We start from the raw sequence: 119,549 nt of genomic DNA, 5'->3' as shown, positions 1-119,549 counted from the left end.
AAGGATCCTAAAGAGTGTTTGAAGAACCTTTTTGGGTTCCCCAAAGAACCCTTGTAGTGAACAGTTTTTAAACAAGCCACCATTTTGTCAATAAAGAACCTTTATTTATTAGAGCGTACCTTTGAGATGAATGAGACTTCTAAAGGACACCTAGCTATTATAGACCTCTTTGATTTAAACATGAAGCTGTCTTACTCAATAAAGCAGGGAACAATTCTGATGGATACTATGCCAGGATAATTCCAACATCACTGTTTTCAACACTACCCTTTCCCACACTAAATCATCTAGGCTTTAAAGATAACAGATTGTATCTACTAAAAGATGCATTTGCATAAACATTAGCACTCACCTCAGACAGTAGATCTCTCTTCGTGTATATACTGACCTGTTTAATGGGGGGTCACAGCTAATCAGCGGTAGCGGCTGCTGCTTATCCAGGCGAGATCCCCTGAGACTTTTAATCTCACTACCTTGTGTGACTTTATCTTTTGAATCATTGAAGTTGTTGCATATTTATTTGCTTTTACTTATCATTAGAAGTGGGTTAATTTATTGACACGATGCACATATTTATTTATTTATTACTTTTACGAGGATGATATGAGGTTTATTTATAAGCAGAACAGAGGGGGTAGCGTGGGAACTGGAGTGAAGTTTTATTCAGATGAATTGGCCTTTTTTGCCATGGTTTCAACGGTTCAACTGCAGCATCTGAGGCGCGTGTTTTGGGCGGGAAAACTGTTGACGCAGCTGACAGAAGAATGGAAGTGAAGGGCAATAACTGGTTGACAGAGGCATGGCTGACAGTGAGTTGACCTACCATTTCTAATCCTCCTGCAGTCCATTATTTTTTTCTTAATGACTAATTTTGTTTTTGGTTGTAAAATGGATGTCAGTTGAGTTGTAGTGAAACGGCATTGTTTCCAGGATTGGATGTTGAATTCTGCACCAGTAGTTCATATGAGCTCAAAACTTTGCTGTGTTTGGTTGATTTGAGGTATCCTGATAACTGTTAGAAGACGTATTGCAGTATTACTAGCGAAGGTTTAAAGGAAATCCCATCAAAGCGCTTTTCATATGTCTCCATTCATTGATAACACAAACAGAACCATTTGAGATGAATGAAATAAAAAGAGATTATTATTATTATTATATCACTAAGGCATTGCATAGTATTTGAGGACAATTATATGAAACTGTCGGAGATATTGTATTAATCTTGTATAAATAATATTGTTTTGACTTCAAACCCGAGCCTTTTCCCTCTTTGTATGGAATCAGAGTTTATGTGTGTGGGATGGATTTTTTTCACCTAACTGAACCCTAAATACAAATATTATAACTCATGCACTAACCTCACTGTAATCTGTAAATATATATCAATATGTCGAGGTCATCTGTCGGAAGGTTTCAAGTCTGCCTGCTCCAAACGCGCACGTCTATACCGCTCTGAACAAAACGACTCAGCAGAGAAACCTGGTCAAGAAAAGAGGCAAGAGATATGTAAAAAGGTTCATGTCTTTTAGCGATGAATCACATCAGCAATCGATAGTAAAAGAGACTTAAGCTTGTTTCACTTTGTACATTGAGCTAATATCAAAGACATGTTAATACGGGCTAAATGCAAGAATATTAACAGATGTTTATTGTGTCTACATTGACACTGCGTGGGCAGCGCGCGTACGCCTGCTGTCGTCCTCATATGATCGAGGCAGGGTTACTTTTCCGAGTCTATAATGAAATACTGGTACTACTGTGTGAATTTCGCTTTCCTACAATTCAATTCTAGCTGGCAGATATATGGATGGTTTCTGTCTTTTACACTGTAAATTTAAACCATTTTCAAGGCCAGTTTCCATGAATAGTGCTCCTCTATTCTTGCTCTCTAAAGGAGTTTTACTAGCTTACCACATCCAGAGTGTGTTGGCAGTTTCTGTTCACCCTCCAGCTTGCTTTTAATTCTAACCCCTGGTTTCACAGACAAGACTTAAAGGGTTAGTTCACCCAAAAATTAAAATTCTGTCATTAATTATTCACCCTCATGTCGTTCCACACCCGTAAGGCCTTCGTTCATCTTCAGAACGCAAATTAAGATATTTTTGATGAAATCCGATGGCTCAGTGAGGCCTGCATTGAGAGCAAAGCCACTCAAACTCTCAAGACACATAAAAACATATTTGAAACAGTACATGTGAGTTCAGTGGTTCTATCTTAATGTTAATTCAATTCAATTCACATTTATTTGTATAGCGCTTTTCACAATACATATAGTTTCAAAACAGCTTTACAGGGAATGCATGACAACATTACAATTTAGAGAATGCAGTTAGCTAATAATGTAATAATTTAGGCAATTTTATTTACAATCACTGTTAGCAGTTTAATTGAAGGTAGAAGCAATGAGCTCCTGGAAATAATGGAATTATATATTAACAATAATTAGGATATATAGAAATTTGGGAATGTGCATGTTGATCCAGATATTGCATCATCTGAAGTCCTCGCAGGAGTTGGCGCCGTCTCTTCAAAGGTGTTGGTCATCTGAGGTCTTATTATAAAGCGATAAGAATACTTTTTGTGCGCCAAAAAAAAATAACGACTTTTCAATAATATCTGTCTGGGCCGTTTTCAAAACACTGACAGAAACACAGCTCTGAAGCAACATTTTCAAATCGTCCCATATAGATATTGTTTAAAAGTCGTTATTTTGTTTTTTTTGGTGCACAAAAAGTATTCTTGTCGCTTTATAATATTAAGGTTGAACCCTGTAGTCACATGAACTGTTTTAAAAACGTCTTTAGTAGCTTTCTGGGCATTGAAAAAAGAAATTATCTTGCTGGCAATGAAGGCCTCACTGAGCCATCGGATTTCATCAAAAATATCTTAATTTGTGTTCCGAAGCTAAACGAAGGTCTTACAGGTGTAAAACGATATGAGGGTGAGTAATTAATGACATTATTTTCATTTTTGGGTGAACTAACCCTTTAAGATAGTCCTGGACTAAAATGCATGTTTGAGCTGTTTTAACTGAAAATAACTTGCACTGACAGATCTTAAAATATGTCAGTGCCATTGTTTTGTCTCAAGATGCACAGCAGTAATGTTTTTTTTCTAGTGTACGTTTATAAAAGCTACTTAAATATCCTAATTGAACTAAGGCCTAATCCTGGCTTAGGCTAAGCCCTGTCTGTGAAACCGGGCCTAAATGTCTGGCGCTTTTAATTGTTAAGCGAATAGAATAAATCATCTGTTCCTCTAACTCTTCCCAGCTAACATATTCCAGGATTGTTTCTTTATTTTTTATAAATTTGAGAAAGACATGATTCAACAACAGAGAACAACTCTTTTGTTGGCTCTTTGTATGTACGTGTACATGTAATACTAAAACAATATTAGTAATGCTTTTGACATTCATACAGGGTCAGTAACAACAACTTTTATTCTGGTGCAAACACTTGGTTTGGGTGACTGTGGTTCAACAGCCTAATGAGCAATGTTAGAAATCCTCCTCACACTGATTATCTAAAACGTTTCTTTCATTTATTTGGTATTTTATTTCTCTGGTGTGACATGGGCATGTCACAGCTCTCCGTTCTTTAAGGTACATTTCTTTTTGTAAATACTGTTGTGGTGGTTAATTTAAAATGAAAGAGAAAAAAAGACAAAGTTTTATGAACTCCATCTCATGGCTGCAGTGCCTTGTCAGACAAGCGTTGTTGTTTTCAATTGGTTGGTTCCAGTCTGCACCGTTTTAGTAAAAGTTGTACAAAATAAGCACCATATTTGCGTCATTAATTTTCTCTGACGTTAAATTATAAAGGCATATTTCACCCCAAAATTTTGTAAATGATCAAAATGTACTTGTTTCTCTGGAACAACATATAGGCGTAAGGTTGAGTTAATTACTGCATTTTCATTTTTGGGTGAACTATCCCTTTAAGACATGTTGTCAGCTGTGATACTGCTTTTAAATGTGCATGCACACAAACACATTTACCTGGTCTATTCTTGGATACACTGTTTGTATTAAGTGTTTTGATGCCAAGGACCATTTTTTTTTTTTTTTATGAAAAAGGCTCTGAAAAGGAAGAAAAGCTTAGTAGTGCTTTGCAGGTCATCAAAAACCAGTCCAGAAGAGCTTGATAAAAGATGTTTCAATCAGGCAGTTGAGCTCTGCTCTATAAGCATGTGTTATATAAGAGTCTTAAGTAAGCTATTTTGGCAAATTTAGCCTGACATTAACACTCCTGAAGCAAGTCACAATGAAAACACCTTCACTTGGCACCCAGTGGCTTTCACAAATAATAAAAACACTAATAACCCAAGAACGTCAGAAGAAGAAAATGGATCAAAGGTGAAGCAACTCTTGAGGTATGATTAAGGTTGTAAATGCAGAAAGACGTCCATCTTACGGTCAGCCTTCAGGAAAGAGTTTATGCCATTCTAAAATGATAAGAGACTCCATTTCTAGACTTTGTAAGCAGAACACAGGCAAACTGGTTATGAAGTTTGGGGTCAGTAAGAAATTTTGTTCATCAAGGATAAATTAATCAAAAGTGACAGTAAAATATTACTTTTAAAACTTTTAAACTTCACAAAGCAGCACAAAATGATTTCCGAAGGATCATGTGACATTCAAGACTGGAGTAATGATGCTGAAAATTCAGCTATACCATTATAGAATAAAATTAAAAATACATTAAAACAGAAAACAGTTATTTTAAGTTGTAATAATATTTCACAACATTACAGTTTTTGACTATTTTCATCTAATGAAAGCAGGCCTGGTGAGCATAAGAGACTTCTTTCAAAAACAACATCTTACTGACGCCAAACTTTATAACAGCAGTGTATAATATTATGACAATCTCCAATGAAACCAATAGCATTGTGCAGTGGCTCCACATAAATATTGAATGGTGACAATTTTTTTTTTAATCATAAATCAATGGCGTTTACATGGATAGTAATATTAGTAACAAGGAAATCATGATGATGCCGCTAATACATGTCGCATAAAAAATGTGATGTTGTGACAGAAAATAAGAACACATTATAGTTATGTACAGTAGCTTTGATAAGCAAAAAAGGTAAGATGGACTCCTGAGTCCAGTGGAGGGAAGTAAACAGCACAATGTGTACCTTTAAACAGCAAGTTAACTAGTTAGTGAAAGAAAATCATATAACCGTAAACTTGACCTGTTACTGTACGACAAACATCAGTAAGAAACGAAATCGACTTTCTCTTGTTCCTTTACCCATCTCTGAATTAGAAATGATGAATAGTATTAAATTTCATACCGGACCTTTAAGGTCAAAGGTTATATTTGAAATATTTCCCATTATATCAACACACTGGCTATCATCACAGCAGTCATGTATGAATAGCAGTAAGAGACTCTTAAGTATCTGTTAAGAAAATAGCTTCGAAGCAGCTATAGTAACAAAAATATTTGTCTAAAGTTTTTTTTTTAATCTCTTCTTTTACAAAAGTACAGGGAAAGGTCATAGTTTGCTGTAAAAAACAATCTAAAATAATTATGAAAATAAAAGAGAAAAAGGAGCATGTCACATTGCTGGTTCAGTGTCAATGTATAGGTGCAGTAACACGGATGGGGATTATGGGATTTTCTCATCTAGTGATGTGTCAGACATGTAGGCACACACACACACACACACACACGTTTTCCAACATGCCTCTGTGCCGTTCGTTCGGCAAAAAGAGGTTGAAAGATATCAAGAGAGAAAAATAACAGAGGGAAACTTTATCTTAGCCAATTCTACCCATAATTCATCAGTTATTGTTTCTCATCCCAGATCCCTACCCACAATATAGATTCATTTCAAAAATAGACTCATATAGGAAGTTTACATGCCTAAGCGGAAATGTCTTTAGTCAAACGTGTCGATTTTCCAACAGTGGCAATCACTAGACGTGAAATGTTCATCTCTCCCATTCTGACGGGGGGCGAAGGCGAGCGCACACTTCATCCTTTCAAAGGTGACTCTCTGCATCGCTCTTCTCTAGGGTACCATTCTCCAGGGTCAAAGGTGAAAGCGCCTGTCCATTGGCATTGCTCTCGTTAAGTCTTTTCACTCTATACGTCTCATAGTGGATGTTGTGAGTGACGTCCTTCAAATCTTGCAGGTGGGACCTTGAAAGTAGAGCACAACATCAATTTTGATCCCACAATAACATCCCCTATGGGAAATATGCACAGTGTAAAATAAAAGTCATTCTCCGAAATGAATTGTTTACTGACTACATCAGCTTTTTATGATCCCTTTGTGTGATTCGGTCGGTGTTTCCTGCTGTAATTTGATCTCTGCTTCAGCGGGAGGCCGATCAAAAAGTGTGAAAGGCGATTTAAAAATGTGGAGCGTTATAACGGTCATCCTTTGTTTCCCGTTTCAGCAGGGAGTCACTCTCACACCATCTGTCAATGGGCCGCCATCCAAGAGTTATGGCGAGAGGGCTTTGTGACCTGGCCTCACCTGATCGGACTCTGTAATTAACCTGTCCTTTACTGAGCTCACAGGAGAAGACTGCACTCATGTCCTTCTCAGCTGTCCGTTCTATGTTGTTCTGCCCAACTACTCGTATATCCACTTAACCAACACGACCAACTGAAATGGTTGTCAGCTTTCTAAAGTAACAAGTTAGTACTCCTAAAAGTTGTCAGTTACCAGCCAGAACATGATGTGTTTTCAATGGTGAGTTGAACAAGTTTGTAAAAGTTATTTAACCGGACCAGATGTTGCTGCACTAAATTCTGACATCTGTTGACCAATCTTTTGTTCCTATCCCCTTAAACTACATCTACCTATCACAGAAAACTTTATGCAGTTACATTTTCAAAAAAAAAAAAACATCACTTAGTAGGATTTATAAGCTGTTTTCCTCATGAAGACCAAAAAATGTCCCCACAAAAGACAAGGATTTCAGCCAACATTGTGGAGACATTTTGTCCCCGTAACGTCGTAGGGTATACCTGAACCACACACAGACACACACACTCTGGTCCTATCATTATGGGATCATTTCATAGACATAATGGTTGTTATACTGTACAAACCGTATATTCTGTCCCCCCACACTAACCCTAACCATACCCATCACAGAAAAATGTCTGCATTTTCAAAATCATCATTCTGTATGACTTATAAGCTTGTTTCCTAATGGTGACCTAAAAAATGTCCCCGCAAGGTCAAAATTTATTGGTATTACTATACTTGTGGGGACATTTGGTCCCCATAACTTTGGGAATACCAGTACACAAACACACACACCCACACTAAAGTGCATTGAAAAAATGAAGACAAAACAAAACAGCAAAAACAGAATAGAATATAGTCTTGATTAATAAAGGATGGATTTTTGTTTGATCCCATGTACAAATTATTCCAAACTATTATGACATAATTATATGATTTTGCATTCGTTTGGTATTCCACTCTGTTATAGGATAGATGAGACATAGATATAGATGAGATAATATCTAGTTGCATAATAGAACATTACTTGAGCCAGAAATTGACCATAGCACCAGTGTTTACACTCTTCACGAAGCCTGTGAATAGCTAAACCTACAGTTGTCCACCTAGAGTTGAGCATTAAAGGAAATTTTGATCCTAAACTAGTATGGGATGTCATTGATGTAGCTGTTGTGAAAGTTTAGGAAGAGCATGTTCTACATCATCTAATCCTATCAACCAGAATGCAAGGGTATAAATGGGTACTCCCACTTTACCTAAAAAGCAAGTTTGTCTATCATATTCCAGTATCATTCTATTACAATATTTCAATACATGCAAGTAAAAAAACGACTTACCTAATAAGAAGATCTCTCAAGTGTGCAAACTCGCAATGCGCAACATTTTCAACTAAAATAAAGAAAACACAAAGGCATGTTCATGAATTCATCCAGGCATTTTGCATCACTGCACTTTCTACACATACCACTTGATGGCAGTGTTGAATAACCTAAATCACAGACAAACATGCCTTGCAAAGCCTGTCAGCCGTCAATGTACAATTAGATTTGACAATTGTTACAGTTACCCTGCTGAAAAGACCAGCTTGGGTTTTCAAGTAGGTCAACCAACAATATTTCTGGAAAAAACTAGTTAAGAAGCCTGGTGGAGACACCAGCATCCAACATAGTACTGGTGACCAGCAATTCATGGCAGACATGATGATATCTTTAGACTCTCACCTTCAATGATCCCCCACTTTGTTTTTCTTCCCAAAACTTTGTTCCCATTCACCTGGTGTTCCTTATCTGTTCCCACCACAGCAAAGGGGATGCTTTCCTGAAAAAAAAAAAACATTCACCATACCTCAAAATTTCATCAAGTACAAAGTATAAATCCCTAAAAATTGTACCTCTGTCACCATTTAATTTCTAAACTTGATGACAGTTTACAATTTTGGGTTGATCTACCCATTTAAATCAAGTTGTTTTAATTGGTTGCAATGAAGTCTCAGCGTTTCATACCCTAATCTTATCGTTGAGTAGCCGGTCTTCGGTATCCTCATCATATTCTTTCTGTGGATACACTCTGATCCCGTTGGCCTGGAGATCCTGTCTTATCTGCAGAGAGAGGCTTCCAGTTAGATGGATTTACACTGATTTTTACAACCTACCGCACACACGCTTACACGAAAACCACACAATCGCCCCCCGAGGGTGAAATATGACAGCAGCTCCTCTCCCTCGAGCTCTTCCCACTGTATTTTACAAGTCTCAATCTCGACCCTCATGCATTCTTGTGCTCTGAGGCCACAGTAAAGTTCACCAGGAATTTTTTTTCCCCTCACAGCCAGAATTTCGGGCCCGAGGTGCAAAGCATTAGACTTTAATGCCTTTGCTGCCATGTGTTCATGTGGGGGAGGATTTTGGAGTGCGGCTGTTGAACATGGATATGATATCTGCGATTGATATCTTGAGCACAGTGTGACGTCCGCCCCCGCATGGCGCTCTGCTCGGGCTATTGAGCAGTGAGAGACAGCTCTGGATAATGGGCTGAAATGACAGAGTACATCATTAGGAGTGTTGTTTGGTGTATATTGATAGGAGACACACTGCGTGCGGGGGCCGTTCTGGCCCTGCGGTCCGTGCCGTCGGAGCTGTCCAAAAGCGCTCCGTGGGGACAACTGATGGCAAGTGGCCCAGGCCAAAGTAGCTGCTATACATCAGTCAGAGGAGAGACAGTCTCCCGACGGAGACGTCGCAGACACTGCTCGTAACCTTAGCTTGGCCTACTCATTTTTCCAACCCCGAGCGAGCGGCCGCACGCCAAGGGACCTTTGAAGATTCGAATGCAACGTACGGTTCTTTCTCAATCCATTCTGCCCAGGTTTTTCAATGCATCTCACTTTTTATCCACACAGCTGAACTGTGAATTCTAACAATTTCAGCATTTACAACAGCAGGTCATCCATATTCATGACCTCAATTATGCGAAGAACTGAATATTTACGTGTGGGCGGGAAATATAGAGGGTGATTCGATTGTGCCTGCATATGATAAAATGTGCACAGGTGTCGATGACGGACAGCTCACCCTCTGTTTGAACTCTAGCCGCTCCTCCAGAGTAAGCGTGTCTGCTTTGGCGATCACAGGGACGATGCTCACTATCTTCCCCAGTCTCCTCATAAACTCCACATCTATAGGGCGTAACCTGAAGAAGAGTAAGAGAGATCATTAAAGCCCATTTTACACTGCTGACACATTTGAGCCCATTAAAGGGTTAGTTCACCCAAAAATTACATTTCTGTCATTAATTACTCACCCTCATGTCGTTCCACACCCGTAAGACCTTCGTTCATCTTCGGAACACAAATTAAGATATTTTTGATGAAATCCAAGAGCTTTCTGATCTCCCTATACACAGCAACGTCATAACAACTTTTAAAGGCCCAGAAAGGTAGTAAAGACATTGTTAAAATAGTCCATGTAACTACAGTGGTTCAACTTTAATGTTATGAAGGGATGAAAATACTTTTTGTGCACAAAAACAAAACAAAAATAATGACCTTATTCAACAATTTCTTCTCTTTCCTATCAGTCTCCTACACTGTTGATGTTGCTGTGTAAAGGGAGATCAGAAATCTCTTGGATTTGATCAAAAATATCTTAATTCGTGTTCCGAAGATGAACGAAGATCTTACAGATTTGGAACGACATGAGGGTGAATAATTAATGATTGAATTTTCATTTTTGGGTGAACTAACCCTTTAATTTTTTTTTAACTACCACTGATTTTGATTGATCCTGTATATACAGGTGAAAATGGGGTACAAACCATACTTTTGATAAAAGAGTCTGCAAAATGAATAAATGGGAATTAATTTAAATTAAATTAAATAATCATTACATGAAGTAACATAAAATAATATTACATACACCTTCTATCAAAAGTTTGGGACCAGTAAGTTTGTTTTTTAAAGAAAATAATTCTTTTATTCAGCAAGGATGCACTAAATTAATAAAAATGGCAGTAAAATGTTAACTAAAAATTTGTTTCTGTTCTTTTTAAACTTTCTTCAAAGAATCATGAGAAAAACACATCACGGTTTCAACAAAAAATATAAAGCAGCACAACTGTTTTCACTGTTGTTGATAATGATGAAGAATGTTCACAGGAATCAAATCAAATCAATGCAGATACTTCTCTCAAAAACATTAAAAAAATCTTACCGATCCCAAACTTTTGAGATGTTACAAACATTAAATGTCAAATTATGTCCATATGACAACTTCTGTCAGTACACTGCATTCAATAAACAGCAATTATCTCACAGTTGTCAGGCTGTTTCAGTGAGAAGATGTATAAAAAACCCATGTTTTGCTGCTAAAAGAGAGATTTTTCACAAAATCTCACAAGGTTAGTGGGCTAAAATCTCCACGGTAAGACCCCCTGAGAATCTTAAATGAAGCCTTGTCATATTAATGTGACAGAAGCACAACAGCGCTTTAACATGTCTGGCTAGGTGCGAACCACATCATGTGTGCAAGTCGACACGCACCAGTGTCCAGTGGCTGGCAGGAAGTAGACGCAGCAGTGAACGCGGGTGTCAGGGATTCTTCTCTTCCTGTTGACATTCAGTTCCTCTTTCAGATATTTTTCATACTGTTCATTGACATACTTTACAATGGGCTCCCAGCTGAGAAACAAAAGACAGGGAAGGGTTAACATCACAATTAACAACACATGCTTATACTTAAAGTGAATGTAGCAGTCAAAGTGTAATAACTCCTATAATAAATTTTTTGATAAAAAATAAGGTGTGGTTTTAGTGTCAAATAAATAATTACTTTAACAGTAAAACCACTAATGGTCTCAAATTACTAAGAGAATTTATCTGGCACAGATTTGATCTGGCACTGTTTAAGAAAGCTCTTAGCTACAGTGGCATTCAAAAGCCTTGAGTGAAAATGTTATTATATTATTAGCATGAAAACTGAAATGAAAAGTTGAATTAACATGAATTTCAGGATGTCTTTTTATCCGGTTTGTGTAAAACCTGACGATCATGTTCTCTGGCATGATTTCATAATGATCCAAAGAGCATTTTGTACTTCAGTGGAAGCAAAAACATCTGACCTTCTGTAAAAAGGTCACAAATGTCCGCCACAAATATACTTTTAAAAAGATCTTTTGATTAGTGACCTAGAAATAGAATAGAATCGGCAATGCTTGTTTTAGTGTCTAAAATGTTAACATTTAAAATTATGTATAATTCTAAAACTTTGTTTATTTCCAAGTTTACATTAGATTTTGAATACCACATTTTTAATTGTGGTCTCAGACTTTTGGACTCTACTGTATTTGTATATGAATTGTATATGATACGCTTTAAATGCTGCTCTCACCAGTTCTCGTTGTTGATTTGGTCTCCAAATCCAGGAGTGTCAATTACCGTAAGCTTCATCTTCACCCCTTTCTCCTCGATGACTAGAAAATAACAAGACAAAAGAGTTAGAGAAGAAAAGAACGAATGGATAAAACATCATTTCAAGATGAATCCGCAGGAGATGTGAACGAAGAGGAGTTGACAAGGATTTAACAGTCGTTTTCCAGCAACATACATTTCTTAAGGACAAATCAGTTAAAATCGCATACTGAAGACCCTGAGCTTTTCATTTAACCTCCATCTCTGATATAATGCTGCGGGGACGCATTGTACAACAGGAAGTCAGCCTGCAAAAAGAGTCTAATAAGCTGTGTGCAAGCAAGGACCCCTACTGTATCCCTGCCTGGCATTGGTTGATTGACATTTGCTGTTAACTCATCATGTTAATCCTTCTGGATGAGGCAATCAAGGAAAATATAACGAGGAAAAATTAAACTGTCAGTCAACACTCCAGTTTATGAGTTTCAAAGTGCTATGACTCTATCTGATGATGATCAATTTTTCAGACGCAGTGGGGCATTAGCAAAAGAGAGTGCCAGTTTTTGGATTGGTGGGCCAATGATTGAAAACCCCTCATGATCTGCTAATGGAAACACATATGCTCATCTTGGCGTGACTCAGCAACAAAGCAGGGCTTAGTTCCTCCCATATTCACCCACATGGAGGGAGCAGAGCTGAATGGTGGCATTGAGCAGCCCACCTCTTCAATTTCTGCAATGTGTAGTCTCTGAGAGAAGGAGGGATTGTGTAACACTCAGCTCCCCTGCTGGTCAGTCCACAGGCCTGCTTTTTTTTTCACGAGCTGTGAGGGCTACTGGGCAGCTTTGTAGTGTGTGGAGGTGTCAGGCACCCTGAGACTTTGGTACTCTTTGTTTTCCACAGGCCTGCACTTTGGAAAGACAAAACTGCTGGGAAAGCAAGGGACAGCAAGACATCTAATGTCTCAAACTGGAGACTGCAAAGGCAATTTATTAGTTCAGCAGTAACAAAAGGAGTATTTTTGTCATTTTGCTAGAGAATACCAGAACAGGTCTATTGTTTCAGGCTTTTTAAAGTATTTGCAGAAGTTATAAGGTCATATTTATACTGATGAATACTGGAATGATCAGAAATGAAATGTTGCTAGGAGACAAAAAAAGCACCATTAATTAGAATCTAGACAGAAAGTTCTACACTTTCTCTTGTCTAAAAAAAGAAATATTGCTCTGAAGTTGTTCGTTCATAGCTCAGGAGACCTAATGGAGTTATCAGTTATGTTTCAACTCAATGTTTTGAAGATGATAATAGTAAGAAATGTTTCTTGAACATCAGATCAGCATACCAGAATGATTTCTGAAGGATCATGTGACACTGAAGACTGGAGTAATGATGCTGAAAATCCAGCTTTACCATCACAGGAATAAAATAGACCTACAGTACAGTCCAAAAGTTTGGAACCACTAAGATTTTTAATGTTTTTAAAAGAAGTTTCATCTGCTCACCAATGCTACATTTATTTAATTAAAAATACATTAAAAACAGTAATATTGCAATTTAAAATAACTGTTTTCTATTTGAATATATTTCACAAAGTAATTCATTCCTGTGATGCAAAGCTGAATTTTCAGCATCATTACTCCAGTCTTCAGTGTCACATGATCCTTCAGAAATCATTCTAATATGCTGATCTGCTGCTCAAGAAACATTTAATGTGTACAATTGTACAAAATATTTGTGTACAATATTTTTTTTTTTCAGGATTATTTGATGAATAGAAAGTTCAAAAGAACAGTGTTTATCTGAAATCTAATCTTTTGTAACATTATAAATGTCTTTACTGCCACTTTTGATTGATTTAATGCATCCTTGCTGAATACAAGTATTCATTTCTTTAATTTCTTTAAAAAAAAAAAAAAAAAAAAAAAATTCTTACTGACCCCAAACTTGTGAACGGTAGTGTAAAATGCTACAGAAGCTTTGTATTTCAGATAAATGCTGTTCTTTTGAACTTTCTATTCATCAAGGAATCCTGAAAAAAAAAAGTACACAACTTTTTTCAACATTGAAAATAATCATAAATGTTTCTTGAGCAGCAAATCAGCATATTAGAATGATTTCTGAAGGATCATGTGACACTGAAGACTGGAGTAAGGATGCTGAAAATTCAGCTTTGCGTCACAGGAATAAATTACTTTGTCAAATATATTTAAATAGTACACAGTTATTTTAAATTGTAATAATATTTCACAATATTACTGTTTTTACTGTATTTTTAATTAAATAAATGTAACCTTGGTGAGCAGATGAAACTTCTTTTAAAAACATTAAAAATCTTAGTGGTTCCAAACTTTTGGACTGTACTGTACATTTTAAAATATATTCAAATATTAATGTTTTTACTGCACTTTTTTAATCAAATATGCAGCCTTGGTGAGTATAAGAGACTTTTTTCAAAAACCTTTGTACAGTCTAATGTAAAAGACTTTAATGTTAAGCATTTTCCTCAACCGTAACCGTATATATAATAATAAATTCTTGCATGAGGGCTAATGCAATCGAAATAGTAAAAGAGAGTAAATATTTACATCATGTGTCAAGCGCTGCAGACTCGCCTTTCTGAACGCTAACATAAAAAAAAAAAGCCAGAGGAACAGGACACTCTCATTCACTGTAATGTTTACGTTGGGCTACGCTGAGAAGTCAGTGAGGGGTGGCTCCTGAACCATGGGGATATCTCAGGAAGTCACAAGCTGAACCAACTTATCGTCAATCTTCTTTTGTTAAGAAACAGCACACCCAGCATCTCCCATTATTTTCATCCACCCTCTCTCTCATTCTACAAGTCAAACATTTATAAACTATTGAGCCATAAGTTTTGAGAGGTCTGTGAGAAATGAGGTTTGGCTGTGGTAGGACAGAGATACAACAGATGCTGCTGCAACTGGATAGAAACCTCCTCTTTCACTTGCACTGACAATGCTACGCTAAATACACTTGTTCTTGATCTAGCACAGAATAATTTCAAAAGCTCCCAAGACTTTCACAAAGAAATATAACCGGTTGAGACAGCAACTGTGAAGGTTTTGATGCACAGAATTACAGGATATAACAGCTACAGATCTAAAAACAGATTTCAGCATTCTGACCTTTGGCTAACTGAAGTGAAAGCTGTGAAAAAGCTAAGCTATTGCGAGAAAAAACATTTTAAATATCTAAAACCTGTCAAGGGGAAGTCAGAAACGGAAGAGAGATCAACAAGCAGATGTAGGTCGAAAACTTTACCTAAAAGCAAAGTCAGATGATTAATTTCAAAACCAGTAGGCAGCAAGCTAAAGGAAGAAGGACAGGTTTAGCGTAGCTGCTACGAAACCTGCACATGGCTGTATAGCAACAGTTAACTACATATCTTTGGCACTACCTCTCTGTAGAGATTTTGTAATTGGATTTTTCTGTGCCCATATCCAGACTGGGGGTAAAGTTCAGCAGTCTTAATATATTTCTGCTGTCACATAAAAAAACATGGCAATTAACATAGCAGGCTACGCTAATGACCCAGCCCAGCAAAGGCCTTTGCACAGCAATTGACTGACACTTAAAACTACAAGAGGAGGCATGCTTCTCTGGCATCTTGCAACATCCTGTGACAGAATCATTAGATTATGTTCTCTCTATATCTGAGATGCTAACTTGTGGGTCATTCTATTAAAGGGCAGATTTCCAGTTAAACTACATTACATGGGAAACGCCACAAACTTTTGACCCAGATGAAAATGGCATGGGCTAATTAGATAACTGTGCAATAGCATATACATTTGATTAGTTAGTCTCATCCTTGCAGTACAACAGGCCTTTGCAATCCATCCAAAGAGAGCACATTTCCTTTACTTGTCCTACCGGCCTGTTTCTGAATACAAGGGACAGAGGACCACCATCAAATTTTGTGTTTGTTAGACGCCTGTCAGCTGGTCTACAATGAGAAATGAAGATGGATAGCTGGGTGCAACTACACTAAATTCTGAGGGCAAGCAAACACACACACACACACACACACACACACACACACACACACACACACACACACACACACACACACACACACACACACACACACACACACACACACACAATACTTTCATTTAAAGGACTAGTGAAGTTGGCTACGCCATCTGCCTTTCACACCTCTTTCCAACGAAGCATGGTGGCGGCGCCAGAAGAAAAATGGAGATTCATTGCTTTCTCGTTGCCGTATGCGGGATGTTTGAAGGTATGTGCGTCTCTGCGTGATCTACAGCTCAGCTCCCTCTGCTCAGTACAAAAAGGACCCTTGTATAGCTACAAACATGAGTTTTTCTTATTTATACTATCGCTAATATTGTTTATTTGATTGTACATTGTTCTATGCATTGGTTGTTGATTAGATTTTGTGATGTAGACGTGGCCCTCAAAAATGGAGGCAGATGAAGCTTACAGAGCAGATGGTAAGTGGACTAAATGACTGGAGAAACCCTGTATATTTCACCAGAGAGAAGTCAATAATTTTCACAAGAAGATCCAGTTATGGCATTTTGATAAATAACTTACAATTTTAAAATGAAAATCCATTTTCATTCTGTACCTTATAATGTTGTGATGCCTAAAATCACTTTATTTGAATTTAAAATGTAAAGCAATTAATTTTAATGTACGTGTTTTTATGCTGACCATAGTATAGAATTTTAACATTTATTGGTTATTGGTCATGAGATGATAACATTTATCTGCTTATTAATACCAGATAGTGCCGAAAATGTATTATTGACAACTTTTTGACAATTTTGAGACATTTTGCTTACAGGAAGGAATCAAGCATAGTGTCTTCAAGCATGGCATATCCAAGTCAAGAAATCCAGTTACAACAAACCATAGTTTTCCTCAAAAATCCCACAGAAACATTCCAAACAAGCTTTGCTTCATTGCCAAAACAAGCCTAAATGAAACTTAACTCTACACATCTACACAAAAACACACCTGCCTGTTTGGAGAAAAGAACCCAAGCCTCTATTGATTGTAACTCTGGAGGTAGTATGCGAGGCAGAGACAGTACATTGCTCAATCAACCAATTCATTCACTCAGCTGAGCTTGCTTCACTGAAGTCAGACGCCGTGTATAAGTGGTGGCTTCCATTAGAGCAGGAGTCATCTCCTGACCCGTGCGATAAAATACGGCCTTGTGTGTGCTCTTCCTCTATCATTCTCTGTGAAAGAGAGCTCATAATGACAGCTGTGGCCCGATCTCCACATTTGAAGTGTGACTGATCTCTCCAAATGCGTCTCCCTCGCAGGCTTTTTAATTTCTCTTTCCTTTCAGAGCACATGCCCCGATCACTCTGGCCCTTCTCCAAGTCAAACCTTACAAAACGCTGAGGTCTGCCTCCAGCTCGTCCTGTCTAAATGTCACTCTTCTTCCATCCTTTCAGAAATCACTCTGGCCAACACACTCTGTAATGCCGGGTTCAGACTACACAATATTTACGTATGTTATGAAAGTCATTGTGTTAGAATATGTGATTTTGACTCCTAAATTCTTGTTCATGTAGTGGACAAGAAACATGTCAGTTGCTTCCCAACCGGGTGTGCCTCATACATCCTGAAAAGTGAGGCTGCGGGCTTTTTGATCGCCCCCTGGTGGCTGGATGCAGTACAATGCAGACGAATGAAACTTAAGTCAAAACATAAAAATAAATTCTGCTTCAAATAAAATTTTCCGAAATATGGTTTTGGTCATTTGAGGTAGCTGTTATCACGCTGATAAATATTCAATTGTTCGTTTTTGTGATAAGATTGATTTTAGCTAGCAGTTTGGTGCTATAGAAAATGTCGTCATGATTCACAGTTGATTGACAGCTTGTCTGAGGAATGTCGGATCTTCGAGTGGAGATTGAAGATATATAACTAACTATTAATTTTCGATTTCTGTGTTATTTCACAAGAACAAAATGAGTTGTTCAGCAGTAAACTGTACTAACTGACCTACAGGATCTGACGGATCACTGAGCTTTTCTGAGTAATGTTAAGATAACACAACTAACATTAACCATGTTGGGAAAAAGCAGGTGATCGTTATCTGGCAGTCACTAATTATTTTTATGAGTATAAAATAATAATTAGCAGGACAAAACTAATGATAGCCTACTCTAATTACAGCAGTCGATCTCCTGTAACGTTAGTTGAACTTGATTTAAAATGGCAGGACCATTTCTGACGACTTAGAGTTGTTTCTAGTGGTATTAAATTGAGTTTATCCACTGAATTTGCGGTTTCAAAAATATTATTGCTCTAGAAACAGAATAGCCTATTATTTTAAAGGTAGAATTTTAAATTGTGTTTAAAATACATCAATGATGACGCAGTCGTCTGGGCGGAAGTTTGATACCGACTCCGCCTCCGGCTCCACTGACGATTCCTTCTGTGCATGCCCAGGCTCCAAACTTTTTTTTTCTGCCGTTTTTGCGTAATGTGTCAGCACCCATCGTTGTCCATTTTGGATTCAGTTCATTACAATGGAAGGAAGCGGCGCTGCGTCGTCCATATTTTTATACAGTCTGTGTTCCCAACCAATCATTGCTTGCCATCTTCAACGACGTGTGCAAAGTCGTAGAGAAGGAGGAACTAGTGACTGAAACGTAGAGATGAAACGATCGATTCTTACATCCCGGTGCCCATTGTCGTAGACTATACAAATTACCACAACACCCTACGTCAAATGGATCGTGCAAAATTCGGGCTGACATCATGTAGTCTGAACTAGGCATAACACGTCATTTAATTGACATGCAAAACCATGTGCAAACCAGACGTGACGCGGTACGTTTCAAGCAAAGTGGACGGTCTACACTAAAAAAGTGAAAATTCACAAAATTGAATGCAACTGATGTCGTAGTTACGACTTCACAGAACTTGAATGCATCATAAAATTAAACACCTATTGACAAAATGTCCTGCTGCAGCCGTTTAGGACAAAAGCAAAATTTTGAAAGACCATCACTGTTCAAAGATGTTTATTGGGTCCAAATGGCGTAGTTACAATATTACCAGCAGGGGCTGACAGGGCTATGGGAACCAGCTAATCCTTGACCCCTTGGGTGTGACGGGTGTGTGACAGGGTATCTGCAAAGAAAGAAGTGTGTTGTGAGTGTTCAATACTCACTGTGGCTGACTGATTGCAGTTGGACAGTTTTCGAGATCTTCTCCTCATAATTAGGAGTGCAGGACTTCCTGCTGACCTTGGACTTGAAGAGTGTATTTACGAGCGTTGACTTCCCAAGACCGCTCTGACCTGTCAATGAGAACAAGAATATATTTAATGACTTTTGTTTGTAAACTGCAGTAAAGTACAATTAACTGCATATGTAGCAGACCCTGAGCACATTTATTTGCAGTACGACCTTTGCTTAGCATTAGCAGGGGGGATAAAACTTTATTACTGCACACAGATAAGATGGCACACATAAAATTGAGGTCATAAAGTATCACATGACCAGGCAGCGCAGGCCTCCAGGGTTTACATAAGCCCTTGATGCTGCAAATCATCAGTGATGTAATAAGACCAGGTCAAGCTAAGGCAAAGTGCTTTAGTGTCTTATCTGGTGGGTGTCCAAACACACTGACAATACCACGCCGTTGGGAGCTTTGGGAAGCTTTTCCACTTAATGACTCTTTCACACTAGTCCTCACGGAGATCAGATCAGAGGGAGGAAGCTATTACGAGAGAGTGAGCCTTATCAAGGCCATCTCAATTCACACAAATAAGGGTAAATCTATGGGGCCACCTTCATTGCCTCAAAGGACATGTGCTGTGTTAATGTGAGCTGCTTAGTATTGAGTGCTGATGATGGGCAGAGTGTGTGTTCTGTCTCGTTTAGACGGCCCCTCAGGCCCACCAGTCAGCTCCCCGTTTGCAGGGCAGGGTTGGGGAATGTGCTAAACGCTCTTGCCGCTCCGTTTACACCTGTTGAGAGGCCTGGCTGCCTCGGGAAGCTGTCAATGGATGAAACGATTTGACAGAGATAGACGACACAGCCAGGAAGATCTGGCCCCTCCATCATTGCCTACCTCAACAGAGTCTATGATGGATTTATGCCATGACCTCTTACCATGGGAGGTAGTTGACATCAAATTTATGAGGAACTGACAACCCACGTTGTGTGTCCTCCTGGGCCACTTTGATTTAACAGTTTAGAGAGTGGCTGAGCAAAGCAGGGATTCCTGAAGCTTTAGGTATATTCACACATACTGTACCTGCTCAATAATCTTCTTTTGGAAAAAAAGAAATGCAATTCCATTGCTAGATGGTGAGATTTTTGTAATATATAAAACGCAAAACAATTGTTGCAAAAGGCATGCTTATACTGAATTTTTTAAATGACTTTTCAGTCTTTCTGAAGTCTGTATAAATGCAATCCAATAACTAGGCCTATATATGCAGGGGCTGGACAACGAAACAAACACTGACCAATAAAGTGTTTCTTCACAGATTACACTTTCCATCAGTAACAGCAATAGCATGTACAGTAGACATAAAATATTGCAATCCACTCAACATAATGGGAGACATATCAGAGTTCAAAAGAGGACAAATTGTTGGTGCGTGTCTTGCTGGCTCATCTCTAACCAGGACAGCATGTCTTTGTGGTGTATCAAGAGCTATGGTGTCCAGAGTAATGTTGTGGTTGGGCTGCTATAGCCAAACCTTCAGTCACTCGTGCCAATGCCAAATGTCAGTTTCATTGGTGCCAAAAATCTTGGGCTGTGGACAATGTGAAACATGTATCGCTCTCGTGAGTCCACCTTTACCGTCTTTCCCACATCCGTGGGAGTTACGATGTGGAGAAGCCCCAACGAGGCTCAACACCCAGACTATTACGTGCCCAGAGTGAAGCATGGGGAGGTTTAGTGATGTTTGGGCTGCAATATCATGGCATTCACTACTGTGCTTGATGGGTGCTTCACTGCCAAGGACTACAAACCATTCTGGAGCACCATGTGCACCTAATGGTTCAAACATTGTACTCTGAAGAGGGTGCCATGTATCAGCATGATAATGCACCAATACACACAGCAAGACTGGTGACAGAATGGTTTGATGAACATCAAAGTGAAGTTTAACATCTTCCCATGGCCTGCACAGTCACTAGATCTAAATATTGTTGAGCCACTTTGGGGTATTTTGGAGAAGCAAGTCAGAAAACGTTTTCCTCCAACAGCATCGCATAGTGAACTGGCCATTGTTCTGGAAGAGGAATGGCTCAAAATCCCTCTGGCCACTGTGAAGGACTTGTATTTCTCATTCTCAAGACAATTTGATGCTGCAGTGGCTGCAAAAGGAGGCCCTACACCAGGGGTGTCAAACATACGGCCCGCGGGCCAAATACGGCCCACAAAGGTGCCCAACTATAATAAAATAAAATATAATATTTTTATATTTTTTATATATTAATGGCTTTATTCTGGGCTTGCAAACAAAGTGCTTTGTAATAATTTCCCAAAATTTCATTTGTGTGGAAATATTTACGAAGTCTGTAAACAGGACGTTAACACAGGCACATGCTGTATACGGACACAAAGAGGAGAACAGATGCGCCAGCAGAGAAAATACTCTATGCACAAGCTCACTGTTCGCGAAATATAGGAAGAATAATATAAATATTAAATTGGGGTTGATATGAATGTATCTCTGAAGTAGCCTGGGTGCCAGCCCGAACCCCGCCCACAACATTTTTTGGACGGGAAGTTCGGTCTGGACTCGATCCATTGTGGAGTAATTATGCTCGGCTCCCAGAAGGCCGAGCCAATCAAATTGCCAGGGCGGGCTTTAATCGATGATGGACAGGCTATCTGCGGTTACGTAACCATCCACGTCATCAAAGAGAGCTTGGGGAGTTTGATTGACAAGCGATCTAACCAATCAGAACGTCGCATACGCCATTTTGTCCAACAAAGCAGTCAGGAGTTAGAAGATTAACATCGGTGGAGTTAAACTTGAAAAATTGTGCATATTGACGTCTTTCCGCGTTTGAAACAACATTCATTCTCATGTTCATTCATGTTTATTTGATGCTATAAATGGACTAGTAGGAAGAGATGATCGGTTCACGAGCCTCTTGAGCTGAGGCGCTACAGCAATCTGTCACGATCATGGTCACAACACATTAAAGAGCCACAAAACGGTTTTTAATGTTTGAATTTTTTTAATAACTACACAGTTTGAAAGCTGGGACTTTGTTTAATATCATAAGTAACCTGCTCTGTCTCGTCTGTCGATGTGTTGTCAGTTTCTTCTTTGCTCCGCGATGTATTTTCCACTCTGTGTGGCGTGACAGCGCCACGGCTTGTCGGACAAAGCAACAGTAACTGGGTCATTCTACAGAAACGTCCACTTTTCTGTCCCTAGACTTTACAGAAATATTACACTTGAAAAACACTTTAGGATTACAATTTTTTTTATATTTTAATATGAAACAATATGTTATTTGAACAATTAAACCTTCTTGAGCCATCAATGTGCCAATATTTGTTTTTTAATTAATTCTAAAAATTCCAAGGACCACAGAAGTGCTTGTCCCCACAGTCATGTACAGAGGGAAAGTGCTTTATTTTGAGCTCAGAAATAGGTTTTTCTACCATTTTAATTTCAATAATGTATCCATAACTATCAAATATATAATGTAAATAACATAAAAAAACCAAATGCCAAATAAATAAAATATATAATGAATGTAGTTGTCCCCTGGTGTTGTGTCACTGGTGTTACCTTTAACAAAAATCTCTTATTTTGAAAGAAAAAGTCACACTAATGGCATCACTCGACTTCCTTCTTCCTGTTTCCTGAAGATCAATGAAGAAAGGCAAATGAAAAGTCCACTATCTCTTTTCAATTATCAGAAATTTTAATTAGAAAATCATAATTTCATACGAAGCTTTTAGTTGAAGACACTGGTGTGACCTACTTTATTGCTAGGGAATTATAAAAAACTAGAATACAAATGGATTAAACTACTTGATTTAGTGAATATATCATGATTGACAACATGTGGGTTGACACCTTGCAGCAGCCATTTTGTAAAATGCATTTTTCATGAAAATTGTCACTGGTGTTACTGTCACTGGTGTTACCTTTTTATAGATAAACTTTATTTAAAGCTATTCATTTAGTTCTTTTGCATAAAATAGCACTAAGATTACATGATAACTCTTCTTTCTCATTGTTAATTCTCCTTTGGGCAGATATGGCTAAATTAAGGGTATTTGGCTAAATTCAGTGCAGCGACTTTACAGACAGTGTATTTTATAGACAGTTTTAAAATGTTGTTTATGATCTTTTTCTGACTGTTTTCACTAAGTGTCAAAGATAAGTCTTTTATTGTACACCAAATGTAAAAATTTAGTCCAATCTACTTAATTATAGTTGAAAAATTAAGGATCTTTGGTCCTACGTATACGTCACTGGAGATTCATTTTGTCACTGGTGTTACTGTTTTTTGTCTGTCACATTAAATAAAATGTGTCATATGTGACATGATAATAATTTTACATCCATTGAATTCTGCTACACTCAAGAATTAAGATTTAAAGGATTGCATCATTACTTTTCATAACTGTTTTTCCAAAATTCATTGTTATAGCAAATACATGGTTGCGAAATTGAATTATTATCATTCAATCACACTTTTAACTAACCTGATTAAAATAAAAAACACATAATCTCTTTATTTTTTGCATTATCATTATTATTCTGTAACTCTGACTGCATGTGCTGAAAAAAAATGAGAAATAATATTTCATAAAATTGTTTAAAAATGCCAGAGAAGTAAGGTAACACCAGTGACAAAAAAGGGGACATGCAGTCTTTAAATAAATGTACAAAAAAATTAAAAAATCATTAAGCTGTCATTTATGTGTATTCATAAAGTCAAAGTGTAATATAATAATGTGGTCTAAGTTTAAATGTTAGAAAAATAAATACATTTTAAGACATTTTGTCATACCAAAAGTGGACGTTTCTGTAGAATGACCCAACTAAGGGGGACGAGTCTTTGCAAAAGGTCAATTAGTTTACAACAATGATGGCTGTTGAAGAACTGAGATGTGTAGATTCCGCCATCGCGTCCGTTATAGAAGATATCGACAGCGCATTAATTTTAAAAGAGGAACAGAGGACCGCGATCAAGGCATTTGTCGATGGGAAAGATGTCTTTGCCGTCCTTCCTACGGGATTCGGCAAAAGTTTGATTTATCAGCTGGCCCCGATGGTCGCTAAGAAGAGTTCTGTTGACAACTATGCGTCGCTCAACATATGTCACTTACTCTGTAGCTCTGATTGGTTGTAGGTCTATCCAATTGAGGTCTTTCCTGGATCGGTTGAAATACGCCCCCAAAATCAAAGCCCAATGGAGCAGTATCAGACTCATATTCTGACTAGAATTGAGTATGACCACGTCAGGCTATCTCTGAAGGGAACTGTCTTCAGAAAAGTTTTGATGGCTTTTTCTCTTATCTCAGTATAAAATAGTAGCCTATTTATCAATGCAGCGCTGCTTTGTGTACAGCAGTAACCATGGAAATGCTATATCACTGCTGTTCCATAAGTGCCACCTACTGTCAGAGAGTGAATTTGCATTTTCATTCAGTCCGTCTGCTGATTTTGTTTTGTGCAAGTGTCTGTAGCATAATTTCACAGAGCTAAAGTCAAACCATGCTGTTTTTCTGTTAATCTTGAAATTATACAATGATTTAAATTAAAAACAACTGATCATGCTCATGTGCATAACATCTTTGTTGGGACTGTGATAAAAATGCAGTGTTTGCCTCTAATATCAAAGAGCTACACGTATTTTTTGAACAAATAAACAACAAATAAATTTGCTTTAAAAAAAAAAAAAAAATCTGCAACCAGTATCAGAATCGGCCAATTAGCTTCTAAAAAAAAATGTGTGCATAACTAATAAAAAAAGTTTTTTGCTGTAAAAAAAAAATGCAGTTAGTTTTCTTGAAAATTAATGTGTTGTTTATATGAATAATATTAATGCAACTATCAGCGCACAAAGGTTTTTTTTTTTTTATTATTAATTTGGCCTGCACATGGTGATTTTTTTCCAATCCGGCCCTGAACCTGAGATGAGTTTGACACCCCTGCCCTACACCATACTAATATTTTGTTATTGTTGTGGTCTAAAACCAGGCATTTCAGTTTTATTGTCCAACTTCTGTTGGTCAGCTCGGCAAATTGACATGACCAACTTAAACATGAATGAAATCTGTGTGGGTAACTTTTTCGCCCTCCCACGAAATTCCTGTACTTCCAATTGAAATGACCAGATATGACTAGAAATTTCGCCAACCAACAAGAAATGAGAATGCACCTTTAGAGTTCTTCAGTACAATGTTATAGTCACATCTGCAAATTAATGGACCGCAACCATTAACCCAACCGAACTTCATTCGGTTCAAGTATTTGCAAAAAAATGGAATCGCTACAAGCACGGATTATCTCATAAAGGACCCTGTGCTGAGAAAATGTGAAAAGAATAAAGGCTAGACCCAGTCAGGTGCTTGTCTGTGTCATGCATTGACACATTCACCCAGAAACACTGTGTTGTAACAGCTTGTCATTTACCACAACCACATGAAACTTCAACAAATGCAGGTAGCAAATTTACCTGTGTCACATGTTTTTCATTTCAAATAGTGAAACACATCTCCCCTGAGACACTTTGAAAAGCAGTTTATAAAGCTTTCCTTTGAACACAATATCTACAAACCCCCCTCGACTTGAGGGCGACAACAAAGCTGAATGTATTGACTGCACTGAAAATGTCAGAATATGCTAAACTTGTATTTGGGAGTAGACTGCTACTTGACTTATGGGAAACTGGGAGACGCGCAGTAGTTTAAGCCTTGAGGCTCCAAAAAGGTCCTGACCTTTACAACAGAGGACAAACTATACAGACCAACAGACTCCAAGTGCTACCATATGTGTATGCGACTCTCGGATAAGAGCACCCCAGGGCAGGAAAATGTGGACAGATGAGCATAGCGCACCAAACTCATCCTGTAGAGTTTCCTCCGTCCCTGCAATTTCATCCTGTTGTGTATATCTTGCTTTTGCACAATTCCTCCTCTTCCTGTATTTTGTCAAGTTTGCATTTACTGTCATGTCATGTTAGCTAACACATGCTAATGTTCCCAAACACACCCTTGTCAGAACCCCTGCCCTTGTAATTTACAACGCATTGCCAAGGCAACAGCAAAATACACAAACCGAAAACTATCCAAACCATTTAACATTCAAATACAAACATTCCCTGTTCAAAAATAAAAGTCTTTTGCACTAAATAAAAGGTCAATGATTTGTCAATAGCTATACATTGTGTCAAGAGTGAGTCAAACAGCTCTTTCTTCTTCCCTCTTTTACTACCACTATTTCCACACCTGTCTTTACCGGGAAAAGGAGGGAGAGGTTCACCTTTGATGTATGTCCAGAGTAGCAGGCATGTAGAGCACCACCATACCTACTACTATACAAATGCTGTAACCACCACAGTTCACTGAGACTAGGAGGAAACTCACACAGACCAAAAGCCAGCTTTTGGGGGAGTAAGTACTGAACCAGAGCCGTTTTTACTCTGTAGAATTCATCACATATCTGATATGCTTTAACATGCCTTTGATCTGCTCCCTACCAAACAGGTTTCAAGCTGAAAAGTATCCAAGTGGCCAAAATGTGAACAGGTGAACACTGCTATTGTCATATCTCCTCCTAATATCATTCCCACACACTTGGAGAGAATAGACAGAATCATATTTAAAGCTGAAATGTATTTATTGAGTGTTTCAACGGGTGTTTCTTCAAATTTGACTACTTATGTTTATTTTTATCAAAATTAACCGATTTCAACCTTTTCTTTTTTGTTAAACATTAAAACTTAAGTTTTGTTTAGATTTATTGTTTTATTTGTTCCTCACTTTTTAGTCTTAAGACAAGAAAATCCATCATAAAATTATTACGTTTAACGAATAATTCAATAAAATGTGACATAGACATAATGCAATATTTGTGTGAATGATTTATCAGTAAAACAAATGTTTTTTTGAAGTATTCTTACTGTACATCATTCCCATGAGAGCTGTAATTTTTGCAAATTATACAAAAGTGTGAAAATATTATTTGATAGGGTATATTTAGGATATGTAAAAAGCTCAGAGAAATAAATAAAGGGGTAACATATAAAGGGGTAGCTCAGCAATGACAAGATGCTTTTTTTTTTAAAGAAAACTTGGCTGTCTATGCAGTAGAAAGGCTTAAAAAAAAATCAGTGCTGACTAACTAGAGAAAAAGGGCTGTGATGTTCCCTTTCTCCAAATAGTTAGGGGAACTTCAACACCCATAATGCACTGGGCTCAATCCAACTGTCTGTAAAGTGGGGATAAAAAAAATCCTAAGTATGATCTGTAGTTTTATCAAAAGCCCTGAAGATGTCAAAAGCCAGATGAATGACTTTTGCTGATAAAGAACACGGGAGATCTGGGTGCAGGTGACATGGAAAAAGAGTATACACTGTTAATTTACATAAACAACTGACATTGTAACAATACAAAGCTGGTTTAAAATCAGCAAAACTGTTGTAGGATTTTTCATTACTTACAGAAAAATAGAAAGGCCAATTATCCTGGGATGGGGCTCTGAGTGTCCGAAAAATGACAGATGGAAAACAGGGCTTCAGGACGGTTTTGGAAAAACAGTTTGGAACGCTAGTGGCGATGCCAGTGGTGCAAAAATGACACACTTCAGTTTTAATTTGTTTTGCTGACATCGTTGTGGAACAGCAGCTGATACTGTGTTTCTACGTGCGACTCGCAGCCTTTGAAGGATTTGGCAAAATGTCCTTTCTATTAACACTATGGAAGTGCCGCCAAGGGGGATGAAAGCACAAGCAAGGGAGTGTGGAAAACCTGGCAACTCTGTTTAAAAAAAAAAAAAAAAGAGGGAGAGAAAAAAGTGGGAAAGAAGAATGGCTCTCACTGGAGAGCTGGATGGCCTTGAATTTGTGATGCTGCGGCCATCATAAATCCCCTTGGCTGGCCCAGTTGGGGAACACTCTCTGAGCCACATTTGGCTCCAGCCTGGCCCTGCCTCCCAGCCCACAGACAACAACAATAGCCCTTGCCATTTAATTAGGTAAGGCCCGCACTCAGCCAGCACCCCCTCCTCCAGTCCTCCTCCTCCCTGTATGCTTACCCACACTCTCTCTAGAAGCACAGGGGGGCATATGGGAGGTTCTAGCACTCTGATTGGTTAGGCTTGAATAAAAGTGGCCAGTTTGAATCAGGCAGATGTCCAGTAACTGCCCAAGACAGTTAATAACAGCAAGCCCTGCTGGGCCGGCAGAGTACAGCCCTAGTAGGTAACCTGGCATAAAATCTGTGACTTTTAAAAAGACTTGAACAGTTCAAAGTGCCCTTACTGGACAAAACCACTGTATTCTCAAGAAATTCATTCAAATAATATTATTTTGTTTTTTTCTTTGTAATTAAGGTGAAATATCAAATATTCACAATAAAGATAATAGCATCTCTGATTTAAAGATTTGTAGTAAAGTTTGATTCATTTCTGTGAATTAGTTTAAACTGATTTGTTATCATCAAAAAACAAAACAAAACAAATAATCAAAAGAAAAAAAAAAGAAAAGAAAATATTTTTTATTAACGTGCGTTCGCTGATAATGTTTACATGCAAGTAAAAGCCTAAATTAAATCTTTTCTTCATAACAAGCGATCAATTCTCTTTTTTGGATTAAATCGCTCGATTCATATGGATTAGTTTTCCGATCTCTTTATGAAGTTTTTGAAGCGTCAAAAGTGGTAGTTACAAAGGCAGTCGATGGAAGGAAATCTGACATCAAAAAGATCTTCATTTGTCTTCCGAAGATGAACAAAAGTCTTACGGGTGTGGAACGACATGAGGGTGAGTAATTAATGACAGAATTTTCATTTTTGGGGTGAACTAACCCTTTAAATATCACGGAGTACAAGATTCCTCTTTTCAATTCCAAAGCACTGCACAATCTCGCACCCTCATATCTCCCTGACTTGCTTCACATTTATATTCCCACCCACACACTTAGATCTTCTTCAACTGTTTCCCTTGTTATACCTCCTGTTCGTTTAACCACTATGGGGTCCAGAACATGCTGCTCCTCATCTCTGGTACTCTCTTCCACAATTCGTACACGAAAGTGATTGTCTTTCTACTTTTAAATCACATCTTAAAACTCATCTTTTTAAATAAGCTTTTCCTGATTAATTTTAATTAATGGGTTATCTTAATGTTGAACAGATGTTGCTTTGATTTAACTGCTGTCTTGTATTTTATGACTGTCATTAAGTTGTAAGGTGTCCTTGAGTTGAAAGGTGCCTCTAAATAAAATGCATTTTGATTATTATTACTCACACTATCGGCTAAGAAGAGTGCCTAAGTACACAAATTTGTGATGCACCAACAGTCTCTGAAAAGAGCTGAGTTTAAACCTTCCCCTAACAGTCAATGGCTCCATTTCCCCTTCACCTGCTTGTGTTTCCTGTTCTAGACTGAAATATATAGACTGAACAGTCTTCCTGCACCCTTCTGCCACTTTGAACCATACTCAGCCCTTGTTGCTCTGTGATTTTACACAGAGCTTTTTACCTTATTTGACGCTTCAAGTCTGTTCTATTTTCATCGTAGTCTTGGCTAAAACACTCCTATCTCAACAAAGCTCATTAGTCAGAAACTACCCAAGTTGAAGTTCACACTTTGAGAACAGAAAAAAACAAGAGGTGTAAAGATATTTAGGCTGAGCAGTTATGCATGCCATTTGAAATTGAAAGTTTCAGTGTGGTTAAGAAATCAGCTCTGAAGGTTTTGCTTTTTTTAAGGGCCTGATATTCTTCTGTTCAAATATAAACTGGACGTATCCTGTTTAAAAAAAAAAAAAAAAAAAAAATACTGTTCAAAAGTTCAATTTAAATCAGACCAATGTTCCACTTACCAACCACCATGATATTAAATTCAAAGCCAGCCTTCATGGTTTTGCGTCTCATCTGGTCCAAGACTGCCTCAATGCCGACATATCCGAATAGATCTCTGCCCTTGATAATGCCTTGTGTGTCAGATTCACTGAGGCATGGCAGAGGATGTTCTATCTCCACCACTCTCTCCTCCACCTCCCTCTCCTCCATGACCTCCTTCTCCTCCTCCATCCGGACAGGTGGCTCCAGATCCAGGCCCTGCTCTTGTGCTGTGTCTGCCAAGAGAAAGAGAGAGAGACCCACAAGTTGACATACAGGAAACTCATGTGTTTTATTAAAGAGTAGTCTAATTAAAGTTTGGTCTTGAATGAGTCCTTACAGTTTGTGTCTGAGACACTTTAGTGATGTAATGTCTCATAGACTGTCGGTCTGATGTGCATTGCGGGCATCCTTCTGAAGTCTAAATATAATAGGACACTACGGCACTTTGGCAATGTGCAAGGCATTAAATGAAATCAAATTTAAATGTTTTGAAATCATTGAATCAAATTTAAAAATATTTTTTATGTGTAAATACCTAAAGAACGTAATTTAAATGATTACATTTACATTTAATGTTGTTTTAGTATTATATACTATTATAGTATTTGCTAATATTTTGACTGAGCTTTTATTTTTATACATTCAGTTTTCATTTTCATTTTAGTTTACATTTTAGTAATTTTGTTGTGTGCTTTCGCCATTTTCATTAGTTTTTTTATATTTCTATTTAGCTTTAATTAATTTTTATTTCAGTTTTAGTTTACTTACACTTACTTCAGTTAGTTGCCAAAATAACATTTCTAATTTTCATTTAAGTATTTTAAGTTAAGTTGTTCATCTAATATTTATGTTTTATTTAATTTCAGCTTTATTAACAGAAATTGTATTTATTTATTTTTTTTGTGTGTGAAAATGTTGGCAAGAAATTAGAAATCTGAACTTCTGGGGAAGCAAAAAAAGGCCCTGGACCAGGTTAGGTAATTTTCCTATTCTATTTTCATTATCCAATGCCCACACTTTCAGACGTTATGTGCATAGCATAAGACACAATTCACTGCTGCAATTAATTTGAGGAAGAGATGTTCATTTTTTGCCAGGTTTGTTTATGAGCCACCATGAGAGCTGTGCGCTGTGAGCATGCTCAGAGCATGCAGGTGGAAATTAATGCACATTATGACTGACAGGAGGCAAATGTAGGTGAGGCACAGATCGATTCAGGCGGGGATTTAAAATAATGAGGATGAAGAATTGAGAATTGTCTGTAATTGTGCTTCCATCCTGGCCTGAAATGAGGCGTTAGATTCATTTGTTAACGTTTAATATATGGGTCATGAAGAGGTCGATTTTATCTTAAGGTTTACACAACATTCACAGAATAGAAATATGGAAAGTACTCTCAATGTGCATTGAACTTTATGCAGCATAGTGCAAAAAAAAAAAAAAAAAAAACAGAAAAGAAATGTGTTTTCTGCCTGTGCATCAGTTTGTTCAGCTCAATTGCGTTCACTTGCGAGAGCGGCCAACACAAAGACAGCAGTTCACACGGCACTGGTTAACTACTGAGGCACAGACACCTGTCAGCTGGCTCGGCCAGAGGATGCATCAGCGGGTGGTGGATAGTGTTACAGGACTAATGTTTGTCTTATCCCTGTACTGTAGTTTGTACAATTGCCATCTTGAGACAGCTCCATTTTATAAGAGGATTGGTAACAATCCCCCCTGATAACCTCTGAAGTTGTCTTGTTGGAGAAAACACTCCAGTCACATTGTTCAAAACAAAATCAAGATCAAATTACCTTCACAAGTACTCATTTGAATTGAATGTGACATTTAGATGTGTCCATTTTCATTTCGTTGTATTTAATTAGGGGACCACAACTTAAATAAATGCATGGTTGCAAGTTAAAAATTCTAATTTAATGTTTTAATTAAATCTTGTAAGTTGCAAACATTATTTTTTTGAGTTCTATTGACATAATAATGTCGATCATTACATCAACTTAATATCATTTGTAATTTAAACTAATTTCTGTGTTAACTGACTTAAAAAAATTAAGTTGTAGTAACATAATAAAATTGACTTGACAACCTTGGAAATTAGTTAGTGGATTTCTAGTTCCCATGCTTTGCATAGGAATGGACTGTTGAAATTAAGTGCTATTTTGTGTGTTTTTTAGTGAAGGGAAAGACGTGTTAGTGTTTAATGCTGTTATGTTTGACATTCTGTAATGTTGAAGTTTTTGTGGTTACTATTGTGCTGAAGAGTAGATACATAAAGTACCATTGAATATAAGCAATGACCACACTAATGCCAGTGACAAGTAATGTCGCGATCCAGGCAACCTGTAACCTGTGTTTTTCCAACCTTCTACCCGTGAAAGTGCACTGGAACGGCAGTCAAATCCGTGACTTCCCACCCGTGAACTCATACCAGATGTACTCCCAGTTCCACGCTTTGACGTCACATAATCCGCGAAACAACAATGGCAGCTAGTTTTCAGTCCATTGAGTGCAAGAATAAATTAATACCAAACACATTTTCAAATATACAAATAACGTAAAATAAAAAGGTATAAGAGCTTCTCTTGCCTTATGCACCATTTTTCCTCCTCCGTTTCCCTCAAATAGGCAAAGAGTAAGCACCTTTGGTGACAGAAATTATGTAAATGAGCATAAGCCCAGTACGGTCTGCCATGCTGGTTTGTTTACATCTAGCTACCACAATTCCTTGCGCTCAGGCAGTTTGGGCGAGACTTGCCTGGAATGCTACAAAGTCGTGAGTTGTGGTTTGAAGTCATGACTTACGGACTCAATAACATTCCTGGAACGCAGCATAATACCTTACTTGTTCATTAAATATCCATGTTAAATATGTTGTGTTAGCATATGCTATAATAGCTGTTGATTTGAAATAGATAAGATTAACTGGTTCCAGGGCTACAACTCTGGTACAATTTAATTTTTTTGAGTAATCAACTTAAGCTAAATTGAGTTAGTGGAACCTAATAATTTGTAGCATAAACACAAATTTTTGTTGGTAGAACATAAATTCACTAATAAATAAATAACAAAGTTGTTATAACAAAAAAAATACATTTTGAGTATATATATATATATATATATATATATATATATATATATATATATATATATATATATATATATATATATATATATATATATATATATATATATATATATATATATATATATATATATATATATAAATTGTTGTATTTCAATTTAATTCCATTTTAATTCATCCTTAAGTTGAAATGGTAACAAAACTTGGATAGCTTGAACTTGAAACAGCACAACAATATCCACTAAAGCTTGTGGGAATAAAGAGTATTACATGCAATCTTATGACAATCTCAAGAATATAAGAAGGGAACATCTCAAATATGAGAAGACGAGTTGTATTACATTGCAAAGACCACAGCTGCTTTCACACCCATATACAAAGTATGCAAGTATGTGTTAAAATCAGCTCATTTGTGTATGAAAACATGGAAATGTAAAATGATCCACAGGAAATGCCAAGTCTACTATCCTTTATTATGCATTGCTAATGGCAGTGACTGTGAACTGCACCCAACATGACATCACAGATGCTATGATTGCTTCATATACATGAGTGTGCCATATTAACAGGTCAACAAAATGCAATTAACACAAGTATGCCAATACACCATAATAATAGGATTATCTTAAAGGGATAGTTCACTAAAAATTTACTCACTTTCATGTTGTTCCAAAGCTGTTTTTGCCCATGAAATGAAAACCATGGGGTCCAAAAAAAAAAAAAAAAAACCTCCCAAAAAACATTGAAGCCCTTTGACTTTCCTTGTATGGAAACAAAACACAACGCTGATAATTTTTTGGTGAACCAACCCTTTAATACAAGCGACACCATGAGTTTACAACTAATATGATTATATGATCATGCACCTCAGGCAAAAATGTTAAGTTTCTTGGTATCAGTAACTTTTAGAAGACGAACATTGTGAAAGTGTTGATGTGTTGTTGCCAGAGGCTGCAAAGGTGCTCACCTCACCTCTTTCTCACGACTACTTAAGACTTTCTCATGCTGTGGCTTTGGCCTGGTCACAAACCTGAGGCTTGCTGAATCACACTGTCAAATTATATCAGTTTAAGATCTGAGAAATCATACATTACTTGCAGCAGGTGATAAATGTTCATTTCAGTGAGTCAAGAGCTATATGCAGTAAATCAGCATGCAGCACGTGCTGCGATTGATCAGACAGAACCGTCGTGAACTAAGGAGCCCGTCTGCTGGTCCAGATGACTTAATCAGCTATAAATATACTGTACGTCCTCCAACCACCAAAATGGAACTAATCCTGGGCTTCTTACTGCCTACCTGGCTTCACATCCAAGCAATTCATCCAGCACCTGAGGATCTTTGCACGACTTGAGGCAATGCAAGTGAATTTCTGGCTTTGAACTTTGTGTAATTTTAAAAGTATGTGTTGTCACTGTTGAGCGCGTAAAGTTTGAAGTAAAAAGGAGAAGAGACAACCAGACTCTAGACTGACAGATTTACTTATTTGATGCGGTCTGAAAACTGCCTGCACACTAATAGAAGCTGACAAATAGAGCCATGCTCAGAGATAGAGAGGGTAGACACACTGTCTTCCAGAGGCTTGAGAAAAGCAAACAGAGAGGAAAAAGGGTTAGAAAGTAAGAAAGAAGTTGGAACTTCTTAATAAAAGCCTTGCATATTGTGTCCAAATAAAAGCAGATCTGTTCCTGGGTTTGCTCAGTGTCTGTTCTTGCTCTTTAATAAAACTGTTCACAGATGTGGCCCATCTTCACTTGACATGATCAAGAAACACAGCAGCACGCAGCAAGAAAACACAAATCATTCTTACTTGGTACAAAAAAGAATCTCAGATATGGTATAAAACAATGTTCCCCCAAAAAATGTTTGCATTTGTCCCCCTACAACCCCATCATTAAAGCTTGAGTACTCCATCACTGACACCAAACCATAAATTTGTTAATTTTATCTCTCATCATTTGATTGGCTGAGACCTGAGCAAATACATCTATATATTTCAATTAAACTTCAGACTTTTATGAACTGCATTAAAAGCTTTTGAAATATGGTTTATATGCCTATATATAAAGGAAGAAAATAAATTGTAAATGCCAAGATGATCTACAACTAAATGTGTGGTGTAAACACACCAATGCCCAATGTGGCCATAAAAAGACCTATAGCAGGAAACTGGCAAACACAAACACACACACTTGTATACGTGGTTTATGGGGACTCTCCATAAACATAATGGTTTTTAATATGTACAAACAAAATTATATCCCCCTACATTACCCCTACCCCTAAACCTCCCCATCACAGAAAACTGTCTGCATTTTTTCACGGACCCAGGAGGTGTCCTCATAAACCATGTTTACGTTGTAATACCTATGTCATTATACACATTTGTGTCCTCATAAACCATGTGAACAAGAACACACAAACACCTAATGTGTCACATACGTTTTCCCTTGAGTATCACAAAGACCAACAGAGCCATAAAAGAAAGAATGCAGAGCATCCATTTTACACTTTAATGATGTTCAGTTCTGTTGTGCTAAATGCTAAATGCTAACATCTGATCTACAGCTCAAAATAATGGAAGTTGTATGCCACTTTTGCCTCATAACCTCTTCCCATATGGGAATTATCATCATAATATAATTTCAAATGGTTTTAAACCACAGCAATATCTCTGAGAAACACACTGTATTTGGCAGAGAATGAAAAGGAGAGGAAAATAAAACGATCAAATAGCACATGTCAATATGAAGCATTGATAATGTCTATAAATGTTTCCAAGGCCTGTGTTGTCTTTTATGTGGCTCTGTACAAATCTCTGTTTTGCTTAATTTAGCTAAGACTAAGTGAAGGAATATTTACAAGTAATCAATCCCAGTACCACGTAAAAGACATTTTATCCATGCTAGTCAACAATACCACAAAAAATACCTTACATCTGAACCTCATCATGGAGCCATTTTGGACTCCTGGGCTCTCTACATCAACTTCCTGTTTATTTTCATCACAAATTACTAAAACTTCAAAAGTTTACTTCTAAAATGTTGCACACAAGAGGAAATGACTCAAACGATTTCATATGAGAGAGCAAGCATTTCATTATACTTGCTGCAAATGGCAAACATGCCTGTTGCATCTTGAAAAAGGGTAACCAATAACCATAACCAAGCTTCAAACATCAGAGTGTGTCAACCCTCAGTTCCTTCCTGCCAGAATATATCTCAAATTTCAAAAATAGAGCAAAACAAGCTAACTTTGAAGATATCTTTTTTTTTTTTTTTTAAATGATGTCTTCTCAAGCAGCCATGAGACTCTCCCCTCCCCCTTTTGGCATAGTTGAAGTGCTCCATTGCTCTTGGTTCCATTGTTATCAGAAGGGCAGTGAAGCTGAGACACATGTAAAGCCCATGTGATAAAAAAAATACTCTTACCTTCTCTCATTCACAAAGCTCTGTCCACACCACTCTCCCAACTGAAGACCCAGCGGCCCACACCAGGCAGTCCGCAACTGTGATGTACCTCAAGAATTGTCCCTAAACTTCTGCTTTGTGCTCTGTGTAACTGCCCATGCACTTCTCCCCCTCTCTCTGTGTCTCTCTCCCTCACTATGGAGAAAGAGCGCAGGGGTAACGGCTAAAGCTGCTCACACTCATTCACATGCAGATCGGCAAGAAGCTTCCACTAATCCAAAAGAGGACTTCTCCCATCCACCCCTCCTCCTCCTCCCACTGCATCTCTCTACTGCCTCTCTCAAACTCATTTGCACACGAGTGGGGCTGCTGTCAGTCGGCCGGCCCAGACTCCCCTGCTGACCACACAATGAGGAAAATATGTAATTGACCCATAAAATCAATTAGGAGAAATTGTATTGCTTGTTTGAATAGTCGGCATCCACAGACTCGCTCATCTGAGAGAAAGAGAAAAGCAAATCGCGGCTACTCGTTCAGTGCAAATTTCTGTGCTGGTAATAAGTGCCTTTCTGTGCTGTCATGCTGGGTTGCTCGGGTGTGGATTGCTAATAAAAGACATGGTAATGGTCAATCAGATGTGAGTGGTTTTTATACTGACAGAGAGCTTGTATTTTACCATTTACGGAAAAGCAGCATTGGAGTTTAAGTGCATGGATACATATTAGTGCGCAGCAAGCGTGATATCACTGGATAATAATATCGGTATTATGTCGCTTTTTATTTGAACGGTTATAATTTTAGCTGCTCTTTAAAACTATATATTCAAAACTGCTCATTCCACCTAGACAGGCTTTGGGGGAAAGCATTTGTTTGAAAAACTCAGTGAATTTAAAGGGACAGTTCACTTAAAAATGAAAATTCAATTACCCATGTGTTGCCTTGTTTTCTTACATGGAAGGAGACATTTAATTGACAAAAAACATACTCTCTTTTATGATGACAAGACTGAATTTTAACCTGTTATTCATTTATAAGCCAGTTGGCATGACCACTGAGTCAGCGGGATGAACGTGTAGAAAATCTTCCAATGAATGAATAAATGAATCATTCAGGCCAAATGTGAACTGGAACAAATGATTCACTAACTCACTACTTCTTGCATCTAGAGCATATGCCAAGATTTTCAGTGAATAACTTCAATTTTGGTCTTTCCCCTCACACCAAACCCTCGTACTGCTTGATATATAGTGCATGGACAATTTTGAGATACTTTTTTTTTTTTTTTTTTACATTTTGTAGCTTGAAAACCCCAGTGCCAATTTACTTTCAATGTACTGAAAAGAGTGGCCAGGACATTCTTCAAAAAAATCATCTTTGCCTTTTAAGAAAGAAAAAAGTGTCAAAGGCTTTGAATGGCATGCAGTTGAGTAATTAATGACATTATGCAGTGCTTGGACAACTTTTAAAACACTTTTATGGTGTTTTCTGTCATTTTGTAGCTTGACAAGTCCCCAATCACCTTCATTGTACTGAAAAAATGTGGCCAGAAAATTCTTCAAAAAAATCAGCTTCCCGTTTTAAGGAAGGAGGAGTTACATAGGTTTGGTTCGACATGCGAGTGAGTAAAACAAATGACAGAATTTTCATTTTTGCGTGAACTATCCCTTTAAGGACTCCCCTGTGGATCTGTTTAAACATGAGGAGGTGTGAAGCATCTCTGCACAGTTTCACTGAGGAAGTGTGTTTTTCTCACCCTCAAGTTGTCTGACTGACTTATCACACAATCTGAGTGTTTAGTCTTTATGCTCTCCATAAAATGGTCCACCTCATATAAATTAAATTCAAGGAGACCAAACAAATACATCCATGTAAGGATGGGCCTTTTTTCCAAACAGCTAGCCATGAGAGAGTGTGAATGCGCCTGTGCGTGAAAGAGAATGTGTGTGTGTGTCTGTGTGTGTAGGTCCAGCCCATGCTGAGACTCTGTAAGGATGGTTTTATGTTTGAATCACAATAATGTTCCTTTGTTTGGAACTCAATAGATGCCTGATGTAAGATGGTGAGGCCCCAAAACAACACATTCACACTTCCACTCAAAAGACACCAGCCAAAAACTAAACCACAACATGTACTTACAGCTCTCCCAGCTCAATACAACAGAACTCGCAAACCACAACCGATTTCATTCAAATGACAGCTAGTTAAGCAGATTACACAAACCAGAAACATTCCAGAGGAGAGATTGATATAGTGAAATATTAACAGAAATCAGTCTTTTACCTTAGCAGTTAAGTAGGATCCTGGAGCAGTTGCCAGGCCCCATGTGCTGTCAGAGAGTAAATTGCAAACTGCTCAGGATGTCAGTTACGAGAATGTGTGAGTCTATGCGTGTCTGTGTGTGTGTATGAGAGGGTGTGTCATAGCATAACCACAGACAGCACTCCGAGGGTGATGCATTTCCTTGCCTTTGGGCCTCTCTCTTCCTGGTTGTATTTTAACTAGTTTTATGCCACACAAAAGAAAGGCAGTTTCTCCAGCTCTGTTATCACCATGGATACCTAAATAAGAGTGTTTCTCAAGAGTGGGATGGATGTTTATCCATTTTCCTTATGTCATCAGCACAAGTCTCTGTTAAAATCCCACCCTTGAGATACAGGGAAATGTCTTTCACAATCCCAGGCAGGTAAAGTAGAAAAATGGAAATGCAATCCTTGTGAATTGAATACAATCTGCTGGGATGCATGAATGGAAATACAGTACGGAATGAACTAAAAGAGGTTGCGGAAGGTTCCAGAAGAGGTAAATTCCCATCCCACAGTGTCTAACACACACACACACACACACTACATGTGCCTGCAGCATATCGCCACACAGCGCATCTCTGCTGTTTTGGGAATTCTCTCTTCGCCGCTGACAGGAAAAAGCATTTTGATTAATGTGGCAATCGGAAAATGACCTTTGCATGCGGCGAGAGCTGTCTATTTTACATTCAATATTTAATCATTTGATAAAGTATAGAACAAGCCCAATGACAGCAATTCATCACTTTCATCTAAAAGCCTTTTGCAAAGCTCAGAGCCACATGCAGGGTCTGTATGCTCCGCTGCGTCTACAGCTAATTAACTGACTGAGGTTTGTTAATGGAGTTTCCTACAAAGTGCTCTCCACCGCCACATCGTTCTGGTCATTCCAGGTCATTATCTGATGACTAATGCATCTTTTCTCTTCGAATCCACACACTCTGGACATCTCTGCATGATAAGCTACACTAACAATAAATCTGAGCCACTTATTGTGACAAGGATTGATAAGAACAAACCCAAAAAAATGTGCAAAGTAAGTGACTTTTTTTAAGTAACATAATTTCATAACACCTGGCTTATCTAAAATGACAATTCACCCAAAAATGAAAATTCTGTCATTATTTAGTCACCTTCATGTTGTTCCAAACTTGTAGGACTTTCATTCTTCTGTGACACAAAAAAGAAGATAATTTGATTTTTTTTTTTAAATCATATAATGTCAATGGGGTCCAAAAATAATATTGTATGGACAAATAACAAAACAAAAAACCCCCCACATTTTTAAATAAACTAAGGAAGAAAGATCATAACATGATAAATTAATTATCAAATTTTCATTTTTAGGTAAACTATGTTTTTAATTTCATAAAATCTTTGGCTGCAGAAACAGAGGTTATCTAAACAAACCTGCTGATTTCTACGGATGTTGATATGGTTGAGCGAAAAGGCAAGAGAGGAAGAGGAAGAGAGGGGGAGGAAGTATGCGTTTGCTGTGTCACAAGGGACAGTGAATTGCCACTAAATGTCTCTATTACCGCTCCTCTTTAATTAAAAGCACATGTACGCACAGACACTGTCAGTTCATTCATACTGTTGCCAGGGTAACCTCCCCAAAGAGACTGGAAGTATCGAGTAATAGCGGAGATCTCTCGAGACACACTGTGAGAAAGCTTCAGCTTCTTTTCTTCAGCTTTGCTTGTGTGGGATTCAAGGGGCAAATTCAATTAAAGCATCTTAACCTCATCCTAATCCAAGCATACTTAAAAGGACATGGCAGACGGAAGAGACAGATTCCCGAAGTATGACCCTGTCCTTTGGTGCCTTCTCAGTTTCTTCCACACACAGAGGGAGGGACAGGTGAGGACATAGCAGGAGGACAGTGGCAAGCTACCAGACATCTGTTAGAGCGTCTTCTAAACTGAGCTGATGCACAGCTGGACTTTCTGCTGAGAACTTATCAGAAGAGAAGATCAGAAGTGCACAACAAGATTCAACTGAATTTGAACAAGGCCCTAAAAAAGGTTCCTCTAGATAGCATCTGGTCAAAGTACATGTAGTATGCAATTAAAACTTAATTTTAGCATTAGATACCATACTTTATACTGTATATTGTGCATAATGTTTATATAGTGTATATTCACTGTAATATTATGCCTGTCTCATATATATATGTTAGCTGAGCAATGTTAACTACTAAGCTAAATAAACCAAGCCACAAATCAGCCAAATAATTGGATTTAATCAGTTAGATACCTTAATAATCTGGCTTGGATTACTACAGACCAAATGACTACCAAACTAAACATCCAACTGACTAATGAAGTAAAATAAACTAAACAACAAACCATCAAAATGACAAATAACTGAATCACTGGACTGGTCAGACCCCTTAATAATCTGTCTTAAACCCGGGACACACTGCATGATTTTTGGCTGTCCCAGACGAAAGATTGCCATTGTGAAACAATCGTGGCGATTTCTGTGATCGTGGCTCTTAATCAGTGGTCCTATGTTGTACAGTAAGAGAGGTTCAAAGATGGCTGTTTTCCCGGTCTTGCGACCAAAGACAGCCTACGATAATTTTCTAACAGTGTATCGGTTTCATCAGCCAATGAAAATGCGACATGAAATCAACGCAATATGGCGCTAAAACTGAAAAACTGCTTATCTCAATCTTATTTCCCTTCTTCTCTCACCACTTCCTTTTTTCAGCACACATAAAAACTACAACTGCTAAAGTGTGATTCAACATGATCTTTTTATTTACCACTAGCACATGCTGATGATGTTTTATTATTCTATAGAAACTTGCATCGTAGCCTACGATTCAACAAGTGTCATCATCACACAATCGACATGCATGTCGTATCCAAGTTTAATAGATCCGTGTCACACAGTGTGATTTGTAATGATCTTATAGGGTTGCTAAAATCTTGCAGTGTATTCCGGGATTTACATTACCAACAACTAACTAACTAAAAACCAACTGACTAACTAAACACTGACCTGACTAACTAACCAACTGGTTTGAATCATGGACTGGTCAGACCCCTTAAAAATCTGTCTTTCATAACTAACTAACTAACTAACTAACTAACTAACTAACTAACTAACTAACTAACTAACTAACTAACTAACTAACTAACTAACTAACTAACTAACATTAAACTGATTAACTAACCAACTGGTTTGAATCATGGACTGGTCAGACCCCTTAATAATCTGTCTTTCATAACTAACTAACTAACTAACTAACTAACTAACTAAACATTAAACTGATTAACTAACCAACTGGTTTGAATCATGGACTGGTCAGACCCCTTAATAATCTGTCTTTCATAACTAACTAACTAACTAACTAACTAACTAACTAAACATTAAACTGATTAACTAACCAACTGGTTTGAATCATGGACTGGTCAGACCCCTTAATAATCTGTCTTTCATAACTAACTAACTAACTAACTAACTAACTAACTAACTAACTAACTAACTAATTAACTAAACATTAAACTGATTAACTAACCAACTGGTTTGAATCATGGACTGATCAGGCCCCTTAATAATATGTTTTACATAACTAACTAACTAACTAACTAACTAACTAACTAACATTAAACTGATTAACTAACCAACTGTTTTGAATCATGGACTGGTCAGACCCCTTAATAATCTGTCTTTCATAACTAACTAACTAACTAACTAAACATTAAACTGATTAACTAACCAACTGGTTTGAATCATGGACTGGTCAGACCCCTTAATAATATGTTTTACATAACTAACTAACTAACTAACTAACTAACTAACTAACTAACTAACTAACTAACTAACTAACTAACTAACTAACTAACTAACTAACTAACTAACTAACATTAAACTGATTAACTAACCAACTGTTTTGAATCATGGACTGGTCAGACCCCTTAATAATCTGTCTTTCATAACTAACTAACTAACTAACTAACTAACTAACTAACTAACTAACTAACTAACTAATTAATTAAACATTAAACTGATTAACTAACCAACTGGTTTGAATCATGGACTGGTCAGGCCCCTTAATAATATGTTTTACATAACTAACTAACTAACTAACTAACTAACTAACTAAACATTAAACTGATTAACTAACCAACTGGTTTGAATCATGGACTGGTCAGACCCCTTAATAATCTGTCTTTCATAACTAACTAACTAACTAACTAACTAACTAACTAACTAACTAACTAATTAATTAAACATTAAACTGATTAACTAACCAACTGGTTTGAATCATGGACTGGTCAGGCCCCTTAATAATATGTTTTACATAACTAACTAACTAACTAACTAACTAACTAACATTAAACTGATTAACTAACCAACTGTTTTGAATCATGGACTGGTCAGACCCCTTAATAATCTGTCTTTCATAACTAACTAACTAACTAACTAACTAAACATTAAGCTGATTAACTAACCAACTGGTTTGAATCATGGACTGGTCAGACCCCTTAATAATATGTTTTACATAACTAACTAACTAACTAACTAACTAACTAACTAACTAACTAACTAACTAACTAACTAACTAACTAACTAACTAACTAAACATTAAACTGATTAACTAACCAACTGGTTTGAATCATGGACTGGCCAAACCCCTTAATAATCTGGCTTGGATTACTAACTACAAACCAACTGACTGAAAAACTAAACATCCAACTGACTAATGAACTAAAATAAACTAAACAACAAACCATCCAAATGACAACTAACCCAATCACTGGACTGGCCAGATCCCTTCATGATCTGTCTTACATTACTAACACATTACTAACTACCAACCAACCAACCAACCAACCAACTAAAAAACAACAACTGACTAACTAAACATGAAAATGAATAACTAACCAACTGGCCTGAATCATGGACTGGTCAAACCCTTTAATAATCTGGCTTGGATTACTACCTATATCAAACTGACTAACCAACTAAACTAAACAACTAACTAACTCACTGGTTACTAAATCATGGTCAGACTATAATAATTTAGCTTGAATTGCTAACTAACTAACTGAATGAATGACTAACTACACATAAAACTGACAAACCAACCAAACTGACAAACTAAACTAAACAACAAACCAACCTGCCTACTTATCTACCCATTGTAGGTAAACTATATTAAGTAAAAGAGTTCAACTGCAGTTCATTTACAGTCATCATAGATCAAGGCTGTCGTTGTCTGACAGTGACCTGTTGATCTGAGGGAGTCACTATACACTATGACAGTCATGCGTAAAGTGTCCTTCACATCAAACCGATTTGAGGTGAACTTAGTAACAGCTGGTGATTAAGCTTAATCAGGATGACAAAGAGCAACTTACCTTCAAAAGTGCACAAAGAGCTGTTGCGTCCTGCCCTGACAGCTGCTGCTTCTGATAGGGCACAATTTCCAAAAGGAACAAAAATGATTGCATACAGTACAAGAACACCCACGCACACAAACGCCTCCACACACTTCTCTTTTTTCACTTTCTATTTTGCTTTCTTTCCATTAACATTCACACATGGATTTTTGCCAAGAGGATGTATTTAGGAGAAACAAACACATGATCAACACTTGCTTTCATATTCTCTCTCTCTGTATTTGTGTTTGTGTCATGGCCTATAATAGTATTAGTTGCACTAACATTTTTCAGTCTTTATAAATATACCTGCATTATCTTAATATACCTACTGGCATTCAGAAAAATATATCAATAAACACAAGGTGACTTCATAATTACTACTACTAACTATGGACCGCCTGCTCCCTAGAGTGACTTCGAATCGAATCCAGTTTGATAATATAATAGCTGACTCTTTAGCCTTGGTTCAAGATGGCTCACCATGCTGGTATCATTAGAGCAGAGCATGTTTTCACAACATATAAGGCTCTACTGAGTCTCATTTCATTCTTAGGGCAGGATGCAGTTGTTCTTTGGGAGGGACGACCCTTCCAGGAAGCCCTGTCATGCTGTCCAAAAGGAAATCACCTTTCCCCTCTCCCCCTCATCCGGGCTGGGGAAAATGTGGGTCCAGAAGGCTCAGAACTTTGACCTTCTACACTAGATATATAACAAAATGTTTTAGGACTCATGGATGAAACATTGGCATTGTGATTTGATGGGTTTTTGAAACATTTTTTTTAAACTCTGTTTTTTTTTTTTTTTTTTTTTTACACAAAGCAAATTAAAAGAAAAAATCTGCCAAATCAGTAGCCTAATAAAGGCATACATGGAGCAGGTTGCAGGTTGCCCATTATGAGGGTGGCCATGTTGAAATCACATGACCAATAGCCTCCATATTCCCCCAGTTATTGGTCACACACGCTAGTTGAATGAATTAATCACAATCGACTGCAAATAGTGCAAAACATAAAAAAAAAAGGCCATTTATTAACCCCACCTAAAAATTCCCAAATTCTATACAAATAAACTATATATAAATCTCTAGAAAATCTACAAAAGTGGAAGTGGTTCGAAAAGGGGATAAGTCACAGTTCTCTTTTTTCTAATGTTTTCAAATTAAATCTGAAAGTTAAACTTAAAAAGTTATTTTAAAATCTCAAATAGTGTTTTACTAACATGCCAACTCCAAGAAGGCCTCTGCCAGGAATGTAGAGTCCCATCGTAGCGAGTGTCAACACGTAAACACCCAACAGGTCGGGGCGAGAGACTCAGCACGTCGCTTAGAGCCGAAGAAAAACATTCAGATGAAGACTGCAACACCCCTGCCCAGAGCAAAGGCTGGTCACATAGAAACAACAGTAGCATCTAGTAATGTTTTTCCTAATTGGGCCGCCCTCTAATTTGCCTTCAGTGAAAGTAGTTTTGCAGTTTTATGGTGTTATATTAATTGACAGATTACACAGACTATTTGAACGTTCAAAAATGCCTTTGTCACAGTGCTGGGTTTATTAATTAACAGCAAAAAATAAAAAAAATAAAAAATAAAAAAGTGATCAAAATTGTAAAAATAATAAAAAATATTATTGAACATAAATTACCATTAAAGGATTAGTCAACTTTCAGATGAAAATTAGCCCAAGCTTTACTCACCCTCAAGCCAACCTAGGTATATATGACTTTCTTCTTTCTGATGAACACAATCTGAGATATATTAAGAAAGACTGAAGGGACTGCAGATGAAAATTAGCCAGAATGGCTAAATCTGGCACATTTACATAAGAGACTTGTTTCTTGTGTTAATTAATGTGCATTGTCCTCTTTTAAAAATAAATGAAATGAAATGAAAATGAAATATCCTGACGCATCCAAGCTTTATAATGGCACTGAGTGGGATCAATGAGTATGAGCTGATCCACATCCATCCACATCCATCCATCATAAATGTACTCCACACAGCTACGGGGGGTTAATAAAGGCCTTCTGAAGTGAAGCGATGTGTTTGTGTAAAAAAATCCATATTATGAAGTAAAATATCTACCTTCCACCAGACCACCTTCCATATTCTACTTACGAAGAAAGTGTAAAACCCTCGCAGTTCAAAAAGCTTACGCTACGTCCTACGACTTCCCTATTCAACTTACAGAAAAAGCTTAACTGATGCGACGCCAGTTCCGTTGTTTTTTCATAAGTTGAATACGGAAGGCGATATGGGTATTTTTTCTTTACACAAATGCATCGCTTCGCTTCAGAATGCCTTTATTAACCCCCTGGAGCCATGTAGAGTCTGATGGATGGATGTGGATGGAGACACTTTCTTCAGCTCATACTTGTTGATCCCACTCACTGCCATTATAAAGCTTGGATGCGTCAGGATATTTATTCATATTTCTCCGATTGTGTTTATCAGAAAGAAGAAAGTCATATACACTTAGGATGGCTTGAGGGTGAGTAAAGCTTGGGCTAATTTTCATTTTAAAAGTGAACTAATCCTTTAAACACCTAAAAAATTATAAAAGATAAAAAAATGAATAATACAATAAATTAATACACAAATCAAATATATATTAATATATAAAATATAAATAACCTATATAAAATAATAATATAATATAATATAAATAGTATGCATCCCGCCACATCACATCAGAGATAATAAGTCAAATAAGCAATAAGTCATATGCACCAACCAAAATATACCCAGATAAGCTAAAAAGAACAGAGCCACAGTTCCCTAGTACCCTAAGGTGATCGCCCTTTCTTTTCCACCCTTTCCCCTCTTTTGACCCCCCATTAGTGACACAAGGTCTCATTTGTACCCTTAATCTGTGCTAATGTGTAAGTTAACCCACTAATTTGCAGAGGAAAATAGATGAAGGGAACAGCATTCCAGATGAGCTGCCTTGCCAGATCAGCATTTCACAATCCCACCCTTATCCTATGATGTGGAGTGGGGTTTGCGTAGGGGTCACTAGAGATCGGGCATCTATATGGGATCAAAGGAGATTCGACCAACATGGTGCTTAACACCAACGAGAATGAGAACTCCTGTTTGCTCCAGCTGAGTTAGTATGTAGAACATGCGCTCCTGGCCTGATAAAAATCATGCTCTCTCTCTCTTTTCTGCTCCAGGCACTCGGGAATAATTGACTCTTAATTATTGTTTTTGTGCGATCAGAGTCTTGTATAAAGTGAAATAAGAACAAATCAGCATCTTTCAGTATGGCGTATAAATTCCTGCAAAAAAGAGCAACACTCTCAAAACGGCGTGCGTGAAGAGCTGATTACAGCTTTTTGAAAACGTATTAGCATCGCTCTAAAAGAATGTGAGAAAGCATGTTTTCACTCGAGTGAGTAAATGAATCTTTTAGAATAAAGGATTTCAATCAGTTGGGGTAATCTGACATGAGAATGCTGCTACCCCCTAGTGGTTGATCTGATAACTGCTGGATCAAACAAAGGTAGGCACTGCAGTTTCATGAAGGGAGAACCTGTATGCCAGAATTGCAGCAGATGAAAAGGAAAAATTACAATCCATCCATCAAACTATCCATTTTCTCTTTAAACAGTTACTATCCAAAGCGGGGTAGGTCAATCTCAATGAATATGTCATAAGAGAATGAGATTGCGTTGCTGTTGTAAGAGCATGACTGGAATGAGAGAGAGAGAGAGAGAAAGAGAGAGAGAGTATATCACAGACACTTCAGTAGTATGTCAGACTGATACTTTTACTGCTCAGGGATGCTTATATATTATATATATATATATATATATATATATACACACACACTATTTCTCACCTTTTTGTTCACCACGATATAGAGATGTAAAAATATAATTAATATGCAGCTCATACAGAAAATGACTAGTGATATTATTTATTATTTATTTGTGGGGCTTACATTAAAAATTGCTAGGTGGTGTAACTGTTCAGGGAATACAAGTCTCAATGAAAAGCTAAAATGGAAATAATAATAATAATAATAATATTTTTTTCTGATTTGTTTTTCCTGGGGAAGAGATAAATTAATACTTATATTCAGTAAATTCACATTAAATTAATCAAAAGTTTCTCTTAAATTGATAAAAATTTCTATTCTTAATAAATGGTGTTCTTATGACCTTTCTATTCATCCAAGAATCCTGATAATATGTTTCAGTTTCCAAAAAGAAAAACTGTTTTCAACTTGGATAATCATAACAAATGTTTCTTGGCCACTGACACTGAAGACTGGAGAAATGATGCTGAAAATTCAGCTTTGCCAACAGAGGAATAAATTACATAAGAGCTTTCAAAAAAAAAAAAAAATAAATAAATAAATAAATAAATAAATAAATAAATATATATATATATATATATATATATATATATATATATATATATATATATATATATATATATATATATATATATATATATATATATATATATATATATATATATATATATATATATATATATATATATATATATAAAAAAATAAAAATCATACGACCTCAAATGTTTGAACAGTAGTGTGTAATAAAGACTATAATTTTATGCCGTGCATGACTCCATTTTTACTTTGAAATACATTTTTAAAAATAACTGTTTTTTAGATGCAAGGAAAATATTTCATTAAAAATGTCAGGTTGAATACCCATCATATAAAAATTAGAGTTTGTAGAAAATTTTAAAAAATACTATTAAAAATCCATAAAATCCATAAAACATGCACACAAAGATTACATTTCAAGACTTTTTTTTTTTTTTAAAAGTCATCATCCCAGACATCCTTATTCGTCACTGACCCTTACATGCTAATATATATATATATATATATATATATATATATATATATATATATATATATATATATATATATATATATATATATATATATATATATATATATATATATATATATATATATATATTATATATACACACATATATACATACAATAAATATACACACACACACACACACACACACACACACACACACACACACACACACCTCCAAACATATGCATGTAAGCTCACTCACATACATTTCTACACGTACACGCCGGACCCCACAATACACCACCACGGAGCACAGCGGTATCCGTCTCCCACATTTCCTCTCCTCTAGAAAGGTTAGAGACGTTTAGAAAGCAGAATTTTGGCACCCCCGGCTACGCTGTTTGATCCTGACACGTTGAAAAGAGGGTGTGATTTGTCCTGTAGTTGAGAGCACATCTGCTGTCTGACCTATATTTCCTGTTCTTTACGCAACTGATTGGAAAGACCACAGGGAAACGCGATGAGCAGGCAGCATCATGTTCCCAAAGTGAACATATCAGCGAGTCCGTGTGTGCTCATGTCAAAAGTCTGCATGTACACCCGTGTGTGTGTGGCGGAAAGGGGGAGTTCATGTATGTTAATGCGTGTTTGAGCACAAACGCTTGCCTTGCCTTCCAGGTCGGCTAGAAAAGTCATTACATAAAGCCGCTGTCTTTCCACAAGCCATAACTCTGGCTCTTTTGTATCAGTCTTGCCACTATTACAAGTCCAGCCTTGCACCGTTTCCCCTGGGTTTGTTTGTTGGTGGAGCTGAGACAAATTGCCATGCCTACAGGCGCTAAACCATACTGTGGGAATACTGATGGTCCTGGCCTTTACACAGAGTACTGCTTCCAGACCAGACACCGTATCAGGTATCCTGCAGGAAAATCTTATCCAAACTCTGCTTCTAATAACATGTCTGTTGCACACGGTTAATTACCCCATCACAGCTGCACGCTACAGCACTGAGTCAACAAGACAGCCAGAAAAATGGCTGAAATTCTCCTGGGATCAGAGTCCAGCTATTGAAGCTGTAGGCACTAGGTGTGGCTAGTACCTGGTTAGGGTGTTTTTCTACCTTCTCTACCCTTAAAAATGAAGGTTAGTAATTTGGCATCTATGGTTCCATGAAGAACCTTTAAGATCCATTAAACCTTTTTATTGCACAAAAGGTTCTAAAAATGGTATTATTAGTTATTATTTTCACTAAAAAATGGTTCTTTTAAGAGGTTTTCACCCAAAGGATCTTTTGCTGTATGTAGACAAAATGGTGGAAGGGATGCGTCATTCATAATTTAATTGAGAAACCCTTTTAAATTTCAATTCAAATTCTGAATTTAAACAGAGGTAACAAACAGAATGCAGAATTGCAATTTAAATTTAAAAGTACAAATAAAATGGAAAGAAGCTAAAAACTATGCTGAACTAAATTTTAAAGGTGAGGTACGTAGTTTTTCAAAAGCACTGTTGGACATTGTTCATATCTGAAATCATCCCAAACAAAACCACCCCTCTCTTCATTGCTCCGCCTCCAAAACTCACCCTCCAATCCTAACCACCCTGCTCCAAGTCAGTCTCGAACCCCGGCCCGTCCACTTCTGGCGTGTGAAGCGAATGCACTATCAATGATGCTAAACATCGCATTCTCTAGCTGCCGTCAGTGTGCAGTGGTTTACCTGCACATCTCTCACTAGCTGGCCTCTGTTACACATGCAATGCGAGAGTGGATGTCTGTTTATGACAACTGACGTGCAACAAAATGCTTCACAAAAAAATAAAGAATGATGAAGGAAGCACAAAAAAAATGAACGTACAGTACACAAGAGTAAATACAAACAAGAATTTGTTGTTAGTCGCCAACAGCACAGCAGCTCCAAACCATCAATAACACTCAAACCCAGTGTTACTCACATGTGAAGCGGAATCAAAGCAGCCTCTGCATCTGTTTTCAGGCCTTCCCACTTAGCTCTCTCCAGCGCTGGAAAGCTTTTCTGATATTTATATGGGTGCTAAAGCGCTTGCCCAGTCTTAAACCTTCATTCCAGTGATATTCTTTTGAGCTCTTATTGTGTCTCATCTCTCTTTCTGCAGTCTTCCTTCAAATCATCATACTAATGCTGATTGGCTACACAATTGTTGTTGGTGTCGGCCCGACTAACTTCCAAACAGTGTTTTTGAAAAACGACTTACCCCACCTTTAACTATATATATATATATATCTGTGTCAAGCAAGACAAATTAAGCATATTCAAAGGTTTTGAAAAAAGCTGTCTCCTTTACTTATATAGCGCTTTACACAATATAGATTGTTTTAAAGCAGATTTACAGTGAAAAACAGGAAAATAATGATTCAGTGATGAAAACAGAATTCAATTCTGCTTTAAAGAAAAAAAAAAGTGTAAAAAGCTGTGAAATTTAAACGTTTATACACTTATACACTGTTTATACAAGTCTGTTTATAGTAAGTCTCGTAGAAACATGCACTTTCTGTAAGCTGCTCTGAAACGATATGTATTGCGAAAAGCGCTATATAAATAAATGTGAATTGAATTGAACCAAGGCATCATTCATTTCATCAAAAATATTTAAAAATATATACTTTATATTTTAATACATTTTAAAATGTAATTTATTCTTAATTTTTCAGCATCATTACTCCAGTCTTCAGAGTCACATGTATGATCCTTCAGAAGCGTTTCCAATATTGGTATTTAAGTAACATTTCTTATTGTTATGAATGTTCAGAACAGTTTTGCTGTTCAATATTTTTGTGGACACCACAATGCATTCCCCCAAAAGAACAGCTTTTATTTGAAACAGAATTATTTTGCACAATTATAAATGCTTCAGTTTTTTTTTTTTTTATCTTAAAATCATACTAAACTTTACTGACCCCAAACTTTTGAAAGGTATTGTGGGTCTAATAGGGTAGAAAAATACTTAATTTCCCACAATGCATTCTGAATTGATTGTTGAACTTTTACTGAATTGCAATTCAGTAGATTCCTCTTCCTGTCATTAAAAAAGGAGGTCAAACATTTGTTCTGATCATTTTTTTTAACAATTAAAAAAACAATAATAATACTGAGTGTATGCAATTATGCTAATAATGACTGACATTTATAATTCATCCGAGGGCATCAATCCCATTGTAACGGTTTCCTGCTTGGAGTCGATTTGTCCCCCCAAAGAGCTCAAAACAGCCTCATCCTTATTCCGTTTCCATTCTGCTGGCTGTGGAGAGTAACTGGTCAAGGCCCTGTGAAGCTGGGGCTTTCCTTTGCACTAACAATAACAGGATCTCACCACCAGATGCTCTATGTCTATCTCTCCCTTTCTTAGTAAAGATATCCACTACGCTCTCCCAACTTTCCCCCCGGTCTCATCACTTTCTGTCCACAGAACAGAAGAGAACAACACCCAATTATCAACAAAGGCTCCATTCATATCTTATCAAACCACCCTGGACACAAAAGACTCAAGGAACCTCTTTCTTTGTGGTGCCCAAACACCATTATTCCATGTCCTCCTGGCTTCAGCAGGGTGTCTGTGGTCCTTATCTCCAGACAGAAGGGTGAAGACTCAGCGTAGCCTCAATTAATCTCTCTGTGAAATGAGCATTAGCCTCATCAATTTGCTTAACTTACTCAGAGAGCAATCGTTGTAATTGAGTGCTCATCTAATTAGAAATCATTTACACCCACAAAACACGTTTAGCACGTCGGGTTCAGTCCCTTTCAATAAAGCTGTCTTAGATGATTGGAGCTCTTCTGGTCCAGGGTCAGGAATGATCACACGGGTGTGAATGATTCTTATTGGAGGTGGCAAACACAGCGTGTAACATTTACTTTTCAAATTGATTTTGAAAGTTTGACTGTCCATGAGGTGAGGGACTGATAGGTTTGGGATCCAAGCTAATTTTCATGACATATGGTTCTATTCAATGTTGAGGGTAAGGCATTACAAGTAACGTGAGCTACGCAATCAGTAGGGCTGCACGACATATCAAAATTACCGGAATATCGCAAATTACATCTCACAACTGCATGCGATATTTGAATGATTTTAATACTCTACTTCAAAACGTGCGAAAATTCAAAGTTTTAGGTTGATGCATATAGCAGAGAATAGATTGAGCAAGCGACTGTTACTTACGTGACATTAAAAAGCATTATTAAGCTCAATAAGTTGTGGAAAACAGCAACTCATTGAGTCTCACGCCGTCTGCCGACAAACACACCTGAAGCGCACACACAAGCCTCTCTGACAGCGTGTGATCCTTTCAGTTCGCTTTAGCACTCGAATGGTCAATTACAGTTATGTCAAAATGCCTGTCTTGACAAGTATTCATGTAAACAGTCGGTTATGTCTTAAGTGAACGTTATCATTTGGGAAAGAATTTTGATGCGTGTCAATAGGATCCGTGCATTAGGTCTTAAAGGGACAACAGCCTAATACAGTAAACCTGCTGCTATCTGAAGAAAAAGAGCTTTATATGAATCAATGTATATTTAATTCATTTGAAGGCTATGCAGTGTTTTAGTTTTACATTTGATTAATCAGTTTCTGTTTTGTTTCTACTTGAATGGTACAGTTAAATAGATCTAATGTAGGCCTACCTGAAAAACTTAAAGCAATGTTTATTTCACTTGTATCTTTGTTTTATTGTATTTGTCCTATTCTTTGTAGTTCTTTGTAGTTCTTATTTTTAATAACAAAGATATTAAAACAAAGCTTAAAATAACTATATATTTCCAAGTTGAGCAAAGAGTTTTTGGTATTTAAATATTGGCATTAAATTGTTTTGTTTGTTTACATTGATGGTAAAATTACATTGTCAGATTTGTAAAATTACTTTTTATGTAATGCTAAAAAACAGCTGTTCACTTTCAGAAGTTGTAGAGATGCTTTCTTTCCCAGAAAAAAATGTGAAACATATATACTGGACAAATTATTTTAGTTTTTAAATATTTTTAAATATAATTTAAATTGATTTTACACACTTATAGCAATATCGTAATATGCCGATCACATATTGAATATCGTATTATTCAACAAGGTATCGCATATCCCTAGTAATTAGATTACTTTTTAAGTAACTAGTATAGTAACGAATTACTTTTAAATTTACAACAAAATATCTGAGATATATTTTTTTTTCAAACAAGTTACTTCGTTTTCCCATTTATAGACTGACATGTCTCTTGTTTGTTTGAACTGCGCCCTCTACTGTACAGGCATGGATTTGCATTCCCTTCAGCCTGAGGCTTATTCATTTTACATTTGGTGTGAAAGGGCCTTTACATTTGCCAAAAAAACAGCCCAGCCCAGATGAGAAAAAGTAACGCAAAAGTAATGTAACACATTACTTTCCATAAAAAGTAACTAAGTTTAGGGAGTAACTTAATATTGCAATACATTACTTTTAAAAGTAACCTTCCCCAACACTGGTTCTGTACTTTACCACAGTTTTCCCTCCATTGCTATTCAGTACGAAATACACAACATGACTTATTATTATTTTCAGAAAATCAAAAGCATACAGCACAACCAGCGAGATCTGAATCCCGAGCTAATGGTTTTTATGAGCTGGTTCTTTTAGTAAGATCACAAACATACTGCATGACCTCCAGTAAAGTCTGATTCCTGAGCGAATGATTCTTAGTTTATTTAGTGAATCATAAACACACAGCACAACCAGCAAATTCTAAGTCTTGAGTGAATGATTCTTACAAGCCAGTTCTTTGAGAATTACAAACATACAGCGCAGCCAGTGAATCCAGATTCCCAAGAACATATATAGTGTTATGTTGTTCTTAAGGCTCTTAATATTTAAGTTTTTTTCTTTCTGTTTTCCAAATATTTCTTAAACAGAATCAGAATCATTAGGAAGAATCAGAATCGGAATTGCTCCTGATTGATTCCTATTCCAAGGGACAGTGCAACAGCTACACATTTAAAAGTATATCTGATTTCCCATTATCTGAGAAAAAAAATGCATTATGTGTGTTGAAAGATCAATCATTGAACTTTATTGAGGAGCTTATCGGTTCATTCAGCGGACAGGCCAGAGGAATGCAAATGCCAGCAGTGGGTCAGTGGGTTGCTCTGTCAGTTTTAGACTACAGGCTGTTTGTAAACCTGCGGAGGAACGCAGGCCAAAGTTGGCACACATTTAGCTTTTTATGGTAACTGGATGGATTTCAAAGGCAAGCATAAGTATATCTTGCAAGGGCTTATCTTTCATGTTTACACACTTGGTTGAGTTTACTACGCCTTTCAAAAGAGGGAAATACACAAGTTTAGTTTCAGCGCACGGATCTGGCATTTCCTTCCTCGTGAGTAGTTCCCCGTCCTGTCGGAAAGGATAAACACAAAAACAAGCAACCTCCCATTATGCACAGCTGATGCTGCTCTCCTCCCAAAGACACTATCATCCTTTCAAAGAGAGGAAAACAGATGCTTGGAGTTAATAAGATTAGTTTGGGAGCTTCCCTGCCCATCTACACCATGGCTATGATAAGAAACTCTCTATGTTTATCCATGAAATGTGGTAGCTGGTTATGAATGACTGTACTGTCCATCTATAGATTCCAAATATTAGCATCATCTGGCACTTACAGACATATCAGGTGCTGGGAAGGCATCAGCTTCAAACAAACAGAGAGCCATTTGGACAAAGAGACAGTTGTTTACCACAAAAGGCATATAAAACCTCCTCTGTGATGTGACTTCAGATTCCTGTTGCCCCCAGGAAATCTTGTTCAATTCGCACAATAAGATTGTGTGTATTGAGACAGCTGGAGCTATGTGGGAACTGGTGAAGTATGTGTTAAAGCTTTCCTGTAATGTGATATAACAGCTTGAATTCATGGAAAGCTCCCGCTCACTCACTGAAAAAGGGAAATTCACTAAAATCCTGATAGTGACGTTTATATGTATACTCGGGTTCAGATTCACTAAAGAAAGCATGCAAGTCATTTAACAATACAATTTTGAATTTTAATATTTCACAATATTACAGTTTTTACTTTATTTTTTAAACAAATATGTGGCTATTATGAGCATAAGAGACTTTGTTCAAAAAATGTTCAAAAATCGTACCATCCCCAAACTTTTTAAGCTACAAGATGCAAATAAAAAGGTGATGCATTTTCATTCTCCAAGACTCTACAAATGAAACATATTTACCACAATAATTCCTATAAATGCACACCAAAAAGTCATTTGATTGGCTATTGCTGAACTTATCTAATGATATGTCAGTAAGCACCTGGTCAGGTTGCAGGTGGTTCTCCTATAAGAATACAGCATGCAAAAGTGGTGCAACCATTTAGTGAATTTGCCTCCAAGGATTTTATAAGTGAGTGTCTCTTTCCCATCTTTTCTTTTTAAAGAACTATCATTATCAGTTAATGCTTCAGGCAATATGATGTTATAATGTTTTGAGCTGTTTTTGCACATCAGGGCATATATTTAGGGGAGAGACTCATGGTTGCAACTGTCAAAAAGAGCACATAACACCCCTCATTACCCATGAGTCACTGTAAAGAATTAGTGAGAAAGAGCACTTCAGAGTTTACTGTTTCCTGTTTATTAAGATATGGTGCCTTGAAGGCTGATACAAACCCAGAGAGAATGTCAAACAGCTTAAAAGATAACAGTTTTAAAAAAAAAAACAACAAAAAAAAAACAAGCCTTTCATTTCAGATCAGGAGAATAAGCAATCTGCTCTCAGAGTCTAACCCTCGGTCTGCGACTGCCATTTGTTTAGACTTTTACACTAATAGAAATAATTGGCTCTCGGTTTCATCTATCAACTCTAAACTTGACTTTCTTTTTGCAACTGTCAAGATAACCTTCTTCACAAAGAGTATGGAAATGATGAAAAAACACCAGCCCGCCAATCACGCAAAAGCCCCCCTGTTGAAAGTGCCAATCTGAGGTCCTTTAGTTTAAAAGGGGGGTTCGGGATTCAAGTTGAATAAAGAGTGAGATTTTTCTCTCTTGAAACCGGAGTACCTGAAGGTCTGTTGTTTGACCCATCTATTTCCCACAGCTCTGTAAGAGAATTGGAAACTCAGGCCCAAGAGAAAGATCAATCAATAGCACATGCGAATGGCCTTTTCAGATCAAAGTCGGCCTAATGTGGGCAGAGAAGCTGTCAAAACAATGGACTCCCTGCATAACAAAGTCTTTGCGACTGTGAGATCAGTTCCTCCAAGAGCACATATTTCACAGATTAAATATAGAAAGCTTCACCAAGCATAACAAACAGTAGATTATCGAAGGCACGAGCGAGGATCGGTGAGTCACATCTGTAGAATGAAGGTGCGACATGTTATGACGCGGTGGAGCGGTTACCGTAACAGTAGAGACGCTCCAGCCACACTCTGATTACAGTCACTGGTCTGTGATTATATGACAGACAGCAAAACCCTAAAATGCTATTTCCGCTCGTGCCAGCATGACAGTTTCAAATGGCCCCCTATCGAACCTCTGGAGGTACTGTATCTCAGAACAGCCACCCTGTGGAGCAACTGCTCTGATATTCAGACTTGGATGATCAAAGAAATATTTGGAATGGAGCAACATCTTGGTCTAACAAATAAGGGGATTAAGTTGCACTTCTGTTGACAAATTGATTCAATGAACCTTTGAACTGACACCTTGATTAAAAAATTCCATGATTCTAAAAAAAATAAATATGTTGAGAATATTTAATAACAGTAAGATGAAAACATTCTGGCTAAAGTTTGTCAGGAGCATCCATTGTTAAGATTCTGCTGTATAACATGCAGTGACTCGCCCATATTTAGTGTAATATTTAATGTGAAATATTACATTTATTTACATAAAGCTGGCTTGCTTAAAGGGATAGTTCACCCAAAAAGAAATAAGTCATCATCATATGGTTTCTAAAAATGTGTTTAAAACACTTTAAACGTCCTTGTTTTTTTAAATGTTTTTAAGAAAGTTTCCATGGGTTCAAGTAGAATAAAATTTAAAATTCATATGCCCTCATAATCTTTAATCAAAAACATTCCTCATAACAGTGTTTGTTCTCTTCACGCGTGTCTCGGCAGAGAATGGGGTTAAATTAAACTGCAAACTGGCATTCAGATCTGCCTCCATTTAGTAAGCAACATCCAACTTCCAATGATCCAATCAATTTCTGAAGGATGAAATAAAATCCTGCTCTACATTTTTCTCATTCCAGAAGCCATTTCACTTGGATATACTTCACAATAGGGAAGACAAGACTATTGCAACTTCTTCTGCTTAATGCCGATTTAACTCTTTCCCCACCATTGACAGAATATTGATGGAATTTTCCGTCATTTACGACACAACACTTCCCCACCATTGATGGAAATTTCCAGCAATCCATGTTTTCATTGATAGGGACTTTAAGCAACAGCCTCTGGTGGAACGGCAACGGCAATCTGGTGTTCTATCGCGCATGCGCAACTTTAACTGCTACTTTGCGACATTCTACTGTAACCGTCTACTACGCGAGAACAGCCGATTTACCGTAGTCGTTATTAAGAAAGTTAATGGTATGTGTATGGTATGTGGCATTGTAATTGTCTCTGTATATCATTAAATGCCCAAAGCAACCATTCTCTTGCTTTTTAAAATCATTTTCCTTTTTTGTATTTTGTCAAAGGATTAAATTATTCCCTACGTCGTCCTCTTTACTGTTGCTTAGTAATTTTTGCATTCTTTAGCTAAGACAGTTAACCGTTTACTTCCGGCTGCCGTTGCTGTTCCATCAGCAGCTGTTGCTTAAAGTCCCTGTTATACGGAAAGGAGCATCTTCTGAAAGAGTACATAATCCCTGGATCAAAACACAGGTGAAGCAGCAGCGGAAACGAGCGATATAAGCAACGCTTAAGCACATGTAACCTAACGCGATCCTCAAACATTAAACAGCATATAAATCAAAACTGCATAACGTTAGCAAATGAAATGTTGACCCAGGACAAGGTATAAGACTGCGAAACTTTTGGGGTGTTGATGGAAGTGATCTGCTCCATCCATGTTTTGATCATTGTTCTGAATCCGACCCGGACACAGTCTTTGACAAAAATGTGATTTTCTCAGCCTTTTATTCAAAATGTTGCTTTTTTTAATTAAACTTACTCACATTCAAGTTAGGGCTGTCAAAGGATTAATCACGATTAATCGCATACAAAATAAAAGTTTGAGTTTGCCTAATATATGTGGGTGTACTATGTGTAATTATTATGTATATATAAATACAAACACATCCATGTTTGTATTTGACAAAATGTTTTACAAGTATATGTATTTATTTATATTTTTTATCATTTATATTATATATAAATAAATTTTTTTGTACATAAATAACATTTCTCTTAAATATATACATTAATTTGTGTGTATTTATATATACATATTATTTACACACATTACTCACACATATATTATGGAAACTCAAACTTTTATTTTGTATGCGATTAATCGCGATTAATCGTTTGACAACCCTAATTCAAGTGTTGATCAAAAAGAATACATTAAGCTATAATAAAATTATTAAAATTTAAAGCAGAGGCTCTGTTCTTTTTTTGATATACTGCATGCATATAATTCATACAACAAAATATTCTGGGGGGCAAGAAAGTTTTGTGGAAATTGATCAAAAATGCTGGCGGTAGCTGGCAACTTTATATAATTTTTTTTTTTTTTTTTTTTTTTTTAATTGCTGGCAGGGAAAGAGTTAACAGTCTTATGCAACACTATCAAGGTGTGCAACCTCTTATAAATTAAATACTTTTAAAACAATTACAATTTATCCATGAATCCCAGGAAAATATATTGGACACTAGCTGTCAGATTGTTGATATTCCTTGACTAAGTATATCTTTGTCTGCAGAAGTCTCAGAGGTAAATTTTCCCTCATGCTAAATCATAAACTCTAAGCTGAGCCCCCCCTCCTCATGCCTCTTCACCGTGCCTGTTCGCCAGAGGAAAAACACAGATAGATCGAAAACGCCCCAAACCAGCTGCCATGCATTACTGCTGGCACTTTCTAAATCAGCAATTCTGTCCAAGGACCTGAATGATGTGCTCACTCCCTGTCACATGTTTGGAATGAGCTGTGTGCACAGCCCATTAGCAGATTGGCTGTTCGAGACAATATACCACTCGTTATTAATGGACAACATATATCATATCATATGCAAACAGATATCAAGTTAACAGCTGCACTGGATCACACCGTCAAAAAGAAAGTTTACTTGTTAGTGAAAAGATAAACTTTGGTACAAAAACTGGATTATCCACATAAACTACATGAAACATGTTTGTTTCTGCTCCACTGAGACCTCATTCAAATTATTCATGAATACTGAAACCACAATTCTACACAGCTAGACTACCATGTCAGTATAACTAATGTCACACTTAAGCACTTGTGGCATTATTTGTTTAGGAAGCGGGCCAGATTTAACAAAGATCCCCCTGTCTAAAGTGTAAAAAACTCCCAGAGAACCTTTGCATCCACAATATCAGGTTAATAAAACCTGTCCTGTGTTGTTATGGGTGTATTGTGTTGAATTCAACAAGGCTAGCTCCCCGCACAGACTGTCATCACAACTGAACATCTGAACCCATGATGTGTGCATACTTCCCTCAGGGTGGAAATATTTTTCCACTAAGAATTAATTAATCCCATCCAATTACCTATTTTTTTCCCCCCAAACACTCTCATTCCTCTTATCAGTTATGAAGCCCCCTGGGCAGCTGATCTGAACTCATTCACATCAAGACTATCAAGCTTCTTCTAAAACAAGAATGGAGGGTAATTCTGTGGGTCACCATGATGTCATTTATCCAACACAATCAGATTCCAGAATTTTGAAAAGAAAGCAGTTATAAAATGAACTAGCATAAAATGTCTTGACTGTCATTTTCAATTTAATGCATCCTTGCTAAATAACAGTGTTCATTTCATATACGTACACATACGTGTCACAATATATCGCAATACAAAAATGAAACAATATCGTATTGGTGATAGTGACAATATGTGTTGTGTATAGAAAATCCAAGTTAACAGAGTGTTAGTATCATTACTACTACTACTACTACTACTACTACTACTACTACTACTACTACTACTACTACTACTACTACTACTACTACTACTATATATAATGTTAAATATAATGTATAATAATACAATGGGGGAATATTTGTGGGTCCTGATAATGCCAGATGTTACCAGTAAAAAGTGGTCTACATTATTTTAAATCTATCTAGTCAGTGACAGAATGCAAACATACTCATCTAAAACAATTTTGTATTTTCATTTTTGTATTATTTATTATTATGAGTTCAGTACTGTGATATGTTTTGAATCGTGACATGAGGGTATCATTACACCCCTATAATTTTTTTTACATTTTTTTACTAGTGGGTGCAGGACACTATAGTTCATTTATATAGGTGAGGATAGCTAAATCAAGTAAATTGTGACATATTACACCTAAGAATTCTTCATATAGTGGAATAGTAGTAAAATTTGGGACCACAGATTATTCAGACACTTTGACCTGACCATGTTTTGCTTAAGTGTTATAATCTGACATACATTAATTAAGATTAATGTTTTCTGACAAAGTTTAACTCTGAGATTTTGTCATATTTTATTACCAGGTTGGAAATACACTTTGCAGGACAGCAGGTCCTAGATGGTTTAGATGGTGCCTAAGGGTGCTCAATGTTTACACTTTTGGGGGAGATAAACCCATGGCATACTAATAGTAGTCAATGAACAATAAATTGTATATATTTCATCTTTAAAACTGATCTTTAAAAACACCAATAATTTAATGTTAGTGTTACATGTAATCTATTGCAACATGAATATTTATTTTTCAAAATGTTGTGTAATACCTAAATGACCAGCATTTACAATCATTAATTTTAGTTTTTTACTTTACTTAGATAAACTGTCTATAACATGAACACAATTATCAGAGTTATCAATATCAGCCATAATATTGGTGCATCCCTAGAACTGAGAGCATTACACAATTAATAATATAGTAAGGCATAAAGCAACTCAAAGAATTCTGAAATTAGCCCAAATATAAGCACCCTTGCAAGGTGCAGGGGGTCTGCAGAACTTTGTCAAAGACGTGCATGTGAAATCTCTGGAGTTTTATGCGAAATGCTTATTCTGTGAAGAAAGTTGAACATGGCTGAGTTTAATCTTCATGACATAAACAGGAAGACCTGTTATCTGAACCAATTTCTCCCTAAAATGTGAATTTTCCTTAATCTTTATCCTTTTTAAAATGTAGCTGATGAATGCGAGGCCAAAAATTTGATTTAAAAGGTTGTCCTTCAGTTATCAACATTGACATTGCTTGCTCAGAGGATTAGATGAGGTCAAATGTGACCCAGAGGGCCATGTTTTCCTCTCATGGAAATGAGTGCTATCATGTTTAACTGTACTCAAAGGCAATACCTTAACACGGGAAATAAACATTACAGAGCACCTGAAGGTTGCTATGGTAATCTGTAAAAGCTCTTCTAGACTAAATACTGGGCTGTTATGGAATGGCAACACACACACACACACACACACACACACACACAAAATGCCACCGAAACCCATAATCAGTGCTCATCTCTCCAATGCCTCAGACAGCATGCACAGGTAATAAATCATCAATGACAGCAAGCTAAATTATGCTAAATGAGGAGAAGACATCCAAATCTTTCTGAGAGAAAAGCACCAGGTTCTGGTAAACAGGCAAGTCAATCCCATTACTGACCCACCTCTATGGGCCTAAGATAAGAATACTGCTGCTTGTTAATGTTGTCTTATCTGCTAAGGAAACACATTTCATTCTCAATACAAAAGAAGATGTGATATGACTGAAAATGGCACCAGGCATGGACCATAAACAGTCTTTAAAAAAAGAAAAGAAACAAACAAGCAAACACTATATAGAAATTATTTGCTAGATTCATAAAAATGAACTGACTCTACAACATTTCACTTCTGCTCTCTGAACTTCCTGTCTAGTTTAGAAACACAGAAATTGATAAAGTAATTTAAACTGTTTAACTCAAAGAAAGGCGATAAACTTCTACAAAGCCAAGCGTTCTCTTGTTCTATCTCTAAGCTGGAGGGGATAATGGGAGGGTGGCCTTAAACATCTGCTTGGGAAGAATTTATTCCCTAAATCATTGTCATTAGATCCAGAATAAATTGTGCTGTAAAAAGGACCAAAGAGCTTTCAGCCTTCATCAGACAAGTGGAGACATGCAGCCAAGACCTAAGAGCTGAGGGGAGCTAAAAGAGGAGGCCTTGGGACAAAATCTTTTTCATTTCGACTGGATTTCAATACTGTAAAAATGCAGAAAGCAGCACTTTGACATTTTGAAATGAAAAAATAGCAAGTTTAATGGAATTTTACACTATGAATATGTGAAGAACTTCTAAGGTCGTCATGATAAAAAGAAACGCAACTCATCAGTACATCAGCAGACTGCAGACATGCTTTATTTTACCACATAAGTAGCTGTGGCGGTTTCAGAAGAGAATCCGTCATCTGTTCTGGAGGTCTTGCTGTATTTATGAGCAGCTTCAGAGTTGATTCCTCTCTGTTAGAGGAAGAGAGCAGAGGATGGCCCTTTGGCTGTTTTTGTTGTCATGTTTTTTTTTTTTTTTACTAACAAACTCTTAGTGCAGAAGGGAGTGATAGCAAAATAATAATTTAAGCAGCCAACATGCATCAGAAGAACATTTTTAATTTTTACAGCCAGTTGTAAGATGATTTTCAAGACCTTCTATACATGTTTATATTTTAACATTAGATTTCAATACATGAAAATGTGAGGAACAAGAAGTGTCTGAAGATCTCTGCCTCATCAAGATATGAACAAACAGTTTTTAGTCATAGGTAGCTTACTACAAAAAAAGCGCTACAAAAAAATTTAAAATTAAAAGGTGCAATGTGTATTTTTTTGGCACTGAAATGCCTCTTTTATTCCAGCTTGATGTATAGACTATAAGTAAGCAATATGTAGGCTGATAAAAATAAATAAATAATAATAAAAAAAAAGGTAAAAAAGAATTCTGACCAGCCCTGCATAGCAACTCTGGCTCAACCAATGATGCAAGTTTGCGGCCAATAGAACATGGGGTGAATATTCATAAAAACCAGCCCAGGATAGTAACACACTGGCTCAACTAATGATGCGAGTTTGGGGATGGGCTATATTTTTGGTCGGCCAAAAGAAGATGGGAGGAATGTTCATTAAAACCTTTCATTATTTTTTGCAATTCTTTTTGGTGCTGTTCTATGAAAACATTGCTCTGTTTGTTTGAGAGATCCGACCAGCCCAGCATAGTAACACTGTCTCAACCAGTAATCCGTGTTTGGGGGCAGGGATATCCATTTAGTTGGCCAATAGAAGATGAGCGGATGACGTGATGCCTAAATATACCCTTATTTCAAAAATATTAAGAACTTATTCTATAGCATCTGAGATATGAATTTGGAATAACACACTAGCATATTATTAGACTTACTACCTCCTCTGAAGTATCTGATGAACACTTTACTATGATAATGTAGTATGTAGCATGTTAGGACTTTCAACAATGTCAACCGTTGTTACTACTGGCTGGTGTAACTGGGGTAATTTTCATTGCAAAACTGCATACACAATAACATGATGATTTAAACTTTTAATGTAATTTATAGTAAAACAAAAAATTAATTACGTGTTGTACAACAAAACCCAACACGTTGAACAGATGTCACTCTTTAATAATAATAAACTTTATTATTATGTAAGTTTTATTCATAATGTTTCCTACTTTTACCTGATCATTTCACACTGGTATCATCCCTTGAATGAAGTATAACAGGTATTACTGTGGCAAGTCTACGTATGATACACAACACATACTTTCAGTATTCACATAGACATACTTTTTTAAACAGTTGAGAAACAGGTTCTTTATCAAATGTAGTACATACTCATAGTATGCAAATCTGAAAGCAGCTTACAAGAGATTTAGTTAAAAAAAAAAAAAAAAAAATTGTACTTCAAGTCAGCATAATAACCCTATAGGATAACTTATGGCATTAACATTAGCGTCTTTACTGAAAGCATAAATTAACTGGGAAACCCAGCAGTCCCAAAAGGACAGCTATAAACGCAGTTGGGAGCATGTCATGTGTCTGGCCTCAACAGTGAATGATCTCTTTCCTTGTTATCACAGGAAACAGTGCAAAGGGCCTACATATAGCTCAATGATGGGTGGATGACGTGATGCCTAAATATACCCCCATTTCAAAAAAGTAAAACAAGTCATAATGCACATGGAACATGATGAAAACATGGGCGGGTATTTCCCATTGGCTTTGTCAAAGGGCAACATCCGTACACACTGCGCCCAGATATTTTGAGGGAAAAAATGAAAAGAAAACAAGACACCACAGAACTGCTGAAAAACACTGCCTGAAGCAGATAGCATGACATAAACAGCACCCACATCCCAGACTTTCACTGATGCAGCCATTGGGAAGTCAGTTTCATCCAAACCCATCAGCGCAGCCTTTACAGCTCAACCATCTGACAAACAGCAAACAACACATTTCAGCCTGAGGTACAAAGCCTGGGGCGGCACCTATTTTGCCACACTTACTAACACGGGAAATTATAAATCACTTAGTAAATGAAGTCATGTTTATGTTTCAGAGATGTTTCAGCGTGGGGGTTGGCTGCCTGGGATCTGTGCAGATGTCAAGACGCCCACCCTGATGTTAGCTTACTCGTGAGATGCACAACAAGCACTGCTAGATAAGCTATACAAGTAGGATCTATGAGGTCAAACACAGTTACAGTTGTAGGCGCCCACTGATTCCCTCCAGTTCAATGCTCTCGGTTTTCTCAGGTCAGGAAATCCACCCCTCTCCTCTCTGCAACATGACCCCAGGAAATGAAGACGAAGGGAAAAACAACAGGAGGAGGCAAATATACAACATGTGGAGATGAAAAATCCCCAACTTATTTCTGGTCAGAATAAATCAAACCCACAGCTTTCCCAACATGTATTTTTGTCCGAAATATGTCAAAATGCAGTTGTGGTACACCATAGTAATATCAAACATATTGCCATTTATGTGAATCCAACATGCACACGTCACCATTTTATTGCTTTGCACACCAATTACCTCACTAGCGACCAACATTTAGATACCTAACACTGTAAACCCTAATGCTCAAAATACTTAATTTAAACTTAAATTGAATAAATTAGTTCAGTTAAATTAACTGTTATGAGTTTTTAGAACCTGCTTTTTCTTTTGAGTTCACAGCACTGACATATTTCACAGTTTCATTGTTTTGAGTTGTATGAACTAATTTCTTTTAATTTAGACTAACTTAAGTTTAACTGAAACTGGGCTGGGATTTCTATTTCCTAGCATGCTTTGTCCAAGGCACTCGAAAGGGAGAGTAAATGCTAAAATGAAGTGTTATATAATGTTTGTGTTTGTGTGTGTGTATGTGTAAGATTAATGGTAAGAGAGATTTAGTAGTGATTAATGTTTTGTTCGGCTAATTTAGAAGCGTTTCTGTTAATGTGAGTTTTTGGAGAGATACTATCATGGCGACAAGTGGTGCATGCTGCTTGGTTTGAGAGCAGGTAAGTTACATGTTTTAAGTTACTGTACTCATTGAGTAAGTGCTATACCATGCTATTGTTAACACGTTAGCAAATTAGCAAGTTGGCATTTTTTTAATTTTCTTAGGGTTTACTTCAAGAACTTGAAGTAAAAAAACACAAAATATATTATGTTAATTGCTATCAAAATGTATGAGTTAGCCAACTCGGTACTTCAAGTTGCATGAGTACTACAAACTCCACTTGAAAGTTCTACTTACTTAAAATTAGGAATATCATAATTTAAAAAATTTGATGCAACTGATTACCTCAAATTTTTTGAGTTAGCCCAACTTATTCGGGTTTACAGTGAACCCCATCCTTATCATTACTTATCATTACTATTATAAATTAACTACTAACAACTAAAAATATAAGGGCTGAATCTGAATTAACTTACTAGCACTCCTATGATGATTAGCTTTTTATTGCTCTTTATCTGCTAAATTAATCATTGTAAAGGCACATGTACTTTAAAGAGTAATGTCCTGATTCAATAGATATTTAACACCAAAAATGGGTCAATGCGTGACAAACATGCTGTTGACTATGAATTATATATGCTTTCCACCCTGATGTCTTTGATATTACTAAGCCTCAGTTCTGAATTCATTATTGTCAATTGCTATGTAAAGCCATCCATAAGAACATAATTATGGTGCCAAGACTCCAAGCCCTGTCTGGATTGCACTAATCCCAATGGCAAGTAAGGTAGGCGTGTATGGATTGGGTGAGATCACTGTAGAAGAGATTGACACACCTGAGAAATTTAACTGTATAAGGGTCTGATTCTGTAGCCTCTGGCACCGTTCAACTTAGCTACGTCTGCCAGGATTCACTTTACTGGGTAGGCAGTGATGACAGGCTCCCCTGAACTGTTATCACCGTTTGCATTCAGCTATTTGTTGATATGCCAGGAATTCCTCCTTTTTGTGTCTTTTTCTTCTCTCCCATCACCCTTTTCTCTACAGTATGTCAGTAAGGTGCGGAAAGACAGCTGTGATGACAGCAGCACTTCAAATAAAGTGCTGCCTTTAGACCCACACAGTTCTGTTTACTTAACTAAATATATTCTTTGCAAATGGCATACCTCCCATTTTAAGTGCATTAAATCAATAAACATGTAGCATAACCACCAGTGGCATTGAACAAGCTCTTCCAGTGAACTTTAACAACCCAATTATTAGCTATTAAGACCCTGAACTGAAATATTAAGAGCACTACATCTCACCTTCAGATCTCTTGAGCTCCTTGTGTTGTACTGCTGGGGAGTCTTTCTTGATGCCATTAGTCAGGGGGATGACCAGACTCGGATCAGACACTGGCACCTTAGTCTCCACTCTGGAGAAAGAGGCGATCCGCTGTAATATGGAACCCACGCTTTCTTTGGCATGGATGTCATCCTGAACGATATCATTGTTGATCTCCATCTCTCCTGATGGGGAAGGTGGGGCAGGGGCCACCTGGACCACTTGGGGCTTAGAGACTACATTGAACTGAGGAGTCTGGGCTGGAGACAGTAGCACAGGAGATTCGCTGATGTTGGGTACTGGGATAGCTCCAGGAGGAGTGATGGGCTCTTTCTTTTCGATGATGTTGTTGTTGTGGGCCAGGGGTAGGTCGGTGCTGTCTAGGCTGCTGATGGATTCAGAGGGACTTGCCAAGACGATGGGACTGTTGGATAACATGTGGAATCTTGGAGGTGGTTTGGGTGCTCCTGGAGATTCCATCTGAGACTTGAAGACCAGGTTGTCAAGGTCAAGAGGGAACTTGTTGAGGCGCACTGGATCTTTAGGTCTGGGAGACTGGTTGTTAAAAGAGGAGTCCCTTGCAAAGGTACTGCTGTTCTGTATATTATTGGGACTTGTGCTCCACTGTGGACTTGTATTGGAGAATCGTGATCCAGGAGAAATCACTCGTCTCATTCCTGCAGTCTCCATCTGGAGGTCCAGAGACGGCATGGAGCCATGGCTAATACCCATGGATTCAGTTGGGATGACCAGAGGACCCTCCAGTTCTGAATGGAACATGTTCCCATGGGAGGAGAACTTCTTCAAGGCAGGGCTGCCTAAACGTTGGGCTTTGAATTCCCCAACACCAACAGGACTTTGAGGAGGGCTTGTGTAGGAGCAGAGTTTAGAAGAGGCCTGGTACTCCAGACTGGAAGAGGAACTATGGAGACTGTCGTTGTCACTTCCTGGACCTGAAGATGAAATGAAGCCATTAGGGTTGAATCTGTTTTGAAAAGAGGCAGCTCGGTTGATCCCGGAGTTGGCATTAATAGTGGGCTTTTCCATTATCCCTCGGTTGAAGGAGAGACTGGACATCATCCTGTTTCTCATAACAGGGCTTTGGGCAGGACTGCAGCTGATACTAATCCTGGAGCGGTAAGGAGGAGACACCTGGTTCCCTGGACTCCTCACTTCATTTGTCTTGTTGAGGATTGCACTTGGGCTGATGGGAGATGTGACAGAAGATGTGGGGGAGAATGTGGGGATCTCATTCACGTCATCAATATCAAAGGATCTCTTCAAAGCTGTATAAGGAAAAAGGACAAAAATTTGATTAATTTTCCATGTTCAATGTTTCAATGTTCAATGAAGACACTCTTGAAGGCTCAATGAATAATAAAAAACACTTGTTAAAAAAAAAAAAAAAAAAAAAAAAAACTGTTATAATTTTTCAGGTAACACATTTCTGAATTTGTGATAATACATCAAAGTTTTGGACTTTAGAAATAGAAATCATAAATCTTCTAGGACAGTCATTTCCTGTTTTTGATTTAAAGAGGCACTAAAACCTTAAAAGGATACACTTCATGGTGAGGGCAGCCTGGAGCTCTGACTGAATGGATGCCAGTCAGACAGATTTTGAAGGGCCAAGCCATAATTACACTGCTGTCTGTGCAATCTTGCTTTGAGGGGGACATAACAACTGTGAACAAATATGCTTTATTCTAGCACCAAGGTTATATTTCATAAGTCTTTAAGACATTGGGACTGGTAGGATAAGGTAGACAAAAATATTTGTACACCGCACAAACATTATTGATGATCTGATTTAATCAAAATCCACATGACTGTGAAGTAAAATTGTGAAGATCTTCATGTCACCCCTGTATCAACTTTAAAAGCATAGTGACATTTGTTCACAATTAAAAGCATGTCCTAAGGAAATGTTAGGTACAAGAAGATAGTGGAAACAGTCTCTTCTGGGGCTGAATGGTAAGTCTACACCTGGAGCATGTAAATTGTAGTGACACTGTATAATCTCCTCATTCTCAGAAGCTGCAACACAAAGCCGAAGGCAAACAGTGCTTTCCGACCTTTTCCCTTTGTGAGAGGCAGTGGCTTTTCCTCCAGTACAAAGGGCCAATTCAAAGACACAGTGTCAGGGGCTGAAGGCTTGGATTACAACAGTCCTTCACCATGACTGAGAATTCCAGTGGCGAACAGCACAAATGTCCTAACAGCTCTGTGGCAGACCCAATTAGAAGTGGCAACTTGAGTATTTCACGTAGACACCATCGTGCCATGTGATGACAATTGGATCTGGCTAGGGTGGGATGCAATGAGGTGCTTGTAATTGCAGACTATCACGGCTTACATGCCATCTTTGGCATATCAAAAACCCTGGTATCATGACAGGATGTCAGAGGCAAAACTTGAGATTTTCAGTCCTCTTCAGGTGCTTCCTTGTATAAACAAGCAGATATCAGTGTGAAGCTATCATAGCATCTCGCCCAGCAGCCCTGATTTTATCTTCGCCCGGCAGGGGGCAGGGCTGGAGCCGAGGCTGCCTGTCTTCCTGTAGGGTATGCTACCAATTAGAGTCAAGAAGACTACAGGCACTAAATGAAATCAGATTTCACGCAGGAACAGCCCCCTCTTTTACAGTGAGGAGACCACAGACCCTTTGTTTCAGCTCACCCATCATCATCCGCACAGCTGTGAAAGTTTAGGCCTAATCGAATTTCAGCAGTAAGTCCCTTGGTAAGGCCGCCTGTGCATTGCTGCTACACAGAATGTCATTCTCCGTAGTACCCCAGAAGTCATTTAATATAAGAAGAACACCGTTAGGGTGCCATTTAATTCAGTGGAGAGGTTAAAGTTGCAGTGTGTACTCTCACAATGGCACTCAAAGTGATCAAGAAGTAAACTTCAGCTTTAATACTTAAGACTACGGACTACAGTTTTGGAAACTGAAAGAAAAGACACAAAGTGAGGGAAGAACATCAAACCAAGGGGCACAGTCTAACAGCTTTTTTTCATTTCTTTTTTTTTTTTACGATGCAGCACATGCAAGTGTAAACTTGTACTACCCTTTGACTGAGATAAAAAGGGGCTGGTATCAGGTAATTACTGGCACCCTGTCAAACACTCAGGAAATAATTACGCTGGCAGCCAAGCGCACCATCTCTGCGCAGTTCAATATTCTTTCTCTCAGCTTTGCTGCAGTTTAATCCTCTCTGTTAACACATGGAGCAGCACAATGCCTGCACAATCTGATAAAAGAGAGGAACCTGAGAATCTCCTTCTCTCTGCTCCCTTTTTCCTCCTGGCTAAGCCCTGTCTCTCCTCTCTTTTGCAGCGTGTTATGGCTCTTTGGGAAACGGGATGGATGTCAATGCCTCCTGTGATGATTATATGCTTCCTGTGGAAGAATTTGTTGACATTCCTTCATTAAGGACATTTTGGGTCCCTTTGTAATTTCCTGTTAACCATGTTCAATACAGCTTGGGAATGTTTGGCCTATGGGTAAAAACTTGGACTCATGGGCTAAACAAACCCATTGATTTCTGAAAAATGACCAAAAGGGATAGTTCAACCAAAATGAAAATTCTGTCACTCCAAACCTTTCAATTTCCATCTGTTTTTGTTCATACAATGAAAGTCAATTTGGTCCAAAACAACACTACACTTCATTGCCGTTTTGCAAATTATCTTTGCTCATTTTTCACAGAAGAAAGACAGTCATAGAGGTGTGAAATGACACGAAGCTGAGTAAATTATAACAAAACTTTCATTTTTCATTGATCTCTTTGTTATCAGCTACAAATAACCCAAAATACCTTGCACTTGCACAGTCAATATATCTCTGACCCTTTCTAAAGGAAGCCATATGCGGAAGAATAAAAGAGACGTTTCCTTATGTGTACTGTGCGTTAACACAAATTCAGGATCATGCAGTTTATGATTTTACAACACTAGCTGCCATGCTACTTTGGACCTTAAGTTTATGGTGTGGGGCTGCAAGACAAACAGAAAAAGACTTGGGGATGACTGAGAAGTAAACAAGAAAGGTGGGGGAGGTCAAGGGGACACCACACAGTCACTGGTAGATGTATATCTACCCATGACATTTCTGTTAATCACATAAATCTAATGTTGATATGCTCCTAATCACTAACAAGCAATATTTCCAGAGTAATAAATGTGGGTTCTTTCTTAAACTGATAGCCCTTTAAGGGAAAGTTTCAGAGATACACCTAGGGAGGGAGAGTATACTGTGATTGGGGGGGGGGGGTTGGCAAGTCTGGGCTTGTTGTGGTTTTCCATCCCCCACCATCACATTCCTCACAGGTATTCTCAGACGACCCTTGAAACACCACCCTAAGCACATAACTCAGACGTTGTTCGGACCACCTCTACTAAGGCACATCTGGAAGCTGAATTCCGAGCTGCCATTTTCAGCATTGCAGCGATGCGAATGAGGCGCTGCATTCACACCCCCCGGGGGGTCTGGAAAAACTTTCACACAGCTACAGATACTATTTAATACACCTTTTTAGCATGACTTGAATTTAGCTCCTCCATCATCCTGACTCAGTATAACCACATGTGCTATTCAACACCAGTGTGCTTTCATTACAATTTCAGATTTGGTATCCAATATTCCAAATGGAAATAAATAGTGGGAATAAAAAAAAAAAAAAAAAATGAACTCATGGCTGATAATGGCATTTGATTGGCTTCAGTTCACATATACTCACTGTGTGGTATCAACTGTCAGGTAATTACATAGAAACATGCCTGAGCCACTTTGTGTTCTCCCAGATTCCTGTGTCTTTCTAATTTTAGCTTGGCAGCTTTTTGTAGAATCTGATCTAAGAGAAATATCTCAAAGACTATATGTACCTCTTCTAAATAATGATCGAAGGGTAAACAAGGGTCAATGAATGCAAGACTCTCATACACATGCTTAGTTTCAAGTAGACCTGTTCCTGGGAATAACAATCAAACCATGGCTGAGCTGAGGTAGAAAGAATCCATGAACTTACTATTTTATTTATTTAACCTCCATTACCTCCATAAACTACCATTTACACCCAAATACTCTAGAAAGATATAGCTATAATCAGTGTTTTGTCAGACAGCCAAATGGCAGATTTAGAAGGTATGTGCACACAGTATGGCATATCTTTGATATGCAGTCAAGGCAAAAAGAGTCTTGTTACTGTAATTGCCCCCAATCTAGCTCAATCATAAATAAAAATCTATGACTGGTCATAAAGAAAAGCTTGGTACCATGCTCTTCATTTAAAAAAAGTAAAGTAAGGAAAACTGAATAAATAAAAGCAAATCATGAAAAACTAATTATAAATATAAATATATATATATATATATATATACATACATATATATATACATGGAATGAACAAGTTGGCGACATTTTGCAACATCTATCTTTTTCCATTCTTCAAGAATGACCTCTTTTAGAGACTGGATGCTGGATGGAGAGTGATGCTCAACTTGTCTCTTCAGAATTCCCCATAGGTGTTCGATTGGATTCAGATCAGGAGCCAATTAATCACTTTCACCCTGTTCTTCTTCAGAAATCCAACAGTGACCTTAGATGTGTTTAGGGTCATTGTCATGTTGGAAAAGTGCATGACGACCAAGGGCATGGAGTGATGGTAGCATCTTCTCTTTCAGTATAGAGCAGTACATCTGCGAATTCATGATGCCATCAATGAAATGCAGCTCCCCGACACCAGCAGCACTCATGCAGCCCCACATAAGGACACTGCCACGACCATGTTTCACTGTAGGCACCATGCATTTTTCTTGTATTCCTCACCTTCGCGAGGCCATACAGTTTTGAAGCCATCAGTTCCAAAAACATTTATCTTAGTCTCATCACTCCAGAGTATAGACTCCCAGTAGTCTTCATCTTTGTCAGCATGGGCCCTGGCAAACTCTGGGTGGGTTTTTTTGTGCCTAGGCTTCAGGAAAGGCTTATTTCGTGGATGGCACCCATGCATGCCATTCCTATGCAGTGTATGCCATATTGTGTCACGGGAAATAGTCACCTTTATGGTGTAAAGAAATTATTTACTTTCTCAGGTCTTGTCACATTTCTCTTCCATGTGGTGCCATTGCTGACAGCATGAAATGGGAAGGGGTTTTAACACCCTTTAATAGTCAACTGTCTGCTGGACACCTGTGTAATGAATAATTAGACTCACTTGTGGATGAATTCTTGTTAAATTAGACATTTGTAGTCTAAAATTTAGCTTTGCACACTATGAAGTCTGTGTATAGGAATAATACAGGGGCTAGCTGAGGTTAGTTTCCACATATTTTGTCTGGCAAGTGGGTAATGTATGGTATAGTGTAAGTTTAAACAACCACTATTTGGACAACTATTTTGTGAACTGGTATTTGCTGAAGCAGAAAGAACATAACATCTCGAAATGACATCAGAAGGTCAAGTGAGTCTTTCCTTAAATGGCACATTTCTAGAGTTGAAGTTCAATGTCAGTTTGAGTGTCATGTTGAGTGATATTATGTACTCAAAAATTCAAAAACCTAACAGCAGTCCATTTTTTTTGTCCAGTATGTTTCAGACACACATACATAGACACGGTACATAGATATTTCACACAGACCTTAAAGCTTAGCCTTCTTTATCCCGTAAGGCTTTACCAGGGCCCCTATATCACCTCAATCTTTATTCTATGACTCCCATAATGCTGTGAGGAATGTATAGGATGAAAAAGCAATGAAAACAACATCTTTAGTTTTATTGTAGACTTCAGTGAATCAGTACCATGATTCAAGAGCATGTGACCCTCGCTCTGCTTGATCAAAAATGTAGCCTCAAGATAAAGCATATGCCATCTCTAATGCGTCAGTCTCAAATTACACAACAGGAAGGTTGAGGCTGTTTTTCTTTTCTCATTTCCACACATTCACATTTACAGGAAATGTATCCGTCATCACTCGCTGAACAGACATCTCTCTGGATCACAAAAGTTCATGCCTTGCCTACAATTAAACTTCTACTGATAAGAAACGGATGACTACTTTTCACAGTCACTCAACCACAAATGGCCATATGAAAGAACCAAGGATCTCGCTATACATCCCACAACATTCCAAGAGGCGTTTTCCTCAGAATGAACGGCGGTTCTGTCTATCTTTCTTCACTCAAGCACATGGCGGCACACTGGTCTCTTGTTCGGAAATGACCCTATTTGCTGGTTTGAAGTGAAGCTGAAAGAATGTAATATCTCTCTTGAGGCATCTTCCATAGGAATCACATGGCCTGGGTATGAATCTGAGAAAATTGTAATGGCCAATACTAAGAACAGTATGCCTTCACATCCATACTGGATGGCAATGATCCCATCTTCTAATTAAATCCAATTTCATCTTGTCTCAAGTCATAGTACTTTTTAAAAGCTTAATAAAAGTTTGGTGCAACTGACAGAAATCAAGGCATGTCAAGTGATTTTGTTTAACGCACTGGCAAAACTTTGAGAACTGTGGTTCTTTTTCAGCTCTGGAAGGAACACACCCAGTGAACATATTTGCTTACTGCTAAGCAAAAGACACCTCAATCTTCACTGTCATGACATGTAATTGCCACGGTCTTCTCAAGAATTAGTTTCTGCTAAATCATCTACCAGACAAACCACTCCGCAACTTTACAGAGGCAGCTAAAACTCTTCCTCAGACAGTATTTAGCTGACAACTGTCTCCACGTAGCACACAAATATAATAATAGAGGGTGCTTTATTCTGAGGGCTTGAACTAATTTGTTTTTCCTCTTCACATCAGCACCTGTCTAAACACTGAGAGAAACTATTGTTCTCCAGTTCCCGCTGTGTCCATCCATGACTGATCTATTGGAAAGGGTGCCTCTCTTCCTGAGAAATGTGTGTCAGATTCAATAGCGGACACGGCTGTGGTGAGGGTTGTGGAGATGGTTCTTGACGCTCCGCAGTGTAAAAAGATGAAAGTTTGGATGCTAAGATAATTACAGCAGAACACCAGTGGAATGTTCAGACACCATGCAGCTGTAACTTGCACCGCATAAAGTTTGAGCTACTTTTGTAGATAGATAGATAGATAGATAGATAACTGTACACTACAGGCATGTTTAAACTAGAAGTTTCACAGCTGCATCTCCTTTTGCAGTAGTACCAAATTGCAATTTTCATAAATAAAGTATGCACTTAATATGATCACTTAAACATCCCCATGATCTAACAATGAAGACTAACCAACCCAGTGAAATCAGTCTAGCAGCTTGCCTCTAATCATCCACGTGTTTAGGGTCTGTATAGACAATGTATGTCTACACTTTGTGCTCTTTACAAAATACTGCTTTATCTAATACCTTTATAAGACATCAAATTAACTTTCGTATTTGTCCCATAATCGAGGGTAAAAAACAAACAAACTTGTATGCCAAAACAAAAGATACTTTTAAAAAGTTCTAAAATACTTTTGAATATTTTTGTATACATTTACATATGCATATTTATTATTAAACCTATATGTACGTGGTGAATTTTTTTTTAATTTATTTTAAAGTTATTTATAAAAAGTTAATAGACTTTTGTTTATTTAAATCTACATTTGCAAAGTTTCCCATAACTCTATAATTCACTTATTAAAATGAATGAACGCGCACACTGACTTACCCTCGAAATCAGACAATATTCCCTCCAGATGGTCATTGACTGAGATATCTGACATCATGACTCCAGTCCAGGGAAAACTTCCAGCCTCAGTTGCACGCAGTCACAAGAAATAAGGAATGCAAACCAGCACAAAACCTCTTAAAATAATTCAAGCCGGCCAAAGTTTATCCGACGATATTTGGGTTTGTGATGCAACAAAAAAAGTTGCGATTTTGGTGGGAGTCGTTTCTCATTTGAGTGCGCAGAGCAGAACGTCAGATTCAATAGACACTCAAAAGCAGACAAACCATCTGATAAACCTCCTCCTCCTCCTCCTCCTCCTCCCTGTGAGTCCTGCCCCCTCGAACAGAGTGGTGGGTAAAGTTTCTCCCCACCTTTCATCCCTCCCTGCGGCTACACCTGGAAAAGGCAAGTAGCCTATGTCCACCTTCGTTTGCTAGCTACTTCTGTTTGTTTGTGTGTGGGGAACATGCGTGCCCTCAAAAGTAGTAGACTGTTCTTTGTCCTTATCTCATCTCATGAGAGATGAGGGAGGGATTCAGTCTAAGTGGATTTCTTGAGAAGCCGATTATTTATCAATGAAACACTTTGTATGTGGAGCAGCAAGGATTTAAGATTTGTAAATGATTCCTTCAGAACGAACGCCACCAATACCACATTTAGGGGAGACCAGCGCATAAGTAAACTGAGAAAAACATGTTTAGGGTAGATTGGGGTTTGCCTGCAGCCAGTGCGGGGTACGTTGTTACTGTGGCGCCTGCAATTAGACGGCCTATGGTAAGTTCTGTAATCAAAATTAAACCGTAAAACAATTATGAATTACAAAAAAGTTCACGAAACAGCAAAAACACAAATACAACACTGAAATATAATTTATATGGCCAAGCAATATCGTAATGAATTGTAGATTTATAATCTCTAATAAAACACATGATGTGACAGCCCAAAACACTCCTGTCCTGACAACAAAGTTGGGTAACATCTAATAGTTGATTCTTACCTGAATTTGTACTGCCCAGAGAAAACACACGTGCTTGGACTGAAAGCCTTGTAGTTGCTGAGATATAACTCTTTGTGAAAACTATATATTAAAGAACAATATACATTTCAATATAAAATAAATGTTTTCTGTTTTAAAGTGTAATTTATTCCTGTGATAGCAAAGCAAAATTTTTATGCCAGTCTTCAGTGTCACATGATCCTTCAGAAATCATTCAGATATGCTGTTTTGGTGCTCAAGTATTATCAGTGTTGAAAACAGTTAATATTGTTGTGGAAATCATGATTTTTTTTTTTTTTTAGGATTCTTTGATGAATAGAATGTTTAAAAGAACATGATTTATTTTATAAAAAGATTGCTTTTGTAACAACGTGAAAGTCTTTTCTGACACTTTTGATCAATTGAATGCATCCTTTATTAATAAAATCTTTTTTTATTTTTAATTTCTTATTCTTACTGACCCAGATCTTTTGAATAGTAATCTATTTCCATAATAAAAAGCTAAAAAATAGATATTTATATCCAATATTCAACATATTTATTTTCATTGTGTGTGTGTATCTATCTATCTATCTATCTATCTATCTATCTATCTATCTATCTATCTATCTATCTATCTATCTATCTATCTATCTATCTATCTATCTATCTATCTATCTCTCTCTCTCTCTCTCTCTCTATATGTATATGTATATATATATATATATATATATATATACATACACACACATACACACACACACACACATATACAGCTCTGGAAAAAATTAAGTGGTCTCTTTTTATTTTTTTCCAGAGCTATTATATATATATATATATATGGGCAATTCCAGCGTTATGGACGTGACATTTGGAGTTAAAACTTGAAATATAAACGCTCAAAGAATGCATTTAATAGTAACATATTGAACCGTCTATTTATATATTCATAATCCCTTACTAAAGGAGTCCAGACATTACAAAAATGTCAGTCTATTCAACTGTTTTATATTTTAGATGAGGGAAATATACAGCGTTACGGACGTGACAAAAAAAGTCACTAAGTTTTGGGTGACAACATATTTTTTAAGAATTCTGTGAATTACATTGCGCAAACCAAAAGTAATACTGCCCACTGAATGAAGAAGGGTTGGCTCTTCACAGAGCATAAAATAATAATTTTATTTCATTTTTCATGTTCGCATTAATGAGGAAAAAACAACGTTACGGATGTGACAGTTTTCCGTTACGGACGTGACCGGTCTGAAAGCGGCACAAAAGACTGGTTTAAAACTGCTTTAAAACTTTCACAGAGACCTCAAGCAAGCATTTAAACCACCAAATACTGAAATCCAGTATGGTAAGACTCCACAATTTATCAACTTTTTACTAAACTTTATACTAATGTAACATTATACTCTGTAGTGCAAAAGGTTATGGATTAGACCTATTTCTCATGTTGACAAGCATGTGCGTTGTTCAAGAATCAATTTAGAGACCATGATTTTCCTTCTTACAGGACTGCTTGCTAAAATACATTGACAAATATTTATGTTTATCATAAAGCAGTTTAAAATCACAGGTTTTCCCCACAGTCAGGTGAACCGATTGCCAATCGCAATCATGTCAGTTTTATGTTTTGTGTATGAATGACCACACGGTTTTTTTCGTCTAGTTTTCAGAGTTTAAAGCGGAGTCTTGAGTCAAAATGATCAAACTTTATTTCAAGTCAAAATTATTGCAATCTTATTATTTTCATTTTGTCAGCTTGATCACGCGGATTGTGATCAATATAGGCTAGGCTATTCATTTTTAACCAACCGGTAACGCAACATCCCAATTCCCGAGGGAAGTGTCCTATGAGACACAATGCTCTTCTATAAGTTGTACTGTTTCATATAGGCCTACCTTTTGATGTTCATATTTCGTTCTCTGGCAAGAGGAAGAGAAGATCGGTTCATGTGCACCTGATCCGCCGCTTACAGGCGCTGCAGTAGCTAATCTGTCACGCGCCGTAGGCTATTAAAGAGCGACATCTATTGTTTAAATTGTTATAAAATCGACTGAATTTGAAAGTTAAACCTTTTTCATATTAAAACTAACAAAGCACAAAGAGTATTGCGATTATTGGATATGTTCTGATATGGTAAGCCTGAAACAGATGATAGCAATATAAAGAAGCAAACTCATAGGATTTAATATGAAGCGTCCGTAACGGTCACGTCCGTAACGCTTATTATGGTTGTTCAGAGCAACGTAGTGAAATGAATTGTTGATCCTAATAAGCATAAACATAATTTAGCTTTGCATATAAAGTTTAAAGTTATTTGCATTTATAATTGTTATATGACATAAACTTAATCTTTAAAAAGTTACGGACGTGACAGAGCACTGAAGCGTCCTGACCTCTTTATTCTAGCTCTTTTAAATTCATCAGGCAGTGCTGTTATGACTAAATGAGTGTATTTATTTCTCAGGCATGTATCCATCTTTCTACACAATGCTTACTGCTAAAATAAAGTTTAAAAAAATGGGGTCTTTGATCCTTTTTTGAAAGCATGAAATATGGTTGGTTGAAAATTTAATTTAAGCATTGTTGCTTACCACATATATTGTGGATAAGCAAGGCAATTTTCTTAAAATTTCTGTTAGAGCACATTGATACAGTATATTACAGACCTAAATGGACAATTTAAAAAGGGTTTTGTTCTTTTGGTTAAAACTTTTTTTTTTCATGGTAAAGATGACCTTTGCGTGGAATTGCCCATATATATATATATATATATATATATATATATATATATATATATATTAATATATATTTTTGTTTTAATGAATGTAAGATATGACTGGTCTAGGCACATTTTGTTTCGAGAGGGGACTTGTATTGTATTAACACATGTATTGACCCCTCTCAGACAGACTCATTGTTCTGTATGTAATTGTTAAGTCCAGAGGGCCATGTTCACTTTAGTGAAATGTATGTTATGTTGTTGTTCTCTAATACATTTTTTTCTGCATTGTAGGCTTATTCCTATTGTGCTTAGAAACTGTTGAGAAAATGAGAAGGGAATCTTAGTAACATGATGTTGCATTTTGTTTGTAATGACACTGACTTGTTTTTTAATATTTAAAATTCCGCCTGAATTCCCATCCAAGAAACTAAATTCTAGCGATGCAATTATACTCTCATGTAGCAGTATAACAATAAGTCTTAGATCAGGAAACGGCTTCAAAAGGTTTAATCCATAGTGAAGCGCCCCTCATCTGAAGGATAACCGAGAATTCCTTTCATCTTCCATGGCCTACTTTGATTTTGGTGCTTATTTTCAAGAGATAGAGGGATTTATTTATATCAGAAACAGGAAATGTGGCAATTAAAAGTGGAAGGAGACTGAAAGAGTGACCATGTGACTGAGTTCCCAGACTCACATTTGAGCGTCCATGCGAAGGAGCCAGACAGTGATCCTGAGTGGCCCTCATTAGCCATTTGGGAGTAGTGTGCTAGGGATTAATGTCATGTAGTCTTTAATATTCAGACAGACAGGTCCTGACTGTAGGCGAAGAGCTTCTGGGCTTTGCTAGAAGATTGAGTCCTTGACCGCGCCGCTAACCACCTTTGTCAAATTGCATGGGTGTCTAAGGGACAACAATTTCTGGAAGTTGAAAAGTGCAATTCTGTGTATTCGTGAGCTGAGCAGAAATGAAAGGGAAGGATTAGACTGTGTGATGTTTGTATTGTCAGCTATTCTCCAACATGTCTAAGAGCACTGAAGTGGTAACGGATTTGTGAGAGTAAAAATAGATTTGGTTTGGTCAGGGAGATCTGAGATACTGCATAGTAAAAACTCAAAGTGTGTATATTATGCCCTCTGAACTGGGGCCTGGTGGCAAAGGACTTTTTAAAGGTGCCCTAGAACCAGTTTTAACAAGATGTAATATAAGTCTAAGGTGTCCCCTGAACATGTCTGTGAAGTTTCAGGTCAAAATACCCCATAGATTTTTTTTATTAATTTTTTTAGCAGCCTATTTTGAGCCATAATTATATATGCACTGATTCAGGCTGCGGCCCCTTTAAATTCTCGTGCTCCCCCGCCCCCGAGCTTGCGACTGCCTTAAATAGCATAAACAAAGTTCACACAGCTAATATAAACCTCAAAATGGATCTTTACAAAGTGTTCGTCATTCATGCTGCATGCATGCATCAATTCCTGTGAGTATAGTGTTTATTTGGATGTTTACATGTGATTCTGAATGAGTTTGAGGCTGTTCTCTGTGGCTAAAGCTAACATTACACACTGTTGGAGAGATTTATAAAGAATGAAGTTGTGTTTATGAATTATACAGCCTGCAAGTGTTGTTTAATAATGAAAATAGCGACGGCTCTTGTCTCCGTGAATACAGTAAGAAACGATGGTAACTTTAACCACATTTAACAGTACATTAGCAACATGCTAATGAAACATTTAGAAAGATAATTTACAAATATCACTAAAAATATCATGCTATTATGGATCATGTCAGTTATTATTGCTCCATCTGCCAGTTATTATTGCTCCAATTGTCCTTGCTTGCTTACCTAGTCTGATGATTCAGCTGTGCACATTCAGACGTTAATACTGGCTGCCCTTGTGTAATGGCTTGAACATGGGCTGGCATATGCAAATACTGGTGTCATACATATTAATGATCCCGACTGTTACGTAACAGTCGGTGTTATGCTGAGATTCGCCTGTTTTTCGGAGGTCTTTTAAACAAATGAGATTTATATAAGAAGGAGGAAACAATGGAGTTTGAGACTCACTGTATGTCATTTCCATGTACTGAACTCTTGTTATTCAACTATGCCGAGGTAAATTCAATTTTCATTCGATGGCACCTTTAACTTCTATGAATGACCGCTTTTTCTGTTCAGTGAAAGTGTAATAACATCCCTAAAAGTTTCTTGAGGTTCCCAGAGTTTAAACAAAAGACCTTTGAAAGTTTTAAACAAATTACTATTAATGTGATATGTGTTTGTGCAAAATATATTAGATCTTTTGTAACAGCCTTTTTTTGCACACATCCGAGTAGTGTTGTCAAAAGTACTGACTGCGATACCAAGATGGTACTGAAATTTTAAAAATGTTACACTATGAGCACTGTTGAGCAGATTAGTAAACACCTCTGATTGGCCATCGTGTTCATGCACTCGTCAGATATGTCTGTGATTGGCTACACTGATCAGCGCTTCAAAAACATGTTGTAAATAAATATCAATGACCGGTCCTCTGATAGCTTTCAAATTCAAACACTTCCGTGTGATTTCAAACGCTATCGTGCGTTGATCATTGTAGCCAATCACAGACATAACCTGTGATAATCATAATCTGTTGAATGCATGAACACAAAGACCAATCAGAGGTGTTTACGAATCCGCTCAACAGTGTCACATTTTTAAAATTTCAGTACCGACTTGGTATCGTGGTCAGTACTTTTGACATCACTACATCTGATTTGAACAGTAAATGTCAGAGAACTAGCAAACACAGCTGCTGCAGCAGTAAATTACTCATAAACTCGCTCAATTTCCTGCACACTGCAATTGACTGAAACGCTTCTCAAAACATTTGGGGAGCATTTAATCCTAGCTCAGAGTTACTTTCCCACACCAAACAAATAAGCTGGAGGTTCTCAAGCATTGTTTCAAAGGTCATGACCAAGATTTTTTAATATTATATATGTCAATGTTAATCCACATGATTTATGTTGTTAAAAAATCATTAAAGCAGATTTTGGTATGGATATGTGAGCAGCGCAGCCTAAATTGTCATGGAATGCAATGAAACAAGCATGAATTATTATTCCAGTCTTCTATGTCACATGATCCTTCAGAAATCTTTCTAAAATGCTGATTTGCGGCTCAAGAAACATTTATTATTATTATCAGTGTTAAAAGGGTTGTGATTATTTATTAATTTTATTTTTTGGAACACCATGATACATTTTTTAGGATTATTTGATGAATAGAAAGTTAAAAAAAAAAAAAAAAAAACTCTCTTGTAATTGCCATTTTTTTGATCAGTTTAATGTAATATTAATTAGAAAAAAGTACTGATTCCAAATTTTTGAACTATACTGTAGCATGTTTCACAATATTCACACTGCCCACATAAGCAGCGTGGTGCTGAGTCTATTTCTGCCATGCGTAGCATGCTGAAATCAGCAGAAAATACTGTGAAAATCCTTTTTGTAAAGCTATTTTTCATTATGATCTTTTGCAATATAGGTTTTTACGACATTGGATAGAATATTGAAATGATTTGGAGTAGTTTGATGCAGGTATGTAGTAACAGGCTCACAACTGTATTAATTCATTAAATGTGACTGAATGCTGATGCTTTCCACAGTTTAGCTCCAGTCTTGTTGTTTGTGTTCTGATCCATTTGCAATAATAATCATTGTAAATGTAAATGCGGTACTTATTCTGATAACCATTTTATAATTTAAAGCAGTTTTGGAACAAAAACAATCACCGTAGTGCATTCAAATCCATTTTAATCTCTCTATAAAGCGACAGCAACAAGCACGGTATCGGTTTGAAAGCTCAACTTGAATCTTTTGTTGCATTTATGCTGTTCCGTCTTCCATACATTTTTATCCGATTTGTCTCATATTTGCAAGGCAGGTATATGCTGACAAACTCCTGGCAGTATCAAAACCCAGAAATATCATGGTTGTAATCTTCCAGCTACTTCTTTGAGCACCGACTGAGATGAATTATTTCAGACTGGTGGACACCTGTGAGCAAAATATCTGCTGTAGCAAAAGCTCAAGTCTGTTGAACTGTTCTGATTTGTAGACATCCACTGAAGCGGGCAATTACGTCGAGGGCTGTGCAGGTTAAGTCAGGCTAGTTGGCTGGACAGTGGTTGACCTTTGACCTCATCCGCCTCGGGTCGCAGATAAGGTGCTGTCATCGAGGTATGTACTCCTCAGAAGCTGATGTTAACATTGTGTCAGTAATCTGCTTTTAAAGAGGTGAAAAGGAGACTTTTCAACCCAGCGAGCCAATCATCTTGAAATCAGCACTGGCACCTGTGGCTGCAGGGCATGCATACCTGTGAGCATGTTGTCACTACGGCTGACAGCGTTGCGCAGTGAAATATTTTTTTTAGATTTCCTCGGCGATCAACAACATCAGCCCTCTCGCTCCCATTTTTCCGTTACCGACTTTGCATTGTCGCTGTTGAATTATTCAAGGGAGTGATGGGAGCGCCGCTCTGACAGGAACAGGAGATTAATATTTGTCATGCTCTCTGATACGGTGCAACTGACCAGAACAGCAAATGGAATCTGATCAAGGAGCGCAGAGCAGTATATGAGAGCTTTCGCACTGTGGAAACGTGCCAGGCTTGCACTCCCTATTCCCATCATACTCTTCCTCACAGCTGCCTCCAGCCAATATAGATAGAGGTGAGGTGCAGCACAAATCACTGGATTTTTCCCCCAGTATCCAATTAGATCCTCTGCAGAGATAGTGCTTTCTCGAACCGGATGTGTTCAAATGTTGCAGGAGTTTTCTTGTTTTATCGGATGTGCCTGCTGCTTTCTCAGGATGTGAATCACCATCGCAGAGGCTAATATCTGTGTTGACACTGCTAATTGATTGATCCCTTTGGGAGCTGCACCTAAAGCAAGGGGGCGAGGGGCCGGCTGTCATCTAACCCTATCCAGAAATCAATTGATTGACTGGCAGGAGAAAGCTGCCCTCTGGCCTCTTACAGCTCCCATCATTCCTTTGACCTCCTAATCATTATCACCATCTACCGCATTGCGCCGACACAGTCAAGCATGACAAAGCTGCTGGGGCTAGAGGATCGGGAGCTTTAGAGACATAAGAGCCATAAGTGGGGTGATTTGTGTGACGTAAGGACACATTTAAGAACTTGGTGCCCAGGTGCAAGCAAGAAAGCAGGTGACCTGCTTTCATTCGGCTTGAGTAAATGTGTGATTGTTCGGAAGAACAGATTGCCACATAGAATATAATCATTTGAAATAGGTCTGAATTTGAAATAATAATAATATTTTACATTTAAACTAGGACTCATTTCTCAATACTTTTTCAAAGCTCACAGCAGCAGTTTATGTGGCCAATCTGTGGATAATTCTCCATTGCTTTGGCACAAAATGCATATTTTGAATTAAATAAATTATTTTCTCTTTCAGACACAAACACCACCACAATTATATGTACCTATGGGCCAATTTGCAGGTTTACATACCTTTTGAAAACTGAATAAGACAGCAATTTGCAACATTTCTACAGTAATACGATATTGAAACATATTCCGAATCTAAAAAAAAAAAAAATGCTATCAAAACAATTAGATGTAGCTGATCTTTCGATTTTATTACCATCTATACGAATAATTTTGTACTGCAATGTAAACATAGACTATGTAACACATACTGCAGTGTAGAGTTGTGTCATTCTTGTTTTTGAAAGGAATTTTTACAAATGAAAACATCAGTTGTTAGTGTTTTTAGGTCTTTTTTAACACCTTTTTACAAAGTGTGTTTGTTGTGTGATAAACTTTGCTATTGTTATGGAAGAATGACTTGATTTGAGATATATGAAATGTTCGGGTATAGTTTTAGTGTATTTTGGATGTGAAATTCACTGCTTTGCAAAGCTGAAAGTTAAGGAGAACTGTAAAAAAGGGACCTAAGTTTTGCCTAGCGATTGTAAAGTGAGTAAAAAAAGTGAATAGTAGTCACCTTGTCATGTGGTCAACATGGCCCAGTAAGTAATTCCCTTTGTATAAAAAATGCTTTTAGGCTACTGATATGATTCTATATTGAATTTGAGTGTTCGATGAGGAAAAATTACAATTATTTGGAAAATTTGCAGTTGATGTTTTTATTATTTTTAACTTGTTCTTTCAGAATTTCTGAATGCAATGTATATTTTGTTTAATGAGCATTCTGCATAATCATCTCAGCTATTTTTACAACAATAACCTAAACTCTGAAGACCATTTGGGCAATGTGGTGTCCTCTTTACAGAAATTAGCATGCTGCAGTGTAACCTGTGCAAGGGTTACTGGGTAACTTACAATGGCTGATTTCCGGTTCTTACTCTGGGCTCCAAACCAAAGCATGTATGACAGATGTTCATCATCATGTCAGTGTCAGACAAAATAACAAGAATTTTGTCAGCCACCCAGATAGCTTTGCAATAGCTTTTGCTGTCAGAGCATGCTGACATAGAAAATCACACTTAAATGCATTGAATAAGATTGATTTCTGAAGTTGTACTGACTGCTGAAAATGTAGCTTTACCATAACCGGAATAAATTACAATTTAAAACATTTTCAAACAGAAAATGGTTATTTTTTTTATTGTAGTAATATTACACAGTTGTATTACTGTATATTATCAACCCAAAACGTTTGAAGGGTAATGTATGCATATTGCTTTTACAGAATGCATATCAGATAAACAAAAATAATAAAAGAAATACTGAACAACCATAAAACATTTTAAATTTCAAAAGAGGGTTATATTTTTAACATGAGGATTATTTCTCCAAATCACTGAATCATTTGAAAAGATTCCAGACTGTCCAGTGACTTTTTCAGCTACTATAGCATTTCACTTGGTAAAAAGCTCCTTGCTGCCATCTGCTGGTGAAAGACGTAGTGTATTGCATTACATAGTACATTTAAACCGTGATTGCCACTTGATTGGTAATAACCAGGATTAAATGTAACATTATTGATGAGTTGTTGCACTTTCTATCACATTTTGTGATGCGGAGGGCTGGGGCAATCTGAGGGCAATCTGATAACAGTGTCGCTTACTGATTTGTTGGTGTATACATAAATATCACGCATATAATAAATGGAATTCGAATATCAAAGCCACTCTTAAAATCTAAACAATTATGCATGTGTTACAACACATCTTACCATAGAGGAACATCACCCTGTTTAAGAGAAGGAGGGGGTGTGTACTGTAGGCTAGGAATTTAACTTCAACTGGATCCACAGCACAGTCAGACAGGTTGATAGATGAGCAGGTAGCCAGGCTTGGTGTAGAGCACAGAGGGCATCTCTTCAGAGAGGTGGGGGTGTAGGTAAGAACTAGTTGAGGTGTGTGCAGTGAGCCTGAAAGCATAAATGATTTGTTGTCTTAGAAAACAAAATGCATTTTTGATAAGCAAAGCTAAAGAAATGCAGCACCTACCACAACAAACACACCTTCATTCACTCCAAAAGAAGAATATCTTGCTTTCAGTCTTTCAACCTCCATTTGAAATAATTATTTGTAGAGAAAAACTAAAACTAAACTTTGAAATAAATTCATTTTTCTTTCTGCCTTGTGAAAGTCTGTTTTAATCAGGGGTTTTGTGTTATTTTCCAGTAAGAATTAAAAAAAAAAAAATGTTAGGACAAGATACTTTAAATTCAGAACATTTTCAGATATTTTGAAGTAATATTTCTCACCTCATTGGCATATAACTTCATCGTGTATATCATGTATTTATCATGTATGTATGTATGTATCTGTATACACAAATAAAATGTGGAAGATTTTTTTCTGAGATAATTTCTTAAAACAACTCTTCTTTTAAGCAAATTTGATTTTTCAGTAAATGTTTAAATGTTTTTTATTTGAAAACACAAAATGCTGATAAAGAAATTTTGTTTTTTTCAGGTATACAGTTGGTACGGAAAATATTCAGACCCCCTTAAATTTTTCACTCTTTGTTATATTGTAGTAATTTGCTAAAATCATTTAAGTTAATTTTTTTCCTCATTAATGTACACACAGCACCCCATATTGACAGAAAAACACAGAATTGTTGACATTTTTGCAGATTTATTAAAAAAGAAAAACTGAAATATCACATGGTCCTAAGTATTCAGACCCTTTGCTCAGTATTTAGTAGAAACACCCTTTTGATCTAATACAGCCATGAGTCTTTTTTGGAAAGATGCAACAAGTTTTTCACACCTGGATTTGGGGATCCTCTGCCATTCCTCCTTGCAGATCCTCTCCAGTTCTGTCAGGTTGGATGGTAAACGTTGGTGGACAGACATTTTTAGGTCTCTCCAGAGATGCTCAATTGGGTTTAAGTCAGGGCTCTGGCTGGGCCATTCAGGAACAGTCACGGAGTTGTTGTGAAGCCACTCCTTCCTTATTTTAACTGTGTGCTTAGGGTCATTGTCTTGTTGGAAGGTAAACCTTCGGCCCAGTCTGAGGTCCTGAGCACTCTGGAGAAGGTTTTCATCCAGGATATCCCTGTACTTGGCCGCATTCATCTTTCCCACGATTGCAACCAGTCGTCCTGCAGCTGAAAAACACCCCCACAGCATGATGCTGCCACCATCATGCTTCACTGTTGGGACTGTATTGGACAGGTGATGAGCAGTGCCTGGTTTTCTCCACACATACCGCTTAGAATTGAGGCCAAAAAGTTCTATCTTAGTCTCATCAGACCAGAGAATCTTATTTCTCACCATCTTGGCAAACTCCATGCAGGCTTTCATGTGTCTTGCACTGAGGAGAGGCTTCCGTCGGGCCACTCTGCCATAAAGCCCCGACTGGTGGAGGGCTGCAGTGATGGTTGACTTTCTACAACTTTCTCCCATCTCCCGACTGCATCTCTGGAGCTCAGCCACAGTGATCTTTGGGTTCTTCTTTACCTCTCTCACCAAGGCTCTTCTCCCCCAATAGCTCAGTTTGGGGAGACGGCCAGCTCTAGGTAGGGTTCTGGTTGTCCCAAACATCTTCCATTTAAGGATTATGGAGGCCACTGTGCTCTTAAGAACCTTAAGTGCAGCAGAAATGTTTTTTGTAACCTTGGCCAGATCTGTGCCTTGCCACAATTCTGTCTCTGAGCTCTTCAGGCAGTTCCTTTGACCTCATTATTCTCATTTGCTCTGACATGCACTGTGAGCTGTAAGGTCTTATATAGACAGGTGTGTGGCTTTCCTAATCAAGTCCAATCAGTATAATCAAACACAGCTGGACTCAAATGAAGGTCTAGAACAGTCTCAAGGATGATCAGAAGAAATGGACAGCACCTGAGTTAAATATATGAGTGTCACAGCAAAGGGTCTGAATACTTAGGACCATATGATATTTCAGTTTTTCTTTTTTAATAAATCTGTCAACAATTCTGTGTTTGTCTGTCAATATGGGGTGCTGTGTGTACATTAATGAGGAAAAAAAATGAACTTAAATGATTTTAGCAAATGGCTGCAGTATAACAATGAGTGAAAAATTTAAGGGGGTCTGAATACTTTCTGTACCCACTGTATTTGCATCAAAGCATGTAAATATGAAGCGACGTAATGTCCCGAACATGAGACAGCAGTATCAAATTCTCACTGTGATATGTAATATTGACATCCTTCTCTTGTATGATTACCTGCAGAGTGATGTGACAGCGACAATGACAGCGCAGCAGAAGCTGAGAGGCAATCACCATGCCAAAGGTAACATCCATTCACCCGCTCTAATTAAATGCCATTGTCATGTCAGCAGGGATCCAATCTGCAACATACACATGACATGTCCACCTCTCACTGTGAAAGGCTGCAGAAGACTGCAAAAACATAAAACAAACTTTACCTGCATCATCTGCATTATGCTTCAAATAGGCTGTCTGTATTGTAATTGATGATCAGCCATCACAGTGCATTTTTTCTTTAAAGAATGATATTTTTCATCAAGACAAAGACAAACTGTTTGACATTTAGGCTCCGCTGCATGGCTACACTAAATAATAGTCTCATATGTTCTTCTAAGTTCTAGGCTTTTTTTTTCCCCTTGTCCAGGTTGCAATGTTGCAAAAACTTTTTGCTTGCAACAGCATAGAAAATTAAATTGCTATACATTGGCAAAACATAGTATTTCATAAAACTCAAAATACAGATCACAGAAGATGCTGGTAAAATGTAAGTGTTTCTTCGCCATGTAGGTTTCTAGGCGATTTGGAGAACTTTAACAAAGGAAGGAAGTTAACTAAGTGGGAGCAGCCAGCGGAAAGCATTTCTTTCTCATGAATTTCTGAACATTTTTGACGAGTGTGGGCGTTATGCTCCTGAAGGAGTATCGCATATGCATGCCTCTAACGGCGGAGGCGGTAAGGTCTCGACCTTTATTTGAAGAGAAAGCGAAAACTGTCGTGATGCAATTAAGTTCTCAACAGGCTGTTGCTTCCCCTCCTAAATGTCAATTAACCAAAGTTCAGAGGAAATCAAAGAATGCAGTGAATTTCAAGAAGGTGCTGGTTGGAGGTCATACGTGTTTTTTTTTTTATTATTGAATCGAGCCAACCTTTCTGTGCAGTCCTGGTGGATTTTTTTTCTTAGATTTTTCTGTACTTTAATATGAGGTCATAGATCATATTTGAGCTGTAAAAGATTTCTCAACAATCATAACCTTCCCAAGGTCTGCAAACCTCAGGAATACTATATTTTTAAAGGTCATCTTCTGAGGCACCAACAAAATATATGCATTACTGTAAAATGAGGAGCTGTATTTTGACGTCCTTGGTATAGGGCATGTCAGCTATATACTATCCATAAACACGACCATCAGGAAAAGGATATTGAGAAGATTGCAGAGGTCCTGCAGAACGAGACCCGTTTTGACCTTATGCATTTACACTGCCAGCTACTGTAAAATATACTTTCATATTTTGACTTCCAGAATCCTTACTAGTATCCTTTCTTGTATTTTATTTATTTATTTAATATTATTTTTTGATTATTTTAATTAAAAAGATAAATACTGGTATTTTAAATATTCATAGAAGAAAAAAAAACATTAAGCAGCACAGCTGTTTTCAAGATTGATAATAAAAAATGTTTTTTGAGCATCAAATCATCATATTAGAATGATTTCTGGAGAATCATGTGACACTGAAGACTGGAGTAATGATGCTGAAAATTCAGCTTTACCAATCATTGACAAATTAACAAATAAGGTTTTTTAAAGTGTAAAAACAACATAATGGAGATACAATTAATTTTGAAGTTTTTTTAAGTGTGAACAATAAGATTATGTGGTTTTAATTATCAATTAACACTGCTTTTGTCATTTTTTACAAGATGGACAAAATTTGTCACCAAAAAAGTAATTCGGTTAAACCAAAATTTCGGTTTTACCGAATGACACTTTTGGTTATACCAAATGACGATTTTTTCAAACAATGCTAACAAGCTGATATTAAGCTAGCTAGCTAGCAAAAGAACAATCAAAGATTTTATATTTAAGACAAGTTTTTAAAATATTACAACATTTTCCATGTTTTATAGCGGTTGTACCGAATGACCTTATGTTTCGGGACATGAGTATGATCAAGTGAAAACATGTATTTTTCAAGTAGTTACTTTGCTTCACGACCGTGTGGTCCTTTGCAGGTGTCTGAATGATGTCACATCCTGTCACATGATACGGACTGCATGAACCAAAATGGTCCCTTTATATTGGTTACGCCGAATGACATCAATGAAATTCCTTTTTCTGGACATTCTTTCTCATAACAAAGCTTCTACACATAATTTTAATACCATGTTGCACTATGTTGATATATGATGTTACAAATTCTTGACAGAATAAAAAAATATATACATTTATTACATCTTTTTATCACAAATGAAATGGCTGTATTGGACTTTGGACGTTTAAACCAAATGATACTTCAAAATCTTTAAAATACCGTTAAATGTAGCAAAATATAATTAAGATCTTTTGGAAAGGCCTTTGGACAAAAAAAAAAAAGACCTGTCACGTCATTGACCCATATATTAAAAATACGAAAACATTTGCTTTAAATTGTAATAATATTTCACAAAATTAGAGTTTTTACTGTTTATTTGATCAAATAAATGAAGCCCCCCCCTAAAAAAAATAATGTTTGAAGGGTAGTTTATAATTTTAGTCTTCAAAATGATACTAGCACATTTTTGTAGAGCCACAATAGCAGGTGTAACAAAGCTGCTTGATTGCTAGTGTACCTCGGTTGTCATGGTAAAATCTTTCTCTGCAACGAGATAAGGGCACAATTACACATCTCTATGAGTGATGGTGCTTCCATCTTAAGTGTTTGGTTAACGTGAGCTGTTGCAAGTTCAATCCACAATGGGGTCAAGGCCTGTTATGCTAGAAAATGTGATGCGTTCCGATAACAGGTCCCCAGTTTACTCATTAATTCGAGTAAAATATAGAATGGAAGACAGACTGCCTGTTTTCACCTGCCACCAGACTCTTAAATCCATTTACTCGTATAACTGCCATAATTAGACCTCTTATCGGGATTATAGCCATTAGCCTTTGACAAGTAAGGCTTTAACGGCAATTAACTTGGAAATAATTGACCATACTATAATTGGTTTCATTTTCACAAAGAAGAGGGGAAGTCCCCAGACAATGTTTTGCCATCAGTGCTTTTAAGATTGTGAGCGAAAGTGTCGATTTGCATGTGTCTGCTTCGCACAGGCGTCGACTAAAACCGTCTCCTTGGGCTGATTCTGCGCCACCTACTCAACTCTTTCATTAAGTAGAAACATTTTAAATTGAGCTGCCTTTGTTGCCAGGCAACCTCCTCGGACATTTTGTTTTAGTTACGCTCATGAGCTATTAAAGCATATGAACCAAATCTCAAAGCATGCTATTTTTAACCTGCCTTTCCACTTGAGCGTATGCAGCGTGTAATGAAGTGCATTGTTAATAACCAGCTACGGCCAAGCTCTCTATCGTACGTTGTGAAGGACTCACGAGCGAGGGCTGTGATTAGGCCAGGGGTTATTTAAATCTCAATCCCTAGATTAAAATGCACATTTGCTTCAGAAAAAAAAATGGTGATGCAGATGGTGTCAAAGGCAGCAGAACAAAAAGTGAACACTACATGCGCTTCATGTTTACTTTAAATATAGATTCTGTGCTGCCGTCTGCATTTTTAAGGTCAGTGGGAAATAAGCATTCAATAGCATTCCTCTGTTGCTGTTTCATTACAGCTGGAACAAGCGCTGTGTGAGCGAGGCGTTGCTGCAATACCTGAACTGGCTCTCTCTGAAGCTGTGAAATAAACAAAAGCCGATACAGACTGAATATTGGAAGCCCTTTAAACCACAATCGGTAACCCTGTGTGTGTTAGACGTCTTTGTTAATCACAATTCCCCAGATAAGCGGTGTGTGAAGAGGCATGAGGTATTAAGAGGGAGCGAAATTGAATAACAGCCTCTGCATTTCTAAACAAATTTGAGACGCAGGTCTGTTGAAAGTGCCCTCAAGCATCTGCCATCCAGCACTAATTGGCAACACGTTCAAGGGACCCCGGAGAGGGATTTACCTTGCTGTTAATTGGAGAGAAGTTGGATCGATCACTAGTTCTTCTGTATAAAGGTTCTCCCATGTTGCTGCCATGTTATCATGAAGCAGATTGGGCAGTAGTGGATGAGCTGGACAATGGTGGGAATGTAATTGGGTTTCTTCTGTGGCACTGCAGAACTTTTGCTGCTGACAGGGAATCTTTTGTCTGTGGCCTGCAGCTATGGTGTCAGAGTCTTGAGTTTCCCGAGGTTGAACACTCGCCGTCCAGGCCTGAGCTCTTTGATAATCAGACTCCTCTAGAACTTTCCCACACACTTTGCTCTGCAAATGTACCCACCTTTCCATGGGATTCATATGGTGTGCTGTATTCAGACGGCCAAGGATATGCTGAGATGTCACTGCCTGGGCTTACTTTTTTGACGTTATTGCTATGGAGTAATGAATTCATTTTGCAGTGAAGTATATTTGCTCATGCTTTGTTTGCTCTACGTCCTAGAAAAGATTAGAAATGTCTTACTAAACCTCTGTTTGTTTGTAGATTTTTTTTTTTTTTTTTATCCGGCACAAACATGCATGGATACTGTGCATCATGCTTTGGTCACCACTGGAATCTTGAATTTGGAATTTGGAATCTGGAATCTTGAGCATAAATGCTGGGTATGAGCATGTTGATGCCAGTATTGTATTTTCTGATTCTGTTATTCTGGTTTAAAAGAATGGTGTACATGGTGATTTAATAATTCATGCCTCAATAAGCTAATAAGACATGCTTCATGGTTTAGCTGTTTCCAGTTGCTGCGTCATACATTTTAAACAACATATTGGTAATTTTGGTATTACTTTGAGCAGTGTGCTTGTGTAATTGCTATATCTGAAGCCAAAGCAGATAAAAAAAAAAAAAATAAAAAAAAAAACACAATCTGTTTTGATAAATCAGTGAACAAAGTTTTCAATGCACATTTAAACCACAGTTGAGAATTGTGTGCAAGTTATCAGTCCTTTGACAGATAGATGTCATCCACGTTTTTTGTTTCAAAATTTCAAAAAGTCAAATCACATGTGACATGGTAACATTTCAGCGGTGCCCCACAGATCTTTGTTGATGAAAAAGCCAAATATGACATGGCTGTGGACTTTGTGTAGGTTGCCCAGAGAGGCACTATAAAATTTCAGAGCTGCAGCCCAGAATCTACACTTGTTAGCAGTAGCCTTGCTCGGCTGATTCATATAAAAAGCCTGAGGCCTTATATCAGAGAGATGCTGTTTTGCTAAAGATATCTTCAAGAAAGAGTAATTTCCCCCCGCTCCCTCCTTCCAACTCAGACTTTCTGAAGTGTATCGTGATACGCTGATCCCACTAGACATGAGAGAAGGTACTTAATTTATTGCGGATTCAATATTCACAGAGTAATTTACTGATATGTTTCATTTTTTCAAATGTCAAGACAAGATAAGCCTTTCTAGGGTGAAAACAAATTTGGATGTGGATTGACTCTCAGTGTCTCAGACAATAGGTTTTTACGCCAATAGACAGGAAAACAATTAATATCACTGGCTCAGTTTGACACCTTCTCTGTTAAATTTGGTAGGAAAAAGCTGTTTGGTTCTGATAGACATGACTTCAGTTTGGATATCATTTGCGCTGTCAAATCTCTTCTGTATTATTGCTTGAAGTGTAAAACAAATACTGAAGTTATTGCAGTTGTTGAAAATCATTAATTCTTTGCGTGATCACAAGATTTTACTCATACACCGGATTTGAAGAACTAGGTAAAGACCAGTCAATCATGTGCTTATATACCCTTGTGGGAAAAAAGAGTTTACAAATACTCTCACACTACAGCATGCAAGGTAGGGTAGGCAATGTTTTTCATAAACACTTTTTGTTATACTGGTTGAAACTTTGTTCACACCCTGATAGCAATCAATAATATAAGTGGTCTAAATATAAAAATTGTGCATATACAGTATCTTCTGTGGAAGTCTCAGGACCAAAAAATGTTCGTCCAATCATTGCATTCGGTCCGAACAAACAAACAGCAGCCAACTTTTAAAGTTCCTCCTGAACCAAAGCAACGAGATTATGCTGTGTTCACGCCATAACTATCGTAATTAAGAGATGGCAACCAGTGACGTTACTCAGAGTGGCTCACATCCTCAGACTTGGATTTACGTATTTCAAAGGCAACACTATCAATGGTGAAATTAATCTGCAGCAGTCAGGGGGTACAAGTCCGCACTCTTTAAATGTGCCCTAGAATTAAAAATTTAATTTACCTTGGATCAGTTGAATAACAAGAGTTCAGTACATGGGAATGACATACAGTGAGTCTCAAACTCCATTGTTTCCTCCTTCGTATACAAATCTCATTTGTTTAAAAGACCTCCGAAGAACAGGCGAATCTCTACATAACACCGACTGTTACGTAACAGTCGGGATCATTAATATGTACGACCCCAATATTTGCATATGCCAGCTCATGTTCAAGGCATTACACAAGCCACTATTAACGTCTGGATCTGCACAGGTGAATCATCAGACTAGGTAAGCAAGCAAGAACAATAGCGAAAAATGGCAGATGGAGCAATAATAACTGACATGATCCATGATAATATGATATTTTTAGTGATATTTGTAAATTGTCTTTCTAAATGTTTCGTTAGCATGTTGCTAATGTACTGTTAAATGTGGTTAAAGTTACCATCGTTTCTTACTGTGTTCACGGAGACAAGACTGTCGTTATTTTCATTTTTAAACACTTGCAGTCTGTATAATTCATAAACACAACTTCATTCTTTATAAATCTCTCCAACAGTGTGTAATGTTAGCTTTAGCCACGGAGCATAGCCTCAAACTCATTCAGAATCACATGTAAACATCCAAATAAATACAATACTTACGCGATTAGACATGCTGCATGACGAACATTGTAAAGATCCATTTTGAGGGTTATATTAGCTGTGTGAACTTTGTTTATACTGTTTAAGGCAGTTGCAAGCTCGGGGGCGGGGAACACGAGAATTTAAAGGGGCCGCAGCCTGAATCAGTGCATGTTTAATGATGCCCCAAAATAGGCAGTTAAAAAAATGAATAAAAAAAATCTATGGGGTATTTTGAGCTGAAACTTCACAGACACATTCAGGGGACACCTTAGACTTTTATTACATCTTTTGAAAACACGCTCTACGGCACCTTTAAGTTGCTTACGTTCAGTATTATTCAATGTTATGTGAGGCACTTTGTAATGAGTTGGCTCGTGTGATTTATGTTTTGCCCTTCAAAATTTCCATTATCGTACAACAATGCTTTCTGGTTTTTACGGTGCATTGTGGGACTTTTTAGGGAGCGAACATTTTAGTGCACTGGTAGGATTTTGTGATTGAGACAGCTCTTAGGTCGTGTGTCCACCAAAGCTCTTCTGAAAACATTTTTTTTTTTTTTTTTTTTTTTTTTTCAGTTGAGATGCTTTGTTGCTATGATACAGAATATCCGCGGCACTGTTACTTGTAACTGATTTCGCAGATAATTTGTTTTAGTTTAAAAATGTCACAGTGTAGAGTATTTGCTAATGTATGTTCGGAAACCAGCAATATTAATTTGTCATCCATTTTGTTCTGTTCTCTGCTTGTTGATGTTGTTGTTGTACAACAAGAATGTTGTGACAGTTGGTCAATGTTCAGTGTTCTGTTCAGTGAACTGACTACTGAACTAGGGAGCTGATTGAGACGCACCCAACCAAACCAGAAACAGGTGTGCAACTAAATAAGTACTTATGGCAACAAATAAAGAATGGGAACATGGGGAACAGGAACAAAAACACAGGAAACAAGGAAAAGCAAACTAAAAGTCCATGAATACAAACATAAACCTTACAAGATTAAGTACGTTTTCAGTACATTAATAATGTACATTTTGAATGTGCCTGTTTTAAACAAGCGCTTAGACACTTATGATAATGCAAAGCTTATGGACTGATTGTTAAACACAGATGTGTTGTTGAAGCTGTGTGGTGGTGAGGGTGGGTTTATTGTGCAGTTCCCTTCTGCCACTGAGTTGCTCCTTGGGGACTGTCCCTGGAATTGTCCTGCTATAAATCACTTTGGATAAATGTGTCCGCTAAATGACAGATTTCGCAAATGCATACTTATCATCTCAGAAAAACCTTACCTGCCAAAGATACCACATTTAACACTCCGTTTAAAATGTTACTGCATATTACGGCTGTGATTTGGAAGTGTGATGAGTTTAACGACACACCGCCGCAATATTGGCAGGCACATAAAAAGACAGCTTTCTAATCTCTGTATACTCGCGGGCTCGGTTAGCTCACTAAATGTCTCCCCGGGGCCTGTCGCCTTTCAGGTTCCCACTTGCAGGATGGCAGAGCTTATTTATGAGAGCCAGTGTGTCCAAACATAATCACTGCTGGGCCGCCCCACTATTGGATGACAGAGGTAAAGAAGCCATTCACATGCAAGCTCTTGAGCATCTCAAGAGCCTTCTGATTGATGACTATAGATTTAATTTTCCTCACCGGGTGCATCTTGAGCATTTGAATTTGGTCTGAAACTGCCAGAGAGTTCCTAAATTTGAATTTGGTACATCTAAGCTGATGTAGAGCAGAGTTTGCCTCTTGGTCAGCTCTTGAAAGTCAACGAGAACAGCTCAACCACAAGCAACGCCTGAATGTTTTATCCTGACAGCTGGTTGATAGACTCTAGTAGATGAAAAGAGCAAGGTTGTCGATAACTCATAAACGGGTCTAAAGAGAGCTTTTTAGAGTTTAGTGGCCATAAAATGAACACATGTGGTGGCATCGTCTGGTCTGATTTTCATTGTTTTAATGCTTTAAGGCATTTTAATGAGTGGTCTTTTTACACATACAATAGTTCTCTCATTCCCTCTCATTCCCTTCTTTTTCATTTTCTCTTCATTCACAGGTAATTACGGATTTGGACACTTGCAAGCCATTGTGTGGGAGTTTCTGTTGAGGTTCTATGTTAACTTTAGTTAATAGAAAATATAACATGTAATAGTTAATGCATTACCATTAATTAATCTTAATGTTATTTTGTGCCAGTGTTATTTTAGCATCACTGAAACTGCTATTATGGTTTTATGAATATTTAGAATTAGTTTTTATTTTTATATTTTCCATTAGCATTTTAATTTTATTTAAATTTTTAGTAGATATAGTTTTCATTTAAGTTTTAACGTGTTCCCTATACTAAAGTGTTGCCAATTATTTTTTTAAATGACTTTTAGTTTTATAATTGTTGGTAACACTTCAGTATGGGGAACAATTATTACTTTCAACTAGTTGCTTATTAGCCTGTGTAGTGTCTGTTTATTAGTACTCATAAAGCACATATTAATGCCTTATTCTTCATGACTATATTCCACATCCCTTAATCCTACCCTACCTGAACCTATAACCACAACTACCTTACTATCTATTAATAAGCAGTAAATTAGGAGTTTATTGAGGGGAAAAGTCATTGTTAAAAGTGAATTTGTTTTCCTCATACTAAAGTGTTACCTAATTTGTTTTTAAATCATTTAAATTATTAATTTAGATTTTTGTATGGAAACTGACATTGGTTGTTATACAATATTAGGTGACAGTCTTGTGGATTAGTCAGATGGTTGTAGCTGTCATCTTCCCTGGTTTTGGAATAAGCTTTTCAAATCAGTTTAAGATTAGAAATATTATATACTACGTAAAAAAGAAAAGAAAAGAAAAAGATTAAGATTCTGTTTATTTTTCCGCCCGTTACGGCGCTGGGTTTCAGGTTGTCTACACATGTTTCCATAGTGCTTTGTTGAAACCTGACTGACTCTGTTGTGTTGTGTTATCCAGTGCTTGGCCCTCTCGTTCTCCATAAACTGTTGCCATTTCTCTGTTTGGTTCTCATTGCAGCCTGCCGTTTGGAGTGCACACTGGCTGTGTCTGGGCAGCAGTCAAGCATAATGTTGCAAAGGCTTTTTAGAGATTTATTCCAGAAACACTATTGCTGAGTCAAGAGGGTCTCCCTGAATTCTGACACACACATGCTGGTCATCCATTAACAGACTAATGTCTCCTGTACTTTCTGTGCCATTAGTAGTTAACAAAATGCAAAACTAAAGGGCCTCATTCAGTAATATTTTTGTAAGATTTGCATATTTATGTGTGCAAGGAAAAGTTCTCACTCAATTTCTGCAGAAAACTGTAAATTTGTTATTATCCTCATTCTAAATGAGAGGATGTCCTTGCAGCTTGTTGTGAATTTTGAAATAATTACTACTTTAAAATACTTCAAATTTTAAGGCCACCGGGTATATATGGGTTCAGTTGGTTCTAAATTTGATCATGAATTTAGAATTAAATTTAGTGCAAACATATTCATGAATAATGAATGCTACATCAAAATGTTTATATGCTGATTTATGCACAAATACATGTGGATGTGTGAAAGAGTTGGGCTTATTGAAAGAGACTGAATGACTGCTTTCAAATGGATTCTTGAACTCTTCTCCCATCTTCAATTTGCCAGACACAAATATAGTCACGCACCGAACCCACACCCTTGGTTGAAACTGTGTTGCTATGTATGTCTGGTCGGAAGGATCACACAAACACAGCAAAGTTTTGAAAACACCACAGATTTGCTCGGTTATTCATTTGTGCTAAGTCAAGCTATGAATGGCTGACTTAAGCTTGGATAGAAGAATGTATTTTCACATAAAAAAAAAAAAAAAAACTCAGCACTTCACCTTTAAGTGGAAAGGTTTCTGTCCAGAGAGGATTTGATAATCTCCCTTTGAAATGTAAGGTTAAGGCTTCATCATTTTGGGTGAATGGCTTTATTCTTTGGAGATCCATGATTATACAGTTGGGCTTAATTCAGGCTAAAAGGTGCAGTGATAACTGTGTGCATGCACATACGTGCCACCATATAATCAGAAGAAGATAAGAGTGTTATGTACCTTGCTGACTACCCGTAAGGACATCAGCTATGGGAAAGTAAAGGATGTTTTGCTCTTGTCAACAGATATTTACGAGCGAAAAGCAGTGTGACTGCTTGGCCCTGAGATGGCCTCATGTGAGGCAAAGGTCTACTGCCGGCTGCCGACAAGATGTAGGTCAGGCCAGTTCAAAATAGCTGCAAGGCCAAAGCCAGGGGAATGGCAGTGACCTCATAAATGGTAACTCTGTGTGGCAGCGTACCTCTTCTTGTTTTTCTTCTCTCTGATCCTTCTTTAACCTCTCACTGGGCTTGAACAACTCCATCCAGGTCTTTTCGTCATGATCCCGGTCCCTAATGGGATTCCTTTTGACACTCTTACAAGATGTGACACTAGTACTGCAGAACTGTTTGTGTTTTCAGGGGAATCGGGGAATGTCTCCGATTTTGTGTGAATTCCCAAGGCAAGGCACCAATGGGATGCCTCGTCTCATGTTGTGTTTGTAACACAGATGGACTTTTAGGCAAGTCAAAAGTTCAGCAAGACACTTCAATAAGCAGATGGATTCATATAACTTCTATCTTGTAAATCTTGTAGCTATTCTGTTCCATTGTAGGGGGGAATGTGTGTGCAAAAGCAGAATAGTTCAGTAATGGACTTCAGGTATTGAGGAGTCTGTGGAAAAGATTGTAAATTATTGATTGGTCGTTAACATTGACATGTTCTGCAAAGCAATATCGTTGTGAATTTGAATTTAGAATAAATTAGCAAGGGCACTTGTGCAGAATCCTTGCTGTTGCTTTCCATTTGCATCTCAAATGCAAACCTGTCTCTGCTATGCAGTCAATCTTTGCAATCTACATAATGGGTGGTTAACAGAATCCTGAAGGGTTTTTTCTCTCCTTTTTGCACTGTAATTGAAGGACCATATAAAAGAAAGATGTTTTCTATGTGCATCTTTTGTCATAAGAAAATGCCATCTTTTGACATATGAGCTGGAATGCTTGTGGGCCAGATGCCTTTAGTCACAAACCGTAAATCTGGATGACGATCGACATATACAATCATCTAACCAGTGACCTGAGCAGTGTATGAAGCTATTCTGCTTAGTAGTTTGAACTGCACAGCAGTCAAGTAGCATGTTATATTTCTTGCACAAATTAAATTAGGTTACATTAAGTGCTGCATTAAGTCATAATTGAATGTAGAAACATCCATATGCCTTAATTGAACAGATACTGCCATCCAGTGGAAACGGGCTGAATTCGGGCTTTGATATTGTCTTGTAATGTACATTTTAATTCAATCTGTACACAATAGCTCCATGCTGTCTCTTTATTTGTATGTGAAACAGGCCCTTCGTCCGCTAAATGCATAGGATAATGAGCTCCACATCTCACTGTTGTCTGCACATGACTCAAGTGACGGGGCCTAGGTGCCTAGAATTGACGGAAATACTTCAGGTTTCACGTAGATATTGTAGCATATTCACAATCCTCACCATTTCAAATGGATTCTCTTTCTCCACCACACTCGAATCAGACCACTACAGTCAATATAAATTAAGAAAAAGGACACTGAATATTCAGCAAGGAAACATTACATTGATAAAAAGTACAGTAAAGACATTTGTAATGTTACAAACAATTTCTATTTTGTTTCAAATGCTTATTTATCTATATACTTATGAAAAAAGTATCAGTTTCAACAGAAATATAACTGTTCTGGATAGAACATATAATAAATGTTTCTTGAGCTGCAAATCAGCATATTAGAATGATTTCTGAACGATCACGTGACACTGAAGACTGGAGTAATGATGCTGAAAATTCACAATTACATTTTAAAATATATTACAATAGTTATTTTAAATTGTTATAATATTTACTGTTTTTATACTGTATTTTTGATCAAATACATGCAGCCTTGGTGAGCCAAAGCAGCTTCTTTCAAAAAATGTTTAAAAACCAACCCCAAACTTTATAAATCATACTGAACTCACCACTCAAATTATGTTATTAAATTTGGAATTGAATTCTCAGACTTCTCAGATCCCACTGTACATATTGTTTATAGACATTGATTGATTTGTTTTAGTAATCTCAAGGGTGAGACATGTTGTCGCGAAGGGACAATGGATAGGTTTGTTCTGTTGGATCAGATATGAATATCTAGCAATATTACTCTGTTTACAAGCAGCGAAGTAGTTGCATATTTGGGGGTGGAAATGCACAAACAAATTCTGGAATAATGTGGTCTTGCTAGGGTCATTAAGACGGCAGCATTGTTAGCTTTCTCTGTGAAATATAGTTGTGTAGCGGAGCGCCTGGGGCGGGGAGGAAGCAGAGGATCTAGAGAAACACATTTCCCCTTTGCCTGCTGCTTTGAATGCTATTAATTTCATGCCTTGGATGAGTGAGCCGGGGCCCTTTTCTGGTGGACAAAAATAAATCTAATATTCATGTTTTGATTGGCTTTTCTTCATATTTGATATGGTTAAAATGTCATGATCTGTTTTTTTTTGTCTGAATGTTACACTCAGATATGGGTACGAGGCATAAGCAATTATTACAAAGAGTTTGTTTTCTTTAGTATGTAAATCGGGCCTTGAAATTATGCAGCATTCATGTTTCCTGTACTCTGATGTTATTAGGTATAATCTGTAGCAGATTGGGATTCCACACTTGTTTTTGTGCTTACCAAGCTGCTAAACGGCCTCTTTTACAATCGCGTTCTCGGCCATTAGCGAATGTCGGTGCGACAAAAGGAGCCTTTGATTTTGTTGACTCAAGTTCAGATGGTTTGTGTGGTGTGAGAGGTGAGCAGCAGGATACTGTCTGAGCCAGAAGGCAGAGCTGGCATCAGGTTCCTGCTGTCATTTCCAGCTGCCTGCAATAGCCTCATCAGTGACATCACTTCTCCATCGCTAGCGCACCAGCTCAATCACGCTCTCATCAGTATTCCACCCGTAAGAGGATTTCTCCCTCTCCTTTCTTTTCTCTCACGACAAAGATCCATTGCTCGCTTGTGCCACCTAAACACTCAACCCCTTCGACTCACTCCGATTTGACTTTGATGCCAATAATTTGCTTGATGTGGTCAAACAGTGGCACGTTTGGGGAATATTGACAGAGGATGAGGGAGAGAGCACGATAAAGACTTGTTCCGAGGATGAATGGACCGTTCCTCCGCTGAGCCCCAAGCAGACTTCATTGGTCTTATCAGGGTCCCGCAGGCGCACCTGATAACTCTGAAGGGCAGAGGGATCTTTTGGGGCTCACTAGCTGGACCTCTGTGGTTAATTGTGTCCAGTGAGGACTGATGTCCAATCTGTCCATTGCAATTTAAGTATTTACGGAGACCGAGTCAGCGAGGCAATTTGGTTTCTTGCTGCAGTTGTATTGTCGGGTCATTGCGCATCAACCAGACTTGGACAGCGGGAAGGGGTTTTGTTGCGACGGCTCGGTAATGCAGAATAAATAGAGGAGAGTGACCTTGATCATGGTGAATAAGAGCATGTTGACTGGTGGAGAAAGCAACAAATAAACATGCCGGTGTAAACGCCTTGTGACAAAAGGGGTCACTCACCTAATTGATTTTGCTCTTGGTGGAGCAAATGTATGCAAGGTGTTTTCGCAGGGTCAATGTGTTTTGGAAAATTTGAGACGGAAAAGCGCTGCACTTTATATTAAAGTGCACGGCCATTGAAAAAGTATATGTGATGTGGACCAAATGTATCACTGCTGGAAAATTGGGGCGTCTTTTGAAATGTTGAAATTCATTGATTAGATGTGTCTTTTGGTAAACTGCATTTTGCGTTATGATTATATTTATTATCTTGCGCATAGGGATAACAAATCACGAAATAAGACTCAATCATGTTGAGTCTCTTACTTGGAGCAATTTTCCTCCATTACTGTCATCTTTAAGGACAAGAGTATGATAATATACGCTTTTTTGAACCGCTAATGCAAGAACCTATTGCATACAAAATGTGTATTGCATTTATGTCACTTTGTCTTCCAGCTCCTTGGGACGCATCTTTCTCAATGGCCAATCAAGAGCAGTTGTCTGTCATCTTGGCTGTAGAGAAAAGCTGATCCCCGCTTGTGGAATTGTTCTGTCACTGGATGGATTGATTCATTCTTCAGTGTGCAGGGACCACTAACAACTACTTGTCTCCCTCTGATTATATCTTAGCCTACAGATTATTGAGTTACAGACTCCAGGTACTGACCTTGGCCAAGTATTAATGTTTCTCAGTGCTGTACCTCCTTTCTGTAAACTGAGGGTTTGGTGTTCTAAGATAGCAGTTCTCGACTGGTGACCTAAAAAAGGTGGCAGGTGTGTTTTGGAAAGCTTGCAATTGCAAATAGTAAAATGCAATTGAACATATTAATCATGTATAGTTACTAATCAGCCATTAGTAGACATTTGTCTAATTTTGAAATGTATCTGTTTTGGTTGTATAATTGTGCATGTTCATTTCCCCTATTTTTAATTGATGATGCCAAAACTAAAGTCTTTTAATAATGACGGCAGTTGTAATACATGTAATATTTAACAAATCTCAAAATGAATATCCATTTCCATTCATAATTAATATCCTCATATCCATTCATTCAGTGCATTTATAATGTTGTCTAAATTCACTTGTTGAATTTAAAATGATTTATTTTTGTTTATTTTATTCAGTCAATAGTATAAAATTTAAAGAAAATATACATCATATCATATATATCATATCATATCATATATATCATATCATATCATATCATATCATATCATATCATATCATATCAATCATATCATATCATATCATATCATATCATATCATATCATATCATATCATATCATATCATATTATATTATATTATATTATATTATATTATATTATATTATATTATATTATATTATATTATATTATATTATATTATATTATATTATGTTATGTTATGTTATGTTATGTTATTGCTCAAATTCTTTACAACAGGCCTGAGTGGAATAGAATGCAGGTCAGTTGGTTTATATATGGGAAAAAAAAATAAAATAAAAAATATTATATACAGTAAAAAAAAAAAAAAAAAAAAAAAAAAAAAAAAAATATATATATATATATATATATATATATATATATATATATATATATATATATATATATATATATATATATATATATATATATATATATATAATATTATATATAATATAATATTATATATAATATAATATTATATAATATATATGGATATTTTTTTATATTTTCTTTAAATCTTATACAATTCTATAATTGTATATATATATATATATATATATATATATATATATATATATATATATATATATATATATATATATATACAGTATATATAAAAAACACTAAAAACTAAAATCAATCATATTCATTGCACTCTAGCATTGTTATTTGACAGAGTTTTGTTTTTAGTTTTCTTCATTTACATTCTTGCACCGAAACCCTTAATTCCAGCATTAGTCACTCGTCTTGCAGATTGCCGCAAACTAACTGGCAGATGGTAGCTTTGTGATGGGGCTATTGTCTCTGACATTATGTTAAGAGGGTTGCTCTTGATCGAGTAAACCATTCGAAGGCTCGTGGAGGAGCTCAGCTGCGCGCAGTGAGGGTTTCATTTTGTCTGGGTGAAAAATCAGGGTTTATCTCTTATTCTTTGGTCAGCATATCTAGGCCCCAACCAATCGCATTTTGCTTGTCACATGACTGACATACACAGTGTGACAGCCCCGAGCTAGGTGAAGGCATGCTATTTCTACTCTGAATTCATACTGGCATTCTCCATTTTCTCAGCATAAAAGCCAGACAATGCTAGTGGATATTCATTTGATGTATCCCTGGTGGACAAAAAAAAGAAAGAAAAAAAAAAGATGCACTTTTGTGTGTGAACGTCTCATGCTCTCACAGCGCTTGGGGAGAAGTAAAATGGGTTTCTAGTACTTCACGGTGATGGGAAATGTACTGTACTGCAGTGTGGTTGCGTCTTCCCTGCTTTGGAGTTGCATCAGTTAAGTCTGAACTCTCGAGCTGTGTGGAATGAATGTGCTCAGGTCATGCTCTCTGCCCTATTCTTCACATGTAAATGTGTCTGAACGTGCTCCGCCAGCCCGTGTGACTGCCTCTTGTCTGAAATTACCTTCACCTGCTGCACTTTCTGAATGAGAAATCCATTACAAAGGAAGAAATATGTTTGCAAAACACCAGAGGCTACATGACTAAAAATACAGTCTCCTAGGTGACTAAGCAAAGTTTTCACTGTCTCAAAGACATAAGCCTTTGACTTTGATTTTCAAAGGACTTCCTTTCCAATAGCACAGTGTCAAAATAAATATTGAGCTTATATATTTTGTAGCATCTTCGCCCTGGCCTTATTTTGGCTGAGTGATTTGGATGATAATATTTTTAGTTTGTTTTGTTGTTGTTTTTGTTTATTGTCTTTTTTCCCCAAGTATGGCAGTAACCATGGAAACGTGCAATTAAATGAGGGTAGGAAACAGCAGCCAGGCCTGTATATGCTCTGAGCCAGTGTAGCCTGCATGTGTGTTCACTGGATAGAATCCTTTCACGCTCCATCTCACCCAGTAATGCGCTTTATGAATTTTGAAGCAAACATTTAGCACTGCATTTTTTCCTCTTCTTATTTTCCCTTCTTTTGGGCGGTGAACGCACAGCGCAGCATGTTTCCGACGACAAAGGTTATTATGTGGCTGCCGCCACACTATTAAAGAGGAAAGTCATATCAATAGAGTGAATGAGAGTGGATCGGAGGGGAGCCGGTTAAATATTTCATGAAGGTTGTTTATCATGGTGTATGTATTACAGACTATACATAATTTAAGAAAGTAATATTGTGTCCCCCTACTTTGCTATTACAAACTCTCATATTTTAATGTCGTTTGGAGGGTCGGGTGGTACATTGTGGCATCCTAAAGTTCCCACTTCTCTCATCCTGTCTCTCTAAAGCACAGCTCACAGATCCAATTGACTTACCTTCCCAATACAAGTTATCAGAGCGGAGCCAGACCATTCTATTAAACGCAGTAAACGCTGTAGATGATAATGAGATCTCTGTGTGAGTGAATCAGAATCAAGGATTGATCAGGGCAGGATGTGGTGAGCATGGCTTTGGTGCAGCAGTATGCTGTTGTTTGGCTGGTTAGCTTGTCACCGCTAGCAGCTGCTAGTAGCTAGTTGATGTTGTTGTGCAAAATCCTATCATCCCCAAAGCCATTCCATTGGCTAAGACATTTTTATCTGTACTCTATACCGATTACAACATTTTTAGGGTGTGTTTCTTAATCATAAAAATATGCCTTTTGAATAACATATCTCATTAAAAGCTAAACTTTCTTTGTTTCTGTCAGCCTTTGGTTAGCAGGCTAACAGCTTGCGTACTGCTAACTGTTTAAAGTAAACTCTTTTAGCAAGACATCAATATAATGGCATGTGTTTTCATCAGGCTACTAGCTTAGCATTGTGCTAATTGTTGAAGAAGAGCAATTTTACCAAGATAAGGATATAACAATAATGCCCTAATAAGACACTTTTATATGAAGATGTCTTCTTAATTTGCGCATTTTCATCTTGAATATGTATTTTTTTCGTCCACTTTCTCATACAACATGAAAATTACGATCACAACTGTTTCCCGTATCTATAGTAATTTTCTCGCACAGCCATCATTCAAACCTTGTTGTTTAAAACAATATAGTACTTTCGTTAAAGGTGTTGCGCAGGTGGTGCAGGGCCGTCGGCAGAACATATAGAATGGGGGGGCATTCGGTTTCCATAGGGGGGCACACATTTTTATAATCTGATAAACAGACGTTCGCCAAAATAATAATGTCCCGTATTTATTATTAATGAAATAGACTTCTATAATGAAATAAAGTTCTATATTACCACAAAACACACAAGATACTCGATCCTAATTAAACTACACCAAAAACGAAACCCCTTTGCATTATGGCAATATAATTTGCAAACACGAGACACAAAAGCTTTTCAATTCCTCGAACAGCACAATAATAAAAATGATACTTACCAAAACAGCAATAAATAGGCTAGCCTACATCTATAGCATATTTAAGTGTAACCAGGGGCGTAGTTTGTGGGGGGGATGGGGGGAGGTCACCCCCCCAATATTCAAATGCTTCAGTTACAACCCCCCCAATATTTCAACATGAAAATCACAGCAGATCAAATGAAAAATATGTAGAATTCATTTATTTTGTAACAATAATTTTGTTTGTATTCAAATATGAGTTTGTCATAATAAATTAGACAAAAATATTCTCCCCCTCCATTGAACCGATTGGTAACGCCAAACAAACGCGCCTCGCTCTCGTACTGTTTGAATGAGACAGCGCGGGTAGCACCAAAAATGAAGAGAACCGCTGCCCAGCCAACTATATTAAACCGGTGGTCCGTTAAAAAGAATAAAGCATGTACTGAGAAGGAGGTATGAGAATGTTTTGTAATACACTCATATTTTAGCTAGCTAATCCATTACAATGTAGCCATAACTATCAGTGTAACTGTAACCAGTTACCAAAACAGCCGTCTGTTTTGTTTGTTCATTTTTCAATAGTGTCTGTAATGATCAATGACAAAAATATTCACATCGGTGTTTGTTTTCTTCCTAAATTAATCTGACTTTTGAACGAATTGGCTGAATGAACGATTTAAGTGACTCACTCACTCAATAAAAAAGCGAATCGCTGCCGCCTACTGGCGGTTTCAATATTTAACATAATTTCTTTCTTTTTAGAATCACCGTTATGTTAGAATTTGATGAATGATTATACATACATTTCATAAAGTTCTGATAGATAGATAGATAGATAGATAGATAGATAGATAGATAGATAGATAGATAGATAGATAGATAGATAGATAGATTATCCAATAACACTACACATAAAACAGGTTATTATTTTTTAATATAAAAAACAAAACAAAAAAACAAACAGGCAGCATACGTTCAACCCCCCCAATGTTGAAACCAAATCTACGCCCTTGAGTGTAACTAAGACTTTTGAGTGCACTCACCATTAAAATAGTTGAAGGCGGCAGGTCTCCGAGTGATAGTCATTAATAAATACGGCCTAATTATGTTTCGAGTTCCGTTTTGTGTAATAATGCGTTAAATATGAATTTTATGCTCAGGCGGAGGGTGAACCAACTCCAGGGTAAGGAGATGCGATTTCCATTTAAAAACATATTTAAACAGATTTCCTCGAAATAGCTTTAACTTACTTGTCACAGCACAACCTACATATCCCAACATAAACACTGCTGATAAATTATTATTTGTTAATAAAGTGTTTACGTTCACAAACCACTGTTAATTTTAACAGATTACGCACACGGAATTTGGCAGAGAGTGCGCAAAAGGCGCTCTCTTTATAATCAGTAAAAAATCTCGCTCATCTTAGTTCATTGCGATCTCAAGAAGTTCTGTAACAATGCATTAAACTGACTGCATAATTACATAACAATTTACATAATTTTTTGTTAACCAAAATCTGTTGATTTCTGGAAAGCAATGACAAGTCAGAGGTGCTTAAGTTAGCACTGAACAAAAACTCGTTTTGAGCGGCGAGTGGATTTTGAGTTGTAGACGCTGGCAAATATTCCCTCATTATAATTCGTTCTAGAAATCAACAGATTTGTTCGTGATTAGCTACAGTGCTCAACACTCCAACGTTCTAAAGTATTGTCGTTCTTCAGAGCGCAAACACAGAGGCGCACTGGATCATTTGCCAAATATGTTTCGCCAATATGCTAATATTAACTGATCCTAGTCCAGTAGTTATGTGCAGTTTTTCCCTCTACAAGCAATCAGAAGCAGCAGCCGGTAGGCAGTGGTTTGAGTGAGAAAATAGGCTCAAGTCCATCGCCGAACCACACACACTCCGCCTAATTTCTATTTCATATTTCTGAAGACAATGTGTTATTTAAAGTCACCGTTGTAGAGAGAGTTTTCCTATGAGCTAAATGCTGCTGAAGACATTTCGTTCTGGAATATGTAAATAGCCAGATCCACAAATAAGGTTTTTGCTCTCAATCGGAAGTTTGCTGGATGACTATTAGGGGGGCACGTTGTGTCATCTGGGGGGGCACTGCCCCCTAATGCCCCCCCTTGGCGACGGGCCTGAGGTGGTGGAGTAATAACTTCTGCTAATGAATAGATTTGAGATCGATTCATGTGAGATTATGGTTGTAATAAACAAACCTGGCATCTGAGAACTACTTTGCTATTTTGTTCTCACCAAATAACGATGGAACTTGCGACCATAGTTCGCTAATGATGCTTTTTGGAAATACACCCCAAGATATTTGTTAGTGAAGTGTTTGAGACTGTGTGTTTCATTGGTCACATGACATTTACGGTTCAATCGACTGGCTCAAAAAGTTATGTGGTGTCAAGATGGCACATTTCAGATTGTGTACTTCCATTGAGATTATTGGGAATGCTGACGTATAGCAGAAGCCTTCAGTACTAAATGATCAGCTGCCTGGCCCATATCCGCCCACTGCCGACACACATTCTCTTTTTATTTCCTCCTCTCTTTTTCTTTTTCTCCTTCTCTCATTTTCTGTGCTGTTGCCTGTTGAGACCTCAAGACAGTCATTCACTCACATTGAAGACAGACACAAAAGCCCATTCTCTTCATCAGTCTCCATTCCCGTATTGCAGGAGATTTCTTCAGCGAGCTCTAACGAGCCCTCAGCACCCACAACATGGTGGAATAGAGGTCAATGACTCTTGCATCCATCAATATTATGTTCAACATTCTGTCCTGATGCCCAAGGCGTTTTATACACAAATGGAAGAAATATGAATGCTGCTCGAGATAATCACTGTGAAACTCAGGAGTGTGAAGGAGATGGCTGGAATTGTTTTATTGATTCGGCTGTAAAGGTATGAGCAGTGCTGCACCATGTGTTGCCATGTTGATGGATGAGGCTCCGTGGCCCCACTCCAGAATAAAGAACATACCCCTGTTTTAGGTAAAGATGGTGGAAGGTAGGCCGCAATCGAGATGGCAGCTTTAAACGTGCCTGACAGCATTCATCATGCTGCCTTTGTCTTACAAAGACAGGCCACCGATCGGTATACCCATCAACAACCCACCCAGCACACTGAGGCATTTCAATCATACCGACAGCAGTTACAGCATGATCCCAAAGGTATTCCTGCATTTTGGTATCGGCAATCTGCGTATTAACAAAATTACATGGCTGCGAATGAAGCGGCTACAAAGCAACAACGCCACGCTTCTGTCACGGCGCCTCTCGCCTCATTAATTTAAATCATAAAGTATCAGCTCAATTAGATAAGCATTCATCTGCCATAGATTGCGATCTTAATTCTTGCTGGGGCTCCGCCGGTGAGTCACACGATTTTGAACTTGAGAGTTTGTCGTGGATTAGTAGCGAGATGGAATTTTCTCTCTCACAAGGCAGAGAAGTCACTTCCATTACCCATCTCCCTCAATTAGGCTCCGAGGTAGGGAGCGGCTTGGGGCGTCGAGGCCCTGACCACCTCTCCTGGGGAAAGCAACTGTTAAGTGCTTCAAAGTTGTTCTAAGTAAATAAGATGATGAAACAGTGCGGGCTGAATTGGGGAGGACGGCAGAGTAATAAATGAAAGCAATAAACAGAATCTGATGAGATTATCCTAAGATAATAGTCTAGAAGGCTAACTCCGAATTGCATTGCTGTTCATATTTGAATATATATTGAGTTTCTCAGTGCACGCTAATCTCTCTATTGACTTCTTTTTTTATTGCACAATGGAAAGCCACAGCCCTTGAACTTTTCCGACAAATACGAGTTATTGTCACCATCAGGCAATTTGGCGATCAAGCGGTGTCTCTTATTTAAAGAGGGAGGAGGTAATTACGGGAATGGCGGATAAATAATTTGTGCAGATTCAAACAGCCACACAGACAATGAAGAGATGAGGCAGGCCCCCTGCCAGGAGCGGCAGAGAGAGAGAAAAATCCTCTTAGCTTATTCCTGGATATACTGTACGTGACCAACAATCTCCTCGACCGCTTTGCCTTGTCATCGCTCAACGTGTCAACGTTACAATTATTACTTAACCGATTCGGAGGCCCGAGCACAAAGGTAGAGCTGTTGCGTGTAATAGGAACAAATTAAACAGATGAAAATGAAATCGAAATGTCTCCTTTCAGTTCTCCCTGGCATTGTGCACCCCTCTCATTTAATGCACTCTTATCGCATGGGCATGAAGAACAGCATATTCAATAATGGCAATTTATAGACACTGCCGCTGCTTCTGCTACCTACGGCCCAGATTCTATCAGCTTATCGTAAGAGTCGTCCTTGACGCGCTACAGTATATGTGCGGCTAACTCGCCTGCGTGCCTTCCGTGAAATACTAAGCCTGTGATAACCATGTACCGGCATCTGTCAATCACAGCACGGGACAAATCAGTCAGAAATCAAATTAAATAAGACAAGCAAGCGGAAATAAGGGAACAAATCTACACCACGCAGATGATTCCAACACTGTTTGTGCTCGTAAAAACGAGAACTGAATAATCCCATTAGCGACCTGGTTGGAAGCAAGAGGCGCCGTGGAAACAAATGGCATGTTGCCAATTTTAATTTGTGTAAACGTATAGGGGTGCGCCCGGGGAGACCTGGATGAACGGTAACCCATTACCGATATTGTGTTGGAGGCTCATAAATAACCATAAATGTTGCCAAGGAGTAATCTCTAATCCACTGTACGGAACTGTCCATCTCTCTAGCCTCTGTCCTCTTCCTGTCCCCTTGCTCTCATTTGCACCTAAAGTGGGATGCTGTGTGTTAACACACAGGGCCCTACAAGGTGGCCTATTTTGTAATGTGTTGGGTATTTAATGCATGAGGGAATAGCGTCACGGCTTGAGGAACAGCATCAAGAAAGAAAAAAAAAGTGGGGCTCTATGGTGTCTCTTAGATGAAAAGGATTAAAGTCTGGTGTTAAAGTTTATTTCAGTCGCTGGCGGTCTAAAAAATAATTTTAAAAAATTTGAATGCTAGACTCCCCAAACACAACGTGTTTTGCTTGAAGGACGGCTGTCAGCTAATAAACATCCCAGGGCTATTAGTTAATCATTTTGACACTTGGGGGGGAAACATGACGCTGCTGATGATGAAATGATAAAAAAGCTGCATGCATAAAAACACTCTAATAAACATTGTGAAGCTCTAAGAAATTGGAATGTCAGGGCAGGATGGAATACATATTAAACATCATGTCTCACGGCACTTCAAAGCAGCAGGGATGTAGTTACATAGAGGTCACCTATGACAAGTCCTTTAGTCTCCCTGCCTGATGCAGCTCTGTGGGGGCTGCTGCTAACCCAATTTATGTAGACTGTCACCGGGATTTTGCAGCGGTGACTGCTATCACACTGATCTACACTAGCCTCCTGCTGCTCACCAGGAAAAAAAAGGGAGATATTTTCTTGTCATAGGGTTGTCAGATGTCACAGTTGCCAAGGACCTTGCAGTCGACTAATGCCTTTCAAGTTCTCGACCTCATGCCAGGGATGGGGTAAGTCCAAGAGAGGCCTCGTGCTAAACTTATCAGCAGTGACTGCTAAGAGGCATGAGATTGACTACTGTGATTGCATTTCATATCAAAGGCAGGGTGCAGTTAGAGCGGCCTACTTAATACGGTGGGGTTAACGATAGGGGAATTCACGTGCTATCCGACAGCAATATATATCTGTCAGATCTGTAAGAGGATAAAAAAAGATGGCTGAGGAGATAATGATACAGATATGGATGTGCAAGTGGGTTTGTTGTTTTTACCCAATTTCGCTCAAATGAAGTGGAGACCCGGGAGTGTTGCAACACACTTTTATTTCAACGCCATTGTAATGGAAATATAATAATACTAATAATAACAAAATTCCACAACTGTCCATGAACTGTGTAAATTAAAGCTGTAAGTTTTGCCTCTTTGTCGCCATCTTTGTTTGAAACCTGCAATTGCAGTTATTTGCAGAATTATCATTTTTACGTGGGTTTTGTATCGGCACGGATGAATCTAATGTTTGGTGTCAGTCACCACATCGGTGTGGATACTGTACTTCGGAATCACAGATTCGACATCTTGGAAGTATGACCAAAATAAGAATCTTCACTGGAAAATGTCATCTGAACAAGTAAGTAACATGTATGGCACTTTTGTTCTGACCAATTGAGAAAAAAAGCATTACAATAAATCGCGCTGCCATTGGTGATTAAATCTAATGATCGCTTAGCTCGGATCCCGTCAAACTGTGCAAATTATTATTATTGTTATACTTTGTTCTTAAATTGTTAAAGTGAACAACATCAGCATTGCGTGCATATTAGCCTTATTTGTAGATTTCTATTTCTGTAGCCACTCCGCAGTCCAAAGTCTTTTGCTTTTGACTACGGGTGAATCTCCAGTTGTCACTGATTGTCATTTGGACCTTTCTGGATTACAATCCGCCATCAAAATGATAAGTTTAATTGGTGCAGCTGCTGTGAGAAAATGCTATAAATGATCCGCTACCAACAACATCCTCACATGCCATATAGTCTACTAGCAGGGACTCCTCCTTTCTGTTTACAGACGTGACGTAATGACGCAAAGACGATCGGCTGCATGTTAGAATTTCCCGCGGAAACCCACCAGTACCGATTTTATTATAAAACATTATTACAAGCTTACCGTTGTGAATCGGGCTAAGGTAAGGAGATAGTTTTGAACACTGGCTGGTTATGTACTTGCTCAAAAATTGATTTTGGATCATTTTTAACAAAACAAAACAAAACAAAAAAGTTACCGACTGCAGCTTTAATGTCAAATACAAAGAGTGCTGTTTTTGGGCGGGTTGTAACAGCAATTAGGCATTTTAAATTGTATACGTCTATTTTGATAAGCAAATAAAATTCTGTAATTTTTATATATAATAAATGATAAAATATATATTTTATAATGATTTAAAAAAATAAAAAAAATTGAAGTTTAAGCTTTTATTTCAAGTAGATAAATAAATGCAAGCACACACAACTGGCAAATACGCCTATAAAAAGTCCTTTTTTTTTTTAGATGATTTTATTTTTATTATTTTTTTATACAGCATCTGCTGTCATCCACAGGGGTGGTGATCATGTATGACAGTTGTTTCACTTCCGTCGCTTGTTTCTAATCAAGAATTCATGGACTCTGAACATATGACATATCATAAATACAGTACGGATCTTATTTAAGGTGAACTGCATGCATGTATATACGTAGGCTGTAAAAGAAACGGGTAACTAAACAGAACAGAACTTTAAGCCCGAATGCATAGCTCAGCATTTGCCACTTAACTAGATCGACTTGTGGTGCAGAAAAGCTGTAGGATTCCGTGCATCACTTTCGAGTTGTTTACACTAAACCCCTGAGCCAAAGTCAGGCTCAATGGTGTGAACTTGTGAAGGATCACAAGGATGACTGTGGCACAGGCGCGTGGAGTGACAGATGCAGTCATTTACATGGCACCACGTGGATACGGTCCACTGACTATCACTCGCGCGCTCTCCGTTGCCCGTTCTGCCTCTCTCCGCGCGCAATCGGTTTACCTCCACTGAGAAAACAGGAGGCACTTTTCCTTTGCGTTTTCGCTGCCCGACCACAATGAAATCTTGGCAGCTAATTGCAGTCGTGGGAGATGCCCTTCAGGTAAGACACATGAGAGGTGGGGAGAAAGGAAAATGAGCGCGTTGGTTAGAGGAGGAATTTGAACGCGAAATCGTGGGATGTTTTCAGTGCGCCGCCGTTAAACCTTCAGCCGACACGTTTTTCTTCTCTTTCGACTCTCGCTTGAGCCTTATTGCAACATCAAAGGTTAGTGGTGACATCTCAATAGCTTGGCTTGTATTCTTGCATCTTGATGCACGCCTGAGGTTTGTGGCGTTGAGGGACATTTCTGAGGGACTTGAGAGAGACCGGTGCTTTCTGCATGGCATGTGTTTTGGGTTCAGGCATGCTCGCCGAGATCTCTCGAGTTAAGGAATGGTCCATATCTCATGCTCTGTCTTTAATGGTCGATGCCAGTACACTCGTACCATTTCTAAAGGACTTTGCGAGATACGTAAACCTCATCTTAACTATCACAAAGTTACCTGCTTGAGATCAATAGGATTTAGGAATAGCTCTCTGTATTATTTCCAAGGACTTTGCTGGTTCACCTGCTACTGGAAAGTTCAGGTTATTGTGCATCTTCTCACACTGAGATTAATAAATGCATCTGTACTTGACAGTGGGAGTCAGGAAGAAAACTGTGCATTACACACGTACTGGAATTTGAAATATGAAATAGTGTTACAAAGAAGATGACACAAACAATAACACCTTTTAGGTTGTCACTTGGAGACAGAATGATGACTGCTTTCTCACTCGTCTTTCGTGGATGTTAGTCACAAACTGACTGTTTTGAGCAGTCAACTTCTCATATGTAGACCTCATTTCTTATAGAGATTAAAGCTAGAGAAATGCATCCTCTTATACAATCTAGTGTAAGTATTGTAGTAGCCATGTGTGAACCATTTGTGGTGTAAAATATGAAATGTATTATTTCATATAATACAGCATTTTCCCAGATTATCATTACAGATACTTCTGTGCTGAGTTATGATGGCAGGTGTGATTTACACAGGTATTTGTGGACACACAGACCCTGGGTTCTGTTTTACGAGAGCGGCTGTAGCTTCCAGTTTAATCAGGCTCTGGTTTATTTGAAGAAGCCTGGAGAAGAGGTCTTAACCTTTCCCAGGTTAACAGCAGAGACACTTTCACTTGAGTGGTTTACTCTGAGTCTGACTAATTCCACTCTGTCACTAACGCATGGTCAGAGACTTGTCACATTTAAAACCTTTAAGACATATTAAATATTGTTTTGACTCTAAAATAGTGCATTGTCTTGCTCTATGTTGAGTTGTACAGTGACAGTGGAATGCAGCTAAGCCACTCTTGATCTGTGTTTGTCCTGCATTTGTTTAAACGAGCCACATCTGACTGTTATATGTACATATGACAGTTATAATGTCTTAAATCACCTGAAACCAGGCTCAATACACAGCATTTCATTGTGACAGAGGGTGTATTATGTGTTTAACTAACACTAATAGTGTAATAATGTAATTAAGAATCTGCTGTTTTCGTTTGTTAGCCATATAGGCAAAAGAGCACAAGAACCTACAATTTTGACTCGTAATTGTAATGCTTAATGGCCAGCTGCAATAAAGGAGTGCTCCCTGCACCCTGCTTAGTATATGGCAAAAGACCAATTTTCATTCTGGAGTCAATGGTTAAAATCGTGGTTTCCCACAGAGGAATATTATGCACAGAAAACAACAGCTGAGCCCGTAGATGGTCCTACACAATGCCGATGTTTTTCTTTTTACAACAAATGGAGACTGAATCACTATGGCTATGACACAGTGCCAACAAATGGAAGAAAATGTGCCAAGATCCATGGCACAACAATATGTCAAAACGCTCTGTATGGTTTCTCCATGCCTCAGATGATTTATGGTGTTATTTTCCACACCAAATGAATTTGGCACTAATAGATGAACTTTTAAACGCTTTCCTGAAAAACTCTGAAACTAACACTCTCGATGTTTTGAACGGGGGAAAAAAGGTTCTGATTGGCAGCTTTCGTTTGTGTATTTTTTTCTACATTTCTATCACAAAGTAATAACCGTATGTCTGCTGCACAGCATATTGAAACATATAGCTTTGTGACATTCTGGCGAAGGAATTTGGTTACTGAATAAAACCGACATACCAGAAAGAGCTCAAATTTCAAGATCCATTTCCTTCAAATATAGTCTACTTTGACTTGTAATGTCAGGCAGTTATAAAGCAGCTACCAGAGGAACATACTTAAAGGGAGGACATGGCAGAGCAGTGCAAATCATAAGGCCTGATTAGATGCTGTCAGTCAAATTCTTACCTGCCCAATCAGGACACTTGGCTCTTTTGGTTCAGACGGTATTGAAATAATGATACCTGTTCTGAAGGAAATTATTTGTATTATTTTGTCTTATTTATAAAGCTTGCTATCTGACCTGACTCTTTTACCTGCTAATTTTGCTTAAATATTTTCTTTTCATTCCTTTTCTTTTCATCAGACTGTGATATCGTAATGGATTATTAGTCCTTAAGTTAAAAAAAAACAATACCTTAGGTCTCAAATGCTGTTTGGTTGTGTTATGAATGTAGATAATGACAACTGTTTTTCATTCTTTGCAGACTTGAGACCTTTTGAATTGTTCCTTTCAAATTGTATTATGTTTATTGTGATTATTAATTAAAAAAAAAATGTATATTTAAAAAAAAACATTTGCATCAATACAATACTGTAACTGGCTTGCCCAATCAATTTATTGAACCAATTCGGTACAGTCATTTGAGGTTGCAGGCTGTTTCACAATGCTAAATTTATATTGGCTGTGGAGAAAAGTGGAAGATTATATGAAACAATAGCATGTTATGGAGAGAAAAGACATGGGTTAATCCTG

The 119,549-nt window shown here is 37.6% G+C and overlaps 1 protein-coding gene across 4 annotated transcripts; it reads right to left on the bottom strand.

Moving 5' to 3' along the window:
- Window positions 1-3,953: 3,953 nt before the first annotated feature.
- septin12 (septin 12) lies at window positions 3,954-76,943 on the bottom strand. 4 transcript variants are annotated; one of them, XM_067381892.1, is made up of 11 exons: window positions 76,685-76,943; window positions 67,982-69,286; window positions 29,965-30,219; window positions 19,089-19,217; window positions 11,883-11,964; window positions 11,036-11,173; window positions 9,570-9,687; window positions 8,502-8,597; window positions 8,220-8,316; window positions 7,836-7,887; window positions 3,954-6,158 (listed from the first exon to the last, which is right to left on the bottom strand). In XM_067381892.1, exons 1-11 carry the CDS (start codon window positions 76,740-76,742, stop codon window positions 5,999-6,001), a joined length of 2,490 nt encoding a protein of 829 aa, XP_067237993.1. In that variant the 5' UTR covers window positions 76,743-76,943; the 3' UTR covers window positions 3,954-5,998. The 4 variants fall into 4 exon arrangements, with proteins under 4 accessions (XP_067237993.1, XP_067237995.1, XP_067237997.1 ...); XM_067381894.1 differs by lacking the exons at window positions 67,982-69,286; window positions 76,685-76,943 and adding an exon at window positions 36,503-36,763 and having other exon boundaries at window positions 3,994-6,158; XM_067381896.1 differs by lacking the exons at window positions 67,982-69,286; window positions 76,685-76,943 and adding an exon at window positions 44,157-44,207 and having other exon boundaries at window positions 3,995-6,158.
- Between the last annotated feature and the right edge of the window lie 42,606 nt (window positions 76,944-119,549).

This window comes from Chanodichthys erythropterus, chromosome 3 (assembly GCF_024489055.1).
Source record: "Chanodichthys erythropterus isolate Z2021 chromosome 3, ASM2448905v1, whole genome shotgun sequence".
Lineage (NCBI taxonomy): Eukaryota > Metazoa > Chordata > Actinopteri > Cypriniformes > Xenocyprididae > Chanodichthys > Chanodichthys erythropterus.
This window is presented reverse-complemented; position numbering and strand designations above follow the sequence as displayed.

Bases quoted from the DNA above. Each gene is read 5' to 3' on its own strand.
- septin12 (XM_067381892.1), bottom strand. From the start codon at position 76,742: ATGATGTCAGATATCTCAGTCAATGACCATCTGGAGGGAATATTGTCT. The intron at 11,174-11,882 runs GTGAGAGCAGCA...TTTGTTTCTCAG, and splicing joins CAAATCAACAACGAGAACTG to CTGGGAGCCCATTGTAAAGT. The intron at 6,159-7,835 runs GTAAGTCGTTTT...TCTACTTTCAAG, and splicing joins TTGAGAGATCTTCTTATTAG to GTCCCACCTGCAAGATTTGA.